The sequence below is a fragment of the Syzygium oleosum genome, unplaced genomic scaffold (assembly GCF_021117445.2).
Source record: "Syzygium oleosum isolate NSW1041296 unplaced genomic scaffold, Sole_v2.1 Sole_v2.03, whole genome shotgun sequence".
NCBI lineage: Eukaryota > Viridiplantae > Streptophyta > Magnoliopsida > Myrtales > Myrtaceae > Syzygium > Syzygium oleosum.
In genome coordinates, this window is record NW_026607487.1 from 9,885,409 (window position 1) to 10,000,000 (window position 114,592).

The 114,592-nt window shown below is 42.1% G+C and overlaps 14 protein-coding genes and 2 long non-coding RNA genes across 26 annotated transcripts; 9 read left to right on the forward strand and 7 right to left on the reverse strand.

Moving 5' to 3' along the window:
* Positions 1-4,480: 4,480 nt before the first annotated feature.
* Positions 4,481-8,814, forward strand: LOC115689861 (YTH domain-containing protein ECT4-like). The gene is made up of 9 exons (XM_030616034.2): positions 4,481-4,630; positions 5,271-5,347; positions 5,533-5,689; positions 5,809-5,882; positions 6,024-6,605; positions 6,816-7,373; positions 7,470-7,682; positions 7,762-7,908; positions 8,034-8,814. Exons 1-9 carry the CDS (start codon positions 4,597-4,599, stop codon positions 8,268-8,270), a joined length of 2,079 nt encoding a protein of 692 aa, XP_030471894.1. The 5' UTR covers positions 4,481-4,596; the 3' UTR covers positions 8,271-8,814.
* A 2,654-nt stretch (positions 8,815-11,468) lies between these two features.
* On the forward strand, positions 11,469-15,644 carry LOC115666062 (YTH domain-containing protein ECT4-like). 2 transcript variants are annotated; one of them, XR_004003831.2, is made up of 10 exons: positions 11,469-11,550; positions 12,136-12,212; positions 12,358-12,484; positions 12,607-12,683; positions 12,812-13,393; positions 13,594-14,181; positions 14,263-14,475; positions 14,557-14,703; positions 14,846-15,188; positions 15,223-15,644. XR_004003831.2 is itself a non-coding variant. In XM_030587853.2 (9 exons), the coding sequence occupies exons 1-9, from the start codon at positions 11,523-11,525 to the stop codon at positions 15,077-15,079; spliced, it is 2,073 nt and encodes a 690-aa protein (XP_030443713.1). In that variant the 5' UTR covers positions 11,469-11,522; the 3' UTR covers positions 15,080-15,644. The 2 variants fall into 2 exon arrangements, 1 of the variants encoding a protein (XP_030443713.1); XM_030587853.2 differs by having other exon boundaries at positions 14,846-15,644.
* A 1,239-nt stretch (positions 15,645-16,883) lies between these two features.
* LOC115689856 (uncharacterized) lies at positions 16,884-20,876 on the reverse strand. Of its 2 annotated transcripts, XM_056309473.1 has the most exons (8): positions 20,440-20,876; positions 19,530-19,606; positions 19,240-19,374; positions 19,080-19,134; positions 18,893-18,980; positions 18,269-18,323; positions 17,560-17,658; positions 17,290-17,475 (listed from the first exon to the last, which is right to left on the reverse strand). In XM_056309473.1, exons 1-7 carry the CDS (start codon positions 20,775-20,777, stop codon positions 17,603-17,605), a joined length of 804 nt encoding a protein of 267 aa, XP_056165448.1. In that variant the 5' UTR covers positions 20,778-20,876; the 3' UTR covers positions 17,290-17,475; positions 17,560-17,602. The 2 variants fall into 2 exon arrangements, with proteins under 2 accessions (XP_056165447.1, XP_056165448.1); XM_056309472.1 differs by lacking the exon at positions 18,269-18,323 and having other exon boundaries at positions 16,884-17,475; positions 20,440-20,872.
* Positions 20,877-21,006: 130 nt separating this feature from the next.
* On the forward strand, positions 21,007-27,613 carry LOC115689866 (glucosidase 2 subunit beta-like). 2 transcript variants are annotated; one of them, XM_030616046.2, is made up of 17 exons: positions 21,007-21,328; positions 21,459-21,575; positions 21,956-22,051; positions 22,328-22,567; positions 22,961-23,193; positions 24,003-24,092; positions 24,172-24,273; positions 25,169-25,493; positions 25,573-25,677; positions 25,758-25,859; positions 25,948-26,005; positions 26,119-26,187; positions 26,435-26,522; positions 26,926-26,955; positions 27,035-27,066; positions 27,108-27,159; positions 27,247-27,613. In XM_030616046.2, the coding sequence occupies exons 1-17, from the start codon at positions 21,211-21,213 to the stop codon at positions 27,307-27,309; spliced, it is 1,920 nt and encodes a 639-aa protein (XP_030471906.1). In that variant the 5' UTR covers positions 21,007-21,210; the 3' UTR covers positions 27,310-27,613. The 2 variants fall into 2 exon arrangements, with proteins under 2 accessions (XP_030471906.1, XP_030471904.1); XM_030616044.2 differs by lacking the exon at positions 27,035-27,066 and having other exon boundaries at positions 26,926-26,987.
* A 1,365-nt stretch (positions 27,614-28,978) lies between these two features.
* Positions 28,979-49,563, forward strand: LOC115689868 (pyruvate kinase, cytosolic isozyme). 2 transcript variants are annotated; one of them, XM_056309471.1, is made up of 4 exons: positions 28,979-29,167; positions 45,952-46,204; positions 47,810-48,271; positions 48,568-49,563. In XM_056309471.1, exons 1-4 carry the CDS (start codon positions 29,154-29,156, stop codon positions 49,378-49,380), a joined length of 1,542 nt encoding a protein of 513 aa, XP_056165446.1. In that variant the 5' UTR covers positions 28,979-29,153; the 3' UTR covers positions 49,381-49,563. The 2 variants fall into 2 exon arrangements, with proteins under 2 accessions (XP_056165446.1, XP_030471909.1); XM_030616049.2 differs by lacking the exon at positions 28,979-29,167 and having other exon boundaries at positions 45,769-46,204.
* On the reverse strand, positions 34,061-38,018 carry LOC115689870 (uncharacterized). The gene is made up of 7 exons (XM_030616052.2): positions 37,616-38,018; positions 36,711-36,787; positions 35,975-36,109; positions 35,815-35,869; positions 35,629-35,716; positions 34,304-34,402; positions 34,061-34,219 (listed from the first exon to the last, which is right to left on the reverse strand). Exons 1-7 carry the CDS (start codon positions 37,696-37,698, stop codon positions 34,076-34,078), a joined length of 681 nt encoding a protein of 226 aa, XP_030471912.2. The 5' UTR covers positions 37,699-38,018; the 3' UTR covers positions 34,061-34,075.
* On the forward strand, positions 38,230-44,734 carry LOC115689867 (glucosidase 2 subunit beta-like). The gene is made up of 16 exons (XM_030616048.2): positions 38,230-38,482; positions 38,615-38,731; positions 39,113-39,208; positions 39,485-39,724; positions 40,118-40,335; positions 41,081-41,170; positions 41,250-41,351; positions 42,329-42,653; positions 42,733-42,837; positions 42,918-43,019; positions 43,108-43,165; positions 43,277-43,345; positions 43,593-43,680; positions 44,084-44,145; positions 44,270-44,321; positions 44,409-44,734. Exons 1-16 carry the CDS (start codon positions 38,365-38,367, stop codon positions 44,469-44,471), a joined length of 1,905 nt encoding a protein of 634 aa, XP_030471908.1. The 5' UTR covers positions 38,230-38,364; the 3' UTR covers positions 44,472-44,734.
* A 3,025-nt stretch (positions 49,564-52,588) lies between the features above and the next one.
* Positions 52,589-55,187, reverse strand: LOC115689869 (E3 ubiquitin-protein ligase SIRP1-like). 5 transcript variants are annotated; one of them, XM_056309989.1, is made up of 3 exons: positions 54,831-55,187; positions 54,394-54,549; positions 52,589-54,038 (listed from the first exon to the last, which is right to left on the reverse strand). In XM_056309989.1, exons 2-3 carry the CDS (start codon positions 54,462-54,464, stop codon positions 52,841-52,843), a joined length of 1,269 nt encoding a protein of 422 aa, XP_056165964.1. In that variant the 5' UTR covers positions 54,465-54,549; positions 54,831-55,187; the 3' UTR covers positions 52,589-52,840. The 5 variants fall into 5 exon arrangements, with proteins under 5 accessions (XP_056165964.1, XP_056165965.1, XP_056165966.1 ...); XM_056309990.1 differs by having other exon boundaries at positions 54,394-54,570; XM_056309991.1 differs by having other exon boundaries at positions 54,762-55,187.
* Positions 55,188-58,051: 2,864 nt separating this feature from the next.
* LOC115689871 (uncharacterized) lies at positions 58,052-62,002 on the reverse strand. The gene is made up of 4 exons (XM_030616055.2): positions 61,530-62,002; positions 61,191-61,384; positions 59,700-60,021; positions 58,052-58,876 (listed from the first exon to the last, which is right to left on the reverse strand). The coding sequence occupies exons 1-4, from the start codon at positions 61,620-61,622 to the stop codon at positions 58,820-58,822; spliced, it is 666 nt and encodes a 221-aa protein (XP_030471915.1). The 5' UTR covers positions 61,623-62,002; the 3' UTR covers positions 58,052-58,819.
* A 4,294-nt stretch (positions 62,003-66,296) lies between these two features.
* On the forward strand, positions 66,297-68,826 carry LOC130137571 (uncharacterized). 2 transcript variants are annotated; one of them, XR_008815981.1, is made up of 2 exons: positions 66,297-67,210; positions 67,419-68,826. It is a non-coding gene; the product is annotated as an uncharacterized LOC130137571 (long non-coding RNA). The 2 variants fall into 2 exon arrangements; XR_008815982.1 differs by having other exon boundaries at positions 67,424-68,826.
* Positions 68,827-78,046: 9,220 nt separating this feature from the next.
* On the forward strand, positions 78,047-84,656 carry LOC115689857 (kinesin-like protein KIN-14T). The gene is given in 13 exon segments (XM_030616031.2): positions 78,047-78,154; positions 78,405-78,538; positions 78,720-79,038; positions 79,132-79,215; positions 79,325-79,492; positions 79,635-79,741; positions 80,052-80,230; positions 80,369-80,530; positions 80,776-80,991; positions 81,451-81,488; positions 81,809-81,936; positions 82,535-83,999; positions 84,002-84,656. Coding segments are annotated over 11 exon segments (2,907 nt in total). The 5' UTR covers positions 78,047-78,154; positions 78,405-78,538; positions 78,720-78,806; the 3' UTR covers positions 84,130-84,656.
* Positions 81,778-82,572, reverse strand: LOC130137845 (uncharacterized). Its single transcript, XR_008816299.1, has 3 exons — positions 82,335-82,572; positions 82,136-82,240; positions 81,778-81,915 (listed from the first exon to the last, which is right to left on the reverse strand). It is a non-coding gene; the product is annotated as an uncharacterized LOC130137845 (long non-coding RNA).
* Positions 84,657-88,921: 4,265 nt separating the features above from the next.
* On the forward strand, positions 88,922-93,148 carry LOC115689858 (inner membrane protein PPF-1, chloroplastic). The gene is made up of 11 exons (XM_030616032.2): positions 88,922-89,345; positions 89,854-89,964; positions 90,251-90,325; positions 90,411-90,471; positions 91,000-91,073; positions 91,201-91,305; positions 91,702-91,809; positions 91,893-91,996; positions 92,347-92,496; positions 92,571-92,697; positions 92,895-93,148. Exons 1-11 carry the CDS (start codon positions 89,007-89,009, stop codon positions 93,000-93,002), a joined length of 1,362 nt encoding a protein of 453 aa, XP_030471892.1. The 5' UTR covers positions 88,922-89,006; the 3' UTR covers positions 93,003-93,148.
* A 268-nt stretch (positions 93,149-93,416) lies between these two features.
* LOC115689860 (CLAVATA3/ESR (CLE)-related protein 46) lies at positions 93,417-94,433 on the reverse strand. The gene is made up of 3 exons (XM_030616033.2): positions 94,189-94,433; positions 93,932-94,002; positions 93,417-93,809 (listed from the first exon to the last, which is right to left on the reverse strand). The coding sequence occupies exons 1-3, from the start codon at positions 94,325-94,327 to the stop codon at positions 93,732-93,734; spliced, it is 288 nt and encodes a 95-aa protein (XP_030471893.1). The 5' UTR covers positions 94,328-94,433; the 3' UTR covers positions 93,417-93,731.
* Positions 94,434-97,653: 3,220 nt separating this feature from the next.
* LOC115689844 (uncharacterized) lies at positions 97,654-98,835 on the reverse strand. The gene is made up of 3 exons (XM_030616013.2): positions 98,637-98,835; positions 98,374-98,536; positions 97,654-98,056 (listed from the first exon to the last, which is right to left on the reverse strand). The coding sequence occupies exons 1-3, from the start codon at positions 98,747-98,749 to the stop codon at positions 97,919-97,921; spliced, it is 414 nt and encodes a 137-aa protein (XP_030471873.1). The 5' UTR covers positions 98,750-98,835; the 3' UTR covers positions 97,654-97,918.
* A 1,974-nt stretch (positions 98,836-100,809) lies between these two features.
* Positions 100,810-105,985, forward strand: LOC115689873 (uncharacterized). Of its 2 annotated transcripts, none has more exons than XM_030616056.2 (7): positions 100,810-101,043; positions 101,693-102,196; positions 102,652-102,812; positions 103,344-103,439; positions 103,680-103,936; positions 104,490-104,710; positions 104,824-105,985. In XM_030616056.2, the coding sequence occupies exons 2-7, from the start codon at positions 101,837-101,839 to the stop codon at positions 105,187-105,189; spliced, it is 1,461 nt and encodes a 486-aa protein (XP_030471916.1). In that variant the 5' UTR covers positions 100,810-101,043; positions 101,693-101,836; the 3' UTR covers positions 105,190-105,985. The 2 variants fall into 2 exon arrangements, with proteins under 2 accessions (XP_030471916.1, XP_056165873.1); XM_056309898.1 differs by lacking the exon at positions 100,810-101,043 and adding an exon at positions 101,479-101,575.
* The last annotated feature ends 8,607 nt before the right edge of the window (positions 105,986-114,592 follow it).

Below are 114,592 nucleotides of genomic sequence, written 5' to 3' on the forward strand. Positions count from 1 at the left end.
TGCTATGAGAAAACTATAGCAAACAACCTCCGAGCGGGTGTCTCTCGGCGATTATCGTTTTAATTTTGTATTGCAATTACTTTTATGGTTAAATTTTGGTTATATGTTTTTTTTTTGTGACCCAGGGAACCCCGCACGGCCGACAGCCGGGAGGTAAACCCTGGGGGCGACACGTGCTAACCACCACACACGTGAACCGGTTAAGTCACCCTGCGGCACCCGGGATTCGAACACACGTGCCGCATTCACCGACCATCTCTAGTTGGAAAGAAAGAGAGAGAATGAGAATGTTTGAACGGATCTTTTCCCTTATAGACACATCCCAATCAAATGGCTGCAAAATGGGGAAGGTACAAGGTTCTGGATTACCCAAGAAATGCAGGGGACCCATGAAGCTTGTTTCTTTCTTTTAATAATTCCTAGTCTCTTTTTCGTTTTCGCACGAGATGTTGATGATGCGAGAGGAAAGATTATGGGGAAATGGCACAAACAAGCTCTCAATTTTGGCCCAATATGCAATATAATTCATATACTTTTAATTTGTTCGATATGGCCCATGAACTTTAACCCAGTATTCAATATGGTCCTCGAACTTTTAATTTGTTCAGTGCGGTCCATAGACTTTTGGTACATGTTCAATATAGTTCTTGAACTATATGAAAGTGTTCATATAATTCAGGAACTACGTTGAACATGTAACCAAAGTCCGTGAACCGCACTAAACAAATTAAAAGTTCATGGACCTTATTTAATATTAAGCTAAAGTTCATGAACTATATTAAACAAACTAAAAGTTCAGAAATCGCGTTGTACATTGGGCGAAAGTTCATGGACTATTTATGTCATTATCCAAAAAATTATCAATTGATTGATAAACCGAAATCCAGATGCTAAGGTTATGCTAGCTTAAATGTGTTTTATTTTTATAATCCCAAGCATAAGACTAAAAACGGAGTGAGAAATAACTCCCGATTCTCGGTTTAGTTCCCGATTTCTAAAACAATGGAGCCGGGAGCCGAATCGTGGCACATTAGAATCTGGAAACGAATCGGTCCGGGTCCCTCGACTCCCGGTTCTACATTGAAATCATGCTCATCCTTACCAAAATCTATGGACAAAATTCGAAAATAAACGAGATAACTGAAGTCAAATCACCGGATCCCACGAATTTTATAAAAGAAATAAAGCCGATCTCATATATGACATCCTCGTTTCGACCCCAATTTCAAAAGCAGAAATCGAAGACGAAATTACTATTCGGGATTACGCAAATTGAAGACGTTTCAGGGCAAAATTGTTTTTTCTCCCTCTCTTTTGTTGGCCGCCCAATTGAAGAAGACAATACCAAAATGGTCTCCTTCTCTTCTTTTGTTTCTTGGATATTAATGCAATTTATGATAATTGGAAAACTTGGCTTGGAAGTGCAATTCCTAGCCAAGCATTCTAGCTTGTTGAGCAAGTTCAAATCCTAGCCAAGCAATCAAGCTTGTTTAGCAAAAAGGAATGTGAATCAAGTAATTTAGCTTGCTTGGGAAGTTTGCTTGAAGCTTGCATAAAAAGCTTGCAATGAAACTTGGAGGAGAAGTTGGCAAGAGACCTCCAAATAGATGAGCCTCTTTTGCATTTCTAACTTTTGTCTCACAATTTCACCACTCATTTCACTCAATTTTCACTTTAGTCTCCCTCTCTCTCCTCTCCCCTTTGGTTCGGCCACCAACACCGCCCATCACCACCTCACGCCACCACCTCACTGCGTCGCCCTCACGACGCTCACCACTCACCGTCGCGAGCCGTGAGCCGTGCCATTGTCATCTCGCCGTCACCGCGCTGCCATCGCCATTAAACCGGTGAGTTAACTACCTAATCGTTGATTAGGCTGTTAATTACGCTTAAGGATAGATTAAATTAGAAGTAAACCCATTTACTGTTAATTAATTAGGATTAACACGATAAGTTATTGGGATAGGTTATCGGTAATTGTGACAAGTTATCGTTGTATTGTAGATGTAATTTGGTAGTTTTCCCATTCGGACTCAATTCTTGTTTTTGTTCTGGAAAACCCAAATTCGGGTCGTTTGTACCTCTTCATTTTGTTATTTTTTTGGAGAATTTTGTGTACCGAATTTTCAGAAACTTCCTTCTTAAAAGTTGTTCCAAATATCTTTAAGTTTAATCTATTTTAATTTCAAAAATTTTGGACTTGATATGAGTAGTACGAAAGTCTAATTTTTGGACCGTGTAAAACTGTCCAAAATGGGTATTCTGTGATGTTTACACTTTCTCGATTTTCTACAAACTTTTCTGGATCGATTTTGGAAAAGCTTCATTCACAAAAGTTCTTGAGGACTTCTTTCTCTACAACATATAAAAATTGACAATTTTTGGAGATGTTTTGTGTATAGCAAAGAACTGATTTTTTGGAACAATAGTTCTGTCCCAGTGAGCAATTTTTAGTCTGCCTATGGGTTATTAAAAAAGACACTTACATAAGGATTTGGACTTTGGTTCCTTCATGAGAAATGTTTATCCAGGTGTATTTTATCACATATCCAAATTTTAGAATTTTCTGAGTACATTCACTATTTATTTTGAAGGAATTTCCGTTACTATGCAAAACTATTCAGATTTACCCAATTTCAAAGATGCACCATTTCTCACATGAAACCTTGGGAATTTAGACTTGATGTCTCCTGTTTATTTAATGTACACATTCTGAGCTTTCAAATGAGATATGTTAAATTTTGATTGGAGGTTCAATGATGGGACAAATGTGATTATGCACGTGATGGCAGAATCTGGAATATGGTGTGAAAGTTGCTATGAGTTAGAAGGGTGTCACACTACCATAGTGGCCTTTGAAATATTATAATATAAGACTTGGTAATGAGATGTGGAATAATGTATGAGGTTCATGATGAGAAACGTTTGTCATGTGATGAAATATTTGAGTGCATGATGTAATCTTGGTGTGCAGTGTTGGTGCATTAACTGGTGGCACGTGATCACGTAAGAATATTTTGTGCATTTTCGCGTGTGAAATCGAATATATTCCGACGTATGAGCATATAGCACTCTTGCATCGAGTTAAATGAGACACCTTATAATTTGGCATGAGTGGTTGTGTGCTTGTGTGATCACATAATACCCTGATGCGTTGTACGCGAGGTTGAACCCGTCCTGATGCGTTTTACGCAGGACGATGCTCGATTTATCGGATGCCCGGAAAATGTTCGGATGCCTTGTCGCGATAGAGACTGGACTCGATGCTCCGAATGGAATGCCGTCCTGAGGCGTATGTATACGCAGGACGATGCCGTGCCCGATGGGGCGGGACGATGCCCGGGTAGGTCTGGAAAATCGCCATCTTTCAGGATGTGCCGTGGCCCGATGGGTCGTTAATAATCGGAACACGCGTGATGCATTGCGCATGGAACTGTTGTGATGTGTTCTGATTACATGTGATGTATGCTGCTTATTTATGTGATATTATAACCTGTTGTGTGCAGCAAGTGTGCCATGACCAGGTAAGGTTGCCTGCGTGTAGATGTGCCTGGTTAATTTATTATGTAATGATTGAGTTGCCAACCTGTATTGTAACTAAGGAAGGGTGTGAGGCGCCCTGCTATTGATCTACCATCGTCATTGAAATGTGGGAACAGGGGACGCCTAAGGTGAATTAGCGTCCTAATCGGGGATTAGTTAGTTGACTCATTGAGATTTTATCTCATTCCCCGTTGTTTAACATTTTTCAGGACCGTAACAACGAAGGTGCATACGGTCTACTTTTTGGAAACCCGTTTTTAGAGTAGAAACGTGATGTTAAACCCCTGGCCACCCACCCCTTTATGATTGGTTGGTCCTATAGGAAGTACTGTAGTGTTGGCTTGTAAATATATTAACTTCCTGGGGTAAGGATGTATATATACAAAAGCATCTTGTTGATATGTTTATGGATGGTTATTTTCCTGTGCTATCTCTGTCTTTTTAATTATCAGGAGTTTAGTACACGCTTCCGTATGCTAATAATTGAAAGATGAAATGAATGGATCGGCGACGCGTCTTGGGACGTCGCAACATAACGACCGCGATGGGATGTTCGTGTGCCCGTGGGAGTGGAGCGTGACATCATCCCCCCTCCAACACTCTAAACCCCAACATTTTCGAATTACCATCGTTCGTAAATCTCACCTCATTTGTGGATTTCACTGTCCTTATTATATAAGCCAAAATCACCGATGCCGAAGGGGCGTTATCAAAATTCACCCCCGAGCAGGGGGCCCGTAAAACGGGGAAACCACACAGCTGTCGCCACGTAGGACGGAATCCCATGCGTGCGTGGCGCGGGCCCCGCCCCGCCCCACCAACAGGGAGATCGGATCGGAAATGCCGTCGCGGTGGTGCTATATGAATCGAGACCCGAGGTTGACCAGAGCCTCTCTCCCTCTCTTTCCTCGACCCTCCCCCGAAAAACCCTAGAGAGAGCCCGCCGCGAGAGGCGAACCTTCCCGCCCCCCCAAAACCCCCAACCCCCCTCCCGTCCCCTCTCGACCTCGCGATTTCCTTCAGGGGGTTTCCGCCTCCGAGCCTATCGGAACCATGGCCACCGTCGCTCCTCCTCCGTCCGCGAATCGTATCCTCTTTGTCGCCTTTTTTCCCGTTTCTTGGAATCGATTCGTGTCTCTGGTTTTTGGTTGTTCCCGCGATCTGTTCGTTTCTGGGTTTGATTTTGCTTTGCTCTGCTCGGTTGGTTTTTTTTGCGCGGTGCGGCGCTTGTGTTTTTTGGGTTGCGGAATGGTGTTGGATTTGAGCCGGGGTGGGGGTGGGACGTTTCTGTTTGCGGAGAATTGTTCGCCGTGTGGCGCTGGAGGGGGTGGTTTGTGGGGGCTTACTGGCCCTGTGGGTGTGCGGAAGGGCGCCGCGAAAGGTTGGGGCTTTTTGGGGTATTGGTTTTGGGAGGGAGGGGAGGGGAGGGGAGTTCGCACCCCTTGTCTGCTCCGTCCCTCTTCGTGGTGCTGCGATTTGAATTTTGTCCGGCTGATTCTGGTTTTGTGTTTCATTTGGTCCATGTTGGTATGTAATTGGCTGTTTTCTCTCTGTTCTGGCCCGAGCTGGCGTTACAATTCCCTTGCAAAGAATTGATTTGGGTTCTCTGTCGTGCGAATTGGAGTGGGTTTTGCTCGTGTCGCTGATTTGGCTTTTGGGTGATCTGTGTCTCGGACTCTTTCTACTCGTTTGAAATGAAAAGTGGAATTTTCTTGACTTCGAATTAGAAGCTGCAGATTTGCTTCAGAAGCTGGCGTTAGATGCTCAGCCCAAGACTCTGGAGATCCCGGAACCGACAAAGAAGGTAATTTGAATTTTGTGCTTTACAGTTGCTTTCTCAGACTTTCGTGTATGAGGAGACCTTCTTGCTGTTGTGTGGAAGTGATGCTCTACATGTCTTGCACGTGTCATAGATTAATATATCTTGATTGGGCATTCATCCCTGTGAAAAGCGGGTAACTTAATCTTCATTATGTTATACCTATGCAGACTTCTGCTAATCGTTTGGGATCTATCACTAATGGCAAGGGTGCAAATGGTCAGATCCAGCCATACGAGCCGTCTGTGACACCAACGTTGCCTGATTTTGAACCCACGATGTGCTTTGTCCCTACTGGTTATCCACCCCATGCCTATTACTATGGAGGTAAGTCTAAAACATCAATTATATTGTTGAAGTATGTTAAGTACCCTCGCGGCTGCGGGTGTTATGAGTTCTGAAGGGAGAGGAGAAGAATTTGACACTTGCTTTTTTTGTGCCCTTAGGCTATGAAGGGACCGGTGGTGAGTGGGACGATTTCTCGAGATATGCAAATACCGAAGGAGTTGACATGGCTTCTGTAAGTATCTCTTTTTTTTTTAGTTAGACGAAATCTTTTGTGGTACTGGAAGCTCTACTGTTCTAGCCTGACTGCATTTTCCTTTGTTCGTAAAGTTTTAGTGTAACAGTTATTTTCATTTTTTGCTGGGAATTTTTGCAGGGATTTTATGGGGAGAATGGGTCTCTTATGTACCACCATGGCTATGGGTTTGCACCTTTTGCCCCCTATTCACCTGCTACTTCCCCGGTTCCTGGAAACGATCAGACTTATGGGACGCAGCACTACCACTATCCATCTCCTTATTATCAATCTATGACTCCAACCCCTACTCCATTTACTACAGGCGTTGCTGCGCCTCCATCAGTGGAGCCTGTGACTTCTGCAGCTGGTGACCAAAAGCCTTTGCCTGCCGAAACAGTCAATGGAAACTCCAATGGTGCCACGAAAGGGGCAGTAAAAGGAAACAACAAGTCGATTCCTTCAAAAATGTCAAAGCAGAAACCACCCTATAATACAAACGGTTCATTTGGAAGGGGTTCTCTGCCTGGTGGCATGGCTCCTGGGTGCCAGGATCCTCGCTTTGGATTTGACTTGTGCTCCCCTTTTCCATTCTTTGATGGCTCAGTATTTTCAGATGGGCAACTAGGGCCAGTGGCTAACACTGCGATGATGAATTCATTCATAAATCCCAACGAGGGTTCTGCCAGAAATCAGCATGGTCATCCTAATTCAAATTTCCCGGTTGGTAGCATATGCCTTCTGTTGAACCCCTAACCCTCCAGCTCCCCTCATTCTTTTTGAACTTTATAGTCATACAAAATAATATTTCTTTATAAAATTTCCACATAAAGGCTTTGCTACTTGTTTTGAGTATCAAGAGATTTTTAGTCGTCTGAAAGGGTTTATCATGTAGGAATTTTTAATAGATCTTGCGCATTGTTTTGTTTACAGGGTTTGCACCACACAAGACCAATATCTGGCATGGGGGTAGCCAATGGATTCATGAATGGGATGTACCCTCGCAAGTTGTATGGTCAGTATGATAGCACGATGAGATCGAACATTGGATTTGGGCGTGGTTGGTCAGTTGATAACAAGTACAAGAACAGGGGGAATGGCAATGTCTACTGGGGTCATAGTCATGATAATACGGATGGTTTGAATGAGCTGAACAGAGGGCCAAGAGCTAAGGATTCCAAGAATCAGAAGGATTTCACATCTGTTATGGCTGTTGAGGGGAAGAATTTACCCTCAAATGGAGATAATGCTGAGAAGGAGAATAGGTCGAGCGTGATTCCTGACTGCACACAGTACAACAAAGTTGATTTTCCTGAAGACTATGATGATGCTAAGTTCTTCATCATTAAGTCTTACAGTGAGGATGATGTCCACAAAAGTATAAAATACAATGTTTGGGCCAGCACACCAAACGGTAACAAGAAGCTTGATGCAGCATATCGGGAGGCTCAAGAGAAAGCTGGCGGATGCCCTGTTTTCCTCTTCTTCTCTGTAAGATAATTTTGACTGAGAATGCGTCTTTCATTTACCATTCCTCACTTTGATCAGTGTGTTGTCCGGGATTTTGATGTGGCTATTAACATGCAGGTCAACACCAGTGGACAGTTCGTTGGCCTTGCAGAAATGGTTGGCCCTGTTGATTTCCACAAGAATGTCGAGTACTGGCAACAAGACAAGTGGATGGGCTGCTTCCCTGTGAAGTGGCACATTGTAAAAGATGTGCCTAACAACTTGCTGAAGCACATTACTCTTGAAAACAATGAGAACAAACCCGTTACAAACAGTAGGGATACCCAGGAGGTATTTGCTCTTGCCTTTTCTAGCTCTCTTTACCTGTTTGTTTTAATGGCTAATATAATTCAAGTGTTGCTTCTTTTAGGTCAAGTTACCACATGGTCTTAAAATGATAAAGATATTCCAAAATCACCTGGTCAAAACTTGCCTTTTGGATGATTTTGAGTTCTATGAAAATCGTCAGAAGGCAATTCAAGAGAAAAAGGCAAAGCAGTTGCAATTTCAGAAGCAGGCAAGTCATTTTTTCCCAGTTGCCTTCATATTATTTCCGTCTCGGGGATGCTATGAATGTGTCCTGATGGATTTATTTGCATTTCCGCTATTCTGAATTTAATTTACTTTACCCTGTCATTACAGGTGTGGGGAGGAAAGCCTACCGGCGAGAAGAAAGAGATGGTTAATGGGGAGCTAAAACCACAAGATGAGGTTGCCGCAGGTTTCACCAATGAAAGTACCCAAAATTGTGTGAATGGGGATCTGAAGCATACTGCCAATGGTGGAATAACTGAAAAAACAGTGGATGACCCGAATAGCGCAAAAGTTGTAGCTTCGGAAAAGAAGGCTGTACCAAATGGAGTTGCAAATGCTTGCTGATCAGAGCTTCTTGTGAGGGTGTTTCTCGCTGGAATTTTATTGGCAGAGGATTCTCCATGGAAACATCCAACAGAAGCAGGATAGTCAATTCTTCGTCGGAACTCTTGCAAGCCGGACTGCACCTAATTTTGGAATGTCTATGCAGCATTGAGGCATGAGGGGTATCATTATTGGTCAAGCAGTTGAATCTGGCAGTAGTTTGGGATCGGGTACCCTTGGTTGATACTTGAGGTTTCTCTTGTAGGTGTTAAGCTCCTAATCACTTTTTGCTCTCTAGGAGACTAGAAGTTGGGGGTCGAGGATTATTATGTTTTTTATATGCTTTTATAGGGCTTCCTTTTCTTTTGCCTTTTTTCCCCTTTTTTCTCTTCTTGTTCTTCTTTTACTTGTTTGGTTCCTATCTTGTGAATCTAGGAGTGATGACTTAAGCTTCGTGCCATCATAATATGAAGCTGCTTGTATTTTTGGGTTTTTGGAGATCGAGAAGCAAGGTGGGAATGTAATGTCCATATAATCCGATTTCATCCCCAAGAAGTTTTTCATACTCCACGTATTGCAATTTGTCTTCTCTAATTCTCCAGCATTTTCCTTTTCCCCCATAATTTGTTGTTTCGTGATTAAGTTGGCCGGGGATGCTCCGTCTTTGGCCACGGAAACCGTAGAGATTCGGTTGAACTTGTGTAAAACTCGGATTGTTGCCGTGCTGTACTCGTCCGGGGTCGTGTGTTTCGACGAAAATCCCCTAGCTGCAAAAGCCTGCATGTATGTGGAAGGATTCTAACGGACGCAGTATTTCCAGCACACGGTGCATGCTGTGTGAGGCCTTGTGGTGATCTTTCGTTAGCATCTTCTAGGTATGAGTTTGTGCGAAGGTGATTATGTGGATACAGGGCTGATACTGGTATGCTTATCGCAGAATCCTTATTCTGCGACACATGTACTCGATATGCGTAATCTTGCTAACTTGGACGGTCCGTTCCAACTCCGATTAAATCACTGTCAAGAGGATTTCTTTCTGGGAATGCTCGGACCCGAGACCACGGCAATAGAAATTTCATGTCGAGAGTCCGCGTATACTCCACGATCCAAGTGCAGGCAATATTCCTCAGGGTCAGATCTCAAAAGTGTAGAGTCGAGAAGCTTAATTATGGTAAAACCCCGAACAGGAAATCAATGGAGCGATGATGGACTTAGCTTTTTGGAGAAAAAGATGCTCAAAAAGAATGGCAACCTATGCAAGCGGGGGGAGAAAAGTAGGCATATAGTAAGATTATTTTTTCTTCTCTTTTTGGGTCAAAATGCAGGAAATTGTCTTGCGGGTACATATATATAGACTTTCAGTTTCCACAGAAAAGAGAGTGCTAGGCCGAGAGTAGGTAGGCCCGTAATTAAATAGCCCAGTGTACCCGAATCAATACAATTTATTATTATTATTATTGTTATTGTTATTTGGGAAAATGTCAAATAAGAATTCAAAGTGGATCTCTTTTCTCAAATTAGGACCCCAAGTGGATAATGTTTCAATTAAGGACCGAAAGTGCCCAAACTATTTTCAAATAAGGACCCAGCTCGTGGGGCGACCAAATGTTTGCTGGCCGGCGACCGTCAAACATTTTCTGGCATCGGAATAGGGGCAATTTTGTCTTTTTCTTTTTTCTTTTCTCTCTTCCTTCTTGTGGCCATCGCCGGCGACGTCCGCCGGCCTCAGGCGAGGGCGGCCTTCGCCGGCGTCGGGCGACGGCCGCCCTCGCCTGGGCAGGCGAGATCGGCCCTCGCTCGAGGCCGGCGAAGGCCGCCCTCGCCTAAGGCCGGCGAAGAGGGAAGAGAGAAAAGAAAAAAGGAAAAAGAAAAAGAAAAAGACAAAATTACCCCTATTCCGATGCCGGAAAATGTCTGACGGTCGCCGGCCGGCGAGCTGGGTCCTTATTTGAGACTAGTTTGGGCACTTTGGATCCTTAATTGAAGCATTGTCTACTTGGGGTTCTTATTTGAGAAAAGAGACCCACTTTGGGTTCTTATTTGACATTTTCCTTTGTTATTTTAACATGCTTATGAAAATTGAATTTTTGAAAAAATTTGACAATGATCAAGATTCGCACGAATTGGAATGCTTATGAAATCGAGTTGACTAGATTGAGAGTGCTCAAGAAGGGTTTACTCGTCTCTACTATTGTGCGGTAAAAATTGGTTGAGCTCAAGTTTAAAAATTTGAAATATAAAAGGGAATTAACCAACTCTTTTTTTTCATGATTCGACGTACATAGTATGCCAAAAAGTCTAGTGATTACATCAAGCATACGCTTCCACCTATTTCTTTCACGTATCTTCGGTTCGACAAGGTAAATAAAGAATCGAGGCGATTGCCGATGAAAAAACGATTGTCCAGGATCGAGATCAAGATTTTCCCTTTAATTTTATTTCTTAATCGAAATATACCCTCTTTCGCTCGTTCCCCCGTTCTGGACATTACTTACTTAAAAAGAAATTGAGAACAAAACGTGGTGAAAAAAAATTACAAGTGAACCAAAAAAGAAATATCAAAAAATAGATTTTTTTTCTCTTTTTTGGGTTTATATACATGTGGCGATATCTTCTCCATTAAGTTCACTGGGCCCCCTCGTTCTTCTAGACGGAAACCCAATGCTTGTCCGCTTATACAATTACCCCCGCTCTTTCGAAAGAACGGCCCCAAAAAAACGAAAGGGGTCAAAGCAGCGTCACCCGCCTGTCACCCGCGTCTCCGCGACCCGCCCCCCTTTCATTCCAGCCCCGCCCACCCCGGGGTGACGCGGGTTCCGCCACAGGGAGGCCGCCACGTGGGGGGGGGGGCTCCAGGCTCACCCGCGGGTGAGAGTGGGAGGGAGGTAACTGATGAAACCGAGTTGCCGTGGTGCTATTTGAATCACGAGAAACAAAAAGGAGTGAAAATTTCCCCTCCTTCACGCGCACGCTCTCTCTCTCGCTCTACCACCACCCCCCGCGTAACCCTAGGCGGCTGCGAGACCCGTTGTCCCTCCCTTTTCTCCCTCTCCCTCCCCCCTCCCACCCTCTTTCGCTTCTCTCTCTCTCTCTTCGTTTAGGGTTTTTTGGTCCTTCGCTGTTCGCTTCTTCCTCCCCCTCCCTCTAAAACCCCTGTCCGTACTCCGAATTCTACTGTTCGTCAGGGTTTTGCCGTCGCCGCCCGCCCCTACGAGCGCCACCGCCTCCTCCGCCTCCCCCGCCGGTGCTTCTCCGAGCCCCGCCGATCGAGCCATGGCCGCCGTTGCTCCCTCCGCTGACCGTATCCTTCCCCCTCGTTTTTGAATCGGGGGTCTTTCCGCGCGGCTGCGCGGGATCCGTCGTGTTCTGTTTTGGATTTCCGGTTCTCGTTTGCTCGCGTCTCGATAGATCCGAGCAGCGGCGGCGCGCTCCTGCTTATTTGTCGATCGTTGCTGCGCTTCGCGTGCGCGATTTTATGGGTGCTGCTGCTGCTGCTGCTGCTGCTTCCTGTGTAGTAGGAAGGGGCTGTGTGCTTTTTTATTTGGGCGACGAAGATTGATGAGGAGTTTTTGGACTTTTTCTCTGGATGCCGTGATTCGGCGGCTCGCTCCATAGTTTCCGCCTTCGGGTTTCGTGTCGGTTCTTGTGCGATTGGAATGGTTTTTGTTTTGGGAATGGCGAGAGTTGTTTGGTTGGGGTTTTCTTCGCGGTTTTTGTCGTTTCCTGTACGTTCGCTCTACCCTCGCTTGAAAAAAGCTCTTGGCTCGTAACTTGCGAAAAGTGAAGTTTTTAGCGTGTTTTGCTTACGGTCGCTGCGCAAGTTGATTGCTCACGCTTCGTGCCGGTGGGAAATATCTTCTGTTTCCTTAACTTTGTTTGCCAACAGAAGCTGCAGACTTGATACAGAAATTGACCTTGGATTCTCAGTCCAAGACTCTCGAGATGCCTGAAGTGACCAAAAAGGTAATTTGCACCCTGCCCAGTTTTGGGGTTTACGTGTACTTCTTGTTCTCGGTAATTACCAAGCATCGAGTTTCCGAGTATTTTAGACACGAGGAGGTTGTTTATCAGCCATTGACTGGATGGGCTTCGTCGATTCTTTATGCAGTCTTCGAATCAAAATGGATCTGTTGATGGTGTCAATGCTGCGAATGGCCAGATCCAGTCATACGATGCAGCTGTGACGGAGCCAACCATGTGCTTTGTCCCCAATAGCTACCCCTATTATTATGGAGGTAAGATTTGGGTTCTCAGTTTCTGATTATACAGTAAAAGTTAGATCTCTTTGCAGCTGTGGGGGTTGGTAACCTTTGAGTGCTATGATGAGAGTATTGATGATTGATTTGTGTCCTGTTAGGTTATGAAGGGACTGGTAGCGAGTGGGACAATTTTTCAAGATACACAAACGCGGAGGGAGGAGTGGACATGGCCTCTGTAAGTGACTAATGTTCGATTGGGATTGTTTTTTTTTTCCGTGAAGCATTGTTTGATTGCTCTAGAGTGTCTCTGGCTGTCTTATGTTTCTTATCAGTTCTTTTTTCATTCTTGCTCAATATTTTCAGGGATTTTATGGGGATAATGGGTCTCTTGTGTATCATGGTTATGGGTTTGCACCATATGGTCCGTATTCACCTGCCACTTCGCCTGTTCCTGGAAATGATCAACTCTATGGAACTCAGCAGTACCACTATCCATCCCCCTATTTCCAGTCTACCATGACTCCAACTAGTGCACCATTCACTCCAAGTCCAGCTGCTCCACCGGCAGAGCTTTCGACTTCTCCTGCTTCTGACCAGAAGCCTTTACCGGTTGAAACAGTGAATGGAAACTCCAATACTGCAACCAATGCAGTGGGGAAGGGAAACAGCAGGTCAGCTTCTTCGAAAATGTCAAATCAAAACTCATCTTATAATTCGAATGGTTCACTTGGAAGGGGTTCTTTACCTGGTGGTATGGCTTCCGGGAACCAGGATCCTAGACTTGGATTTGATGGGTTTCATTCGCCTCTCCCGTGGGCCGAAGGTGCTCTATTCCCCGACGGGCAGATTGCACCGTTGTCTACCAGTGGAGCGACAAATTCATTCCCAAGTGCCAACAACAGTCATTCGAGGAATCAGCACTTCCGTCCTAATTCTAATTTCATGGTGCGTGACTATTTCTTTGTTCCTGTTCCACCGCCTGAGCAGCCCGCCAGGAAATGAGTATTTTATGTAGATAAACACAATAAAACTTTGATATGTATAGTTGCCTTAATGTGCAAGTTTGGGTGCAGTATACTTTTTCTAGTTTTTGATAAGCTGAAATGGCGTGATACTTATTGTTTAATTGTCCTTTTGATTCACAGGGTCTGCATCAAACGAGACCTTTATCTGGCATGGGGGTATCCAGTGGATATATGAACAGGATGTACCCTAACAAATTATACGGTCAGTATGGAAGCACAATTAGATCTGGCATGGGATTTGGGTCAAGTAACTATGATTCAAGAACAAATGGGCGTGGCTGGCTGGCTGTTGACAAGTACAAAAACAGGGGGCATGGCAATGGCTACTACGGGTATGCTAATGAGAATGTGGATGGTTTGAACGAGCTGAACAGGGGCCCCAGGGCAAAGGGATCCAAGAACCAAAAGGGCTTTACACCTATTTTGGCGGTTAAGGGGCAGACTTTTCCCTCCAATGGAACGAATGAGGAGGAGAAGAATAAGGCGAGTGTGATTCCAGACCGCGAGCAGTATAACAAAGTCGATTTTCCTGAAGATTATGAAGATGCTAAATTCTTCATCATCAAGTCTTACAGTGAAGATGATGTCCATAAAAGTATAAAATACAGTGTATGGGCCAGCACGCCAAATGGTAACAAGAAACTTGATGCCGCGTATCGGGAGGCTCAGGAGAAACCTGGCAGCTGCCCTGTTTTCCTTTTCTTCTCGGTAAGATATTTGGACAATTGCTCCGTTTTTACTTTTGGTCAGAACACACGAATAATTTTACTTATGCCATTTATCCTGTAGGTCAATACCAGTGGACAATTTGTTGGTCTTGCGGAAATGGTTGGCCCAGTTGATTTCCACAAGAGTGTTGAATACTGGCAGCAAGACAAGTGGAATGGCTGTTTCCCTGTCAAGTGGCACATTGTTAAGGATGTGCCTAATAGCTTGTTGAAGCATATTACACTAGAAAACAACGAGAACAAACCTGTGACGAACAGTAGGGATACACAGGAGGTATTTTCTTGTTCCTTGGCTTGATTTCTTTCTTTCTAAATCCTTTCCCTTTGGTAACTATACGGGGCTGTACTTTTGCAGGTGAAGTTACTGCAGGGTCTTAAGATGATAAAGATATTCAAAGACCATCCTGTCAAGACTTGCCTCTTTGATGATTTTGAGTTTTATGAAAGTCGTCAGAAAGCAATTCAGGAGAAAAAGGCAAGGCAGCAGCAATTTCAAAAGCAGGCAAGACTTATTTTTAGTTGCCTTCTATCTCTTTCCTTTTACGTGCTTTCTTTGCCTGTCCACTTCTGCTTTAAGAGATAGCTATTTTGGGTGATTTTCATCTGCGATTTGTTGAATTATTTTCTTTATTTTGTTATTGCAGGTATGGGAAGGAAAGCCGACAAGTGAGAAGAAAGAGATGGCTAATGGGGAGCTAAAACCGCAGAAGTCAGTGGAAGTTGCTTCAGAAATTGTCAAGGAAACTTCGGCAGCTCAGGCTAATGGGGATATAAAGCTTTCTGATGATGGAGTAACTGAGAAAAAGGCTGATGATGCAAAAATTGTGAAAGCAGTTGCTCCTGAGAAGAAGGCCCTATCAAACGGGGTGGCAAATTAGTGCCAATTGAAGCTGCGTGTGCATAAGGGGGTGGGTGGTAGTGTTTTACCTTCTATTACTGGCAGAATTATCTAGTGAACTGAAACGGGCTGGTCGGTTCTCTTTCAAGGTCAAGCTGCTGGGATTGGTCTTTGGTTTACAAGCTCAAGCAGCTGGGATTGGTCTTTGGTTTAGAGAATCATAATAATGCTTGGTGGGATGGAAAGGCATCCTTTCATTGATGAAGAAGCTGTTGATGCTGGCTAGTTTTCTGGAACTGAGTACTTATTAGTCGATGTTAGAGGGCTTTTCTTTTAGCGCTTTAGCACCTAACTTTTTGGTTTTTGTTTTTGTTTTCTAGGAGTTTGGGTTGGGGTTTATCGACTGGCTTTTAGTTTACATGCCTTTTCTTTTATAGCATTTTCTCTTATATTTTCCTTTTTGCTTCTTTTTCCCCTCCTTTTAGTTGTTTGGTTCGACTTTGCTGTCTGTTTCCTTCCTACTTAGGTTAATTGTGGAGTACTTTTCGTCTCTCAAATACTTGGGACCTCCTGTTTGAATGAGAACCGCTTCAAGCTTTATTGCAGTGGATGATCGCTTTAATACATCATTTGTTTTGGACTGTTTTAATAAAATGCCTAAGTCGACCCTTGAAGAAACGGGTCTTTCTGTTGATGTTGCGCACTACTTTTTGTTTGGCATGGATGTTATCTATCTCATTATTGATGATGGGAAGCCCAAAAACGTATGGTTCTACACTGCACGATGGGCATCCTTCCTGTTCTGACTGCTTTTGAGGAAGTGATGCACAAATATGTCATTTAACTGTTCCCTGTCTAAAGCTTTCCAATGCCAAGGATGAGTTTCATACCTTGTGTTCTTGTGGTTTCGTGCCTTTGGTCAGAACGTCCACAGGGAATTCTTCCTCCTGGTGTATTGTTAAGCCCTTGAGGGTCGACTGCATTGTACATGGAAAGATAAGCAGAGAGAAAGGGCTGTTTGGTTGCTGTGAAAATTTCAACTTTTCTGTTTTCATTTTCATTTGAAAATGGAAACAGACATGAAAATTTGTCTGGTGATCATCTGGAAAGCGAGTCCAATCGAAACAGGTGAAGGTAACCCTTCTGTTTCCACTTTGTCTGCTGAGTGAAAACACTGGTGTTTTTTTTTTGGTAAGGAGTGAAAACACTGGTGTTCATCCTTTCTTCTGCATGTTTTCCCTTTCATACGAGGGTTGAGTCTCATTGAAGATGCCAATCGCGTTTACATCGAGGACTTTCTCCTCTGAGATTTTGAGCCTCGGATCAACAAGCTTCATGGATGAAGGGAAGCTTCAAGACTATTTCGGAATTAACGGAGCAGCATTATTTCACCGTTTGAGTTGACAGGAATGGTGGGCAACTTAAGTGGAGGATTGCGGTCCTAGTTGCCGAGGATGGGAAATTGGTATTTTGGGGGTTTCGATGGCGAATTACCCTAGAGAGTCCGACCATTGAGATTTCATTGGAGGGTAAACAAGAATCTTATGCTATAACTAAATGATTTTGACGTGAGATGTACCAAGTTTTAATTGTACCCACTATAGGAGCAAGTCGCAATTCACATGACTCATGTTTCCAAAAAAGAAAACACAACCAATCGCATTGTCACAATTTTCATTTTCGATGAAAATTTCTTTAATCATTGTTAGCCAATCGCGTTTTCCACGTTTTAGTGTACCTTTTTTTTTTTTAATGAAATTTAAAAACTGAAAATGTTTTCACGAACCAAGCCAGCCGGAAAAGTTACGTTGGATGGTACAGATATATGCATGATAGTCAGAACATGAAAAATGATGTGGCGATTTCCGAAACATCCGGAACTAGTATCACAAGCCCCAACAGCCTAAGTTCTATTACATGGCAGAATCGTGATGCCCCCATTAAGTCACGGAGACTCGCGAACGCATTTGACGATGGTAGACTACTAGTTTTCTCTTAGCAGCATCTGCCATTGTTTCCCAAAGGAAATGGCATCCAATGACAAATCCAACTTCATCAGTTTAAGACGATTTGGTCACCACAAGTTTGTACATGAAATTTAATCCACCATCCAGTTATCATCGAATCTGCTGGTCTCGTTTCACTGCCACTTCAAAGTAACCTTCCTTGCTAATAATGCCTGGAGCATGGATTTCAGCACAAGAATGGTCTGCTTTAGTATTACAAGGTACTTTACACCGCCTCTTGGCAATGGCTGACTTCTGATGGGGGACAAACAGGGAGGTATCGACCTCATGCACTGACGGCGATTTGTTCCTTGACTTCTGACACCAGAGGTGAAGGAGTTGCTTCGAGATCCTTGATGAAGCTCCGAAGGCATCCATTTATAATGCGAGGTGCCGCTCCATCGCAGAACCGTTTTGCTAGGTCCACAGCCTTCGGAAATCACAATGGAACCACTGATTAGTCGTCTGCAAGGGAGCCAGAGAGTAGAACCCAACATACAGAGAGTAAACTTACCTCATTGATGACAATCTGATGACGAGTTCCAAGAACCGTAATCTCAGACATCGCGAGATGGAGAATACAAAGCTCTAAGATTCTGCCTGCAGGGGCAATCTGTATCATATAAACAGGCAAAACAACTGTCACTGAGATTTGGCAGAAGGCAGAAACTCATTTGTAGCTTGGAGGTGATTCGAATTTTAGATATAAACAAAAGAAGCGGCACCGACATTACTAGGGCCTTACATAGACACTATCCAAATGTTTCACATCGTAAGAAATAACATGACAAACTAAACATGGCATCCAGAGAAGTTAATATCGTCAAATGGTAGGGCCGGAGCTATCACTATAGCGCCCCAACATCAGACTGGTGAAAGATGTTAAACCATAAGCGAATTTATTATTTGGCCACATCCATTAAACAGTTTGCAATTATGCTATTATGGACGTACTACTGACTTAAGATGAACCAAAAATAAGCTGGATTGTAAAGATGACACAAAACATGGAGATGATATTTGGTCCAGTACATTCTAAGCGTGCTATGTGGAAGGGTTTAAAAGGCTTATTACATTGCTTAGGTGCAGAGGATGGAAAATAAGAGGTAAAGACATAGGACATTCCATTATCTTTCAGCAAACTGTTGATTGCTAAGTTTGCTAATAAGTTATTTTAGAGATGGGGGGGGGGGTCGCAATCTAATTTAAATAAAGGAATCCACCAGAAGTCCATAAACTCAAGGAGGACTCTATATATGCCAATGGAAATAAATATGCCTACCAAAAGAAAAGAAAAGGAATTAATAACTTCAGTAAAACACAGTTCATACGGAAGCTAAAAAATTGAAAATACTTTAAGCATCTCATGAGAGCACATCAAGAACATGAGAATTAGACTGCCATTTGACATAATAATTTTGAAAACCTCATGGCATCAATCATCTGCCTCATCTATGTTCCTCCGAAAATGTTCAGCCACTCGTTAAATATGAAATGTTTCCATGTCATGTCATAATAGAGTGTCATGAACTTAGAATCGGAAGAGGAGAGTTATTAGGACTCAAGATCAAAGGTCATGGAAATCTGCTTCTCCATAGAAAAGCCTCTTCAAACGCCTATCCAAGTCAAAAACATATGTTGTGAATGCAAAGCTAGGTCACTGAGCCAAGACTAATGGCAATGTTTAGCTTAACAGGGTGATTTGCTACACACTAGATCTCAAGCAATAATTTTATCATAAGTGCAGGACGGCAACAAAGCAAGTCAACAACACTCTTAAGAAAGATATACCTATACCAAACATTTAAAATGTGAAATTTCACACAAGGAGCTATAAAAAAGACGACCTTCCAATTTTCAGGCGCAATTTTGTCAATGACAAGCACATGGCTATCCCACTGATCGATCACTGCAACCAATAGCTTCCTTGTAAAACTGCGGCAAAAGCAAACTTAATAACATGTGTAATTACAAATGCGACACAGATTCACGATGACAACGTGCATAAAATTTGTGAGTTGCTGATGACTTTACCGCAGTATCAATTTGCTGTATACCATCTTTGGTGGTGCTGACAAGACTTCAGCTTCTGCAGGAACAAAGAAAACAGCATGAACTTACACCTCTCGACTGACGGACAATGAAGGGCGAGGAGAATGGGAGAAGCAATCAGCAGTTAAAAATCTCTTCATACCAATCGCACTCTCCTTTTCATCGATCTGCATAAGCTCATCAGCTTCTTCTGTTGTATCGGTTGTGATAGGTGGCCCTCCAAAGCTCATGTGGTTGTATTCCAGCAATGATGCCTTGTCAAATTCATAACCAGGCTCTGCATGTGTGTTTGCACACGAAAGTAGTCAGACGATCATCTTCTTACATGGAAAAAGAAAATAACATTGGAATACCATGTATATTTACTCAGAGTTCTAACAAACTACAAGATCAGTCATGTGGATTGATCGTCTTGAGAAGAGAGGGCATTACCTCTTCTCATATTCATTCGCTTCTCAAAAAGCCGAACGGGGTCAGACCCTTCTAAACAAGCAGCATATGCAATTGATCTGTCCCAGCATACCAGCATAGTTAGGCTCAAAGAATACAACAGTATCATCATCCAACAGAAAATGCTAGTCTAGAACAAAAAGCGTCTTAAAGAAAGGGATAGTGGATGAGAACCAGTACCAAGAGTTCAAGGAAATACCATCATGAAGTGTGTGTCATCAATTTTACTTTCCAGAAAAGCAAGAGAGTAGAAGTGGGGTCTAAGTTGTAAACTCAAGGAAATACCTTGAGTTTACTTATATTTTAATGATGGATGTAAAAATGGCTGCGGCAAGTCTCACACATTTGGTTTAAGTTGTGTAAGAAACGAGCAAAAGAAAGTTATTAAGTATCCGATCTCCTGAATCCAATTCTGGCAATTTGATATCTCTGATTCCAACTCCATCATTCATTTGGACTTGTAGTGCAAGAGTGAGCTCTACTATAATTGCAAATCCAACTCCATACTAGAATCGAATAACTGAGACTTAATATTTGGTCAAATCACGAGTTGCAGGGCATTGGACTTGCCAAATGCCAACACTAGTGTTCCTATCACGATCGAAACCAAAATCACCACAACCAGGGCCAACTCCTTCGTTGCTGCTATCTCCAGCACCACCACCAACATTCACTCACAAAACCCATTAAGTTCCAAGCAGTTCAGTACATGTAGTCCCAAACGAAGAATCGCTGAAGCTCTAACAAAGTTAAAGACCACGAACAATCATTCCCCAACTGGTTCTTCCATTCTATCCACAACACAGCATACGATAAAACAAGAACCAGAGAAATCTCTCCCGAAAAAACAAAAAACAAAAAAAACCCAGAGAGAGAGAGAGAGAGAGCATACAAAGCGAGCTCACGGGCGGCTCTGGGGCTGCAGAACCGGCCACTCTTATCGATCTTGGGCAGCATTTCTTTCGCCGGCGCCATCGAGCCCCTCGACCTCTCCACCGCCTCCTCCACCGCCAAGACGGAGGTCCGGAGCGAGGCCCGCGAGCAGAGCACCGCCGAAGGCCGTTCTTTTGAAGCGCCCAAGCTGACTGACAAGCTGAAAGGCCACGACTTCGCGGGAAGCGGAGACGAAGACGGGGACAAGGCGAGGCCGTGGCCAGATTCCCGCGGATGGGTCCTCGAGCATAGAGTCGCGGAGGAAGTGGAGCAGCCGAGGATGGAGGTTCCCTCCATTTTTCCGGTGACGTCAGCTTGCAGGCCTCGGTCACAGGAGAAGCAAGGAAGCTCTATCTACTGTATCTGGAGCCGCTCCTGTTATATATTTTCTTCGTCTTCTTTCCGAGCCAAAAAGGATAGAACAAATATTCAGCAAAAAACGACGTCGCTCCTCCGGCACAAAAGTCCGCAAACGGCCTCATCCCCCAATCCGTCCCCTTAAAAACGACGTCGTCCGAAAGAGCAAGCGCTGCTTCCAGAATTCTCTCTCTCTCTCTCTCTCTCTCTCCCTCCTCGCGCTTGTGTGCATCCGAGAGCGCACTTGCAGAGCCACCGTCTACCCGGCGCCGTTCCTCCGCTTGCCGCCGTCTTCGACTCTCAATCGATTCGATTGGACCAATAACCGCCGCCGCCGCCGCCGCCGTCTACGGAGAATTGCGTTCGGAAGAACATGAAAGCCGCCGGAACTTGGACCCTCCTCGCATTGCTGTCGCTCTGCGTTCTCTCCGTCGCCGGATCAGTTTCCCCCGCTCTCCCCGGAGATCCGTTCGTCGGGATTGCTCCCGAAGGTCTGTGGATCCCTCTTTCTTTCGATCGTCGACTTTTTTGGGCGCACCGGCTCGTCCCATTTTGTAGCGCGGGGTTTGATGAATCGGTGAGCTCGTTCTGGTTTCTTCTTCTTTATTTCTTTTTTTCCAGATTTGAAGTACTACAAGTCGTCGGATGTGATCAAGTGCAAGGACGGATCGAAGAAGTTCGCTAGAGCTCAGCTCAACGACGACTTCTGCGATTGCCCCGACGGAACCGACGAGCCAGGTTTGTTTCCGCTGGTGTTTCTCTCTCTCTCTCTCTCTCTCTGTCTCTCTTTTCTTTTGTAAATTTCCTTACTTCTTGGCAATTTGGCTCGTGATACCTGTTTCTACATTTGCGTAGTCGAACCAGGGATTGGTCTTCTTTCTATGTATGTTAATGGTAAAACCTAACTTACAACTAATCAGTAATGCGTTAGAGAACATATGATTTCCGAGAACTCGACACCGTTTCCATGATCTATTGATCACCAATGAAGCTATGCAATAGTCCAATTACTTCTTCCTTCCTTCTTTCTCCTTTTTGCTCAAGTTATTGGACCGGCATGCTTTCTAATGCCCGAGAACTGACATGGTTTCCATGTTCTATTGCCTTGTGGATTTCAGGAACATCAGCATGCCCAGGTGCAAAATTTTACTGCAGAAATGCAGGACATACTCCCGTGTTAGTTTATTCTTCGAGAGTGAATGATGGTATTTGTGGTAAGTAGTCGGGTGAAATTCTTCTCTATTCCATAGTTCCTCTCTGCCATTTCATCTTTGACTAAATAAGCATGCCTTCTTCAAGTCAGACTTTATGTTGTAATATAATTGTTCCGACTTGCCTCAAAGTACAATAAAAATGATCCTCATCTAATTTTGCGGTCTACTGGCATATAAAAGTAATATTTGGTTGATTCTGTTGTTTTTTTATTGAACTTTGAATTGGTTAAATAAAAACCCTCTCCTTTTGAAAGTTGAACCTGCCATGTTATGCAGACTGTTGCGATGGGAGCGACGAGTATGATGGCAAAGTAAATTGCTCAAATACATGTTGGGAAGCGGGGAAAGTTGCTAGAGATAAGTTGAGGAGCAAGATTGCAACATTCAAAGAGGGCGTCACCCTACGTAAACAGGAAGTTGAACAAGCAAAGTTGGCTTTTGCAAAGGATGAGGCAGAGCTGACGAGGCTTAAAAATGAGGAGAAAATACTGAAAGGGCTTGTACAACAGCTTAAAGGTGTGAATTGAACTTGTCATCATCCTTTACTCTTCTCCTTTTATGGCGTATGCATTCGTTTCTTTATACGTTCTGCCGGTATATTCATTTGGGACCAAGGGTTAATAAAATGTTCCTTGGACGACTTATTTATAGATCAAGCCCGCATTCATAAAATTCCATTTGATGTTCTGTTCTGATGCCTGCATCAATCAGAGTTCAAATCTAATTTGCTATCCACAAGAAATATGATTGCATCCTAAATAACACTAATGCATATGAGGCTTCTACTTTTTCATCTGTTTTCACTTATCTCTGCTGTTCAGCGAAATTCAAATACGTGATTTGGGAGTAATTGCGTGAACTTACTAAAATATATAAAATACGCGTTCGTTATGTTCATTACGCATGCAGAGCGTAAAGAACAAATAGAGAAGGCAGAGGAGCAAGAACGCTTGCAGAAAGAAAAAGAAGAGAAGGAAAAGAAAGAAGCTGAGGAGAAAGCCGAGAAGGAGAAAATAAATACGGAGGAGGAAGCTAAACGGGAGAAAAAGGAAGGGGATATAAAAACTGAAATTGAGGACAGAGGCATAGATAGCATGGACCATGAGAAAATTGGGCTAGTAGAGGATTCACCTTCCAATCAGGTCAAATGACGTTCATCATAATCGTTTTGCAAATTATATTTCGGATGTTTGGTAGACTGTATTTGATACTTGTCATTTCTTGATTGTGACATCTCCGTGGGAAAAGACTTGATCTTTTGTTGTTGTGATATCTATGTTTCAGGTACTAAAATTTCTTACATCTGACATGTAAATGTTGTAAAGCTGTTTTGGCCTTTTCACTGGAATAGCTTCTTTCACGGTTGAATTTGTTTTATTCTTTTGCATTGGCTGAATATGTAATCAAGCATCATTTAAGCATATCAAAGCTTGAAAGATGAGTGAGGATACTTTGGATAAACCCGGACAAGTTTGCAAGGTTTACACAGATGAATGAAGATTGCCTTTTTCAATGGAGAAGGGCAAAAGTATTGACTTTCTTCAAATGATATTCCTTGTGATTGTGCGGTTCCCTCGCAAATTGTCCCACTAAGAAATTGCAATTACGACTTTCTTACTACTTTCATCTCGAAGTGCATTGCTTTGTCAGCATACTTTGAACTTAGTCTTACTCTTGTATTTGCAAGATATTAATGGAAAAGCTTGATATTCCGAGAGATATATTTACCACCACCGTGAGTGCATTGTCCAGTCTAGACCGGAGTTACCTTATATTCTAGTGATGCATGTAGATTTGATTCTAGATCATTGCTAGTACCATGCATGTACCACTTATGAACGAGTTCTGTGCATTGCATTTTTTAAAAAAGTTTTGGTGGCTTGTTTTGCTAACCGTGATTGTCTTCTCTTACATTAAGTTTTGCTATTTTTGACATCCATTCATTCTATAGAATGTGGAGGACGACTTTGAAACTTTGGAAGACGTTGAAAATGACGATAATGCAGTAAGCCAGGGACAACAGGCTAATGGTGTGGGCCAGGTAAATGAATACTTCCAGCGAGAGAATATCCAATGAATTTAGCGTTTCTTCACTTTGGTTCTTTGTCTGTTTTATATAGCATGTAGTGGAAGGCAAAGATGAATCTGTTTCCCAAGTAAGCCAAAAAGAGTCTGAAATTGCAGCTGAAGATGAGTTGCACGCTGATCAAGTGACAGCAAGTGTATGTTTCTTTAGTCTTTGGTTGCACTGACTGGAAGTTTAGAGGAACATCCTTTTGTCATTAAGTTCTACTGGATGTGGCTATGAATGCATGTATCGTGAATATGTATGCATTTTCATCATTCTATTGGAAAAAAATGTATGTATATGAGAATATTTGCTGTGCCTTATGATTTCTCATAACACACAAATGCTCATAATCATGACAGAAACATGTTCCAGAATAAGAACCCCTTCCCTACTCTGCTCACATTTGCTATTTTGATGACTGTTTGAACATGGTGTGTATGAATTGGTGAAGCATGTTTAAGTGCAAAGTTCTTATGCCATGTTTGTCATACATATGTGTGTGTGTCTACTTTCTCTTATTTATAAAGTGAGCAAAATACTTTTGCTTGCCTTGCTGAAACCAAGCCTTTCTTTGTTGCTGTTAATAAGAAATAGCATGCATTGGATTTTTCTGTAATATATCCCAAGTTTTATGTTGTCCATTGTTCAATCATTGTTGATTGATTGGAGGTTCTGGCAATCGTCCTTTTGCAGCATTGCGCTGCATAGACAATTAGACATACTGTGGTATGAAGAAATAATATATCTTTGTGACCCCGCTCAAGTTTTAATGTGGATTCCGTGGATGTATAATTATATGTGTATGCTGGAAAATAAGGTTTTGTTTATCGAAACTTTTTCTATATTATGTGCTATCTTTTTAGCAAATACTTTCCTATATGCAAAGTCTTCGTGGGCTGCTGAACCAGGAGTGTACTTAATATTCTCAAGCTCTGTATTGAAATGAATAAAGTTCTCAGTGTTCTTCTTCTGCTTGGTGCTGTTTTTTGCATTTTTTGTTTCCCATGTATTTAATGGAAAACATCATTTTCTCCACATGGCTGCAGAATAATGATTTATCTGAGCATACCGAAGCACTTTCAAAGGAAGAGTTGGGCCGGCTTGTTGCTTCTCGTTGGACGGGAGAGAAGATGGAGAAGGAAGGTAAAGACGATTTTTCGGAAGATAGTGAAGGAGAAAACCATGAAGAAATGTCAAAAGATGGACATGATGAAGAAGATGACGGATATGCTTCTGAAGCTGATGATGACGACCAAAGACATGAGGAGGAGGATGTAGAAGATGATGTAGATGAGGATGTGCCTGTGGAAGATCATTATGATACTAGTTCGTCTCACGAGTATCAGTCAGATGATGAATTAGACTTGTCAGGTTTGCCTCTGGCAAGCTAATGGTGACTCTTATTTTGTTCTCCAAGTTATACCGGTTAATAAATCCTTGAAAATTTCAGATACAACCATTCAGACTAGTCCTTCTTGGTTGGAGAAGATACAGCAAACAGTTCGAAACGTTCTCCAGGCTGTCAATCTTTTCCAGACTCCAGTGGACAAATCTGGTAACTTTGAAGCTTAATGTCCCATAGCAGACTTAAAAATTGATAAGCGTTCTTAAATTGCCATCCTTGCTATTTTATAGAGGCTGCTCGTGTACGCAAGGAGTATGATGAATCCAGTGCCAAGTTGTCTAAAATAGAATCGAGAATATCAAAGTTATCAGATAAGCTGCAATATGATTTTGGTGAGTATGATGCAGTTGTTTTTTCCTCAGCAGGAGAAACTCCCCATTGACTGGTCTCTCATAAATGAACTTGATGATATTGTTGCAGGGCAAGATAAGGAGTTCTATTCATTCTATGGACGTTGTTTTGAGAGCAAACAACATAAGTAAGGATTATTTTCCTTTTCTTTTAGCCATTTGCCTTGACATGGTGTTTCCCCTTGAATTTGTTGTGATTCAGTACAAATATATTGCTTATGTCATTGGCCTTTCGTTTCAGGTATGTTTACAAAGTCTGCCCCTATAAACAAGCTTCACAGGAGGAGGGTCACTCCACGATTCGGCTGGGGTATGAATTTAATGATCACAAAATTGTGAAGCATGGATTATACTTTGTAGTTTTGATCCCTGGTGACATCTTTCTTTTGTTAATAATCAAGGGATGCATTTTTTAAAGCTCCTGAAATCTAAAAATTTCTGGCCATGTTGATTATTTTACTCTGTTTATGTGACTTCCATTTTAGAAAATTGACGTCCATTCCACCAAACTTGCTTATATCAGTTACAGTACACTTTGGATCCTTGTTTGCATGTAGGCACTGGGACAAATTTGGTGATGCGTATCGGGTCATGATTTTCTCAAATGGCGACAGATGCTGGAGTGGTCCTGATAGAAGTTTAAAGGTTCTGATTTGCACTCCTCCGAAGAGTCCATGATTCTATAGCTACAGTTTGTTCTCTGCGGTCTATCTGATCTCTTATTGAATTAGCACCTGGAGCATTTGCCTCATTGTACTTTTGCAAATGCTTTCGGTACATTAGGACAACGAGTCTGAAATCATTGACATCATGGCTTGAACAGCTCCATTAGATTCCCATATATTATGTGGTAAAGTTGAAATTGCAATCTGAGCAGCTGGTGCTCATTACCAAATAAGTTGTTTCTCAGACAACCTAGATTAATTCTGTCAAAATTAAGTGTAAGTTATCCCTGTATTAGGAGGGACTAGTGGGGCCAAGTGCATTTCATACAGAAAAAATGTTCCTTTGCATTTGGATTCTGATATATGGAGCCTTTTGCTTGCAGGTGCGACTAAGATGTGGGTTGAAAAATGAGGTTACTGATGTAGATGAGCCAAGTCGCTGCGAGTAAGAATCTCTCTCTCTCTCTCTCTCTCTCTCTCTCTCTCTCCGAGGTTACTGATGTAGACGAACCAAGTCGCTGCGAGTAAGAATATCTCTCTCTCTGACGCTTTAATATGCTTGCAGATATGTAGCATTACTATCTACTCCTGCTCTCTGTTTAGAAGATAAACTAAAGGTATGCGTCCGGTCGCACCTCATAATTTCTCCTGTTATGGCTTCTGTCAGTTTTATGGCAATAATCTTTTATTGTGAAATATGACAGGAGCTACAACACAAGTTGGAACTGATGGAGAACGAAAAACCGCGGCCTCATGATGAACTTTAACAGGGGAACTGGATTGATCTCTATGATCATCAGCTCACCGACTTGACTGGTCGATCATGTTGTTTTGAAGAGGCTTAGTTGTTCTACTGTTAAGCATAAAGAGCCAAAACCGCAGCCCCTATAGTTGGACAGGAGGTTCCATCAAATTCAAAATGACTGCATTTTTCTCACTGGGGCCCAACTTTTTTGCACTCAGGTCTCTAACCACAGGTAGAACCTGCTTGATGCCATGCATTGTAGAACGACAGTATCGACATTAGTATCCGCTATTTATGATTGCAAGGAATAGTTCTTCGCTACTCAATGGAATTTGTGCTCTCATATATGTATTCGCCATTTAAGAAGAGGTAAGACACTTAAGGACGCCATGACCATGCCACCAGGTTGCTCAATTATTATTGCCCGGTTATCTCTTGTTGGTCGCCATGACCATGCCACCAGGTTGTTCAATTATTACCGCCCAGGTTATATCTTGTTGGTCGAAACAACCCAGGTTCATGCCATTGCTGATGCGAATGTGGGTTTATGTGTTGCGCTCTGATGTAGTTCTGATTTCGATTTTAAACTGTTATGCTTTGCAAAGGTTTCCTCTTTCTGTTAGGTAAAAAAAATTCTCAAGGTTCTTGAATGGGAACCAGACCCTCGAACGGACGGACGACCGTACAGTCCCGTTTTCGCGTGAAATGGCTCTCTGCTGCATCCTTTGCTTGCATATTGCAGCTACACCGAAGAACCATTTCTCGGGTCTTGGAAAAGGACGACAATATGTGTACGATTAATGGGGATGTGGAGCTCGCAAGCCATTCTTGTGCTTTGAGCTTTGAAATGCTGTGCTTTGCTTGATTTCCTCCAATCCTGCTTCCCATACTTTTGTTGGATCCCTCTAGCTTAGCCCAATGAGAAAAAAAGAAGTAAAGCATTCCAAGCCCATAGATAAGCAAAACGGTCCTTTGTTCGAGAGGGGCAATTTCTTATCGTTAAGCATGTACTGAGGATATTCCTTTTACGCAAATTGGAACAGCAGAGTCAAGCTCATTGGTTGATAAAACGCGGCCCTTGCTGAACGGCCACCATAGAAAGACAACCTGTAAAACGATTCCATGCGTACGATGCACTCGTTCCAAGCACTCCAAGCAAGTGATGTCCCCAAAGAGAGAACGACGAAGAAACCCCTAAAAATACCACTCAGGAAGCTTCTTTGGCAAACATGGTGTCTATGGAATTATTCGAGCACATCCGCAGGGTTAGAAAACCATGCGAGCCGAGCGCTTAAAGTTTTGTTCTAACTATGAACCCCTTTTAGACGTCGTCCTCTTTACGTGTCTTCGTTGAAGAGCGCGTCTTATATGATCGAAATAGCAAAATTTTCTTATTAGTACCTTAACAAATGTCTCGAGAACAGCACTCGTCATCATAATTTAAACCAAAAAAAGTACGACATATCAAAAAACAACACTCAGATTTTTTCGAAACAACCGAAAAAATAGGCAAAAGCTGCCCTTGAAACGACCAGCCGGGGTGCGCCGTAGGAAGCATCTTAATTCGATGCGGCATGCACATGTGCCACCCCCTCCGCACGCCGTCTCCTTTGCCTTGTTTTCGCCGTTCGTTTTAGTCGTTACCTATTTATACGACCCCCTCATTCATTACCTTAAACGACAGAGCGACCCAAAAAAAAAACACAAGAACAACCCTACAACTTCCTCCTCCCTCGCTCACTCGCTCTGCACTTCAAACTTCCAGCCTTTCCCATCTACCCCCGTTCTTGTTCCCGCGATCTTCTCTGTACCTCCCCCTCTTTGTGCAACGTTCGATCCGCCGGAGGTGCCGACCGGAGTTTGGCGATGGACGGCGCGTCGTCGGCGGCGGCGGCGATGGGGGTCGAGAGTGATAGACTGCAAGCATGTTGGTACCCCTATACCTTTAGGGACCAAGCTATATGCGGAACAATGTCCAAAAACGGATGAAGAAGTTGAAGAGATGGCCCGAATTCCATATGCGAGTGCAGTGAGTAGCTTGATGTATGCTATGGTGTGCACGCGTCGGGATATAACCCAAGCAGTGGGAGTCTTGAGTCGATACATGTCTAACCCAGGTAGAGAACACTGGAATGCGATCAAAAGAGTTTTCAGGTATCTTCGTGGAACTTTGAATTTTTCTTTATGTTTTGAAGGTACAGGGAATGGAAACATGTTTGATATCGTAGGCCATGTAGATGCTGATTGGGGTGGAGATATTGATAGTAGACGGTCCACTAGCGGATATGTTTTCACATTGTTTGGTGCTGCATTGAGTTGGATGAGCAGGATGCAAAGCGTGGTTGCGCTTTCTTCTACTGAGGCTGAGTATATGGCTCTTACTCATGCTGGAAAAGAGGCCGTATGGTTACGGCGGTTGTGCTTGGAGCTCGGTTTTGAGCAAGGTGTCATAGAGGTGAGATGTGATAATCAAGGGGCTATTTATTTAGCTAAGAATCCTGCATTTCACTCACGCACAAAGCACATTGATATACAATATCATTTCATCCGAGAAAAGGTAGAGAAGAAAGAGGTTCGGCTTGTAAAGGTCGACACGGTAGAAAATAGTTCTGACTTCTTTACTAAAGCCGTCACAGGTGCGAAGTTTGAATGGTGCTCTACTGCGATTGGATTGAAGAAGAATGATATTGGAAAGGCCCTCATTTGCGCGAAGTATCCACCAAGTGGGAGAATGTTGGAGTTGGCGAATACTTCGGGGACCCTTGTTTCTCACACCGGGTACGCCCACGTGAGCTTAGGGAAACCGAGTGTTGTCCGACGACATGTGACCCATGCGTGCGGAATGCGGGGTTCGGGGGCGCGCCCGACACGGTGCCCTCTGCCGGTCGGCCACGGCGGGGTTCAGTGGTCGGCGCCCCCGACGGGGTTCCGCCGCCCGGCGACTGGACGGCCGCCCGCTCGCCGGTGAGCGGGCGGGGCTCGGAGCGCGCGCCCCTAAACCTCAACGGGTTTGGGCTGGCCAGTATAGTGCGAGATTAAGAGATTTCATATAGGTTTAGGTTTTGGGCCCGTTTGGGGCATATATATATATTGCTCGTTTTTCTGATCATTGTAAATAGTTGAGTGGCTGTAAACCGAAAACATAGTGAAATCTCTTTGCAGGACGTAGCCCTAATCGAGGGTGAACCTGGGTAAATTTGTGCATCGTCTATTTTTCTCTGATTTTCTGCATGATCGTTCTGTTTCGGTTCTCGATACGTCCCTTCAATTGGTATCAGAGCAGGAGTTGTTCGAGGAATTAGGGTTTATTCGAGATGTCAGGAGGATCACGAATTGAGATAGAAAAATTCGACGGAACGCGGTTTGATCTGTGGAAGATGAAGATGGAGGATCTTCTCTGTGATCGAGATCTTTGGTCGGCAATCGAAACGGAAAGGCCTGTTGCTGCGCAACCTGGTGTCGTGATAGGCAAGGAAGCGGTGAAGGAAACGGATTCAACTTCCAAACCGGCAGATCCAAAGGAGATTGAAGACTGGAATCGGATTGATCGGAGAGCAAAGGGTTTGATTCGGCTTTGTCTCGCAGACTCGATTCTGACAAACGTGATGGGGGAACCTACAGCCAGGGACCTATGGCAGAAACTGGAGTCGCTGTATCAAAGTAAGTCGTTGGTTAATAAGCTCTTTTTGCTGTATAATCTTCGTATGCATGAGGGCGACTCGTTTTCTGCACATCTGTATAACTTTAACACATTGATTAGTCAACTCGTATCAATCGGTGTTAAGTTCCAGGATGATGATAAGGCAATAACACTGCTCTGTTCACTGCCGGATTCATGGGATAACCTGATTGTGGTGATCGGTGGTGGGGATAAGGAATTATCGTATGAAAGTGTGTATTCTGCTTTGTTATCGGAGGAGACACGAAGAAAGGGATCGGGAAATTCCGGTAAAGAGGCATTGGCGGCTAGGGGAAGGCCAGCAGAGAAGACTCTGAATCCGAGAGGATCCAGATCCAAATCTCGTGGGCGATCGAAGAGTAGGGAGAGGAGGGTACAGTGCTGGAAATGTCAAGAGTGGGGCCATGTGAAGAGGGACTGTAAAAACAAGCCAGTTTTTAAGAAAGAAGCTGAATCATCATCGGGTAAAAAGGAGGTCGATGCAGGAGATATGTATTTGGCTGTTGCGTGTATGGCGCAGTCAGACAAGGATATATGGTTGATCGATACCGGTGTTTCATACCACATGACGCCTCATAGACACTGGTTTTGTGAATAGGAGCAATATAATGGTGGGGATGTCATGCTCGGAGATGATACTGCAGTTCAAATTGTCGGGCGTGGCAGGGTGAAGCTGAGGATGAGTAATGGCACGGTGAAGACTATTCCAGACGTGATGCACATACCTTTGATGAGTAGAAATTTGTTATCAGTCGGTACGATGGCTGATTCGGGGGTTATTTTTAGCTGTGATAAGGATTCGTGCAAGATGACTCGAGGTTCTATTGTGATTGCACGAGGAGTCCGTTACGGGACATTATACAAGCTGCTCGGGGAAACAGTGACTGTTGGTAGCGGGTTCGTTTCTGAAGAGGCCAAGGAAGATGGACATGATATGTCCATGTTGTGGCATCAGAGGTTAGGGCATATCGGTGAAAAAGGACTGTCTACCTTAGCTTCAAGTCAGATGGTAGAAGGAATTCCAAAATGCTCTATGGGTTTCGGGTTCTGTGAACACTGTCTCCATGGAAAACAGAACCGAGTTAGCTTCCAACACACTGGTACAAGAGCAACTGAGGTTCTCGAGCTGATTCACAGCGATGTCTTTGGACCTACTCCGACTCCATCTATTGGAGGATCCAGGTACTATGTATCGTTCATAGATGATTTTTCGAGATATAGTTGGATTTATTTTATTAAAAGTAAATCAGATGTATTCGAGAAATTTAGAGAATTTAAGGTTTTGGTTGAAAACCAATTGGGTAGGAAAATCAAGATCCAGATAACGGAGGTGAATTATGTTCGGATAAGTTCGAGCAATTTTGTGTGGATAATGGTATTGCAAGGCAGAAAACGACTCCATATACGCCTCAACAGAATGGGGTAGCCGAAAGATTAAATCGGTCACTCATAGAAAAGGCAAGATGCATGCTGAGTTGGGCAGGTTTGGGGACAGAATTTTGGGCAGAAGCTGTAGCCACAGCCAGTTATTTGAAAAACCGGTCACCGACCTCATCAGTGAAGGATCGTACACCATATGAGGTAGTGTTTGGGAAGAAGCCGAATCTGTCGCATGTTCGGGTGTGACACATATGTTCATGTACCCAAGGAGAAGTGGGGTAAGCTTGACAACAAGTCTGAGAAGAACATATTTGTCGGATACAAGGAAGGGGTCAAAGGCTATAAGCTGTGGAATCCAGAATCAAAGACCATTGTATACAGCAGGGATGTTGTCTTTCGTGAATCACAACCCCAGGTTGGCACACAGAAAGGTGATGAGCCCAAGAAAGTGGTAGTGCTTGAAGAAAGTCCTAAAACTGAAACTGTGGAGATGGTTTCACAAGGCACGCTAGAAGAGTCTGATTCTGAATCGGAGCAAGGGGACTCGGTTAATGAAGTCGAGGATGCAGATTCAGATGAAGACCTGGATACAGATAGCATGCCGGCTCTCAGGAGATCGACGCGGGAAAGAAAGGTACCACTTCGATACTCACTTAGTGCTTTAAGTACGTTTCATGCTTTGAGCATTACCGGAGATGATCCTAGTTCTGTAAAAGAGGCGAGATCTATGGATGATGCGAATCAGTGGGAGCTCGCAATGATAGATGAGATGCAGTCGCTTGATAAAAATAAAACATGGAGCTTGTGTAAATTGCCTAAGGATACAAAGGCAATTGGGTGTAAATGGGTGTTCAAGCGAAAGCTGAAACCGGATGGGACTGTAGAGAAGTACAAGGCTAGGCTTGTAGCCAAGGGGTACTCTCAGATTGAGGGAGTTGACTATGACGAGATTTTCTCTCCCGTGGCGAAGTTGACCTCGATACGGTTTGTTCTGTCTATAGCAGCTGCATATGATCTTGAGGTAGAACAGATGGATGTAAAGACGGCATTCCTTTATGGGAACTTGGAGGAGGAGATATATATGAAGCAACCAGAAGGCTTTGAAGTAAGAGGAAAGGAGAATTTGGTGTGCAAATTGAAAAAGTCTTTATATAGGCTGAAGCAGTCACCGAGAATGTGGTACCAGAAGTTTGACACGTATATGCTCCAGCTTAATTTTGTGCATTCAAATTCTGACCATTGCGTTTATGTGAAGAGAACGGGCGATCAGTTTGTCATTCTCACGCTATATGTGGATGATATGTTGTTGATCGGGAATAATGTGAAGATGGTGAATTCTGTGAAGAGTTTGCTGGCCAAAAAGTTCAAAATGAAAAACTTGGGGCCTACAAATTTTATTTTGGGCATGCAGATTAGGAGGGACCGTGAGAAACGGAAGCTGTGGCTAGGGCAGGAGAAATACATAAAAGAAATATTGAAGAAATTCAATAGAGAGGAGGCCGAAGACGAAGATCGTGTGCACCCTCGGGCCGGCGTCCAGGTCCGTGCCCATGATCGAGAAGCTGCTGAGGGCGGGCACGAACGTCGCTCGCTTCAACTTCTCCCACGGGTCCCACGCCTACCACCAGGAGACGCTCGACAACCTCCGCTAGGGCATGGAGAACACCGGCATCCTCTGCGCCGTCATGCTCGACACCAAGGTGCGCTCCTCGCCGCAGATATATCGACCTCATGCACTGACGGCGATTTGCTCCTTGACTTCTGACACCAGAGGTGAAGGAGTTGCTTCGAGATCCTTGACGAAGCTCCGAAGGCATCCATTTATAATGCGAGGTGCCGCTCCATCGCAGAACCGTTTTGCTAGGTCCACAGCCTTCGGAAATCACAATGGAACCACTGATTAGTCGTCTGCAAGGGAGCCAGAGAGTAGAACCCAACATACAGAGAGTAAACTTACCTCATTGATGACAATCTGACGACGAGTTCCAAGAACCGTAATCTCAGACATCGCGAGATGGAGAATACAAAGCTCTAAGATGCTGCCTGCAGGGGCAATCTGTATCATATAAACAGGCAAAACAACTGTCACTGAGATTTGGCAGAAGGCAGAAACTCATTTGTATCTTGGAGGTGATTCGAATTTTAGATATAAACAAAAGAAGCGGCACCGACATTACTAGGGCCTTACATAGACACTATCCAAATGTTTCACATCGTAAGAAATAACATGACAAACTAAACATGGCATCCAGAGAAGTTAATATCGTCAAATGGTAGGGCCGGAGTTATCAGTATAGCGCCCCAACATCAGACTGGTGAAAGATGTTAAACCATAAGCGAATTTATTATTTGGCCACATCCATTAAACAGTTTGCAATTATGCTATTATGGACGTACTACTGACTTAAGATGAACCAAGAATAAGCTGGATTGTAAAGATGACACAAAACATGCAGATGATATTTGGTCTAGTACATTCTAAGCGTGCTATGTAGAAGGGTTTAAAAGGCTTATTACATTGCTTAGGTGCAGAGGATGGAAAATAAGAGGTAAAGACATAGGACATTCCATTATCTTTCAGCAAACTGTTGATTGCTAAGTTTGCTAATAAGTTCTTTTAGAGAGGGGGGGCAATCTAATTTAAATAAAGGAATCCACCAGAAGTCCATAAACTCAAGGAGGACTCTATATATGCCAATGGAAAGAAATATGCCTACCCAAAGAAAAGAAAAGGAATTAATAACTTCAGTAAAACACAGTTCATACGGAAGCTAAAAAATTGAAAATACTTTAAGCATCTCATGAGAGCACATCAAGAACATGAGAATCAGACTGCCATTTGACATAATAATTTTGAAAACTTCATGGCATCAATCATCTGCCTCATCTATGTTCCACCGAAAATGTTCAGCCACTCGTTAAATATGAAATGTTTCCATGTCATGTCATAATAGAGTGTCATGAACTTAGAATCGGAAGAGGAGAGTTATTAGGACTCAAGATCAAAGGTCATGGAAATCTGCTTCTCCATAGAAAAGCCTCTTCAAACGCCGATCCAAGTCAAAAACATATGTTGTGAATGCAAAGCTAAGTCACAAAGCCAAGACTAATGGCAATGTATAGCTTAACAGGGTGATTTGCTACACACTAGATCTCAAGCAATAATTTTATCATAAGTGCAGGACTGCAACAAAGCAAGTCAACAACACTCTTAAGAATGATATACCTATAGCAAACATTTAAAATGTGAAATTTCACACAAGGAGCTATAAAAAAGACGACCTTCCAATTTTCAGGCGCAATTTTGTCAATGACAAGCACATGGCTATCCCACTGATCCATCACTGCAACCAATAGCTTCCTTGTAAAACTGAGGCAAAAGCAAACTTAATAACATGTGTAATTACAAATGCGACAAAGATTCACGATGACAACGTGCATAAATTTGTGAGTTGCTGATGACTTTACCGCAGTATCAATTTGCTGTATACCATCTTTGGTGGTGCTGACAAGACTTCAGCTTCTGCAGGAACAAAGAAAACAGCATGAACTTACACCTCTCGACTGACGGACAATGAAGGGCGAGGAGAATGGGAGAAGCAATCAGCAGTTAAAAATCTCTTCATACCAATCGCACTCTCCTTTTCATCGATCTGCATAAGCTCATCAGCTTCTTCTGTTGTATCGGTTGTGACAGGTGGCCCTCCAAAGCTCATGTGGTTGTATTCCAGCAATGATGCCTTGTCAAATTCATAACCAGGCTCTGCATGTGTGTTTGCACACGAAAGTAGTCAGACGATCATATTCTTACATGGAAAAAGAAAGGGATAAGTGCATTCAAAGTCCTAAAACTTGTCACGAAAGTGCAATTAAGTTCTAAAACTTTCAAAAAGTGCAAACAAGTCCTAAAACTTGTCACGAAAGTGCACTTGAGTCCTAAAATTTTTAAAAAGTGCAAACAAGTCCTAAAACTTGTCACAAAAGTGCAAACAAGTCCTAAAACTTGTCAAATTGGTTCAATCAAGTCCTTCCATTGATTGTACTTTTTGAAAGTTTTAGGACTTGTTGCACTTTTGTGATAAGTTTTAGGACTTGTTTGCACTTTCGAGACAAGTTTTAGGACTTATTTGCACTTTTTGAAAGTTTTATGACTCAAGTGCACTTTCGTGACAAGTTTTAGGACTTGTTTGCACTTTTTGAAAATTTTAGGACTCAATTGCACTTTTGTGACAAGTTTTAGGACTTTTAGTGCACATATCCCAAAAAGAAAATAACATTGGAATGCCATGTATATTTACTCAGAGTTCTAACAAACCACAAGATCAGTCATGCGGATTGATCGTCTTGAGAAGAGAGGGCATTACCTCTTCTCATATTCATTCGCTTCTCAAAAAGCCGAACGGGGTCAGACCCTTCTAAACAAGCAGCATATGCAATTGATCTGTCCCAGCATACCAGCATAGTTAGGCTCAAAGAATACAACAGTATCATCATCCAACAGAAACTGCTAGTCTAGAACAACAAGCGTCTTAAAGAAAGGGATAGTGGATGAGAACCAGTACCAGGAGTTCAAGGAAATACCATCATGAAGTGTGTGTCATCAATTGTACTCTCCAGAAAAGCAAGAGAGTAGAAGTGGGGTCTAAGTTGTAAACTCAACGAAATACCTTGAGTTTACTTATATTTTAATGATGGATGTAAAAATGGCTGCGGCAAGTCTCACACGTTTGGTTTAAGTTGTGTAAGAAACGAACAAAAGAAAGTTATTAAGTATCCGATCTCCTGAATCCAATTCTGGCAATTTGATAACTCTGATTCCAACTCCATCATTCATTTGGACTTGCAGTGCAAGAATGAGCTCTACTATAATTGCAATCCAACTCCATACTAGAATCGAATAACTGAGACTTAATATTTGGTCAAATCACGAGTTGCAGGGCATTGGACTTGCCAAATGCCAACACTAGTGTTCCTATCACAATCAAAACCAAAATCACCACAACCAGGGCCAACTCCTTCGTTGCTGCTATCTCCAGCACCACCACCAACATTCACTCACAAAACCCATTAAGTTCCAAGCAGTTCAGTACATGTAGTCCCAAACGAAGAATCGCTGAAGCTCTAACAAAGTTAAAGACCACGAACAATCATTCCCCAACTGGTTCTTCCATTCTATCCACAACACAGGATACGATAAAACAAGAACCAGAGAAATCTCTCCCGAAAAAACAAAAACAAAAAAACCCAGAGAGAGAGAGAGAGAGCATACAAAGCGAGCTCACGGGCGGCTCTGGGGCTGCAGAACCGGCCACTCTTATCGATCTTGGGCAGCATTTCTTTCGCTGGCGCCATCGAGCCCCTCTACCTCTCCACCGCCTCCTCCACCGCCAAGACGGAGGTCCGGAGCGAGGCCCGCGAGCAGAGCACCGCCGAAGGCCGTTCTTTTGAAGCGCCCAAGCTGACGGACAAGCTGAAAGGCCACGACTTCGCGGGAAGCGGAGACGAAGACGGGGACAAGGCGAGGCCGTGGCCAGATTCCCGCGGATGGGTCCTCGAGCATAGAGTCGCGGAGGAAGTGGAGCAGCCGAGGATGGAGGTTCCCTCCATTTTTCCGGTGACGTCAGCTTGCAGGCCTCGGTCACAGGAGAAGCAAGGAAGCTCTATCTACTGTATCTGGAGCCGCTCCTGTTATATATTTTCTTCGTCTTCTTTCCGAGCCAAAAAGGATAGAACAAATATCAGCAAAAAACGACGTCGCTCCCCCGGCAGAAAAGTCCGTACGCGGCCTCATCCCCCATCCGTCCCCTTAAAAACGACGTCGTCCGATAGAGCAAGCGCTGCTTGCAGATTCTCTCTCTCTCTCCTCGCGCTTGTGTGCATCAGAGAGCGCACTTGCAGACCCACCGTCTCCCCGGCGCCGTTCCTCCGCTTGCCGCCATCGTCAACTCTCAATCGATTCGGTTGGACCAATAACCGCCGCCGCCGCCGCCGTCTACGGAGAATTGCTTTCGGAAGAACATGAAAGCCGCCGGAACTCGGACCCTCCTCGCATTGCTGTCGCTCTGCGTTCTCTCCGTCGCCGGATCAGCTTCCCCCGCTCTCCCCGGAGATCCGTTCGTCGGGATTGCTCCCGAAGGTCCGTGGATCCCTCTTTCTTTCGATCGTCGACTTTTTTGGGCCCAACGGCTCGTCCCACTTTGTAGCGCGGGGTTTGATGAATCGGTGAGCTCGATCTGGTTTCTTCTTCTTCTTCATTTTTTTTTTCCAGATTTGAAGTACTACAAGTCGTCGGATGTGATCAAGTGCAAGGACGGATCGAAGAAGTTCGCTAGAGCTCAGCTCAACGACGACTTCTGCGATTGCCCCGACGGAACCGACGAGCCAGGTTTGTTTCCGCTGGTGTTTCTCTCTCTCTCTCTCTCTCTCTCTCTCTCGTTTCTTTTGTAAATTTCCTTACTTCTTGGCAATTTGGCTCGTGATACCTGTTTCTACATTTGCGTAGTCGAACCAGGGATTGGTCTTCTTTCTATGTATGTTAATGGTAAAACCTAACCTAACCTACAACTAATCGGTAATGCGTTAGAGAACATATGATGTCCGAGAACTCGGCACCGTTTCCATGATCTATTGATCACCAATGAAGCTATGCAATGGTCCAATTACTTCTTCCTTCCTTCTCCTTTTTGCTCAAGTTATTGAACCGGCATGCTTTCTAATGCCCGAGAACTGTCATGGTTTCCATGTTCTATTGCCTTGTGGATTTCAGGAACATCAGCATGCCCAGGTGCAAAATTTTACTGCAGAAATGCAGGACATACTCCCGTGTTAGTTTATTCTTCGAGAGTGAATGATGGTATTTGTGGTAAGTAGTCGGGTGAAATTCTTCTCTATTCCATAATTTCTCTCTGCCATTTCATCTTTGACTAAATAAGCATGCCTTCTTCAAGTCAGACTTTATGTTGTAATATAATTGTTCCGACTTGCCTCAAAGTACAATAAAAATGATCCTCATCTAATTTTGCGGTCTACTGGCATATAAAAGTAATATTTGGTTGATTCTGTTGTTTTTTTATTGAACTTTGAATTGGTTAAAGAAAAACGCTCTCCTTTTGAAAGTTGAACCTGCCATGTTATGCAGACTGTTGCGATGGGAGCGACGAGTATGATGGCAAAGTAAATTGCTCAAATACATGTTGGGAAGTAGGGAAAGTTGCTAGGGATAAGTTGAGGAGCAAGATTGCAACATTCAAAGAGGGCGTCACCCTACGTAAACAGGAAGTTGAACAAGCAAAGTTGGCTTTTGCAAAGGATGAGGCAGAGCTGACGAGGCTTAAAAATGAGGAGAAAATGCTGAAAGGGCTTGTACAACAGCTTAAAGGTGTGAAGTGAACTTGTCATCATCCTTTACTCTTCTCCTTTTATGGCGTATGCATTCGTTTCTTTATACTTTCTGCCGGTATATTCATTTGGGACCAAGGGTTAATAAAATGTTCCTTGGACGACTTATTTTTAGATCAAGCCCGCATTCATAAAATTCCATTCGATGTTCTGTTCTGATGCCTGCATCAATCAGAGTTCAAATCTAATTTGCTATCCACAAGAAATATGATTGCATCCTAAATAACACTAATGCATATGAGGCTTCTACTTTTTCATCTGTTTTCACTTATCTCTGCTGTTCAACGAAATTCAAATACGTGATTTGGGAGTAATTGCGTGAACTTACTAAAATATATAAAATTCGTGTTCGTTATGTTCATTACGCATGCAGAGCGTAAAGAACAAATAGAGAAGGCAGAGGAGCAAGAACGCTTGCAGAAAGAAAAAGAAGAGAAGGAAAAGAAAGAAGCTGAGGAGAAAATAAATACAGAGGAGGAAGCTAAACGGGAGAAAAAGGAAGGGGATATAAAAACTGAAATTGAGGACAGAGGCGTAGATAGCATGGACCATGAGAAAATTGGGCTAGTAGAGGATTCACCTTCTAATCAGGTCAAATGATGTTCATCATAATCGTTTTGCAAATTATATTTTGGATGTTTGGTAGACTATATTTGATACTTGTCATTTCTTGATTGTGACATCTCCGTGGGAAAAGACTTGATCTTTTGTTGTTGTGATATCTATGTTTCGGGTACTAAAATTTCTTGCATCGGAAATGTAAATGTTGTAGAGATGTTTTGGCCTTTTCACTGGAATAGCTTCTTTCACTGTTGAATTTGTTTTATTCTTTTGCATTGGCTGAATATGTAATCAAGCATCATTTAAGCATATCAAAGCTTGAAAGATGAGTGAGGATACTATTGATAAACCCAGACAAGTTTGCAAGGTTTACACAGATGAATGAAGATTGCCTTTTTCAATGGAGAAGGGCAAAAGTATTGACTTTCTTCAAATGATATTCCTTGTGATTGTGCGGTGCGCTCGCAAATTGTCCCACTAAGAAATTGCAATTACGACTTTCTTGCTACTTTCATCTCGAAGTGCATTGCTTTGTCCAAGATATATATTTACCACCACCGTGAGTGCATTGTCCAGTCTAGACCGGAGTTACCTTATATTCTAGTGATGCATGTAGATTTGATTCTAGATCATTGCTAGTACCATGCACGTACCACTTATGAACGAGCTCTGTGCATTGCATTTTTTAAAAAATTTTCGGTGGCTTGTTTTGCTAACCGTGATTGTCTTCTCTTACATTAAGTTTTACTATTTTTGACATCCATTCATTCTATAGAATGTGGAGGAGGACTTTGAAACTTTGGAAGACGTTGAAAATGACGATAATGCAGTAAGCCAGGGACAACAGGCTAATGGTGTGGGCCAGGTAAATGAATACTTCCAGCGAGAGAATATCCAATGAGTTTAGCGTTTCGTCACTTTGGTTCTTTGTCTGTTTTATACAGCACGTAGTGGAAGGCATAGATGAATCTGTTTCCCAAGTAAGCCAAAAAGAGTCTGAAATTGCAGCTGAAGATGAGTTGCACGCTGAACAAGTGACAGCAAGTGTATGTTTCTTTAGTCTTTGGTTGCACTGACTGGAAGTTTAGAGGAACATCCTTCTGTCATTAAGTTCTACTGGATGTGGCTATGAATGCATGTATCGTGAATATGTATGCATTTTCATCATTCTATTGGAAAAAAAATGTATGTATTTGAGATTATTTGCTTTGCCTTATGATTTCTCATAACACACAAATGCTCATAATCATGACAGAAACATGTTCCAGAATAAGAACCCTTCCCTACTCTGCTCACATTTGCTATTTTGATGACTGTTTGAACATGGTGTGTATGAATTGGTGAAGCATGCTTAAGTACAAAGTTCTTATGCCATGTTTGTCATACATTGTGTGTGTGTGTGTGTGTGTGTGTGTGTCTCTCTCTCTCTCTCTCTCTCTCTCTCTCTATATATATATATATATATATATATTCATATGCAATCTACTTTCTCTTCTTTATAAAGTGAGCAAAATACTTTTGCTTGCCTTGCTGAAACCAAGCCTTTCTTTGTTGCTGTTAATAAGAAATAGCATGCATCGGATTTTTCTGTAATATATCCCAAGTTTTATGTTGTCCATTGTTCAATCATTGTTGATTGATTGGAGGTTCTGGCAATCGTCCTTTTGCAGCATTGTGCTGCATAGACAATTAGACATACTGTGGTATGAAGAAATAATATATCTTTGTGACCTCGCTCAAGTTTTAATGTGGATTCCGTGGACGTATAATTATATGTGTATGCTGGAAAGTAAGGTTTTGTTTATCGAAACTTTTTCTATATTATGTGCTATCTTTTTAGCAAATACTTTCCTATATGCAAAGTCTTCGTGGGCTGCTGAACCAGGAGTGTACTTAATATTCTCAAGCTCTGTATTGAAATGAATTAAGTTCTCAGTGTTCTTCTTCTGCTTGGTGCTGTTTTTTGCATTTTTTGTTTCCCATGTATTTAATGGAAAACATCATTTTCTCCACATGGCTGCAGAATAATGATTTATCTGAGCATACCGAAACACTTTCAAAGGAAGAGTTGGGCCGGCTTGTTGCTTCTCGTTGGACGGGAGAGAAGATGGAGAAGGAAGGTAAAGACGATTTTTCGGAAGATAGTGAAGGAGAAAACCCTGAAGAAATGTCAAACGATGGACATGATGAAGAAGATGACGGATATGCTTCTGAAGCTGATGATGATGACCAAAGATATGAGGAGGAGGATGTAGAAGATGATGTAGATGAGGATGTGCCTGTGGAAGATCATTATGACACTAGTTCGTCCCATGAGTATCGATCAGATGATGAATTAGACTTGTCAGGTTTGCCTCTGGCAAGCTAATGGTGACTCTTATTTTGTTCTCCAAGTTATACCGGTTAACAAATCCTTGAAAATTTCAGATACAACCATTCAGACTAGTCCTTCTTGGTTGGAGAAGATACAGCAAACAGTTCGAAACGTTCTCCAGGCTGTCAATCTTTTCCAGACTCCAGTGGACAAATCTGGTAACTTTGAAGCTTAATGTCCCATAGCAGACTTAAAAATTGATAAGCGTTCTTAAATTGCCATCCTTGCTATTTTATAGAGGCTGCTCGTGTACGCAAGGAGTATGATGAATCCAGTGCCATGTTGTCTAAAATAGAATCGAGAATATCAAAGTTATCAGATAAGCTGCAATATGATTTTGGTGAGTATGATGCAGTTGTTTTTTCCTCAGCAGGAGAAACTCCCCATCGACTGGTCTCTCATAAATGAACTTGATGATATTGTTGCAGGGCAAGATAAGGAGTTCTATTCATTCTATGGACGTTGTTTTGAGAGCAAACAAAATAAGTAAGGATTATTTTCCTTTTCTTTTAGCCATTTGCCTTGACATTGTTTCCCCTTGAATTTGTTGTGATTCAGTACAAATATATTGCTCATGTCATTGGCCTTTCGTTTCAGGTATGTTTACAAAGTCTGCCCCTATAAACAAGCTTCACAGGAGGAGGGTCACTCCACGATTCGGCTGGGGTATGAATTTAATGATCACAAAATTGTGAAGCATGGATTATACTTTGTAGTTTTGATCCCTGGTGACATCTTTCTTTTGTTAATAATCAAGGGATGCATTTTTTAAAGCTCCTGAAATCTAAAAATTTCTGGCCATGTTGATTATTTTACTCTGTTTATGTGACTTCCATTTTAGAAAATTGACGTCCATTCCACCAAACTTGCTTATATCAGTTACAGTACACTTTGGATCCTTGTTTGCATGTAGGCACTGGGACAAATTTGGTGATGCGTATCGGGTCATGATTTTCTCAAATGGCGACGGATGCTGGAGTGGTCCTGATAGAAGTTTAAAGGTTCTGATTTGCACTCCTCCGAAGAGTCCATGATTCTATAGCTACAGTTTGTTCTCTGCGGTCTATCTGACCTCTTATTGAATTAGCACCTGGAGCATTTGCCTCATTGTACTTTTGCAAATGCTTTCGGTACATTAGGACAACGAGTCTGAAATCATTGACATCATGGCTTGAACAGCTCCATTAGATTCCCATAGATTATGTGGTAAAGTTGAAATTGCAATCTGAGTAGCTGGTGCTCGTTACCAAATAAGTTGTTTCTCAGACAACCTAGATTAATTCTGTCAAAATTAAGTGTAAGTTATCCCTGTATTAGGAGGGACTAGTGGGGCCAAGTGCATTTCATACAGAAAAAAAGTTCCTTTGCATTTGGATTCTGATACATGGAGCCTTTTGCTTGCAGGTGCGACTAAGATGTGGGTTGAAAAATGAGGTTACTGATGTAGATGAACCAAGTCGCTGCGAGTAAGAATCTCTCTCTCTTTCTCTCTCTCTCTCTCTCTCTCTCTCTCCGAGGTTACTGATGTAGACGAACCAAGTCGCTGCTAGTAAGAATATCTCTCTCTCTGACGCTTTAATATGCATGCAGATATGTAGCATTACTATCTACTCCTGCTCTCTGTTTAGAAGATAAACTAACGGTATGCGTCCGGTCGCACCTCATAATTTCTCCTGTTATGGCTTCTGTCAGTTTTATGGCAATAATCTTTTATTGTGAAATATGACAGGAGCTACAACACAAGTTGGAACTGATGGAGAACAAAAAACCGCGGCCTCATGATGAACTTTAACTGGGGGAACTGGATTGATCTCTATGATCATCAGCTCACCAACTTGACTGGTCGATCATGTTGTTTTGAAGAGGCTTAGTTGTTCTACTGTTAAGCATATAGAGCCAAAACCGCAGCCCCTATAACCCAGGTTCATGCCATTGCTGATGCGAATGTGGGTTTGTGTTGCGCTCTGATGTAGTTCTGATTTCGATTTTAAACCGTTATGCTTTGCAAAGGTTTCCTCTTTCTGTTGGTTAAAAAAAATTCTCAAGGTTCTTGAATGGGAACCAGACCCTCGAACGGACGGACGACCGTACAGACCCATTTTCGCGTGAAATGGCTCTCTGCTGCATCCTTTGCTTGCATATTGCAGCTACACCGAAGAACCGATTCTCGGGTCTTGGAAATGGACGACAATATGTGTACGATTAATGGGGATGTGGAGCTCGCAAACCATTCTTGTGCTTTGAGCCTTGAAATGCTGTGCTTTGCTTGATTTCCTCCAATCCTGCTTCCCATAGTTTTGTTGGATCCCTCTAGCTTAGCCCAATGAGAAAAAAAGAAGTAAAGCATTCCAAGCCTATAGATAAGCAAAACGGTCCTTTGTTCGAGAGGGGCAATTTCTTATCGTTAAGCATGTACTGAGGATATTCCTTTTACGCAAATTGGAACAGCAGAGTCAAGCTCATTGGTTGATAAAACGCGGCCCTTGCTGAACGGCCACCATAGAAAGACAACCTGGAAAACGATTCCATGCGTACGATGCACTCGTTCCAACCACTCCAAGCAAGTGATGTCCCCAAAGAGAGAACGACGAAGAAACCCCTAAAAATACCACTCAGGAAGCTTCTTTGGCAAACATGGTGTCCATGGAATTATTCGAGCACATCCGCAGGGTTAGAAAACCATGCGAGCCGAGCGCTTAAAGTTTTGTTCTAACTATGAACCCCTTTTAGACGTCGTCCTCTTTACGTGTCTTCGTTGAAGAGCGCGTCTCATGTGATCGAAATAGCAAAATTTTCTTATTAGTACCTTAACAAATGTCTCGAGAACAGCACTCGTCATCATAATTTAAACCAAAAAAAGTACGACATATAAAAAAACGACACTCAGATTTTTTCGAAACAACCGAAAAAATAGGCAAAAGCTGCCCTTGAAACGACCAGCCGGGGTGCGCCGTAGGAAGCATCTTAATTCGATGCGGCATGCACATGTGCCACCCCCTCCGCACGCCGTCTCCTTTGCCTTGTTTTCGCGGTTCGTTTTAGTCGTTACCTATTTATACGACCCCCTCCTCGTTCATTACCTTAAACGACAGATCGACCCAAAAAAAAAAACAAGAACAACCCTACAACTTCCTCCTCCCTCGCTCACTCGCTCTGCACGTCAAACTTCCAGCCTTTCCCATCTACCCCCGTTCTTGTTCCCGCGATCTTCTCTGTACCTCCCCCTCTCTGTGCAACGTTCGATCCGCCGGAGGTGCCGACCGGAGTTTGAGGATGGACGGCGCGTCGTCGGCGGCGGCGGCGGCGATGGGGGTCGAGAGGAGGCCGAAGACGAAGATCGTGTGCACCCTCGGGCCGGCGTCCAGGTCCGTGCCCATGATCGAGAAGCTGCTGAGGGCGGGCATGAACGTCGCTCGCTTCAACTTCTCCCACGGGTCCCACACCTACCACCAGGAGACGCTCGACAACCTCCGCCAGGGCATGGAGAACACCGGCATCCTCTGCGCCGTCATGCTCGACACCAAGGTGCGCTCCTCGCCGTAGATATATCACGACGTGAATCAATAAAGATCACGAGAAAAAAGAAAAAAAAAAAAGGGAGAGAGAGAGAGAGAAGAATCTCCGGCGACTGGCTTGGGCATATCGCCGAGGCTGACTTTGTCATCGGATCGATCGAAAGCGGAGTTTCTCTTTCGTCAAAATGACAGGGAATGATGTCAGCCAATGGCTGCCAATACGGCGTGACATTGTCATTTCCGATTTTGATCATTGGTTCGAATGATCTGCCGTGCGCGTTGATCTGCGAGTGTTGTCTTGTTTGGGGAATTTCGGCTTTCGGATATGCTGCGGTGCTTTTTGTTTGGATGTGGGTTTATTGTTTGTTTCCTTATCTGGTCCCGATTTCTGGGTGGATGCTACGATTTTTGTCTTTTGGCCTGGCCTTCTATCTGTCGAGTATCTCTGCTGACTTGGGTTACCTGTAACCTCAGATTTGGACGGGTTTTGTCTTTGTCCGGAGTGGCCCCCCGCGCCAGTATGTGTGTGTTTGTTTGTTTTTGGCTCAGGTATCTGTATGTTTGTTTTGTTTCCATTGCGTGCTAGTGTGGAAAAATTGGCATGCCACTAGAAGGTAAAGAAAAAAGGGGAAAAAATCAGAGAAAACGACGTGCTTAACATGAAATTCTTGGGCTATGCGTGGAAAATTAGAGCGAGGATGGTGTAGATGCCACTATTGGATGGTGTTTAGAAACTAAGTCTTGATGCCTCCGTGGGTTTGGGAGAAATATGGAAAGTAGTATGGTGGGTCGGCTGTTTTATGTCGTAAGAGTTGGGGCTCGCCAATGATGTTCGAAAGGAAGAGATCTTTTGATGAACAATGTCTGAGAGCAAATTCCTGCATCAGCTAGTCACAAAGTTGTAGATCTGTACAGTCATATTGACAAGGCGGTTGTCGGATACATTGCGGGCGGCCTGCATATGCTTCTGCATTTTTCTTTTGCTGTTGGTGCGCTGATTTTTGTAATTCTCAAGTCGAGCCTTGTAGTCAGTGGATTTTCCGAATGAGCTTAGTTGAATTAATTCACTTGACTAATTTAGGGAGGAAATGATCCTCCGTGTGATTTGGTTTGTTATTGATTCTATTAAGGGATTTTATCTGTTTTTGTGGGGGATCAACGGGAATAGTCGCATCGAGCATTAATATTGTCTAACGGCACAGCTTTGATTAGTTTGATATTATCTTCTAGAATACATTGATTCAAAGACATTTAAGTCAACAATCAAAATTGAAATTCTGCCTGAAATCAAATTTTTCTCAAAGCAATTCCTATGGAACCACTAGGCTGTTGTCTAAATTAGTAAAAAGAATTAAAACTTTTCCTAAAATGCCGTTCTACAGTTAAAAGCATCTTTCTGTAGTAGGATATCGGCAAGTGCAGAACCTGAGCCAAGAATGGAATGATAACCGGATGCCCTTTCAGCATTATTCTAGTGCAATTAGCATATCCATGAGAGGCCTTGTTTTAAATCTAGTTCGTTTATTCATCATACGGGCAATCTTGAGATGAATCTCTCATAAAATAATGCAGAAAGTTAATAGGATTCCTGATCCTTAAAATTTACATGCAACAGGGTCCCGAAATTCGAACTGGTTTTTTGAAGGATGGTAAACCCATCCAGCTAAAACAGGGCCAGGAGATTACCATATCTACAGACTACAGCATAAAGGGCGATGAGACCATGATATGCATGAGCTACAAGAAGTTGGCTGAGGATGTGAAGCCAGGAAGTGTGATACTCTGTGCTGATGGAACAATCACCTTCGCAGTATTATCTTGTGACAAAGAAGCTGGATTGGTTCACTGCCGCTGTGAGAATACTGCAGTTCTTGGTGAGAGGAAGAATGTCAATCTTCCTGGTGTCATAGTGGACCTTCCAACCTTGACAGATAAAGACAAGGAAGATATATTAGAGTGGGGAGTACCCAACAAAATCGATATGATTGCTCTTTCATTTGTTCGAAAAGGTTCAGATCTTCTGGAGGTTCGCAAGCTGCTTGGGGAGCATGCCAAGAACATCCTTCTTATGTCAAAGGTATGTTGATATGTCCAGAGACATTTATGCTTAAGCGTATTTCACTTGGGTTCCCTTGCTGCTTACCATGAGTTGGAGGAATAGGTCAAAGTGCCTAAAAATCTATATTTTTTTAAATCAGATGTCAATGAATGTTAGGATGGATTGTTCAGATGACATTTGATTGCAGTTTGGTTATTTCTCATTATTAGTGTATTATTGAACAAGTTGCAAGATGTTCGCTTTTTAAGGTAATTCTTTCCTGTTCTTCCTGGATTATTTTGACGAAATAATTTTCCAGTTTTTACGCTTCTCAGGTTGAAAATCAAGAAGGGGTGGCAAATTTTGACGAAATACTTGCCAACACGGATGCATTTATGGTGGCACGAGGTGACCTCGGAATGGAAATTCCTATTGAAAAGATCTTTCTTGCACAGAAGGCGATGATCTACAAGTGCAACATCCAAGGAAAACCGGTGGTTACTGCAACACAAATGTTGGAGTCAATGATCAAGTCCCCTCGTCCAACAAGGGCCGAAGCTACCGATGTAGCTAATGCTGTTCTCGACGGTACTGACTGCGTGATGCTAAGTGGTGAAACTGCTGCTGGAGCTTATCCAGAGCTCACAGTTCGAACCATGGCCAGAATATGCGTGGAAGCAGAAAGCACACTTGATTATGGAGATGTCTTTAAGAGGATAATGAAACACTCACCTGTGCCCATGAGCCCATTAGAGAGTCTTGCTTCTTCTGCTGTTAGAACTGCAAACTCTGCAAAGGCAGCTCTGATACTGGTCCTGACAAGAGGCGGAAGTACTGCCAAGATGGTGGCCAAGTACAGGCCAGGCATGCCAATCCTGTCCGTGGTTGTCCCGGAGATTAAGACGGACAACTTTGAGTGGGCATGCAGTGATGAAGGTCCAGCCAGGCATAGTCTTATTTTCCGTGGATTAGTTCCGCTTTTATGTGCAGCATCTGCTCGGGCTTCCAATGAAGAGACGACAGAAGAAGCTCTAGAGTTTGCACTCGAGTATGGCAAATCCAATGGACTCTGCAAAAATGGAGACTCTGTTGTGGCTCTGCATCGTATCGGAACTGCCTCAGTAATTAAAATCTTGACTGTGAAGTAATTGCCTCGTCATCTATCTTTCTAGTTACCTTCTTTTTGTAGGAGATTGGTTTTGCAATCTCGGAGCAATTTTTGAATGAAAGAATGTATTAATGATGGCAGATGATACTGCTAATGTTATATCTCCAGCTGCGGAGAATATTCGAGCTCTCTTTAATTTTTCAATATGGAGGCATTTTCAGCAGTCTTTTTGCATATCGAGCTCACTGTATGTTGCCCGATAATTGTAAGTGGCTCACCCGCATACGATCCATGGGTGGTGTTTTGCCGTTTTGCTAGTTTTTTTTTTTTAGCATAGTGATGCAATTTTTTTACAAAGGCATAACTGGAGACTAGTGAATCACTTATGGTAGTTTTACTGCGTTAGATTGGAAAGGAATTATGCCCTGAAGGCTGTAATGAGTATCGCGGATGTCTTTCTTACAAAATGTGTTGGAGGGAAATTGCGGCGAGGATCGATCTGCTTTGAGATAATCCTAGTCATTCATGATCAGTAATATCAGAAGCAACGAGACTATTACATCATCGACTCGAGCACTGATCTGTCTACCTTCAAAGCGAGATCTCTTCATCATGCGACCTCATTGGAGCACTTGAGCTTTTGTACAGGGGGGAACTCTGAGAATATCAGTTGGTGTTCAAAGGCGATTGCACTGGAATCATCTCGCCTGCTGCTGGTTTGGAATTATCAAGAATGACTTGGTAACTAGAAAAGCTCTTGAAAGATGAAAAAGGGAATCATCTCTGGCGTAAAATACTTGCTTGACCATTGGTCTTTCCAATCAATTTTAATTGGATTGGTATTAGAAAAATTTCCGGATTTTTATTCAGACGTTCACCCAGTTAAACTTCCATGAAAAAACAGGTAAAATTTAACACGGCATGACAGGCGGCACATAGATAAATGCCATATTTTGTGAAAGATCGATAGTGATCGTAAGGGTATAATTCTCTCAAACATGCAATGATCCCTTTGAAGATTTCTAAAGCATGATGACATGTCTTGAAGATCTATGTTAACATTGGATGACTAAATATTGCAACTCCCCTCGAAAAGTCTATAAGGGCCCATTTGATAACTTGCCAAACAGTGAAAATTTCTGTTCTTTTGTTTCCATAATCAGTTTGGGAAGAGAAATGTATTTGTTAAATTTTTTGTGCCTGGGCACAATTTTGCAAAAAATTATTCCTAGAATCAGTTTTGAAACAGAATCAAGAAACAAAAAAAAGTAGCTTCTTGATTCTATAATAATTTTTTCATTTCTGATTCTTCTTGGTTTTCTTATTTTTTCTTCTTTTTTCTTGGTTTGTTGTTCCTTTTCTTTCCGGCTTGCCGCTGCCTGCCTCCGGCCAGTCGCCAGCCTCCAACCGCCAGCCGCCGTTGCCGACCACCGACCATAGGCTAGAGCCGGCGAGGGTCCCCCTCACCGATTGGGCGAGCGCGGCTCTCAGCCGCGATGGCGAGGTCAGCCTCACCATGGCTGGGCGAGGCTCGACCTCGCCGTCGCGACTAGTGAGGTCGGTGGCAAGGGCCGGAAAAAAAAGAAAGAAATATTAAAAAATTCAAAATATTATCAAAATATTATTAATAAAAAGAAATTTTGTATAGTTACCAAATGCATTTATGTTCTTTTTCTATTCTAAGAATCGAAATTTTGGACAGTTACCAAACGCCTTCAAATGCTTAGAAATTGTTCTCGGGCACGGAATAAAAAAGAATCATTTCTGAGCAGAATCTGTTCCCGGGCACAAAATGGTTGCCATGTGCAGCCTAATGGTCGTCACCCCCGGCGACAGCGAGGTCGGCCTTGCCAGATCACGGCGAGGTCGATCCTCGCCCGGCCAAGGCGAGGCCGACCTTGCCGTCGCCACCCCCGGCGACAGCAAGGTCGGCCTTCCCAGATCATGGCGAGGTCGAGCCTCGCCCGGCCAAGGCAAGGCCGACCTCGCCGTTGCCACCCCCCGCGACAGCGAGGTCGGCCTCGCCATGGCCGAGCGAGGCTCGACCTTGCCCAAGTCTGGCGAGGCTGACCTCGTCGTCTCCACACCCCGCGACGGCGAGGTGGACCTTGCCAAATCACAAGCAAGGTCGAGCCTCGCCCGGCCATGGCGAGGCCGACCTGGCCGTCGCCACCCCCCCGCGACGGCGAGGTCGGCCTCGCCTTGGCCGAGCGAGGCTCGACCTCGCCTAGATCTGGCGAGACCGACCTCACCATCGCTGGGGGTGGCGATAGCCAGGTCGGCCTCGCCAGATCTGGGCAAGGCCGACCTCGCCGTCACCGGTGGCGGCGAGGGCCACCATCGCTGGCCCTAGCCGGTCGCCGCCGGCGAGCCGGCAGTGGGCCGGGAAGAAGATAAAGAATAAATAAAAAAGAAAGAAGAATCAGTTTAGGAAAAATTGTTTCAGAATCAAGAATCTACTTTTTTTTGCTTCCTGATTCTGTTCCAAAACTGATTCTGGGACCAATTTTTTGCAAAATTGTGCCCGGGCACAAAAATTTTAACAAGCGGATTTCTGTTCCCAAACTGATTCTGGAAACAAAAGAACAGAAATTTTCACTATTTGGCACGTTGCCAAACGGCCTTAGTCTACTCAAAGTAGTTGCTTAGATCCTAAATTAAACACTATTGAATGAATTGGACAAATCGCTATCAAATGACTTAAAAACTCCTTTGAATAGTAAAAGAAGAAAGTCCTGAGCTCGAAGCAACTTGCAACTTCACCTCAGATAGATTCGTCAATAAGATAAAGTCCACATGGGCTACCCAGCGTGAGATTGAAGTAGAGCAGGAGACCAGCAATTGGAGCAACCAGTCTCAATCAAACCCTTCTTTCTTACTGCAAAATGTTGTCATAATGAGTCAGGCTTGAACTGATGTGTTGGCGGTATCGCCCTTGAAATAATATTGTATTGACCCCAGATTTACAAAAGCAGGCCTGCTTTAGAATCGTCAACTACAAGACATTAACAGCTTAGTCCCGCTGGCAATTTCGTGGAAAAAGTGCCAGGAATCTTGAGCAATGAATGATGAGTCATGTCTCCTTCACAGTTTCACGTGGCTTCCCACCTAAATTTTAGCCCCCACAAACGTTCACCCACCCATTCACTCACAGTATCAATGAAGATGTCCAAAAAGCCAGAAAATCTAGAAGTAACAGCAGTTGTAGCGGTACAAAGTTGCAGGTCAAAGGGAAAAGAAAAAGGGTGTGATGCCAAGGCAAGTTAACAAGGCTCAAAGACGTACATACGTGCAAAGGAAGAAGAGGGAAAAGAAGTAACCACAATCTGCTCATTACGAATCAGAGTTCGTAAAGCGAGAAACTATATACACTAGCAAGTAGCGACTGCAAGAACTTCAGGCAATATACAGCATAGAGTAACAACAAAAGTCGAATACTCAAAAAAGTATGCTAAGGCCTCATCTGTTTGTTAAGAACTTTGCGCTTAATTTTGATCCGTTTATGAAGAGCTCTCATGGCCGTTTGCCTGGGATGCTGATGAGGACGATGGAGAATTCCCTCCACCGGATTGAGATCCCGACGACGAAAACAAGCCACTGAAAGGCCACGGAATGGACAACCTCCCGTTATTTCCGTTTCTTTCATCGCCATTTCCATCTTCACCACTTTCATGACCATTTTCGCTCTCTCTCTCCCTCTGCCTTCTGTTGTTGCCATTTCTAGACCCATCAGAATCGAGCTTGGCCTCATCAGCAGGCAACTGAAATCGGCAAACGGGACAAGAGCTATGAAGTTCTAACCAAGGCAATATGCACGCACTATGGAACTTATGCTTACAAGGCATTTCCCTTGCTTCTGCTCCAATCTCAAAGTCATCCAAACAAACAGAGCATTGTAAGTTCTCCTTGATTGTTACAGTGGGCATTGATTCCACTGCCTCTTTCTGCGCCGGTGGAGTCCCGTACCTGTTGGGATCATTTTCTGCCAGATGCTGCAATAACAAATCTAAACCAGGGCCTATGAAATAATCACCAAGTGAACCAATGGTGTTCTCATTCCGTGTTGAATCATAGGATGAACCCTGAACTATGATAGTTTGATTAAAAGGATTGACAAAGATTATCCGCTCTTGTTCTCTATCCCTATCTCTATCTCTGTCCCTCTCTCCATCTTCTCTGTCTAGGTCTCTATTTCCGTTTGCATCGTCAGATTCCGCAGCGATTCCAGCTCTAATGCCTTGCAACAATTGCAGAATAGTAGCAGAGCTTCTCCTCCTCCTTCGGATTATGGATTCAATTTCTCGGTCCAATTCGGTTTCCCCTTCATGGCTCAATTCGCCATCTTCGTTATCATCATCCTCGTCATCAAACTCCAAACGTCTCGATATCCGGCGGCGATGGGGATGGCCCATCATGCCGAGCAAGATTGGGGCCCAAAGCGAGAGTGCTTGATCTGATCCCAAGTCGGAATCATGTCCCTGACTATCCCCCGTGCCAGCCTCTACTTCCTCAATGAAGCCGCCTTCGCAAATCGGGCATTTGATCTCAACCTCCATGATGGGGTTTACCGTCTGAGAGCACATATGGCACCAATATCTTGTTGCCATCGGTTCTTCCATTTTCTTTTTCACAACCTTTCCTCCTTCAGAATCTTTCTTTCTGCGACGTTTTAAAACGAGGGAAATGAACACAGACCGCCTGGAAATTGAATAAAATGGAAGATAACAAAGAACACACCTCATCTCAAACGGAGGGCTATGGTCACAATCACAATACTAAATAGATCTAGCACGCTCAGGTGCCAAATCGAAATCCCTTACTTTCCCAAAAGACGGTTTCTCACCCAATTCTAACCACCCAGAAGAAAGAAACTTAACATTAAGTCAAAACAATCACAGATCAAATTCACCAGGAGCATGTGATGTGATGATCATCTAAGAAATAAAAAAAACAAGGAACCCATTTGTGCATTCTACCTTCAGAAGAGAGAGCAACAAACAAAGATGGAGGATCTTTACAAAAGCATTACAAAATCATGGAGCTCTTGGCTTACCAACGGAGAGATGAAACAAGAGCTCCAAGAAACACTTCAAACCCGACCTCCAGAATTTCCCACCAACTCATAAACCGCGAGACTTCTTCGTTGTATAAGTAATAATCCTAGGCCATCCTGCTAGCTTTGAGGGCAAAATGGGTAGGTGAAATCCCCCTGCAATAAAATCAGAAGAATCTGGAAGCCGCATAAAACACAGAACCAAAAGCCAACCACAGAAAGGTATTAATGGCATGAAAAATCAGGAGGAGGAGAAAGAGCAGATTTGACACGCAACCTTAAATATTCAAAAAAACTACCCGCTGTTATTATTACCATTATTTTAAGGAAAATGCAACATCATAAGACAAAGAAAAACAGAGCATTACCGGGCATGCAGAGAAAAACAAAAGAATCTATTTCAAGCCAAGAACGAAAGAGAAGAAAATGAACAGCACCCAAAATTTCTGCCCGAGAATCTGTGGGATTTACGGTTGCAACCAAAAGTTCCAATGGCGAAGGTGCAACGAAAGTGAAAATGCTTCAGAAAATGCCGATAGCCTCAAGATTCTCTCACCTCACAATAGAGGACCCATCTCTCTCTCTCTCTCTCTCTCTCTCCTGCGTGCTTTTTCTACACATCCTTTGCTACTTTTTCTGCCTTCTTTTACCTCTACCCAATGAACATCGCAATCGTATACATTCATCATCGTGGTAAAGGCCGAGTCTTTCTTACGTGATTGCTGATCTCTCTTGTTGGGTCGGAGCCAATCACCATTCTTTCCTCCCCAAAGAACCAACCCCACTGCTTAGTGCTTGTTTCTTCGAAAGAACCGTGACCACTGGCCTATTGATTAACATGGGCGACTAGTGCTAAATCTTAAAATATTGACTTAAGTACCGACAAATCTCGCTACTTGAGTAACGACAAAATTCGTATTAAACTAAACACGCAATAAAAGTTAAATTTGTAATATGATATTCAAATATAGTTTACTTATAATAGCTTTATATTATTAGGTAAGGAATATCCATATTTATGCTAAAGCCATCGAATCAAGAAATTCATTATTATAGATTAATAGGCATGCAGCCCTGCTAATAAAGAGATTGGAGGTAGGAATGCTAGTATCATAAGTTTGGAATTTGACTCCGCGTTTTGCAAGAGGCTGAGCAAAAGTGATGAATTAGAAATACGACATGGAAAAAAAAACCATTATTGACTATGTGAATTAGCACTAATTCGCAAAACACCCTTTCATCAGATTTTAAGGTCATTAGTTTACGCGACCAAGCGACGGCTTCCGCCGACGTGGCGCTTTTGAAGGCCCAGGATGCGACGCGTCAGCACCAAGTGACGGCCAGAATTGATGGACTTTTTCCAGAGGATTTTTTTGTCGCTGGGTGGATAAGCGTTAAGCGTTGGGGCCAACATCCCATTACATAGCGATTGAAACGCTCCCACGTCGAGTGTTGTTTTTGGCCAATAAAGTTGACAAGTTGTGTGGCTGTCCTTTTAGAAAAATGGAGAATTCCAACATAAAGTAAAAAACAACAACCGGAACGAAGAATATACCATGACCGCACTCATTGAACACTAGAGATGAGCATAGTTCCAAGTTCGAAGAACTGGACCGATGGGAATTTGTCCAGTTTCAGATTTCAGAATATGTAGTGTAGGTTTCAGTTTCCAAAAATTTGAGTAGCCTGTTTCGACGGATAGGTTTCAAGTTTTAGATAGATAAAACTTGGAACAAGTTTTTGTGTTTTTCTTAATTTATGTCTTCACGTGATCCTAAGGTATTTCATAACGTCCGATAATAAGTGTATAATATGGAATTACTAGTTCCAGCTTCCATTTTATGATGAAGGCTTTTATTTTGCTAATGTTTTTATATTTTTCGTGTATCTAAATATAAGTTGTGGTCAGTGGATTATAACAGAAAATTATAGTAATTAAATGTGATAATTCACTGCAATTGTTCAATTAATAATACAGGTATAACCTAGGTAGACCCTGGAACTTGTGACATGGTAAATTCTAGATTCCATGATAGACACTAGTCAAGGTAGGTTCCAGGTCCAAGTTCCAAATGGAATCTACACGGAACCTTCTGAAACTTGGAACCGCTCAACCCTATTTAACACTATAATAGTGAAAAATTTCGTCCCTTTTGTTGGTATTAAAGTAAAGGGGAAAGATTATATTTTTTTTGTTAAAATTTGATATATTATTTAAATTTTAAAAAAATTATATGGGAATCTATTTAATAACGTTTGTGTTGTTAAAAGTTTCGAGTGTTTCAATTTTATAAAAAAGAAGACGTTAAAGTGTTTGTGTGTCGCAGGATTTTGATTAAGCAAAAACTAAAAGTGGAGAGGTTCCTTATATAAGAAGCCGGAGTAAATTTAAATCGTAGTGATTTTACTTAATAATAGATATCCTTTTCGTGATATCAATGACATTTTCTTTTATTAAATGATTTCTAGATATTTGCTATGAGTGTATGACACTCGAAAATATGCTCTGTATGCTGTGTACATTAGACAACAAAAGGAGACATTTCTCCGAAGCAATTTATTGATCATTTCCCACTAAAACTCTATCGGGTGGCCTAGAATATAAGAAAAGTTAAATTGAGAAATGTTAACTACGAGCAACAAATAAATTCGAAGCATGTAATCGTGCAAAGAAATCTAGAAATCTATAGAGGATGTTAAGATGCACATGCGAATTGTGTTAAGGAAAAAAAAATTCTCACATTGAAGAAATGGTGGGGTGTGGAGAAATTAATATATCCCAATTGGCTAATAACTTACTTATTTCACGTTTGTATTATTTGGCAATGGTTTTGCTAAAATGTATAGAAGAAAATCATGGGCATTTTCGGCAACTGCCTTTGGAATTTTGACCTGAATGACAGATAAGAGCAAGGCAGGCAGGTGCCAAACGCAGCACAAATGATTCTCTCTTTTGTTGTTGGCTTCAATAAGAGTGAATCATTTCCGTCCAACAAGGAATGTTTGGACATCTTTTTCAAGCCTCCTGATCGTAGATAATTATGGAGGGGATTCGTGATTTCCGGCATAATCATCATATGTTAAGACACAATTCCCACCATGCTGAAAGGTAAAGTGAGCCCACGCAAATTTTGACAGCGACGCGAGGAATGTTGATTTTGCATCCTTAGCTGCTCTCCAATAAAGGATGTGCAGCTCTTGACGATGATGTACTAATATACAATAATCACTTCGGGAGTAGTTTTGCCTGCACAGTGGTCCATAAGCCTGGTCATTCAACTTCGCGAGACACAAGACTCTGTCCATATACATGATCGACTCGCTCCATCATGGACCTGTCGACATAAGTATTGGCCCATTGCGTGCCAACCACGATAACCCAGCTAATGGAGAATTCGGTGGGCCGTGATGTGATCTATTCACTTGCTGTAAGGCTCGTATAAGCTTTGTTTTCTGCTCATGCTGATGGAGAAATATCTACTTGAAGATTCGACAAGGTTTGGTGGAAGCTGCGATTTTGGACTCATGTTATTCAAACAACCAAACTTAGAATTATGTGCTGGTACTAGGCTTTTGAGAATCCTGCAACTTCCACCAGCATTAACTTCTTAGATAACATCAAGACAATCAATCGAGCTTGTTCAAGAGCGAATTCGTGTCCATCAAGCAACGATGGCCGAAACAACCATTCATAATTGAGCTTAGTACTTCCACATCCAAGGAAACTATGTCAGACTCGTGAAGGGGGAGAAGAAAGCTTCTCATCGTCCAAATTTTAACCCACAACCTCGGAAACTGTAGTCGCATTTCAAAGTCGGGACACATTACTGAACAACGACTCAAGAACTAAGTAGCATCTTTTGCTGGCCCGCATGAAAGAAATTATTAAACTGGAGAAACTAATTTACCATGAAATTTTCGAGGTACATCTCAAGCCTGTATATTCTTCCTCACAGTTCTAGAAAAATAGAAAGAATTATATGAACATGAAGCTACAACCAATCTGTTTCAGGGACATCAAAGGTCATATTGAAGATGAGAAGTTACCAGACATGTAACAGCGAAGGCATCTCAACTTCCAAGAAGTGCAGCCAATGAGAACAAAAAGTATAGTGCGCAATCTATCCGAGTGTAACGAGTAAGCTTCTGAGGCGTTCTGTTTCTGTACTTGATTTCCGGCTCAACATAAACTCTGGAGCTGCTCTTGCTCCAAAAGCAAATTCGTTGTGACCCCCAAAATTTCAGGATAGAAATCCACGTTGAATCATCTTAAGTTGGAATTCTATCCTCCATTAGGGAAAGAATTTGGCTACAAATTGGTGCTTACATGAAGGCCACGCTTTTGCACAGTGTGACTGCACTGAATGAGCCCAGAGAATCTCAAGATATTTGGGGATTGACAGTTGATAAATGAACTCTCAGCATGTTACGTCTTGGTTAATGAGCTAATATCATTCTGGGGCTTGTTGGTTAAACTTTCAACCTGTAAAACAATCTTCATTCACAAAATACTCGAACAATATGTACATTTCAAAGAACCGAAACTCAAAATAAAACAATCAGGGCTGAGCAACAATAATTTCCATCCTTCAAATGGGTAAACAGCTATAAGAGATTACAACAAGAGGAATACCATGTTCACAAAGATTACACACACGCAGGCATGCACATGCGCACCCACACACAGTTAAAACATGGCCTCAGGCTGCCAATGCAGGTGGTTGACATATGGCAAAACACCAGTTATTAAGACAATTCCACAAAAAATCCACAACATTTTAAATCTATGAAATGAAGTAACAGCATCACATTGAGCATACTGATCACTCCCCAACCATAACTATGAAAAATCCATAAAGAGAGAGTTCAGTGACCACAGATATGCAAGACATGATTTACAGAGGGCATCTTACCGTTTCTGCTCCATTAGCAACAGTGCCAATCACCAAATCTAATAAATATCCCCAATATTGTCGGTAGAAAAAGCCCCTTTACAAAAAAAAAAGTGCACAAACCTTGATGATCAAGCACAACATGTCATCAAGAATTGCAGATTAAGAGCTTTCCAGTAGACAGAAGATACAACGTTGAGATTTCTAAGCATAAACAATTTTCCAAGCAGACAAAATATTTCTCTTGGAAAGCGAGAAGTCAGCAATAATTTCAACTTCATGCACAAACAGGCATTTTCGATCCAGATGAAATGCAGCAGACATCTCACATAAAAGCATCCAAGCAGAGAGAAAGAGAGAGTACGCATGTGATAGAGATAAACAAACAACAAAGTTTGTCAAAAAACACTTCACCCCATTTGAGAATCCATTGTCTCGCCTATCTTCAAAAAGAGATGAAAAATAAGCAGGATCATAAATGGAGCCTCCTAAGACATCGTCAGAATCTGAGGATCGTCCAACTGCTGCAGGAGTCACAGGACTTAGAAAGCTATTTCTCAAATCAAAATCTGGTTCTTGAGAAGCTGTGGTTTCCGAAGATGAAACTCCTAGCCTGTAAATCTGGATCCATATGAATGAGGATGATAGCCTCACAGAAAACCCAACAATTTGCATCGCCAGGGTAAGCCTCACTGAAAAGATTACAAACACGCCATAACTTTCAGATGAGATGTTCCTGCAAAAAAAGGGGGAAAAAGTTCATGTCTGGGAGCCAATTGAATAAAAAGAAAATTTCACAAAGACATGAAGAATATCCAGTTCCACTAGATACAGAGTTGTGCATAAACACACTGTCCTGGCAATTGCTACTCAAACAATGTCAAATATGAAGGTGTCTAACATTGACAGAAATGGGAAAAAATAATCCAGTCCATAATCTTCAGCAACCTATCAGCATAAGCTATAAAACTGACTTCATCTGACTTTACCTGCGTGTCACCAATCAGAGTCTTTAACTTCCACTTTTGCTAAGAGAAAGGGAAAGCAGAATAGGGAGTGAGAAGAGCTTAAGATGAATGATATCTTTAGGCATTTTGAGCATCGAAAAGGACACTATTAACATGTTAGTCAAAACAGATGCAAATGCAAAGGATGTGTACACCATTGCTCTAAAGCAATGTGGATGAGAAGCACGACAAGTAACTTCCACTTGAGTAAATAATGGACAATCTTGAACATATATTGTTAAACTTCCTCCTGTTTCAGTAAAGATGTATGTCGGCATTTTCAGAAGTTAGCCCATCTCAGATGGCACTAATAAGAAGGTTCCAGTCATGTCAAGAACACATTGAGACCCCAGTCAGGAAGCATAAGTAAGTTTCTTGGGCAGGAGTCTACTACAAGTAAGATCTACCATTGTCATATGGAATAATTTCGTAGACCATAAGTTCACAGACAATTCATTCCGGGTGCAGGGAAATATAAGAGCCTTGGAAAATTGTATGTTGCAACAGCTACAAATTAAGCGTGTAACAGTTTACACACTGTTACCAAGAGATACATATTAAGCAACAGCTACCAAGCACAAATTAGTCTGTAACAGTTTACAGAGAAAACTCCTACCTCTGTAACATACTATGTTGCCATATAACCAAGTCGAACCGTCTCAGAGATTATTAGTAAACAAATCAGCAATATCTCAAAAAGACATGAAAATTAATCTGCTCATTTGCTGATGGAATTCATTATACCCTTAAAGCGAAAATTCAACTAAGAAGTAGAACGAGTGCACCAAAATTCCATTAAGGCAAGGAATTCGACCATTTTGACCACTGTAACCATTTATTATCCTAAATGGATGAATTTCATGCGAACAAACCAATTTAAGTCATCGTCCGCGCTCACCATATATCGTGAGTGAAGAGGATGAACCAGAAGACATCAAGGAGGATGGCGCAGAAGAGAAGCACGGCGTAGGTCCGACCCAGACTCTGGCTGCTGCTCTCGATCGCCACAAGCGCGAAGAGCGCGATCCCCAAATTTATGAGCAGCACCCCATTATACAATGCTCCCAGAGATCCGATCAGCGCGCAAGCAATCTACGAAAGAAACACGCAAAGGCAAAAAATTTAAAAAAAAAAAATCAACAAACAAGAACACTTACAAGCGACGGCGAGCACCATCAGAAAAAAAAGGAAGCGATTGAAGATCACACAAACCCTAGGAAGGACCAAGGGGGTTCACCTGGATGTAGATGAGAATGACGGCCAAGCTCTGAAGCCTGTCGTAATCACGAAGCCACTGCTGCACTCGAGCTCCCGAGGAGCAGCAACGCATCGTATGCTCCGCCAACGAAATTCGCCCTCGGACTTCAACGCGGCCGCGACCGGTTCCTCACGCGGGGGCGCATGCAAATCCCGGACGCTCCTCCTCCCGTGGAGAGGGATCGGAGGTTCCGGGCGGCGGAGGGGGAGCGGCGAGGGAACGGACCGATCGGAGAACGGCGACGCGCTGCGACGGCGCGACTGGGACGCACGGGAGAGAGGCTCAGCATGGACGAGGAAGTGAAGGGGACAGCGATTCGGAGCAATGCAGACAGAGCAATATAAGGAGCGTCGACATGTCAGTGTGTTCAACTGACGCTGCGAATCTCCCGGGGGTGGCTCTCGAACGAGGAAGACGATTGGTCTGGTTTTTCTCTTCCTTTTTTAGCGTTGCGGTTCGGAACAACCAACGTTTTGTATTTATTCCGCGTATTTTTTCGATTTATTAGCACCTTTAATCTTAAAAATAAGGGAAAAAGTCATTAAAAAAACTCCAAACTGCACTTAATGTGACGCACTTTTTTATGATATTAAAAACACCATATTGTTACAACACATTTAACCTAAATTTTTTCTTGACACATAAAAAAATCTCACATTTATACCTATGTAACATATTTACCTTCTGTTTCCGAAAAAAAAAAAGTTTCATTAGATAATTTTTCAGTTAAAATAACGTCATTTTTTGTTAACATTGTTTTCTTTCTAGCATTCATATAGGAAGAGTTTTAACGGTTTACATTGACAGAATTTTGATGGAGAGTAAATGTATCACACAGATACAAGTTTATGATTTTAAGTGTCACGGAAATTTTTTTTAAGGATAAATGTGTCATAGTAGGTATAGTTTAGGGGTTTTTTATGATATTTTTCCTAAAATAATAGCTACTTTATGGAACGGGGCACATTGTAATTAGTGTCTATTTTGACGGGAAAATGAGAACAAAAATAAATAATGGATCCTTCTGATGATAAATCAAATTACTTTGCTAGAAATCTTCTCCAACAATGGAAATATATATTACTACGGTATGCCATGATGTGATAAAAAGGTCTGATTGAATTTGTTACAAAAGAGAAGAGATTTATAGACTATTTGATAATTACCTCGAATGAATTTATTGGCCACTTCGCAATTAATTCAATTATGGTAAAATAAGGGTGTTTTAAACATAACTTTATGATTCGCGTGGGATTTTTCTTTTTCTTTTTTGCAGTTAATTGTTTTTCTTTAGACCAAATTGAACGGCTCCGCCTCGCACCCGCTTTTCAACTTTACATATAATCCCCCCCTACGGTATGAAACGGCGACGGTGAGGTTCTCGTCGACCGCCCGGGGTGTGTAAGGCAAAGCGAACACAAATTACGCCATCATCGCCGTAATTAGAGTAAATGCTAAATTGAAGTTACACACTTCCTCAATCCTGCGGTGGTTCGCGCTTCGGAACAGACCAACGACGCATCCGCAACCTTAAAAAAAAACATTTAGTGAACTTTAATGAATGACCCAAGTAAAATAAGATTTTTTCTTTTTTTTATAAATGATAATAATAATTATCTATTATTTTTTTGCTTTTCGGAAAAGGGAAATAATGGGGGTGAGCTGGACGTGTAGTAGAAAAAGAAAAGGGGGAGGAGTCCCACGTGACGTTCATGAAGAGGCCTGCCCCGATTGGGTTGACCATTAGGTACATCATCACGGTCACCGGGTGGGGCCCCGGTGGCGGTCTTACCCTTCTCGCGGTCGCCCAATGAGGGATGACCACGTGGACGCAACTCGCGCTTTTTGTCCGAGAAAGTCTGCTCGTTGACACGAAACGTTTGAAGGTCTTAAACTACGTAAACATCGGACCGTCCAATCGAGCATAACGTACTTGTATTTTTCTGAAAGTTTTCAAAGGCCCACTTGTCAGCTTCGAGGGGGCGCAGGTTGTCCCGAGCAGTTCTGAATACGAAGGCCCTTCGGTTTTGAATTTTGCAAGCCCAGCTCAAAAAGCCCATGCCCGCGTCATGTGAATGTTTCGAACCACTTTCGCATTTCAGACTTTTTCTTTTGATGACATTGGGGCACCGACGTAGAGACCAAGCTACCTGAAGGCCCGAGGAAAAACCTGCTGGTCCCATAGACCGGTTAAGTCCGGGCGTTTGGTTGGGGAAGTGGTCCCGACCCAAAGTAGTTTGCGTGCGGTTAGTAAGATTTAAACGAGTGGCCTCTGTCTTTTGAGTTGGAAATCGTCGAATTACAAAAAAAACTCAACTTGATGGACTTAGTTCTCCACGTGTCGGTGTCGCATGATGAAAAATTGATATGCACGCAATCATTCCTATTGGTTCGGAGGAGCTAGGAGGATGATGTGCAAGGTCCTAAACTTACTCTATTTGATAAGGAAATCATATATTGAAGAGGCAGAACTTATATGATCATCGTGCCACTTCCATGAACTTCACAGGCATTTTGATTGAATTGTTGGTTTATCTACCACATCATCCACCCAAACAATGTTTTTTGTACCTAGATTGGCCTTGTTTGGATCGATCTATAAGCCAGTAGGCAGTTTTTGGGATTTTTGTTTTGGTGATCATATGAACATTCAGGTGCCTATTTCGATCATCTCTCTATTTGTCTTGTGCATCATTTGGGGTGTGGCAATTCCCTGCTTGTTTATGTGGTTTGTGGCGACAAGAGAGCTCGAACTTGTGACCTTGAATTGGAAGGTCCAAGTGCCTTACCAGTCAGTAGTAACTCAGCATTACCGACTTCCATCTTCTCAACTCCTTATAGACTGTATCCTTGGTATTGGCTTGCGCTAAATATCGCATTGTAATAAAATAAGCGATTTGGATTACCAGGACGACCAATTCTAGTTTCATCAAATGATTTACAATGGCAATTAAGATCCCTTGCTTGGAAAAAACCCTGAAGTCATTTTGTACTCGAACAGAAGCAAGAAGATGCTACATTCTTGGGATTCTAGGAGTGAACACGTTAAAAAAATGTAGAATGTTCTTGCTCCAATTGTTATTGTATTTAAAAAAGCAGACAGTCTCATGTGATATATTGCAGCTTATGTTAATACTGATATTGATTTCCCCTTTTCAATTTCTGCTGCATTTACAGTCATCTGCCATCACAGACGCCTTGTGACTGGGAGTAAATATATTGTCAAAGGAAAAAAACGAGAGGGATAAGGCAAAGGCCAAATCTTCTCTGCAAATATCAAGGCCACTTGCCACATGGCTCTCAGAGGCAATTTAATTCTCTGCTACAAGACAAACTTACTATCTTTTCACATGTTCGAGCGTGCACGCCTGCGCAACTGCACTCGCACGATACACAGGTGTATAGTACTCAGCGAGCGAGCGAGCGCGCGCTTGATCATCCATTGAAACAATGTTTGTTATCTTCGCTTATCAGACATCCTAAAAGACTGATCAACTTTCAAAGCTGCATAAACAAGTCAGAATCATACTTGGTCTTTTGGATTCGCTATTGGCTCGCCGACTATACAGTGTTTGCAATGATGGACTTAGGATAGGCTGGTTGTCTTCTCGGCAAGTTGCTGGCCCCTCCTGATCGTAAGGTGTGCCATGTAATTTTAATCTGCAATTCTGTATACTTTGATTAGTATACGGATTTTGTGTAAATTGTAGCTGTTTATTTCTCCTGCTTATCTAGTTAAGATTTGTCCCCCCTCCCGTCACTAGTCACAAGCAAAAATGTCGCCACCTACAAGTATGAAAACAATATTAGCTAGCTGCGAACAAAAATCCTCCCAATCGAAACCCTTACTAGGCGCTTCTTGTATGTTTTTTCATTCCCTTTAAAAGTATCGGTCTCCCGGAGTCTTTGCTCTCCCTATAACCTCATTTCAATCTCAACATGTATATTATATACATTGTATTCTAGATGCTCTCTTTCTCTCACTGATATGATACACGTCCATCTGCTTATCTCGAAACAATGCGCTCAAGACAGTGAGAGCAAGGACCCTTTTTCTATTCCTAATGTCAGTGGAAACAAGATTCGCTCCTGCTCCGTTATCTGTATTTGCCTCTCTCTCTGCTTTGCAAGAGTAGTTTTGAATAATCCCCCTATTTTTGTACACCGTTCATGTCACTTATAATTAACTTGCCCTTTGGAGGGCCTGTGGAGATACTGAAGAGTGTGCACGTGAACTACATTATTTCTGCACTTCCAGAAGACGACCCACAACCAGTACAACCATATCGCCATCGTAATGTCCTCCCCTTTTTGACTGTCCCTAGTAAATGCTAGACAGTGACCCCGAATTGACCCGAAACCTTATTATTTGTTCCTTGTTAGTATAATATTTATGTTAACTTATAGGTCACGGAAATGAGAAGTCATTATAGCTTAGTTTGGTTTTATTTAAGCTAAAATGGATGGTTGAGCATGCGGTCAAGCTAATGGACTTTCCTTTCTGAGATATGTAGCCGGATCTCTTTCTGCATGCATGTGGGTTTCCTTTTCAATTAATGACTCAGTATCATCAGCAAGCATCTTTATAGGTTTTATCAGTCATATCTTACAGTGTAAGGGGTGTGGCGAACTTCAAGAGAGGACTACAGAGAGAGAGAGAGAGAGAGAACCTTATCCCCTAACGTACCGACTGTATATATTAATGGATCTTTCTAGCAGCTGTCTTCTTCGAACCTCGATTCTAGATAATGCCTCCATTTTTTATTTTTTTGAGCTGATTTATTTAGTGAGGCAAACCGATGTCCTTTCAATGCTCCCCCTTTGCTTCTTCTAGCACAAGCTCCGGCTCTCCTCTTCTTTTTTATGCTATGATATGTTGTTGATTTGGGCTTTTATGTTTCGCAGCTTTAGGGTTTTTCTTGGGTGGCTCCATGTTTCCCTCTTATTTGTATCACATAAATATAAGATGATTAGTCTCTCTTTTATAAAAACAATTACTTTCGAGTAAAAGATATATCGTACTTTGAAAATTTCCTTTTTTCACACATACATCAATTTCAAACTTACTCTTCTATGTTTACAGTTGTGAATCCTCTGAAGTCCGAGTAGCTCCGTGATTCAGCCCTTATCCTTCAAGTCTTCATATAAAGACTCTTGTGTCCTCCCTTTTCTTTTCCAATGTTGACCCTCTATCCATAGCAAGAGAGAAAACCCTAGGTAGCATCATCCTTAATCAAACAAGAAAGAAAAGAAAGAAAGAAAAAAGAGGGGAAAAGGGGTTGTTTTCCCTTATATCTTTGGGCCTGTACTTGGAACCTTGATGAGCTTGTGGTTGCGGCTACGACTGAGATCTTCTGCTCTCATGGAGAGGAAAATGATGAGTCCCCTCTCTCTCTCTCTCTCTCATGTATGGCATTGCGTGTAGGTGTCGAAAGAATGTTGTGCAGCCAAGGATGACTTGCCGACTCTCTTTCTTCTCATTTACTTGGATTGGATCTCTCTCCGTGTATGTTGAATTAATGGAATTATGAAGTTGGCAAGTGGTCCTTGGCTACATACTTCTTTCTGCTCCACATGCCAGGCCATTGGTGATACTTACGGTCACAGATGAATCGCCGGCTTCGAGTTCCGATCCATATTTGCCCAAGATTGCTCGAGAGGTACGTTATCGTTGGATTCATTTCATGGTTCATTCATGTTGATTCTGAAAAGAGGACGTTCCATTATGCTACGGCTCGTTTTCTTAGCTCTCCCTTGCCCCTTGATGCACATGTTTGATCACAAGCTATTTTAGTTTCAAAGAAGATTTACCCTTATCAGTATATATGTACCTCTATTTGAAAATTCACTTTTGAAACTGCTTTCAAGATCAGTGTGATACGACCCAAAATCAGAATGAGGAAGAAAAAGATATCTTGATGTAAGTCGATTATTCCTTGCATCATTGGTGTTGCTGCATCTTGAGGCCGAGAAGATGTCCTGATCGCATCTCTCTCAAGCCATTGTCTAAGGGCTTCATACTCCTTGAGAAAGTAAGATACCAAGCATGAATCCCCTCTGATACTACTTGTTTGATAAAGGGATACCTTTTGTCTGAACTACAATGATACAAAAGCCACAAAAGTTGTCAATCTTGTTTGAGAATGAATGTGCTTATTGAGTTATCGAGAGGTATGTGGAGATCAATAGTTATGAATTGTTACCATTCCCTACGGCATTGCAATACATAGTTGGTGAAGAAGAAAGAATGAGATCATCTTCTCCCAATTCCCTCTCCGTCAATGTGTGTGTCTTATACATTAATTGTAGTGCTCACTTCTGATTAAGTATGCTTTTGGATCGCTTGCTGCAATCTCATCTGTGGCTAACTATAAATTTTCGTCCAAACTGTGTTTATTTACCGGTGACTCAAAAGGCTTGAGACATTGTATTTAAATTCTGAAGAAATATTTCATTCTTTTGTCAATCACCAGGTCAGGTCCTTTTTGTCTCTAGTTCTTGGTCAAGAACAGGTATTATTGCTAATTAGGGAACCTGGACTTAGTAGAGAATTGGGTTTACGAACATTTTGATCGTTGATGAGGAGAAAATGCAGCGTCCAATCATCTTCTTTCTCATCTATTGGCGTCGAATTGGTTTGGACACTGTGGAACTTTGTTGGAGTACTTGCTGTGTTATAAATAGTTTTGCTGATTTTGGGCCAAGAAGGAATTAGCCTATAACACGTTTCTAACTTAGTACACTATAGCTGATATAACTCAAGAAGGTCCCTTTTTGTTGGGATCTCTCGACAGCAAAGTAATTTTCAGGAGATCAAATCGTCCACAATGAAAAAGAGTTAATTGTCTTCAGAAATGTGTTGCAAGTATAGGGAAAAGGTGAGACTGGACTGCATCAGACGCGGACTGCATTGCTAGTTCAGATTTCATACTTCAAGAACTACTGTTGAGAATGATGTTTCCCCTACAATCACACGATTTATGGAATCGTGTGTTGTATCTCTCTGCCTGTGAAGTCTCTCCAGTTCATTTCTTGTGGGTCTGTGGTGCATGATCACGTTGTCTTCTCGCATTTTTCTTCTGCTTAGTCTCGGCTTATCACAGGAGCGATGATCGAGTAGGGTCCAAAACGCTTATGCGGCAACAGGTTTTAAGCCATCAATCTATTTATTTATGCTTTATACCGCATCTCTAGAACTATATGTTTTGTTAAGGTTTAACATTCGGGATTGACCCGTTTAATCAATAAAAAGGACTTTGATTAGTCTTATTATGATGAGTGTGACTTCATTTCGGAGGGAATCACCAAAGATTGCATTTGCTAGAAGCTTGGATTAAAGGAAAGAGAATTACTAGTTATAGTTGCCTACAAAACCTTTTGGGATAATGACACAAATGGTCATTGACCCAATATGCAATGTGGTTTATGAATTTTTAATTTGATCGTGGTGGTCCCTAAAATTTAACCTAATATTTAATGTTGTCCATAAACTTTTAATTTGTTCAATACGGTCTTTAAACTTTTAATATATATTCAGTGTAGTCCCTGAATTATATGAAAATATTCAGGGTAGTCATTTCATTCATTAAAAATCAGGGACAATAATGGAACATGCACCAAAAATCCATAGACCATATTGAACAAATTAAAAGTTCAGGGATCACATTGCATGTTTGACCAAAGTTCATGGACCATTTGTGTTATTTTCACAAACCTTTTCTTCTTTCGCAAGTCATGCATCATCGTGTGAATAGAAGATATGAATGTCGAACAAAATCAATAAGAGCAAATGATATATATATATGAAAGCTGATTTATGTCTCCATCCATTCTAAACTTTTCTTTGCGCCACGTTTCGGGCCATGATTCGTGAATTCGTTGTATGCTGTTCTTGCTTTGTCAAGTGAACGCCAAAAACGAAATATCTGCATAAGCTCCGATTCAAGCCCAAATTGATTATCTTCGTGGGCCTTGTCCATTTGCCCACTTGGCCCAATCTATTCTACCCCCCCCCCCCCCCTTCTTACTTTCTTTCTCTTTTTTTTTTTAATTTTTAAATTTTCTCCTTTTTGTTGTGGGATTTCAAATGTGTAATTTTCTAAGAAATACAAATAAATGTCCTTTGTATTTCCACAGTCCAGAACAATGCCTACCGAAGAGATGACGTGGACATCTAAACTGTACTTTTTGTTGGATTCGGGATGGGGCGCGCGAGTTAGTATCTGGTGAAATGCGATGGTTCTAAACTGCTTGACTAGGACCATCGATCATTGAGCATACCCCCACTAATTCTCGATGCTACAACGGATGGAGCACTAAGTTTGAATGCCTTTTGTGATTGGATTTGAAGATGGCAAAAATGTTTTTCGTTGGTATTCTAAGCAATATGACACAATCATTTTTAAAGAAATATTTTTCAAATCATTTTTTACCTTCGCGAAATAATTGATTTCATGACTAAGTGTTGTCGAGTGTCAAATAAATTAAGTTTGCCGTCATTTGAAGAATTAAAAAAAAATTTAGCTTTGCATGTGTCATCATTGTATTCAAATGTAAAGTTGTTAATAAGATGCCGGGGAAGCAAAGGAAGCACATAGGAGTGTCATCAATTAGCTAATGTAGCTCTAATCATTAAGGCTCGTTAGGCAGATTTGTAGGTAGCATCGTAGAAGAAACATAAAAAAGACCTGCGTTGTCATGAGATCAAACTCAATATCATAACATATGACTCCATTGCCAGCCAGAAGAGAAGCACTACCGTTCTCATTATATTTGAAGCCCGCTATATATAAATCGAGGATGGATACATCGAAGCATTGTCACCTATATAGTCGGCACGACCTATGGCCTTGCCAAATTATACCATATAGCTAGATTTGATTGATTTAGCATTCGGATAAATGTTGTACAGTTGTACTAATTGCAGTCCATTTCGATTTATTTGCTACCTGCTTATGTAGTCATGGCCACGGGCCGGTTTCGGCCCGGAACCGGCCCGGTCAAACCGGGGCCCGGCCCGTTGACCGGGCCCGCGGTTGGAACCGGAACCGGTCCGTGCCCTACGGGCCCGGTTCCGGTTCTAGAAATTTTTGAACCGGTTCCGGGCGCGGTTCAAAAAAAAAAAAAGAAGAAGCTGCAGATCTGGCGAGGGTTCGACCTCGCCGGCCTCGCTGATTCTGCCGGCGAGGTCGAGCCTCGCCGGCGTCGGGCGAGGCGGGCTCGCCGGTTGCGAGGCGAGGTCGGCCTCGCCCGAGCCGCCGGCAAGGTCGAGCCTCGCCGGATGCGGCGAGGGTTCGACCTCGCCGGCCTCGCCGATTCTGCCGGCGAGTCGAGCCTCGCCGGCGTCGGGCGAGGCCGACCTCGCCGGTTGCGAGGCGAGGTCGGCCTCGCGGGCCGCCGGCGAGGTCGAGCCCTCGCCCGATCTGGCGAGGCCGGCCTCGCCCGGCTCGAGCGAGGCGGCCCTCGCTCGACGCCGGCGAGGGCGGCCTCGCTGAGGCCGGCGGAGAAAGAAAAGAAAAGGAAAAGAAAAAGAAAAAAAACAAAAAAGAAAAATTATGAACCGGCCCGGAACCGGTTCCAAACCTGAACCGGAACCGGCCCGAAACCGTCCGGTTCATACTTGGCCACGAACCGGAACCGCCGGTTCCGAACCGGAATCGATCGGTTCCGAACCGTGGCCATGACTATGCTTATGGAACGACCTGGGCACGAAATGCCTACATTCAAGAGGGTGCAAACACTAAAAGAGAGTGTTGATACGTGGCATCGCCCTATCGGCCTGTACCATCCATCCAATCATCCAATGGAATGTGACAAATTATGATGGTTCCTGAGGTACATGCCAATACATTATGTAAGCAAAACTGGGATTACGATGCTAAGTATGCTGACCCTTCTTGGTGTTCTTCATTACTTTATGAGTGTCATCATCATTTGGTTACGTGAAGCCGAATCATTAAAGGGAACTCGATTGAGCCGAACTAGGCAATCTTCTAGTCTACGAAATTACCATCCATCATTTGTCGTAATTCAGTAAATCTTACTTCATTTTTTTGAAAGGTAGCGCAAATAAATAGATATTGCAAAGAGATCGCACAAGGAAAAAAATTGGAAGAAACATAAAGAAAAAAAAATTTCATACTTATGAACTAGATACCGTGAAACGCTTTTAAAAACGTCGCTCGATACCTTCTTTTATTTTGATGTGGGGGATGGCAATTCCCAACACAACGTAAGAATGTTACTCAAATACGATGCGAATTTATTGAGTGGCACCCAAACTAGATACGACGTAACTCGAAACAAACAAGAACTGACACTTTATTATCAACTCTTAAACCTTTTAATTATGCCAATTGAGTTCATTTTCGCGTTTTGCCAATTGAATCTATCCGGCCAATTTTAATCGGAAATTGATGACGTGGACGTTGGCCGTTTTACGTAATATGGCCGGCGTTGACGTGGATAATTTTTTAAAATTTTTAAATATTTTTCGAATTCTTTTATTAACTTTTCTTTTTTCTTTTTAGTTCTTTCTTTTTTTTTTGGGAAAACACCATCAAAAATCCCAAACTATGCCATTTGTGACAAATTCACCCTGAACTTTTTTTTGTGACACGAAAAACCCCAAATTATGTCACTTATGATACATTTACTCCACAATACTTTGATCCAAGGGTATTTTCGTCTTTTTCCTTTTTCTATTTTTTTTCCTTTCTTCTCTCTTCCCTCCGCCGGCCATGGCGGAGGGAAGCCGGTGAGGGCGGCCCTTGTCATCGTTGGGGTTGGGTGAGGGTCGCCCTCGTCGGATTTGGCAAAGGTAACCCTCGTTGGCATTGGGCGAGAGTCGCCCTCGCCGGCGTCAGGCAAGGGCAACCCTCACCCAACGCCGGCGAGGGCTGCCCTCGCCGGCTTCCCTCCGCCATGGCCGGCGGAGGGAAGAGAGAAAGAAAAAAAAATAGAAAAAGAAAAAAGACGAAAATGTCCTTATGCCAAAGTATTGTGGGGTAAATATGTCACAAGTGGCATAATTTGGGGTTTTTTGTGTCACAAAAAAAAGTTCAGATTAAATTTGTCACAAGTAGCATAGTTTGGGGTTTTTTTTGTGGTATTTTCCCTTTTTCTTTTTCCTTATGTTAGAGATACTTAGGATAATTATGATGACTTCTGTATCTCTCAAGATTATACGAATATCTCGCTTTGATTATGCGTATCTTGATTGATATGTTATCTTATTTAGTCATTTCATAAAGCCTATAAATAGGTTGATTTAATCTTCGTTAAAATATATCGAAATATACAAAATTACTCTCTTCCGCATATCTCTAATTTCTCAACTTGGTGTCAGAGCTAGTTGGTCATGAAGTGCACCGGTACATACCCAAGTGCCCATCTATAGCTAATTTTGCTTCTTGTTGTTTTTCAAAAAGTCCTAATATCCTCCCATCAACGTTGATTTCAAATTTATTTATCTTGTCTGATAGCCTATGTATATTTGTCACATAATTTGTAGAGCCCTCTCATATGACAAAGCGCTTAGTCGAGTTGATGGTCGTGTTTTAATGCCAACCGTAACTGCTGCAACACCTAATCGAGCCTTTCATGGAGGTGGCTTTTCTTTCGATGCCAACCACATAGGCTGCATCGCTCAGTAGCTATTTTTCCAAGCCAGTTGTATAGGCCAGTTGATGCTATGATGTTAGCCGTATAAGACGCGTCGCTCAGTTGCTGTTTTGCAAGCCAACCATATCGGCCACTTGCTCTTTCCCCTCCAATTCTCGACGTTTTGTGTGTTATTTTAAGAAGCCACACCACCACTAGACTCACCGCTCTCAGACCTTCTAGATCTAGAAGTTTCACCAACAGCTGCCTAATGTCGCCTCTTCCGCCACATTTTAGCCGTTGGACACTGTTCAGACTTGTATTCAAATTCAAGTTGACATCTTCAATGCACCTTGAGCTTGAGTTTGAGGGGATGTTAGATATATTTAGGATAATTATGATGATTTTTGTATCTTTCAAGATTGTGCGAATATCTCTCTTTGAATATGCGTATCTTGATTGATCTATTATCTTATTTAGTCATTTCATAAATCCTAAAAATAGGCTGATGTAATCTTCATTATGAGATATTGAAATATATAAAATTACTCTTTTCCACATATCTCTCTAATTTCTCAACTCCTTCTTTACTTCTTTTTTTCTTTTTCCTTTTTTTATTGTTCAGGCAAGCAAGGAGCCGCCGGCCACTAGGCGAGGGCCCTCCCAGCTCAAAGTGAGGGCCGCGACCCTTGCAAGTGATGCCATATGTGGCAGTCGCGAGTAGTTTGCAAGCTTCAAGGGGGCAACACGAGGATGAGAGTTGACGATGATGGCAACGCTATAGGGCTTGGGAAAAAGACCGCGATAACTCAAGATGGAGGAGAGAGAAAGAATGGGGGATTAGGGTTTGACAAAGAAACCAAATTTATCTCCAATTTGTTAATTTGGTGGAGAAACGACATCGTTTAGCAACATATATGTTGCGCACTTCAATTCTGCCGTGAACCAAGTTGAACACTTTATTATAATGCCATGTCCGATTTTGTGGCAATGGAAATCACTGAAGGCACTCAAGTGATAATTTTTCTAACAAAATAGCATTCAAGTGATCCGTCAAAAAGTTTTGACATTAAAATAAATGTCGCACGAAAGTTGTAATATTTCTAGTGTCATTAACACTTTAAATGTGTATTGCACATTTTTCCAAATTTCTTTGCTTACTTTAAATCCGGTCATGGGCCCCACAATTGTGGCCCAATGCGCTAACATTAAGGGGTTCTAGAGAAAAAAGTTTCCTTCTTGCCCTTGAGTCCTCTGGACTCATTTTTTTTTTTGTCTCACTCCTTTTTTTATTTTTTATATACATGTATATGTGGTGCTCATGAGGATTGAACCCCGGACCTAATACTCTGCAGTCCACTAAGCTCACTTGGGGCGCAGTCACTTTGTGATTAGAATTCGAATATAAAAGAGCCAAACACATATGAATTTCGCCTTTGAAAACAATCTTACATATTTACATCAATTATCCTTATATTCATATTCACAAAATTGTCATTTTCCTTTGAAAATTTACATTCCCATATCCTAAATTCTCACACATACTTAAAATACCCAAAATCAACTAAAAACAAAACCACCCGTATCCAAGCAAAATACAAAAATGAGTTGGCAAGGAGGGACAAATTTTCTCGTTTCAATATGAGGTTTTCTTGGAGGCATGTGAATGTAATTACAAAAATATAGCTACATAGGTAGTCATTAGGTAAAACTAACGAGGTACATTTCTTATTCTTTCCCTATGTTTTTTAGGATATTGTTAATGAATGCCCGAGGTGCACTTGTTAAATAACCGCTTGAGGAAATTTTACCAATTCCAACGCACTTATTGATCTCGTGTTTGTTGACATCTAAATTTTGGCTTCCCATTAATAATTCATTGCATTAAGAAAATTAGGGACCGACCTCGGCCCCTAGCAAAGATAATTATTAAATAGCATATAGTCATGTGGAGCATATTTCATCCATTTTATTGGACCGGCGGTGAATGGTTCTGACCTTAATTGTCTGGACTGAGCTCACAAGTGAGCAAAATTCTGCCAAGCGCGTGGACATGTAGTGGATGAGATTCCTCAAGAGAGGAGGGTCTATTGAGCTTTAATTGAGATGGGTTTAGCCCGTGAAGGTTAGGATTAGCGAAAGGTCTTAAGCTTAATTAGAGGAACTAGGGATGAGCATGTTCCGGGTGGGCGGTTCTCACCCTAGAACCGTGAACCGCCCACTAAGGTTTGGTTTCGAAAAATTGGAACTGGGAACCGCCCATTGATTCTATGGATCCACCCGGAAATCGGACCTCTATTTTGGTCAGGTTCCTAAGTGGGTCCATGGAACCGGTCCACTAGCCAAGGAAAGAGACAAAAAAATGGAGACAGAGACGAAGATGGAGAGTCGGAGATGGTGAGGTGAGCATCAACCGAGAAGAATGAGAGAGTGAGAGTGAGTGTGACGCGAAAGCGAAAGAAGGGGTTTTTCGGCTCAATGTGAGGTTGTGAGCATTGAGCAATTTAGGTTTAGTTTTGGGATTTATGAATTTTTTTTAAAATAAAAATTAAATAAATATATTATATTTATTATTATATTACCGGTTTGGTCCGGGTGGGTGGGCGGGCGGTTCCACACTTGGAACCGGGAACCGGACTGATACCCACTAATTGTCAAAAATTGGGACCAGGAATCGAACCGGTTATTTTGATCTTTAAGGCTTAATATCATGTTATGGATCCTCGCAAAAATATGAAGTTGATTAAATAATGTTTCCTTATTTGAATTGATTGGATGTTATCTTTTGATTGAAGGCATATTTTGTTTGATTTATTTCCTTATCTAAAAAAATACAAAAAGATTAGATGTTAGGTTTCGATAGGATTTCTGGATAACATTGTTTCATTAAATAGGATTCCATGTTAGATAGACTCTAGAATAAATTACAATAGATTCTAGATATGATTTTCCTTAATAGATAGAATTCTAGATAATATTGTATATTTGAATCATATCGTGTGTTTAAAATAATTTTCTACGATAGGATAGGATTTCGGTCGAGTTAATCCCTAAACTAGATTTGATAACTATTCTTTTTTAGCTAGTTTAATCAAGGTATTTATTAATTTCGAATTTTAATAAAAATATCAAAAATATCATGTGCATGTCATATAGCTTGAATGTTAGGAAATTGCATGTCATATAGATAGAACTTTACTTTAAGATAAAGAAAACCTCAAAAAATATTTGATTGTTTTGGTGTGTCCAATTTCTTCGTCTTTTCGCAATTTGCTTACTTTTTTTTTATTGATTGTTATTTTTAATGGTTGTGCACATGCATGATCACTCCCTGCATATTAGTGTCTAAGTTAAGATCAATCCAAGTTGCCTGTATAAATATTTTCAAAATAAATGAAATGGTACTGAAAGGGCGTTAGAGCAATTTAGCATAATTAAGTTTTTGAGCTAATCATATCTCTGGTTCGTAAAAGTACATCTAATCGACCCACGGAAACCTGACTAATGGCAGCCCCAAGATAAAATTGATTTGCATGTTAAGAACTCGAACCATAAGTTGTAAATTGGTGTGAGCTTGGGAGATTCCGAGCTAAGTTTAAGCTTAGTAATCCGTCAGCCAACCCCTAGGTGGTCCACGCCTTCGAAAGGGTCGCGACAGTGTAATGCATAATGAATATCTTGAAAATAGAAATATTCCAATTAACAATTACTTCGGAACATTCGAGTTTTTACTTCTGGGTCCGGTAACACTGGTTAACAAGTCCAATTTTTTAAAATTATGGGACAGCAAGGCAAGGACTTTTGGGCTTAGCACTAGATCCAACCCGCTTTTCTATGCTCAAAGAATATCTCAAATAAGCACGTCCTTCTTACATCATCCTTCTCCTCTCTCTTTTAAGTTTTTGAGGGGTTCAAGTTTTTGAGCGGGTCGCAGGAGACGATCCGGGGTTCTTCATTCAATGCGTTCATCCTTATCAAGAACTCGCCAATAGACTCAAAGAAAGATGCCCAGAAATATTGCTCCTTCCCTCGAGAAGATCGAGCCCCACTTGCCAATTCATAGTACGAAATCGAAGTCAAAAACCAAAGCAGAGGACATTGGACTTGCTGTGCATAGTCTGCATGCGATCGTCAGCTGTTTGGTCCTCGTTCTTCGGGGTTAGCATCGTGAGATGAAGAGGGACTTTCTTGGCCCGTCGATTGGTCTATGTTTAACGTAGTTTGCACACATAACATGACTCCACCCATGATCGTTGCCTTGGACCAAGAAAATATTAAAACATTATCTGCAAGAGTTTCCGAAAACCCAAAAAAAACAAAAAACAAAAATAAAATTTGCAGGGATGACGAAAAGGATTGAAAAACTCCATGGTAGGTGAGCTCCAAGAGCAAGTATCTAAAGATGTCTGGGAAGCTTTCATTCTAATGTAGTTTTAAATTTGGGGTTCTCATTTTCTTTTGTCAGGAGTGACTGAAGAATATTCTAAAGCTGTCAACTTTCATAATTGTCATTCTAAACTCTCTTCTTCTTCTTTTTCTTTCTTTTTTTTTTATAATCCTTAGGCATAAGCGCGATGACTCGATTATCTTGAAAACCATGGAACTACTCGTAGCTCCCATGCGTATCGGATGTTTAGCTGAAAGTGCCCCCTGCACCGGAACCAACCGCTACGCCAACCGGGAGTAATTTTTTTCTTTTCTGTAGCAATGATTCTTCTACTCTGCACTAAAATTTCACTCTTCATCTCAATAAACACTGTATGGAAAGAATGCCAAAGTTAGAACGCTCCATTCCGAAAACTGAAACCCATTTATTATTTGTGGGACCCTTCTTTCTCTCTCTCTCTCTCATGCAGCTGAAAGTATCTTGTCAAGAAGCCACAAACCAAACAATGGCTGTCTGTATATAAGATATGTATGATGCAATTTGTTGTTGTTATTCTTGTACTACATGCTTTCACATGGGGGTCTCAGAGAAATCAAAAATAATTTGAGGGAGAAAAGTTGGTGGCACTTGGCAGGGCCTTTGTATTTTTCTCCTCCCGAGTTTGATTGCTTGTAAAAATGGCTCTCTAGCAATGTTGACGGGAGACATAAATTCTTCCATCGGAATGTGCAGAATCTCTTGCATTACCTTTTCAACTACCTTCTTTCCATTTTTTTTCCCTGCACTCATTCCATGGTTATATTGTATTACCCACCTGGGATTTGTATATACACTCATTCATAGTTCTTAGATTCCACAATGAATAGGTTTTTCTGGATGGGGCTTGTCTGGAGACATCGACCTTTTCAGGGTCTCGAATGCCCGTGTCTGAGAGACCTTCAATGAGCATGAAGGAGGTGTTTGCTTAATCTCCAGCTGAGGTGAAGACACCCTTTTCACTGTAAGTGCTCATTCCGCAATAATTTGTCACTTCTGAAATGGCAGCGAAAATTTAAGAATGCATTCCAGTATTATTGCTGTAAATGATGTATCAAGGAATTTGATGGTCCTCCAGATTTTCTGAGAACTACTACTTTTAGTTTGATTAAGCATTTTTGAGACTTTTTGCATTGTTTTTGAAGTAAACTTTTGCAAGGCTTCAGCTATTGGTATGACATGAGCATTCGAACAGGAGGAAGGAAAGACTAATCTTCTACTGGCAACTGAATATGACATCGATGGAGAGGAAGAGCTCTACCAAGAATCTTGCCGAGACAATTCATTCCCTACTTGGGTTGAAGTCGCATTTGACTTCTACTTGGATCAAATCTGTATGTGGCATCATGAGAACCCTGCCATCCCCTCGTTCGTCTGACAGGATCAGACTGAAAATATCTGACACAGAAAAGGAGAATAACACCAATGACACGGACTTGAGCATGGTCATTCTGAAAATCAATGGTACATCTTACAATTAAATGGGAGGAAGAGCCCACTATCAGCTATTTCCTGTAAAGAGTTGATCGAATTGAAGCACGTTCCTTGTGCCTGCAGATGAACTTGCTGAACTGAATGATTGCATCAAACGGTTGAATGTTCAAAGAAGGCAGGTTCTCAATGAGTACCTGGACATGAAAGGTCAGTCAAAGAGATGAACAGAAAGAAGTATGTTTTTGTTACATGTGCATAGACAAAAAATTGCCTATTTGCTGTAAACCCAGAATCTCCCTCTATATTGCTACTGCAGGAAACATTCGTGTATTTTGCCGTGTCAGACCGATGACCATGACTGAGAATATTGGGTGTGCCAAGCCAGTCGTGGCCACAGATTCAAGCAATGTTTTCCTAAAAGTTGCATGTGGCAATAACAAAAGCTATAGTTTTGATAAGGTTTTCCACCCGAGTTCATCACAAGGTGCTACAAGTCATATCTACTTTATCTGTGATTATCTCTTCTTATATATGATCTTGAGGAGAGCATCCAATTCACCATAAATTTTGCAGTGCAGAAAGTAGTGTATAGTCTAATCAAAAGTATGATAGATGAAATTTTACAGGTGAAGTTTTTAGCGAAGTTGAGCCTGTGATCAAATCTGCTTTGGATGGGTACAATGCCTGCATCTTTGCATATGGTCAGACAGGCACAGGGAAAACTTTCACGATGGTGAGTACAATATCCTGAGGTTATTACATGATTAGGGAAAACTATATTCTTGGTAGGCATTAAAGCCATCATGCAATGCATTCAAAAGTCGCATGTACACAAGGCCAAGTTTTGAAGCTTAAGATCATTTTAAGTGACTCTTTAAGATAGGATATACTTCAAATTAGGTACATAAAACTTCTGATAACTGCACTTATGATGTTTATGACTGCCAAAATTGTTCCTACTTGTACTCCTGTATAATTACTGAAGTCATAAATAACATTTACTTGGCAATTCTGACTGAAAATGTGCTGCCATTGTGATTTAGGAAGGTACTCCGGATTTTCCAGGAATAGTTCCTCGTAGTATTGAAGCATTGTTTAAGCATGCTTTGGAGGGCAACTGTACATACCTCTTCGCTTTCAGTATGCTTGAGATTTATCTGGGTAATCTCAAAGATTTGCTTGTCCCACAGCCTAAAAAACCAACAGATGCGAGGCCACCATGGTGAGTACTTAGCCGTTCATCTTCAGAAACCTGTGACTTCTAAATAGTATTTTGTCCACCGAAAAAACTCTCTGCTTTCCAATTTCCCTTGTTGATCTGCAAATTCTTGCTAACTTAGACAATGCTATTAATGAACAGCCTTTCAGTCCAAATGGATGCCAGCGGTGGAATTGAGGTTGAAAACCTTGTGGCAATACCAGTGAGCGACTATAACCAAGCCCTAAGGTTGTATAAACTGGGTTGCCGATTCAGGTCAACTGCTTATACAAATTCTAACTTAACTTCAAGCAGATCACACTGGTAAATAACTTCCTCTGTCTAGAATTGTACATACTTATATCAGCAATTTCGTGGACTGAACATTAGCCGGCTAGCACAAGTACCCATAATCAGAGCTTGCAACATGTGTTCAATCGAGTTCTCACTTATTTTCACAGCTTCAAGGCCTAGGAATGCTTCACTAATACAATATACCCGTCTGGTAGTGAAGCTAGAAAAATATATGTATTTGAAATGCTTTAAGATTGTTTAACATATGTCTGCAGTATGATTCGCATAAAAATTACATGCTCCAATGCACATGAGAGGCGACGTGAATCAAATAAAGTTTGGTTGGTTGATCTTGGAGGTAGTGAGCGTGTTCTGAAAACAAAGGCATGGGGCAAGAGACTTCAAGAGGGAAAAGCAATAAACTTGTCACTTTCTGCTCTTGGAGATGTCATCAATGCCCTCCAGAGGAAAAAGCGTCACATTCCTTTCAGGTAAATGAGAATTTACAAGGAGCTAACAAATCTATATTTCACGCACCTGAGTGCAGGCTATCTTGTTCGCATGGTATGCTTGAGTGCTATTGCGTGCTCTGTCTCCACAATGGAAACTGTAAAACTAGGATATCGATCATCATTACAACTAGTTTCTAGGAAAAAGTAAGGCTAAGAAATTCATTGCAGAATCCCAGACTTCTGAGGTATTATATAATGCAGCAAGTGCAGCTTTCCAAGTAATCATATCACATATATATAACAATTGAGAAAGTTTTTTTCTCTCCAATCAGTTTTTGGTGGATGCCAACAACAGGAATTATGTTTACGGTGCATTGCCCAAGACAGTAATCATATAGTAATCATGTCGTCTATCTCTCCACTGAAGCAGACTATCCAGTGGGCTTTCTTAGAATCAAAGTCGGTCGCTCCTGATTTAGAACTTTGTACTTTTGACAGGAATAGCAAGCTGACGCAAGTTCTAAAAGATTCATTAGGTAATATATCTCTCTCTCTGAATCTACTTAATCTCAGTGAGACATTGATGCTATTACTGAAAATGAACATCCATAGAGCTTATAAGTAAAAGGAAAGAAATACCTGCTTCGAAGTTAAATTACTCAGATTCGTGTATGAGTATGCAACTTTGAGCATTGCTAACAGATGTAGTGCAAGGAATGCATTCTTTTGAGATGACGGTGAAGGTTTTGAGCTATGCACTCATCTTTCTTGAACTGCAGCATGACAACATAGCTTTTCTCTTGCTGTCATGATTTGGATATTGCTGCATGACATACCTACGTCTCTTGGCATTTAGGGGAGGATTCCAAGACGCTGATGCTGGTGCATGTGAGCCCAAAAGAGGAAGACCTCTGTGAGACAATATGTACACTAGGTTTCGGAAAAAGAGTGAGAAGCATCCACCTGGGAACCGAAGACCCAATAGTAAGTAAAGACGATCCTGACTCTTTTCATTCTGGAAGTTTTTAAGTTAAAGGAGGAAAAAAAGATGGTCAATTGCTGGGGCCTTGCTTCCATTGATTTCTGTCATGAAAGATGTAGGATAATACGAAAACAAGGATTTGAAGAGTGTCATAGATCTCACTGAAAAAGTAGCAGCAAAATGTAGACGAAGAAAAAATACCAGAATACTTGGCAGATGATCAGGATGTGCTGCTAATGGAGATCTTGCATGTAGAAAAAGGGAAAAGTTATGCAGGCATGTATCCAACATCGGAGCTCTAGCAGTCTGAAATTAAACAAACGGAGAAAGAGGTATCGCCTGATATAGTTACTAGGTATTCTGGCGAATTGACAGCATATAAGCATCCAGTACGAGTTACCTGCTTGGCACCATGAGTAAACAATCGTCAGTTTGACACGTAGAGACAACATTCAAATATTGCCTTGTAATTTGATTCTAAGATGGATGCAACTGTTTCTCCTGTTCCAATATCCATAGTGCTTCTGTGGCAACTAATATCTCCTGACTTCAGAAACCTCTCTCTTTATCTAACTACCAATGTCAACTGCCGCAAAACAGGAAAGCACACGTAAGGAAGCTGCAATGCAAACCCTGCAGGAAACTATGGTAAAGATTGAAGATGAGCGTCAAAGAGCAAGCAGAGAGATTAAAGAGTTAAAAAGAAAGCTAGAAAATCTAATAGGGACATCGCTTTCCTATGCAAATGATCACTCGATTACTGAAGAGCCTGAGTTTGATTTTGGCAACACCAAGCACAAAGCCAAAGATGTGAGAGCAGCTCCTCTATTTAAACTACCACGATTTATGAGGCCCACAATAAGCAGTGAAAGAAAATCAGGGACCGAGCACCAAATTTCTGAGCGAAAGCACCTTGGCCACACAAAAAGGAGAAGAGCTCCATCTCAACGTGCGGGGTCCGTGAATTTCCCCATGAAGAGTCACCCAGATTACAAGTCTGATTGCAGTATTTCCAGAGCCAGTTGCCTGGTCGACTTGGATACCATGTGCAATGCAGATACTGAGACAGTATACAGTCAGGACACGACTGAATACGATGTCAAAATGATAGTACTCTCAGAAGAGAGAAGATTCCCAATGATGACTGATGGAAAGGCACAGTTAGATCACAAAATGGTTCTTCCTAGTCTTGATAGCAAATTCAATTCCGCAGAAATCCTAGAGGTTGTTGATGGGCTAAATTTGCAGAATGCAACAAGTGCTGGTGGTGGTTATAAGAGTAAACGGGTTCCAGCTGTTCCTCTTCCCCCAAAGTTCAGGCGCAATGGACAGAGTAATGCAGGTGTATTGTGTCCTGAAAGATCAGATGCAGAGAATTCTCCATTGAAAGGCCTCACTGATATTTGTAAAAACGAGCAAGAAAGTCAGAAAAACTACTCTTCAAGCTCGACATCTGAAGCAGAAATTGATAAACTCCTTACCCACTCAACTGGTTTTACGGATTCACACTCTGAATCTTGTAGCAGAACTCCATCCTCAACAAATCAATCTATGGTATGTACACAACATAGCATTGATGCCTTGATGATACTGGACGATGACAGTATCGAGCATCAACGTCCACATGATGCTGTGTGTGTTAGACTAGACCAGAACAGTAATAATGGAAGTGTTGATCAATTGCTCCCCATGGATGGTCTAAAGAGTGAAACGCAGAGTTTTGAGGCTTCCCAACATCGTGAACATAGGGAACACTGTTTTTCTCCGTTTGGATCACGTCAAGATTCCATTGGTCAAGAAAAAGAACTTGGGGTCAGCACATCACACTGCAACTTGGAACCTGACACATATGATGCGTCATTCGGATGGACTAGAGGAGATACCGAGAGGGCTGGCTTGTTTGGAAAGTCAGCAGCAGGAAGACAACGTGACATGCTCAGAATGAAACATCAACGCGCTCTATTCAAAGACAGTGCCAATCATAATGATGTGGACATGGGCTTAAAATTGGTCGCAGCAGAGGGACATACAGAAAATACAGGTATGATAGTTTGCCTAGATATTTGTTTACATCTCGCGCTCGTAATCCCTTCTCTCTAACTTTTTACAGGCATGTTGCATCTCCTCCAAGAGAAGTTTTGGAATCTATATTTTACTGCTCTCCTGGGACTGGGACTCCAAGGCCTTGGATTTGAGCATGAATTTTTCGACGGTTTGACTCTATAAAAGAAGCATCACATGAAATGCGCAAGTAACAACTACTAAATGATTGATTGTAGAAGGCAGGAGGAACTGAGGTTACTCATCCATGTTTTATGCAGTCTGGAACTTGAAAACAGGAGAAGTAGCCATAACCATTGGTTATTTCCACAGGAGGGAGGAACCTGAGTGTGCATGTGAATGATCCTACCGATATGCCATGCTCTGTCATGGCTGTGAGAAGACTGATCCAATGAGCTTCTGTCCCGCTATTCGTCGCCACGCGTGAAGTCATGCAGCACAGGGGATTTCCTTTTTCTTCTCCCCCTTGTCCTGAGTCAGTTTGAACAGCTCTTGTGAGTCTTGCTGATGGTTGGGTCCTGTCCATCAGAAGAAATTAGAGAACCGAAGGTTTTGGATGCATACTGAACACAATTGAGAGGATTTCGATTTTGATCATGTAAATATGAAAACGCATCACTATCTTAAAATGCAAGCACAATCAAGATTCCTCTACCTTGTACAGCTGGCCCTATTGCTGCTGGTGAGATCAATTTGACAGACTGCCAGTTTCCGCTGATACCATGTTTAACCGCAACCAGAGTTCAATCTTCAAGAAGACTATTAATCCAAAAAGTCGAAGGTGATCGGAAAACCCTGAGCTAACGCTGAGCTACAGATTTACCTCTAGTTTTTCTCACTAAGCCCACAGTATGTTTTCATCTTCCGAAAAATCTATTTACATCCATTAATATGCCAAAAAAAAGTCTCCACAAATTCTGTTGTAATACATCGCCGGATTTTTAGGAAACTTACCTAAATTAGGGACCTGCTCAAACTAGAGAGTTACTCTCAATAATCTCCATCTTGGCTCGCCTTTGAGCCAAGTCATAATGCTCATTATCCATCACAGCTCCCAACGGCGAAATGGCGCTTAGCCATCATAGATGTTTATTAAGAACAAGCTAAGCTCAGACTTGTTGAGAGGAATGAACTTTCCAAATATACGTAGGATTCTCCGCCGTAAGAAACTTCTTCATGATCACATCCTTTCCTGACATGTTATATCTAATGCAGAAATTTCGGTCACTAATGAACTTGATTCTTCGTTGATATCTCTCACTTCTATCAAACACCATATCAACCGAATGTCTTATGGCAATATCACTAATCAAGTCATTAAACCACACCGTCTCTTCAGCTCCTTTCTCAATCACCATGTCTCTCAACATCTTCTAAATCACAGCACAGCTAACAGAAGCAAAGGTATAATCGTTCAAGTTCCCTGCGTGACTCGGGTTCACAAACCTAGTTACCACCGCACTACTTGAATTACATCCTCCGAAACATATCCGACTCTCTCGTCCCCTATAAAATCGAGAGAATCCACTTCACGGCATCATATTATAAAATCGGATTAGACAATTTATAAGGGGGAAGAACAGCATTGGTGCCAAAACTTGTGTACGGAGGCCACTTTGGTGCCAAAACTTTCAATCGGATCACTTAAGTGCTAAAAGTTATGAAAAACGATCACTTAAGTGCCACTTCGCTGGAAATCCGACGTGGCATTTTTTTATTAATTTCTTAAGCTGATGTGGCTCGCCGGAGGCCGATGTGGCTCGCCGGAGGCTGATGTGGCATTTCTTTTCTTTTTTTTTCCCTTCTTTTCTTTTTTTTTTCGTTTCTTTCTTCTTATTTTCGATGGCCGGTGTCCGGCCACCGGCCATGGCCGGCCTCGCCTGGCCTCGCCTTCCTCCGGGCGAGGCCCGGCGAGGCCGCCGTGGCCTCGGCGAGGGCCGGCCTTGCCGCACTGGGCGAGGCGAGCCCTCGCCGGGGCTCGCCCCCGCCCGGGCGAGGGTCGAGGTTGCCCGGGCGGGCGAGCCCCGGCGAGGGCTCGCCTCGCCCAGATCCGGCGAGGCCGCCCTCGCCAGCGAGGCGAGCCCTCGCCGGGCTCGCCCGCCCAGGTGACCTCGACCCTCGCCTGGGCAGGGCGAGCCCCGGCGAGGGCTCGCCTCGCCAGATCCGGCGAGGCCAGCCCTCGCCGAGGCCACGGCTGCCTCGCCCGGAGGAAGGCGATGCCCGGCGAGGTCGGCCATGGCCGGTGGCCGGTGGCCGAACGCTGGCCATCGGAAATAAGAATAAAGAAAAGAAAAAAAAAGAAAAGAAAGAAGAAAATCAGAAAAAAAAAATATTTCAAAAATTGAATTATACACATGGAAATGCCATGTGTCATTAAAATTTAAATATAAAAGCCACGTATTAAATTTGATCGGAATTTCTCGCCGTTGGCACTTAAGTGATCGTTTTTTCTCCGATTTGGCACTTAAGTGATCGCCGGCGTAAACTTTTGGCACTTAAGTGATCCAAATGAAAGTTTTGGCACCAAAGTGGCCTCCGTACACAAATTTTGGCACCAATGCTGTTCCTCTCCCCAATTTATAATATGCAATAAGCAGTGTACTTACAGAATTGCTTAATTGCATGTTGAAATGCCTCGACGGTTTCCTGACGTAACTCTCTTAAGTCACTCGCAACATTCCAACGGTCTCTCTCTGCATCTTTATACCCAAAGCTGTCTCTATTGCACCCAAATTATCTATTGTAATATATGCATACGACTATTGCTCAATCTCATTCACCTCTATTGACCACCTTGAAGCTTCATCAATTGTAACTTGGAGTAGTTGTCAGCTGCTATGAAATCTAAAGACTTTGCAGACGCTGTCACATCTATTGCACTTTGAACATCTCTAGACTCATCTTAAAGATTCATTAGTCAAAGGTAATCTCTCTGCCGAACATAAAACTAAGCGAATCTTCTTTAGTGCACCATAGCTTGTAACCTTTCACCCGATGTGCATAGCCTCTGAATATGTGCTTCCTTACTCCCTGCTCCAGCGCTCCATCAAGCATAAGCAGGGTAATCGAACACTCTCTGTTTGGTACAATCAACAGACTTATCTTATCACTACATTTCCTCAAGAGTTTTCCAATCCATTGCTGGTGATGGCAATCTATTCACTAACAAACAAGCGGTATTCATTGCTTGAGCCCGGAAATATTGGTCTAATTCAGCATTGGAGAGTAAAAGCATGCTCTCTTCAATATAATTATGTTCATCAGTTATGTAATTTCGTTTATTTGTGGTGTGCTGGCAACAGTGCGATATTTCACTATGCCTTCCTCTGTGTAAAACTGACCAAGCTAATCAAAATGGAATTCCAACCTTTTATCAGTTCTCAAGCACATGATCTTCCTTCATATCTGCTTTTCAATCTTTGCCTTCCAAGACTTGAACCAACCAAGCACATCGCTCTTGTGCTTAAGAAGACAAATCCAAACTATCCTTGAAATGCCATCAATAAAAGATAACACATACATGGCACCACCTTTTGACGGAACTTGAGAGAGTCCCCATAAGTCCAAGTGTACTCAGCCTACAATCTCTAAGGTCTGGTGAACTGTCGTACTTAACTTCACTCTCCGCTAATTACACATGTTGCAATGTTTACAAAAGTTCAGCTTCTCAATTCAATGGCCTCTTAATAGACCCCTATGACTCAAAACAATCATCTCTCTTGCTCACATGTCCAAGTCTCATGTGCCACAACCATATCGTGTCTGACCTTAAATCTTAGAGAGTCTAGTAGACAAGTTAATCACTATCTTTCCTTGGAGGAGATATAACTCGTAGTCTATCTTCCCTCGCATAAGTAAGTACACCTCGAAAGAACTTTAAAACTCTACCTTCAGAGAGAAAATCTAGTATGTGAACCCATCACAAGCACTCAGTGAGATAAGGTTCTTTCTTAGCTCCGGTAAATGCCTTACATATGGCAACATTCTCACCACTCCTTCGTGCATCTTAATTTGAATTCTTCCGATCCCTACCACTTTACAAGCAGCACTGTTTCCCATAAACACCTTATCACCCTCCATGTACTGATATGTAGTAAATCAATATCTATGAGAAGTTACGTGATAAAAACATTCAGAGTCAAGCACCTAATCATTACCTAATGAACTTGTGGTGACTGTTAACACAATATTGGCATCACTAGAATTATTGTCTACTGTGATAACAATATTACCATCACCTACAGACTTCACTTTTAACTCATCTACCCTTGTACTTCGAACAATCTCTCCTGTAGTGGCCTATCCTACCACACAAACAACATCAATGATTCCAAACATTGGACCTCGATTTAGACCTCATCGCACCGCTAGCTCTAGACTCTCTTCGTTCGTCTCTACCTTGGATAACCAAACACAGCGATGTATTCTGTGCTAGATTATCTTCTCGTAACTTTTACTTGCGACCTCTTAAAAAATATCGCAGTACACCAATGTAGCAGTGAATCCATAAAGTGTTCAAAAAAATCTTGTAAAGATGCCAGCAACATCATATCTTATTTCTCATCACGTAAGAACTCTTTTTTCTTTTTTTTTTTGGTCGAAACGTAAGACCTCATTAAGATTCTTCAAGTCCGTCATACCTTAGAATTTCCCACTCTTTTTTTTTTTTATGGTTTTCCAAATATCTAAAAGCGAGAAATACTTATCTTAAGCCGCAACAAATTGACTCAATAAGGGTGCGGGAATTTACCAGGGAGCCCCTGGGGGAAGATCCCTGTGCGCGACGCGCGGAGCTCATCGATTGGCCGAAAACGCGAACAGCACTTTCCCGCATCCGCTTGATGGCCCGATTCCATTTTCCCGGAAAAGCAACGGATAATACCAGAAAATACGCAGAAGGAATGCTAAACACATCGTCGGCATCATCTCCACACACGGACCTCTCTCTCTCTCTCTCTCTCTCTCTCCACATGAGAAGCTGAATTCCCAACTCTCCCACCTCCGATTCCCCATGGCGAGAACCCTAATCTCATCCCCGCAGTTCATAGGCACCCCCCTCCCGTCCACCCCTCGCCACGGCTTCCTCCGCGCGCCTCCTCATCTCCGCAGGCTCGCCGCCACGAGAGTGAGATTCAGCTTCCATGAGATCCCTCCCCCCGTTCACTCCTTCGACTCTTCTTCGCCGCTCGATTTGAGTTCCGTGATCGGCCGGGCCGAGAGCTTGCTCTACACGCTCGCCGACGCTGCGGTCGCGGCGGATCCGGCTGCTTCTGGATCGACGGATGTGGCGGCGCAGAAGAGCGGGGGCTGGTTCGGATTCATATCCGACGGCATGGAACTCGTTCTTAAGGTAATACTCATGGCGTGCTTGTTGGATTGAGGAGAATTCGACCTGCAGAGTTGGGATGATTTGATCGGGCGTCTTCAATTTGATGCGTTCAATTTCGTAGCTACGAGATAACATGTTGGAAGGATGCTGAATTTAGAAAGTTTTTCCGAGTCACTTTGAATGTTTAGCAAACTCGAGGTGTTGCGGAAATGAGCCACATATTGTGTGCTCTACAGTAACTATTTTAACATGGAATGATTCGATATGGATGCGAACAGCTTCATAGTCACGAGAGGAAGTATATTCATTGCAGTACCCGATAGTCACTACTTCGCAAGCTTTTGCTGTTAGTAAACTGAAATATGTTTTGGAATGCTCTAGTAGTAAGTGTAGAAGCAGTGATATCTCTGGAAAATGTGTATAAGATTGATCATATCTCACGGAAAATAGGATACTTTTGGTCTTTTTGGGCATGGCCACTTAGAAAACCAGGCAGGGATGAACTCATTTCTCTCATTTTTTTCGTCAGGTGTTGAAGGATGGACTCAGCACGGTGCATGTCCCCTATGCATACGGCTTCGCAATTATATTGCTCACCGTAATTGTAAAGGTTGCCACGCTTCCTTTGACAAAGCGGCAGGTAAAGTCCTGCTGTCAATTTGGATTCTCTATGTCGGATCTCCGAGATCTCATATTTCCCCAATTAACCGAAATTAGACATCCAATATGAATGGACTATAATCAAGTATAACATTTTTTCTTCCTTTTGTAACTGTTAATTAAATATTTAGGACCGACTTTTGGAAATAACAGATTCTGTGCTTAGTGAGGAAAAGGAGTCTTGTCGACATTGTTGTCAAAGATTTTTTTCATGAAGTCTTTCTAGAAACGATAGTTGCATCTTTGGTTTATTTGTGTACATGCAGGTGGAATCTACTTTGGCCATGCAAAATCTCCAACCTAAAATCAAAGCTATCCAGCAAAGATATGCAGGAAATCAGGTGAGGCACATTCTTTTTGGCTTTATTTAATTAGAGTTTCCCTTGTGGGTTCCTTATTTATTTATTTTATTGTTGTTCTCCTAAGGAAAGAATACAACTTGAGACATCACGACTATATAAGCAGGCTGGGGTCAATCCTTTGGCAGGTATGGAATGACAGGGAAACTTTTCTCCCCTTTCAGATCAATTAAGTGATTTGCACACCCTATCCACATGTCATATGTTATGGTGGTGTGTCTATGTCAACATTGGGAACTGTAATATTCAAATCTACCTAGTCTTGCAAGGCACATGCTGAAAAAAGTTGCCATTTTATGTATACCAAAGATATCATGTTGGCTTTAGCAATTACATAATTCTGGTTGTCCAGCAATACTGCTTGTTCTTACTTCTTTCCCCTAAGAATTGATGAATGATAAGCAAAGCACTTTTCATGTTGGGAAGTACAGGTTTCAGTGTTTTGCTTTGTTCAAATATAAACAGTTGTCAGAAAATGTTCATTTCGCTGTTTCTATTGTGTAGAATACTGATATGTTCATTTCAAAGTAGGTTTCTTGTTCCTCTTCTTTCTTCCATTGATAGTCACTAGTATCATCATCCTTGCTCCTTAATTTTAGAAATCTATTTGACACAGTTATTACATATATTCCTCTACATTTCTTTTATATCTACAGGATGCTTCCCAACACTAGCAACCATACCTGTCTGGATAGGTCTATATCAAGCTCTCTCTAACGTGGCAAATGAGGTAACCGCATAAGGGAACCTTTCTATATTACTGTCAATTATTGTACAGATCCAATCAGATGTCAGTAATAACCGTTTTTATCATTCACAAGTTTTTTTTTGTGATACTTTCATGATTTGAATTCTAGGGATTATTGACAGAAGGTTTCTTTTGGATCCCTTCTTTGGGTGGACCTACTACAATTGCTGCTCGACAAAGTGGATCTGGCATTTCTTGGCTCTTCCCGTTTGTGGTAACCAGAATTTTATGAGCTTCACCTATTCTATGTTTACTAGCCATTCCTTTATTAGAGATATAGATAGATCGCTATATAGCAAAGTCATTAGTCATATATACACTTTCTCTACATATTGACACTCTATACTAGTTATGCTGGTGTAAATTTGTCTACCATATTTTAACTAGGCAAGCCACTGTCAACAGTAGCCACCATGATTCAGTTGTCTTTGCTGAGATGCAAGTTAAGTTGTATGCCATGCTACTCTTTCACTTTAGTAGGAGCCCAAGATGAAGCATCTCCTCTTATAGCATTCTTTAACGTGGAATTACTCAGAATCAAGATACCAAAATTATCTTGACAGAATTGTCTTGTGCATATAAGGAATTTGACGATAAAATTTACATGCAGGATGGTCATCCTCCATTGGGCTGGCATGACACTGCGGCATACTTAGTTTTACCTGTCCTTCTTGTTGTTTCTCAGTATGTGTCGATGGAGATTATGAAACCTCCTCAGGTAAAAAAATGAGTCTCTTCTTGCTTCTCTCTAAATTATTTACTTCCTAAGCAATTGGAATCTTATCAACTTTTTCTTTGCAGACGGATGATCCAGCTCAAAAGAACACACTACTTGTTTTCAAATTTCTTCCTCTGATGATTGGTTACTTCTCCTTGTCCGTCCCATCAGGATTGTCAATTTACTGGTTGGTTTCTTGCCAACTGATATACTTGATGCAATTTGTTTGAGATTTGGATGCTTGTTTCTCTTTTTTTCTTTTGGCCTTTCGAGTGTTTTTCTACCAATCATATTGATTACATGCAGAGAACAAGTTTCTTGAGGTTTTAGTTTGCTAAGTGGCATCCCCTAAATATTGCATTTTTTGTTACATGGACATTTTTCCCAGAAATACTTTGTGTTTGCATGTCCCTGTCATAGTTCTTGTTCTCTTTAAGTTTCCAAAAAAGAAAAAGAAAAGGATTTTTTTCAGTTGCACTTCCTTTCCTTTGAGTTATTCTATTTATTGAGCTGTGCGGAATGCATTACTGGTTTTAGGTTTACAAACAATGTCCTGAGTACGGCACAACAAGTGTGGTTACGCAAATTAGGAGGGGCAAAACCTGTTGTGAGTGAAAATGCAAGTGGCATCATTACAGCTGGGCGTGCGAACCGGTCAGCTGCTCAACCAGCGCGGCAAGGAGAAAGGTCATTATTGTGTGGAACTAGCTTTACCGCCTAATTTCAAAGACGTCTCACTGGAAAGGAATTGCGATTGGCAGGTTTAGGCAATTGAAGGAAGAAGGAAAGAAGAAAAAGTTAAGCAAGGCACTACCGGCAGAAGACATCGATGGGGCAACTGTACCAGATTCTGATGAAGATGGTTCAGATGAAGATTCTCCAGACAAGGTAATCTATGTCATTCGAGGCGCTTGATTGAACAAATTGCTGATTGGAGAACTTTCATAAAAAATTTAGCTGGGGCCAAAATGCAAATTAGAGGCCCCAGATATGAATCTGTTCATGGAGGAGCGCACTTTGCAAATGCACTTTCTGCTCTATGGTTTATTATGTAGATATAGGAGCTAATTCAGAGTTTCTTGCAGGGGGAAGAGATATTGGAGGGAGCATATGCTTCTAGTCGCAACAAACCGACACCGGAGCTTAATCAGCGGAGGAGAAGCAAAAGGTCAAAGCGGAAACGCGCCTTATGATTTGTCCTGTTCAATATATTTTTGTAGTCTACAGCGAGTCCTTGTATATCTGTGGGAGTTGTATTTAGCTAAATTATAGCCATTTTTTTTGTACTGGCACCTGCACATTCATCTCGCGAATTAATGCCATCGACGAAAGTTAGTTACTTGCTTGACTCCCCGACTCTCATATCCCATGATGCATTCGAATGGTGTTGTGCTGTTGTATTGCATGTATACATTGACATATCCATTCCTTTTGTATGTGAGTTTTCTAGTCTTTACTGTTAATGAAAAACAAGAGGTCGCCAACTAGATGCTTGCGGTGCAGCACTTTCTACCGAGAGCGAGTTGCAGAACCATATGTGCCAAGTACTCATTCTTTTGGGAACCCTGTTGACTATTTCCGAGGTCAATGATAAGCTGCCATTGTGATGAGCATGCACAAGGAAACTCTCACTTTCACAAACAACGATTTAAACTAAAAATGGATGTTCAGAAAAGCAAAAGATCTTTTGGGGCTTCCATGCTTCTAGGCTCAACTAACAGTGCAGTCTGATGGCTAATATAATTGCTTGCAGATCATGTGAACATGAATGTTCAATCTAATCCAACTTCTGTACAAGAACATTAGGCTGACCGTACTGATCTCCTAACCTACCTACTATACCAAACTCCCCTCTACTCGATCCATATTAAGTTGCGGCTGTAGTTCGGATCCTCATGTGCCGCACAAGTGCATCGATAGCTTCAGTGTTTTGTCGGGGGCTGACGGTTTCCCGTGGGATTGGGTCCAGACGGAGTTTTTCTTATCTTCCTTTCTTTGCCCTGTTTGTTAGGAGTCAGAGAAATGAAACACATAACAGAATAGAGGCCCCAAAGGCAGCGAAAACTGTTGGGGTGCGTCAGGTATGGGCCAATGAAGTTTCAAAGGACGTTCATGCACTCACCAACGTAGGTCCCATGTTTCCAGGGTACAAATGTGCAGTCTCTACCGAGGATGGTCTTGCCTTTGGATGAACTGTAGGCATAATGTGGTGAGGGTCTCGCCAATATCATTTTCAAAGGAAGATAACAACAATGTATAATTCAATCAAAGAGCATTTCCCTTCTCCAAACGTTTGACGTAACACGAACAAGATCAAGAGCATTTCCCCAAGTGTAGCATGAAATAATAAGCCCGCGAAAGCGAGGCGCAATGACTTGCCTGATTCAACTGCTCGAGCCTGGACGGTGGGTGAACGTGGAGAGAATGCCCAGAGGAGGAGGCATGCAATGAGAAGATGAGCAAGTACCGGTACTGCCTGTACCTGCTGCCTCCTCATTTTAAGAGCGACCCGGCACATTTTCGCAAGGGAAACAGATTAAGTTCTCTTTCACTGACACTTAGTCCTAATATATATCTCGAACCAGGCACGAGCATGCACACATCTATCTGACATGTACCAAAGTGTCACAGTAATCATGGCCGAACTTGAATTTTTTTTTGTGTGGATGTCTGTTAAAAGCGACAGGAATCCTATGCTTTTTCTAGTTAATGGGCAAGATGAAAAGCTTAAAGAGAGGTATAATTGAATCGGGGACTTTCACTTCATTGCGCGTTGACTTCTTCCCCCCTCATGATTTCTCCGTTAATCATGACTTCCATCATATGCGTCTCGCCTGGTACTTTCCTATTATTTTCCTCATGAGTGCTCTCGTCGGGGCTTTGTCGTGTTCGGTCCGCGATTTTAACCGAATGATGACCGCGTGACCATCCTCTCTTCCCTCCTGCCGCACACCAAACATCATGAACGACACAACGCATGGTGCTGCCATTCCCTCCATAACAACATCCTCGGTAAAAAGAAAAAAACCCCCCTCTTTGAAAACTAGCATGTTGTGCCATTTGGTTCTTTCTAGCTTCCGTGTGACAAAACCATCATGCGCTACATGTCATGTCCAAAAAATGATTAGTGATCGGAACTCGAAACTCGAGAGGAGACCCATCATGTAAAAGGTCTAAGGTCAAAACTCCAAAGGAGAACTAGTGCGCGCGAGTCTGACCTTTTCTTTATGAAGTTTAAGCCCGCTTGGATCCTATACACTTTACCTGTCTCCTTTTCATGTCAACAATATGAGATTATCGTTCAAAAAGCCCTCAACTTATTATATGACGGCCAATTTAGTCTTAAACCTTTCAATTTTACTAATTTAGTTATAAACCTTCAATCGTGTCAATTTAGTCTTAAACCTCTTGAAGAGTTGCTAATTAGTCCTAAAACTATTATTTGGATATTTTGCCGTAAGGATTATATTGGCAAATCGTCAAAATATTTAAGATTCTATTGGTAAATTATCAAAATGTGCAGGACTAAATTGGCACAATTAAAAAGATCATGACTATATTGACAAATCGTCAAAATATTTCGTACTAAATTAGCACAATACAAAGATTTATAACTGAATTGACCTATTCTTTTTCATAATTTTCCCTCGACAATAGTCTATGCATTACGTGTCCAAGGATATTTACTAGTCCTTGGGGTTTACTCTTATCACATTTGTCACCGTGCCGTTGCTGGTCAGCAAGAGGTTTTTGCTATAGAGAGAGACGTGAAAAACGAGAGGATGAACAGCTAGTCAACAAGGTGAATGGAATGGGAAATGACTTACAGTTCGGCACGCATCAATGAACCAAGACAACATCTCCCCCCCCAGAATTCAAATGTCGAATGATTGCTGCTTGTTTCGGCTCAATGATTAGCATTTAATTCGACGAATCCCAGCGACGACAGTGCCTACATCATGGCGGTATAATTCCTGCTAATCGCATCATTCCCGGTCTCCCCGATCAAGGAAACGTGGGGTCCCGAACATGATGATCATCATCACTGATGGAAAAAACTTTTTCCCCCCTAGATAAAGTAGGCATGATCAAGCACCGTGCAGCGCAGAGAGCGACCTAATCTCGTGAATTTTCAGCTCAAAATCAAAACAATCAACAAAGCCTTTCCCCTTTTGCACACCCCTTGATAAGGAACTTAATTTTGACGTCGATGGTTAAAATTGGGAAAAATGACACGAGTAGTTCTCGAATTTTGATCTTAATGTGTAATGTGATTCATAAATTATTAATTTGTTTGATATGATTTATGAACTTTAACCCAATATATAATGTGGTCTTTAAACTTTTAATTTGTTCAATGCCGTCTTTAAACTTTTTGTACATGTTCAATTTAATCCATGAACTATATGAAAATGTTCGATGTAGGATTACATGGAACATGTACCAAAAGACCAAATACTATATTGAACAAATTAAAAATTTAGGCTGTGAATGATAATTATTCTGTTTCTTTATTTCTGTTCCAGAAATAGGTTTGGAACAGAAATCCATTTGGTAACGCAATTTTAATTTCTATTTCTGGAACAAAAATTTATTCTAGAAATAGATTTGAAACAGAAATCAGAAGTTAAATTTTTTGCTTCTCTATTTCTGGAACAGAAATGAGAAGTTAAAATTCTTCTCATCGCTCATCCTCTCTACTAGTCGGTCGCCCATCCGCCACCCACTTGCCGGCGACTGCCGCCCGCTGCCACCCGCCGACGACCGCCGCCCACCTCCCACCGCCGCCTGCCGTCCACCGGCTACCGTCTTCCGCCGCCGGCCGTCCTCCTCCCTTTGCCACCCACCTCCCACTGCTGGCCACCGTCTCCCGCCACCGACCTCCCTCCTCCTGCCGCCGCCCGCCTTTGGCCGTCGCCCACCTCCCACCGCCGGCCACCGGCCACCGCTCCCGCCTCCGGCCGCCCTCCTCCAGCTGCTGCCCACCTCCCATCGCCGGCCACCGTGGGTCGCCGCCCGCCAACCACCGGCCACCGTCTCCTGTCGCCGGCAGCCCTTTTCCCACCGCCGCCTCCCCATGCCGTCCACTCACCGGCCACTTGAGAGGAAGAAATTTTGTGCCGTTATCAAACAAATTTCTATTTCTAGAACAGAAATTTTGTGTCGTTATCAAACGTATTTTTTTGCTCAGAAACTCCTCTAGAAACAGAAATTGATTTCTGAAACATAATGGTTGTCATTCGCAGCATTAGAGACCACATTGAATATTAGGCTAAAGATCAAGGACTACATTGAACAAATTAAAAGTTCGGGGACCATTTGTGTCGTTATCCTTTAAAATTAGGTTGACACTGCTCATGCTCTTCCTCCTTGCTTGAGCACTAGTTCAATGTCTACCGTCTAGTAACGACGCGAGCTTGATATACAAATGCATGCATGATTCTATCTAGATTTGTCAAAATGGGTCATAGACCCATTTCTTAACCCCTACAAAATATAGTGAGTTGTTATATGAATTAATTATATTTAGTATATGTGTAAATACGTTTAAACATCACATGAGTGTTAAAGAAATCATAAATAAATTATAAATGGATTTACAACTTATGATTCTCTCCTCATTCTCTCTCGCTCTCATTCCACTCATTCACTCAGCACTCTTACCTCGATTTGAGTATGAGTTTTCTTAGATTGGATTAAATATGAAAATATTTCAGCAATATGAGTAGAGTCGGATATAGATCGAGAAATTTGCACTACGAATATATGGGTCATAAACGGATTAATGGATATTTATAACCGATCCAAACCCGATCTTCATTTGACTGGTCTAATTCTATCCTTCACATCGTAAACACCTTCATAGTACGATCAAATTTGACCAAACGACCTAACGAGGCCCATACTCGTTAATCACTCACTGGAGGCCAATAGCGCAGCTACATCTACGCGCATCCCGTGCCCCCTTATCCGTGACATGAACGACTAACTATGAAAAATCAGCCTTTGGCATCTTTATTTTTCTCCAGAAACTCGAATGTAGGAACATACAAAAACACGTAGAAAAGGAGATGACAAGCGCGATGGAGCGGATGCCATTGGAAGCAGTTCAGTCTTGTTTTGGTGCTTGAACGTAGCTCCCCATCCTGATGACGATCCCATCGAGGTCGCGGACGTACCCGACTTTCTGCCCCCATTCCTTCTCCTCCGGCTCGCTCACCGGCACCGCGCCGCTCTCCACCGCCCTCTGTTCGTCCGGCGAGCATACACATTCAAGGATACAAAGGGTAAGAAAAAAATCGTTTAATTCGACCTCGGAAATTATGATATTCTCAATAGTCACAGAAACTTTTCGGTTCGGAACATGCACTGATTGCAAATGTTTAGAAGGAGACTTTCACGTTTAAGGATTCACATATGTTCATTAAGCTGGATGATCTCATTCGATTAAACTAATCACAATACTCTCACACTCAAAATTACAAAGTGTATAGCATGCAACCTTCTCGTTCCTGAGATTGATAATGAATTGATCCTAAAAATCAAATGAGTAGCAATCGAAACCTTGTACGCGGCATCGACGTCTCTGTACGCGAAGCAAACCTCGACCGGGACCCGACCTCGGCCGGACTCGGGAGTGCGGACCGCCCCGGTCAGGTCATCGGTCTCGTGCTGGTGCAGCGGCGTGAACGCGATCGTGGTCTGCCCGCTCTCTAGCTCCCCCCACCTACATCAAATTCGAGCGAAAGAACATACGGAAAATGCCGTCGTCAGAATCACCCCACCATGTCCTAATTCATGAAATCATCTAAGAACGAATCACTGACCGGTGAGACTCGTCGATGCGGCGGACGTTGTAGCCGAAGGCTCTGGCGTAGAAAGCCACCGACTTGGCTACGTCCTTGACGTACACCACCGTGTATGCGAACGCCGGATTCATGCTTCCTTTGCTTCTGGCTTTTCGTCTGCGACGGCGACGGCGACGACTCTTCTGCTCACTGATATCACGAACGAGTGTGTGCTGTCGAACGGGTCCGATCGAGCCCCTTTAATTCAGGCGGGGGGGATGTTATGTTACTGAGGCCGAGGGAAGGATTCGCGGGTGCTGCTCCACGTGTCCTGGCAAAGTGGCACGTGGGCTTCTTGCGTGTTCATCGATCTTATACCAACCTCTTCTCGATCTTAGGTGGCAAGAACCAAATGTAGATCGATCGCTGCCGATTTTTTCTCCTTTGTGTATCAGTGATGTCAAGTACGTACTCAAGTGTCCATCGCAACATTAAATTGAATTCCATCTCATGTCTTTTTTTATCTTAAGTTGTTAGTAAAGGATCGATGATGCGAGGTTTAGAAGAAGATCAATCAAAATAAGTTAGCGCTTTTTCTACTCTGTCTTTTGGCTTCTGACAACCCCTATCTTTATCTTTGATGGGGTTCCCCTATCGATTTAAGAATGTTACGTACTTTTTTTCTTCCGCTTATTAACAACTAATCAATCCCTGTGATCAAGGTAAAGATAACATTCCATGTAATAATGTTTTAGAGGGCATTTTCTCTTGAAATTGCATGATAATAATGAATGTTTGGAATTTTTTAATGTACTTGACTTTGTCATATTTAATTTTTTTTTTTGATAATGTCTTTTAGAAAATCGTGCAATGATGGCATATTATTGCACTATTAGATTCACCGAATAAAATGAAAGTTAAGCAGTAAAAATACACGGACTATAATGTAATGGCAAATATAAAGTTATAGTTAAACCAGATGCATTCATTAAAACTTGTAAATGATTTTTTTCTCTTATTTGTGCTTAGGTTATTTTAGAATTATGGTTTGCTAGTACAAGATAAAAAAGATATGCACAACTCATCGATACAATAATTAAGCGGTTATCTGTCACATAAACTATTTTTTGAAAAAGTGGGACGCCAATTTCGTAACAACAGGGAAAAACAAGGAACTATAATGGAAGGTAAAAAAAGTAAAAATCAATCTTAAATCAAGAGTAGGCCCCATATTTGATCTCTTGTTCGAGAGAGACATGCGTAGTATTATCTTTTGGTAAAAAATTAAGCAAAAAGAAGAAAACAATAATCTTAAATAAAAAAATGAGATTCACAATGGATAATGTAGTTAATCTAAGGTAATAGGGATGCTAGAAGAAAAAAATGGAGTGAAAATCTGGAAGGCTAATATTTCGAATTGAAAAAAGTAATTAGAAATATAAAGAGTCACATTGCAAAGGAAATTCTCATATATGAAAAGAGAACAACCAAACAAGGTATGGTAACATAAGAGCGTGCAAAACGGATCACCCAAATCGGGAACCACCCGGACCGACCGGTTTGGTTCAAATCCCGGGAGTGTCGGTTGGGTTCTCGATTCTTAAAAGTGGAACCGGTGTCCGAGCGTTTCGTTTTCCGATTCTGAGGAGAACCGGACCAATTACATATACTTTTTTTTGTGATTATGTGTAGTCCATATGGGAAATACAATTTCAATTTTAGAATATACATGTAATTGGCATGGGGAACACAATCTCAAATTGCACGTTTGTTTTTGTGGTTATGTGTAGTTGGTATGGGAAACACAATTCTAATTTCAAAACATATGGTATCAAGTTATGAGAAAAAAAAGTGATCCAATCCAGTTCCCAATGTTAGTATTAATCGATCCGATCCCCGGTTTCTAATTTTGGGAACCGATTCTCTCAATTCGGTTTTAACCGGATCGGGAACTGATGAACTCTTATAGTAACATTTAGCGTTTGGCTTCCCATGTCACATGAACTTGTAAGAAAGCAAAATTGCAACTGCGCATCTAATTCTAGAATCCGCGCCGTTTGATCGAACTCCAAGACAATATCGACCGAACACGTGCGACACGACACGTGACGGTAGGTGGGAGCTGGTCCCGGTCCCGGTCCCGGTCCATCATGGGCACGAAGTCCTCTCGGGTGGGGCCCCACCTCCTCCACCTGCCGCTGCTTCTGCTTGTCTCCCTCCCCTCCCCTCCCCTCGCCGTCTTCCCTCCGCCATCGACGTTGACGGTGGCGAGCTTGGCGACGCCGCACGAGAAACCGCGCCGCGCCGATCAAGCGCCGACAAGCGAAAAGCGTTTCGATTCGCTTACGTCGGATTCCAGCGAAAAGCTTCCCGTGAAAAGTTCCGAACTGAATTTCTCCTTTCGTTTTCCCCGGTGCTGTCCCGCTCCGATGAGATTCTCTCCCGGGTAAAGCTCTTCTTGCTCCATTCTCGCGAAATTTGTCGTCGGTCTGATCTTGTAGCCATACCCAGTTAGCTGATTGAACCTGGATAAGTTTCGCATTCCAAATTCAGTCTGAATTTCGCGATAGAGGCGATCTCTTATTACGAGATCTCATCTTTTTTGTGCTTCAGTTTGATAGCCAAGTGGAAAGAACACTGCTGGAAAGAATGATCACGTTTGTTCCTCTTTTTTTTTTTTTTTTATATCCTGAAGGTTCTGGTCTGAGCTGTCTGGTTGTGGAAATTGTTGATGTGAAGTATATGGACTGATCCTGATGGAGGCAGGCGATCCAACATATCCGTGATTTACCAACACATCGATGAAGTCACTGTAACACGTTTGAAAATTACCTGCATTTACTAAAGATACCAATGATGAATTTCTGATTTTAATTAGCAGAGTTTTAGAATTCCGCAATGGAGGCATGCGAACTGTTTGTATCATAGCATCTAACTTATTAAGGTGGTCGCTCAAATGCTATTGCTGGAATTTATTGGTGAGTGTTCTGTGTACTGGGTGTCAATTTCAGTTCAGCTTTAGGATTATTTTCTTTGCCCTGAGGATATTATGAATGATAATTTAGTGTAGTAGTGTCGTTTATTGACTTGGGCAGGTTGATGTCCTGACAAGAGTAGGCGGTTCTGTCGAAAGCTGTAGAGCAGTCGAAGAAAAATGGCAGCTTGATTAGTTATGTGTGGAGGAGTTACTCTCAGTCTTACCCGTTAACTGGAGCCAGATATCTGGTCCAGGCATCTCGATGGAAGACCCGCGGCATAATTCCACCTTGAACAAAAACCCTGAAACCGCTAGTTTTGTTCCTGGGAAAAAGGTTTCTCAGAAGTCTTTGGTTGCAGCGAGGCCAAAAGCATTCTCTAAGAATAAATTCAGTTACAGGCACATAGCTTCCCTGGGACATGGCAGAATTAGAAGTGGTGTATTGGGTGATGTAGCATTCTTTTTGCTCAAAGCTGCAGCACTGGAAACTGTGAGGAGGTTTTCCAGGGCCAAGTGTCCATTTGTTTGGCGCGGTCTTCAGGCTTTACAATTTCTCTGTTACCCACCATTAAAGTGGTTACAGAGATGGGCTTCCTTCAGGGGTTTGGTGAAAGGCATGCAGGTTTGTACAGTCCATTATTGATCTTGATTGCTTTCTTAAGATGGAAAATTTCGAAAGAAAGATACTTAAGGCATATTCCTGAGACCGTAGATAAATTTATTTGCAATAACTCTTGCATTCTTGGAGTCTAATGCAATCATGGAAGTGGCTGTGTATTTTTTAGCTCGTTCTGTTGTCTTTCATATATAATTGACATGATTTAGTAGGGGCAATAATATCTCCAGATGCCTAAATTTGCTTGGAGATTGTCTATGTGCGTATGGTTGGCCAGTTTTATCAATTCTATAGGGCAGTATCTGAAGTTCCTTTATGGGCACTGAGGGCATAGTCTCAGCTAGTTAACAATAATATCGCAGACTTAAAGATTTAGGTTACTTTAATTGGTGCAATTTGTTATCATCTCATGCTTTCGCTTCATCTCATATAATGTCAATTGAATGATTTCATGTTGTCAGACATTGTCCAGGCCTCTATTAGCTCTATCAGTAGCTACCGCATTTTCTGATCAAGAAGAGCCTACCTCTGAAAGTTCGGACGCTGTGAGTGACTCCCAAGCATATTCTAATGCATGTTCAGATCCGGCTACTTTGCAGCATACTTCAGATACTAAGTGCATGTAAGGGACCAGACTTGAGATTGACTTTCGATGTCTTTCTAGATAATGACTGAAAGTTAAGGACAATTATTTGTATCGGCAAATTGATTAACATGCTCGTTTTTATGTGCCAATCTATGAATGGATGTTATTTGTGTTGAATTTAGAAGAAAAGGGGCAGTATTTTAAGTGCATGTTGATAAGGTCATCTGAAAAACCAAATTTACTCTCTGAATATCCGAGATAAAGAATTTGTTGAGACTTGAGTCGTGACTTAAACCCCTGCTTTGCTGTAAGCAATGATTCAATTTTCTAGCTGATCTCCCATTGGCAGTGAGAATAAGATTGTGGTTACCTATATCAAATTGCTTTTCTTTTGCTTTCTCTTTATGTTCTTCTTTCTCTGAATGTGTCGCAATTCTACATTTATGAGGTTGGTGAGGAAACTTTCATGGTTTTTCTTGAAGTTCCACCTGAATCCTCCCTTCCTCTAAGTCAGATGTGATGTCTCCGTTGTTGATGCGTCATAAGAATATTTTTGCTTGTTTACAGGATCTGCAATGAAGCTCCTCAGATTTTAGCATCAGAAAATTGGTTAGTCCGTTTGCATAAAGAACTGGAGGATCAAGGGATTACTTTGCCAGATAGGTAAGTTCACTAACCATGTTCAGCACAGCAGCGGAGTACTTTGATTGAACTTTCTGGAAGTATCGGATTATAAAATGACTACTTGATGACAAAATTTATCGAGCAAGGACTTCATGTTCATATCTTTATTTTGCCACTGATTGATTCTCCAATTACTCTTACTTTCTTTCTCAATTATGGGTCACATAAAGTATCATCGGTTTGGTTGAAGCATGGTAACGTATGGTAATGCTTTTGCAGAATGGATGAGGATGAGCTCCGTAGATTTTATGTTGCCGCAAATGGTGATTTCTCATCCTTTGTGTTCTCAGTTAAGAGGACAATTCGTTGGAGGGAAACTTACAGACTCCTCACTGAGGAAGAACTTCAGGTTTGGTCAAATTTACTCTTCTGGCATGGATTTGATTTGAGACATAGACCATGTCTCATAGTGCGGCTTGGCTTCGCTTTCATCAGCTTGCCATCACATGAGAGACCTCGCTTCTCTCAAGCTATCAGTATGTTTCGTTGCTCCCTTAAATGCTTGTTCATTTCTTAGCTTCTAGCCCTTTGAGTAATGAGATTAATATCTTTTTGTTTTTTTCTTTTGAGGTTGCGTGTATTCAGTCATACTTCCCTAACTGCATTGCCTTTGTGACCTGCTTTTGTGTTTTTATCACTGAGGATTCTTGAAGTTGAAAAGTATAACTATAACAAGATTCATCAATTCACTCGTTCAAGTAACTCGTACTTTCATACCAGTTTAGATATGAGACAATCTTTTGCAAAATCTGAACTTTCATCCAAGCGTTGCTCTGATTACAAAAGTATTTGTCTGAAGGTTGTGATTATGACTGAGGATACGCAGGTCAATCACTATATGCCTGTCCTTTTGCTCTTTAGGATAGCTTAATTTGCGTAAGTGTATGATATGTTTTTTTACATTTATGTTTCCTGGAAATAGCAGGACTTTGTAGTTTAATAAACCAGTCATTATTACTTCAAGTATACCTTTACTGTATTTTTGCTTTTCGGAGGATATATTTATGGGTTGAAATGGTTGCTATGCAGTATCTCAGGTGGAACATGGATTGCTTCGCTTGGTTAATTCTGACAGCACCCGAATTACAGTTGTCGTCGACTGTCAGGGTTTATCTCCATATAGAATTCCCATGCAAATAATGAGATCTTGTTTGTCCCTTCTGCAAGATCATTTCCCAGGTCGGCTTGGTTGTGTGTTTGTCATACGACTTCCCCCTGTTTTGCGAGTTATTGCCCAGACTCTACTACAGGTAATGTTGACATATTATAGGGTTTCTCTAGCACCAAGTTTTCCTGCTGTACTATTCTGGTGGCATCTTAGATACTTCTGAAACTTGCTCAAGTAAGTCTCTTTCTCTGTCAGGTTCTGAGACCTGCTACTCGAGAGAAGCTGAGGATTCACGGGAACATTTATCAGAAGGTTCTTGCCGAGTGTCTTCAGACACTCCCATTGTATCTTGGTGGAAATTGCAATTGCACGAACTGTAGAATCATGAGCAATCGTGGCATGCAGCAACCTTCTGAGACTGACAGCCCAATTTCTGGGGCTGATCTTTCTGATGTTGAGGACAGAGAGGAGCAATCTCATGTCCATAATTGTGAGTGGCATATGGATGGCAACACTAACTGGGATCTGGCGGTGAAAACAGCCCTGCTTGTCGTCCTTATGTTTGTTGTTGTAGTTACTCTGCTATCTGATCCAGAGAACCGTCCCTCACAGTTCTCATGAGATATGCAGCCGGCTGATGGGGACACTTTCTTAGAAACTAAGGGAAGGTCCTTTAGGAAAATTTGTTTTAGCATTGATGCCTCCTCTAGTGGAGAGTAGTCTGGAAGCCAAGAATTTATGCCGGTAGAGATGTTTTTTGGTCCTAGTCCGTGTTGATTTCCTGCTTAGTTTCTTCCGGCAAATTGCCAGAATCATAATAGTTCTCTCTTGGTTGTTGGTTCTTGGGATTTCGAGATTGTTTAATGTGGCCATAATAGTAGTGTAGAGTCAAGATAAGAAATGTAGGAGACCATTAGCCAAAGCAGTCATTAGGTTGTGGAGTTTGACCGCGAGATGAAAGGAAGAAGCAGAAAGACAAAATGCACGAGAGAGAGAAGCACACTAGGAACGAAACAAGAGGGGAACAATACAAGAACGGGGGACAACTGGATAGAGGAAAAGGAAGTTGCGGACTGGTCATCTGTCAATAAGAGCAGTAACTTGCACTTGGTGTTTACGAACACTTTGGTATTGGTGGTGTTCGCGGAGATAGATGTCTCTCTGCCTGAAGCTGAAAAAAGCCAGAGTTACCCGTGCAAAAGTGTGGCCTCTGTGGTTTACTTGATATAACGTGAAATGCTATTTCTAAGATTTCTGCTTGCGCTGCTGCGAAAGCGTATGGTCTTCAGTGTAATTGCAGAGTTGCGAACCCCAGGAGATTTCCTTTCCAGTTTTTGGGGAACCACTTGACTGTTCTTATCTACATTGGGCAGCAATCCTTTCCTTATAATTTTACAAGTGGCAGTAGGATTTTTAAGGCTCGTCATTGCAGGGAAGTATAAAGCGAGAATGAGGCTCGAAATGAGCATCTTTAGATCTCACTAGACCTATCAAACGGATTGGTTGGGTCGGGTTATAAATAATCCGACCCAATATGACCAATTTATTCGTAATGCAAAATTTTCGACTCATACTCGATCCGGCCTATACTTGATGCGATTTATATTGCTATAATACTTTCATATTTAATTAAATCTAGGAAAATTCATGCCTAAATTGAGGTGAGAGTGCGGAGTGAGTGAGTGCATGATCGGCGAGAAAGAATGAAGAGAGAATCATAAGTTGTAAATTTATTTATAACCCTTATGATCCACTTATGACCTATTTAAGACTCATGTTATGTTTAAATTAATTTATGATTCATTTATTAAATATAACTGATCAATATAATAACTCACCTATTAAGAAACATGTCTAGATCTCATGTAAGAGTTGTACGTTCACACTTCCGCCAGACCACCCTTTTGAAAGAGATAGTGGTGCGAATTATCACGGTCTAATGCTCTTGCGTCACCGAAGGCCCCTAAGTGTCCTCCAGTAGGCCATGGCCTACTTGCATGCACTTGCCTCTTAGCGTCAACTTTTTCTGGTGTGAGTCTTATCTGTTATGCTCTTTCGGGTAAAATCTTAATTGGCTTGCCTCTCACATCTCGTACCGAGAGGACAGCTGAAGTGAGCGCTCGCGCAACCGTGAAAGCTTCCAACAGCAACAGGCTATCTTCTTGTAGAAAAGAGCCAGCATAACTCCATTCGAGAATAATAAACACCTTTGAATTAACACGTATCGAATCGGGTTTGTGTGGAAATATCCTTATTTGTTGCGAGCACTCCCATGAAGTGCATGCAGTGATTCTTATCTAGTTAGTCCTGTGATGGAAACCGTTTAGATTATTCTATCTGTAAATGATTCATCACATCCGTCTTTAGTTATATTCAGGGATAAGGTTCTTGAACCATCTATCGGCCATTAACATATCTTAAGAACGGTGGAAGATGTTGCGGAATTCACGAGTGAATGCGACCGATGAGCACAATGAAGTACAGTTCCGGTATGAGCTCAGGTGGATCTACCTAACTATCAAAACTAATTCGACAATTGAGTTCGACACTGAATGCACTCAATATTTAGGCTGAGAAATTGATTTGAAGGTGGGGGGGCATTCTTATTGTTAAGGGAAGAAAATACTCAGCAAATATTTAGGGAACATTTATTATTTTGTTACCTTTTGTATCTTATCTGTCAAGGGAAGAAAATATTTAGGAAATATTTGTTATTCTGTTACCTTATGTATCTTATCTCTTAAAATCCTTTATATACATTGTATTTGCAACACAATCATGTACAGAAAAAAGAGGAATAAAATTTTCTTCTCTAAAGCCTAATTCTTCATTGAGCCTCACAGCTTCCACATGCATCTACTGCAATTGCAATAGCTTCCTTTACATATATTGAAATTAATTCTTTTCAAGTTGGTATCAGAGCATCTTTGGTGAAAGCCTCACCGATCCATGTCTAAAGAAATATCATCTTCTGCACCAACGCCGTCATCAACCGCCTCGAATAACCCCACTCTCATGTCACCACCAAGTATTGGGGAGAAGCTAACCGGTACGAACTTTCCGATCTGGAAAACATAGATCTCATCGTATTTACGCGCTGCCTGCTTGCTATCCATTCTGGACGGCATCGAACCTCAGCCGGACGAGACCGTCAAGGAGATTGCACCGGGAGGGACTGTTACGCAAATGACCAATCCAGCGTTTGAAAACTGGAAATTTCGAGAGTCCATTGCCTTAGCTTGGATCCTCAATTCGTCGACCGCTCCAATAGTTGCCCAATCGACGAGTCACACATCCGCGGCAAGTGTTTGGAAGTATCTTGTGGACTCGTATGCCACTCAATTAACTGCTCGCGCGTCCGCTTTATGGCTCCAGGTTCAATCACTCTCAAAAGGCCACCGATTCGTCACGGAATTCCTACAAGAAGCCACCGACCTCACGGACCAGTTAGTTGCTATTGGTGAGCCTTTATCTATTAATGAATATCATACTCAATTGTTTCGTGGTTTAGGTACTGAATTTCAAGGTCTCGACACCGCAATTTCCGTGTTAACTCAAACCGGGTCTTTGACAAAGGACCAACTTCATGCCTCAATTCTTAATCACGAGGGAAGGCTAGGGCTAGCGTTGGTAACAAATAATCAGCCCCACCGGCGGCTTTTCAGACCAGCCAAGGATCGCCTTCTTCTCGGCAGACCCGTCACGGGCCAAACAGCTTCCATGCAAATTTTAATCAATCTGGGAATTTTTCTGGAATATCCCATGGCTGTGGCTCACATTATGGAACTGGAAATCGCGGGCGAGCCACAACGGAGGAGGCCAATTTTGCCAGCTTTGTGGCAAGCAAGGCCATAGGGCCAATACATGTTACATGTTTTGTTGGATCCGTTCAGCCCGCACAAGCCCACTTGATGGGTTCGGACTCACGGCCATAGTATTTGCCGCCATCAAGTCCGCCCTCTGCTTTCACATCTTCGGTGTGGTTTGTTGATTCAGGTGCTACGCATCACGTTGTGGACAATTCTGTAGGACTTACAAGTGTCACCCCATATTCAGGTCAAACTCAGCTTGTTGTGGGTGACGACGTCTCCTTACCGATCACCCACACAGGTACACTCGTGTCCTCTTCTCCGTCCTTTATACTTTGTCAAATTTTAGTCATACCTGGAATCACCAAAAACTTCCTTTCCGTGGCTCGGTTTGCACTTAATAACCATTATGTTTTCCAATTCAATTATAACTCTTTTATTGCCCCGTCTATTAAAAATGGTTAGGAAATCCTCCGCGGAGTACTTGACAATGGGCTTTACCGCATCACCCTTCCGTCCTGCCACTCTTCCACACATTTTGCATCAATTGCTTCTCTCACTCTTTGGTATAACCGCTTTGGACATGTGCGTCTTCTCAATTCATCCAACATTAGTTTTAGTCGTTCTTTATCTTCAGTTTGTATGGTGTGTGCTATGAATAAAAATCACCGCCATAGTCATTATCCTACTTTGTCTAGGTCAAAACATCCTTTGAAATTAATTCATTTTGATATTTGGGGTCCCTCTCCTGTTATTTCATTCAACGGCAATAAATACTATATTTGTTTTATTGACGATTTTTCGCATTTTACTTGGTTCTATTCATTGATGTAGCTAGCAAGGATCACCTAGAGGGGGTGAATAGGTGATCTTAACCAATTTTTAATAATTTATGCGGAAACAAAATAAATCACAGAAGAGTCTGAATAAAATTCAGATTCAAGACGGATTATAGTCTAACAATAATTGTGAGATATATTACAGACCAATAAAAAAATGAATTTGGAGAGAAATGTTGAAAAACAGGCTATTTTTTAGGAGTACGAATCAGTTGAAAATTGTCCAATATTGAGACAGCCTCCTCAATCTTCAAACTGCATTGACCTATGGCCTTATCCATGTTGGATGAGCACATAGTAATGGCTTCCTCTAATGCTGCTTTATCTGCTGCTGCATGAAGTTGTTGAGCCTTGTTGTTTTCCTCAACAATTTTCAGTAGATTCTGCATATTTTGTTCTAGAGCAGCTTGCTTGTCTTTAATCTCGATCAGAATAGAAAGAATATTCTGATTTTCGGATGGCTGACCTTGGACATTAGCTTCCTCAGACTGATTGTACCCTGTGGCTGATTCTGGTGGAATCTCCCCCTGAACAGGTGCTTGATCTTCAGAAACATGTTCTTCATGAATTGATTCTGAAACCTTGGAAGCTGGTTCAGGAACATGTTCTGGGCCTCCTGTTTTAAAGTGTTCTGCTTCTGCTTCATCATTTTCATCATGCAGAAGAATTCTACGTTTCTTGCGGTACACTTTTAGTGGGGTAGGAGAATCAGGCTGCTTGCTGGTTGAACTGGTTCTTTTCTTTTGCTCTTTGTCTTTCTCCAATTTCTTTCCAACAGATTTAGCCGCCGACTGTTGAGCCTCTTTTCCTCTTACTCTGTCCCTTACATCTTCAAATTTCTTCATTTTGGAGAGCATTCTTTCTCCAACAAACATAAGAGGTAGCATGGTTTCGTGCAACTCATCAGGAATAGATAGTCTTAAAAACATGAATATTCTAGTGATAAGTGCACCATAAGGAAGATGACCCTTATGCTTCTGTAATGCCCTGTACATATGGAATATGATGAGGTGAGGGAGAGAGAAAGATTGACCTTTTAAGATAGCCCAAATGAGCTTGACTTCTGATTTTGAAAGGTCAGTTTTTGAGGCATCTTTGGGCTTCAAACAGTTGATTATGATCTTATGCAAGATCACAGATCGTCTGGATAAGTCAGAATAGGAGAGATGACGCTTGGATCCTTGAGCAAAGTTTGGATTTTCAGAAGCCACCTGTGAAGCTTCTTCAAGATTCACTGCCAACGGAGTAAAATTGGAGTGTGGGGCTCCAATTATCCTTGCCAACCATGCGCTTTTAAATCAACCTTCTTGTCACCAACAGTAAACTGAATCCAATTTGGTGACATAATTGAAAGATTGGAATAGAAGTAGGCAGTTAATTCAGCATAAGTATTGGTAGATTGAAGACAAAATTCATAAATCCCTAACTTCTCAAACAGGTGCTTTACAGAAATGCCAGCCTTCTCCATGTATTCGAAATCCACAGTCCTATTGTTCATTACCCCTCTAGCAAGTAACAACTTGTAGCACATGTGATGCGCAGTGCTTCTGAACAAACCTCCTGTTCCAGGCAAACCGGATGCTATTCCCACCTTTATCTCAAAGTCTCAAAAAATCGTGCATCATCATCGGGAACAACAAATTTCGAGGCACTTGTGGACTTAGGGCTTATATGAACAGATTTCTTTTCGGAAGGAGTGGAAGTTTCTCCAACCTTTTCTTTGCCCTTTTGGAAGACGGTTCGTTGGGATAGAGTCGTTGGAACTTTGTCGTTTACAACAAAACTCGAGTAGGTTTCAGTGAGATGTTCTTCGGAGAGTAAATTATTGTCTTTAAGGCAGTCACGCAACCGATTCGAGGCATTGCTTCTCTTTAACCGCTTATAAGCATTCCATACAAGCTTGATACTTCGAAAACGAAAATTTGTTTTACCGGATGATTTCGGTGGCGACGATCGCCGAGGAGGTGTTGCTTGTAACGGTCTTCATGATGGTCGGATTCTGAGTCTGAAACCTCCAAATATTCCGCCGGTGCTGTAGACTTTGAGTCTTGGTCGAGAATACGTGAAGATCTTCTACGGGCCACCATCTTGAACGGCATTATGATCACTTTTGAAGAGGAAAGTTTCGATCTTTGGAAGAAGAAGAGGCGAGTCTATGAATATCGGAAGGGTTTTGAGAGTAAAAGATCGTACTGATAGGGTTTTGAAAAGAAGAGGACGGGTTTATAAAGGAGGTGGATAGGTTTTGGAAGGAAAAGTTACTTTTAGAAAATAAAAAGATATCCCAAACAAGTAGGAAGAAAATATACTCTTTGAAGCTTAACCAAACATGATGATATCATAACAATATATTAAGCACAATTTATCAGATAAATTAGAATACATACCTGATTTGCTTCCAAAAGTAACGATTATAAAAATATCCTGCCAAAAATATACCCGCCAAAATTTGAATAAGGAACGTACCTTTCTTTGTGAGTCTGAAAAATGTTCAGACTGAGAATACTTGAGTCTGAAAAATTCCTGTCTATCAAACACTTCAAGAAAATGGATAAGTGATGCATAGTTTGTTTCTTATGAATTCAAATGAAGATTTATCAAGAGGTTTTGTAAATATATCAGCTAATTGTTTCTTAGAATCAATGAATTGAATATTCACATCACCATTTTGTAAAAAAAAAAGTTTATAGTGGTTCGGCTTATAGCAAGCCTACGTCCACTCTCCCACGCTTACAGCCTACCGGCTGGATTTCACTATGTAATCAAGAGGAATTACAACTTCTGAGTGTCAACACTCTTGTGTATGATAGGACTCTCTATCTCACACAATCACTCTTACAAAGTGTCCCTCAAGATTTTAATGTTTTGCTTAGAACGACAAGAAAAATGATTGGAGTATGCTCAGACTTTGGACTTGTTGATTCTTGATTCTGTATTCCTTCTGCTGCTCGTTGATCTCCTTAAATACTCCTCTACTAGCCGTTGGACAGCTTTCAGAGGATCATCTTCCAATCTTCACTTTGGACAGATTTGTATAATAAGGATTGAGTAGCCGTTGGATGACAGTTTCGAATTCCGCCGATTCTCGTCGCCCATACAATCGAATCTTGGTTTCCATAAGTAAAGCTTTGTCCGTTGTAATGCATTCTTGTCGTGATGTTTGATTGTCAATCAATTTGATTGAGATTGAGACAATCAGAACATTCCTTCTGTGAAATCCATGCCAGATCACTAGCTGTTATGTTTCGTTCTGAATCTGCGTTTGAAGAAATTCTGCGTCTGCGTCTGCATCTGAATAACTTCTGCTTCTGCATCATCTCGCAATCAATTTTGTTCCATTTTTAAAGCCTTTCACAAACTTGTTGAAAATCAACTTAACTACAAATTTTAGTCTATACAGAGCGACGGAGCACCTGAATTTGTCACATCCACCGAATTTGTCCAATACATTAGAGAGCATGGCATTCACCAACGGATTTCTTGTCCTTATGCACCCTATCAAAACGAGACTGCGGAATCGAAACATCAACATATAGTCGAAACTGGATTGACTCTTCTTCATCAAGCTTCTATTCCACTAGTGTTTTGCGAGTTTGCTTTTGAAACGGCGGTTTACTTGATTAACCTCACGCCAACACCAGTCATTGATAATATTTCACCTTGGGAGGCTTTATTTCACACTAAGCCTGATATTACGCATTTACGTGTTTTTGGTTGTGTAGTGTATATCCATTTCTTTGCCCTTACTCGCCCCATAAGCTCGCACCAAGATCCAAGGTTTGCATCTTTATGGGCTATCCTCCGGGATATAAAGGATATCACTGCTATTGTCCCAAGGATAAGCGTTTTTATGTTGTTGCGGATGCCATTTTTTTATGAGGCCATCTATCTTCTTGCTGCCACGCCAAACTCCTCTCAAAATGCCTCAACGCCAACAAGTGTGGAACTATTTTTGCCTGCTGATTTGTCCTTATCATCCTCAAGACCTGCTGGACCACCCGAGTGTCCAAGGGTTTCTCCACCAAATCTGGATGTTCCGCTTGTTGACACCACCGACAGTGCAACTAAACTTGTTGAGGTACCACAAGAAACTCCTGCCATGGTACCGGCATCATCTTCACATCTATGATGACCCATCTTCAAGATGGGATTATAACTTGTCAAACTTTTAAAAGAAATCACACCTTGGCTCTTGTGGTTCAGTCCAGTCTTCCTGAAGAACCCACTTGTTTTTCCAAGGCTGCAAAGGATGAGAAATGGCAGCTCGCAATGCGGTCCGATTACAAAGCACTAATAGAGAATGGCACATTGGATCTTGTTCCACTTCCCGCTCATGCTTGACCCGTTGGATGCAAATGGATATATAAGATTAAACTCCGCTCCGATGGAACTATTGAACGATATAAAGCAAGATTGGTCGCCAAGGATTTTCATCAACAATAGGGTATCGATTACACCAAGACGTTTAGTCCGGTGGCCAAGCTCGTTACTATGCGCACGGTCTTGTCTTTGGCATATTCTCAACATTGGTCCATTCGACAATTGGATGTCTCTAATGCGTTCCTACACGGATTACTTGAGGAGGAAGTTTATATGACTCAACCGCAAGGTTTCGTTGATGCGAGTAAGCCCGACTATGTTTGTCACCTTCGATGCTCGTTATATGGTCTGAAACAAGCGCCTCGCACTTGGTACACCCGCTTGAGTTCCTATTTGTGCGACTTGGGATTTGTCATATCCAAGGCCGACACCACCTTGTTTGTCAAACACACGACTGATTTCACCATTTACTTAGTGGTGTACGTTGACGACATTATTTTAACCGGCTCCCCGAATGCTCCATTGCATGATCTCATGCAATCCCTTCAGTCGGAATTTGCTATCAAGGATTTAGGGGACATTCATTATTTTTTGGGGATTGAAGTGGTTCATACCAACGATGGGTTACATCTTCACCAGGGTCAATTTGTGAGGAAATTACTGAAAAATGCTAATATGCAATCTGCCAAACCCGTTACTACTCCTACCAATTCCGTGGAACTAGACACGGTTGCTTCTCATGAGCCACTTGCGGACCCATTTTAGTTTCGAAGCATTGTGGGAGCACTTCAATATCTCACTCTTACGCAGCCCGATATTGCATACGCGGTGAATTCGGCTTGTCAACATCTTCACGCCCCCACTATGGCCGATTGGCAGGCCGTGAAACGCCTTTTGCGCTACTTGGCTGGTACGGTCTCGCATGGTCTTCTTTTTACTCGAGCAGCAGCCACTCAGCTCCATGCATTTTCTGACGCCAGTTGGGCGGGCGACCGAATGGACCGTCACTCTTGGTGGGTTCTATGTCTATCACGGACCAAATCCCATCTCTTGGTC

Coding starts and splice junctions, on each gene's coding strand:
- LOC115689861 (XM_030616034.2), top strand. CDS start 4,597: ATGGCCACCGTCGCTCCTCCTCCGTCCGCGAATC. Junction 4,631..5,270: donor TCCTCCTCCGTCCGCGAATC/GTATCCTCTTTG, acceptor ACTTCGAATTAG/AAGCTGCAGATTTGCTTCAG. Junction 6,606..6,815: donor ATCCTAATTCAAATTTCCCG/GTTGGTAGCATA, acceptor TTTTGTTTACAG/GGTTTGCACCACACAAGACC.
- LOC115666062 (XM_030587853.2), top strand. CDS start 11,523: ATGGCCGCCGTTGCTCCCTCCGCTGACC. Junction 12,213..12,357: donor TGCCTGAAGTGACCAAAAAG/GTAATTTGCACC, acceptor TTCTTTATGCAG/TCTTCGAATCAAAATGGATC. Junction 12,684..12,811: donor GAGGAGTGGACATGGCCTCT/GTAAGTGACTAA, acceptor CAATATTTTCAG/GGATTTTATGGGGATAATGG.
- LOC115689856 (XM_056309472.1), bottom strand. CDS start 20,777: ATGGAGGGAACCTCCATCCTCGGCTGCTCCACTTCCTCCGCGACTCTA. Junction 19,375..19,529: donor GCGAATGAATATGAGAAGAG/GTAATGCCCTCT, acceptor ACACACATGCAG/AGCCTGGTTATGAATTTGAC. Junction 19,135..19,239: donor TGAAAAGGAGAGTGCGATTG/GTATGAAGAGAT, acceptor TTGTTCCTGCAG/AAGCTGAAGTCTTGTCAGCA.
- LOC115689866 (XM_030616044.2), top strand. CDS start 21,211: ATGAAAGCCGCCGGAACTTGGACCCTCCTCGCATTGCTGTCGCTCTGC. Junction 25,860..25,947: donor TAAGCTGCAATATGATTTTG/GTGAGTATGATG, acceptor ATATTGTTGCAG/GGCAAGATAAGGAGTTCTAT. Junction 27,160..27,246: donor GTTTAGAAGATAAACTAAAG/GTATGCGTCCGG, acceptor GAAATATGACAG/GAGCTACAACACAAGTTGGA.
- LOC115689868 (XM_056309471.1), top strand. Junction 46,205..47,809: donor CCGTCATGCTCGACACCAAG/GTGCGCTCCTCG, acceptor TACATGCAACAG/GGTCCCGAAATTCGAACTGG. Junction 48,272..48,567: donor ACATCCTTCTTATGTCAAAG/GTATGTTGATAT, acceptor TACGCTTCTCAG/GTTGAAAATCAAGAAGGGGT.
- LOC115689870 (XM_030616052.2), bottom strand. CDS start 37,698: ATGGCGCCAGCGAAAGAAATGCTGCCCAAGATCGATAAGAGTGGCCGG. Junction 35,717..35,814: donor TACAGCAAATTGATACTGCG/GTAAAGTCATCA, acceptor CTTTTGCCTCAG/TTTTACAAGGAAGCTATTGG. Junction 34,220..34,303: donor GTCAGATTGTCATCAATGAG/GTAAGTTTACTC, acceptor TGATTTCCGAAG/GCTGTGGACCTAGCAAAACG.
- LOC115689867 (XM_030616048.2), top strand. CDS start 38,365: ATGAAAGCCGCCGGAACTCGGACCCTCCTCGCATTGCTGTCGCTCTGC. Junction 42,838..42,917: donor GACTCCAGTGGACAAATCTG/GTAACTTTGAAG, acceptor GCTATTTTATAG/AGGCTGCTCGTGTACGCAAG. Junction 43,020..43,107: donor TAAGCTGCAATATGATTTTG/GTGAGTATGATG, acceptor ATATTGTTGCAG/GGCAAGATAAGGAGTTCTAT.
- LOC115689869 (XM_056309989.1), bottom strand. CDS start 54,464: ATGAGTTGGTGGGAAATTCTGGAGGTCGGGTTTGAAGTGTTTCTTGGA. Junction 54,039..54,393: donor CTTGTTTCATCTCTCCGTTG/GTAAGCCAAGAG, acceptor TTCAATTTCCAG/GCGGTCTGTGTTCATTTCCC.
- LOC115689871 (XM_030616055.2), bottom strand. CDS start 61,622: ATGCGTTGCTGCTCCTCGGGAGCTCGAGTGCAGCAGTGGCTTCGTGAT. Junction 60,022..61,190: donor CTCTTCACTCACGATATATG/GTGAGCGCGGAC, acceptor CTTTTTTTGCAG/GAACATCTCATCTGAAAGTT. Junction 58,877..59,699: donor ACAATGGATTCTCAAATGGG/GTGAAGTGTTTT, acceptor ATTGTTTTACAG/GTTGAAAGTTTAACCAACAA.
- LOC115689858 (XM_030616032.2), top strand. CDS start 89,007: ATGGCGAGAACCCTAATCTCATCCCCGCAGTTCATAGGCACCCCCCTC. Junction 91,810..91,892: donor AGATTATGAAACCTCCTCAG/GTAAAAAAATGA, acceptor TTTTCTTTGCAG/ACGGATGATCCAGCTCAAAA. Junction 92,698..92,894: donor ATGAAGATTCTCCAGACAAG/GTAATCTATGTC, acceptor AGTTTCTTGCAG/GGGGAAGAGATATTGGAGGG.
- LOC115689860 (XM_030616033.2), bottom strand. CDS start 94,327: ATGTGCCGGGTCGCTCTTAAAATGAGGAGGCAGCAGGTACAGGCAGTA. Junction 94,003..94,188: donor GGCTCGAGCAGTTGAATCAG/GCAAGTCATTGC, acceptor TTATGCCTACAG/TTCATCCAAAGGCAAGACCA. Junction 93,810..93,931: donor GAAACATGGGACCTACGTTG/GTGAGTGCATGA, acceptor CCTAACAAACAG/GGCAAAGAAAGGAAGATAAG.
- LOC115689844 (XM_030616013.2), bottom strand. CDS start 98,749: ATGAATCCGGCGTTCGCATACACGGTGGTGTACGTCAAGGACGTAGCC. Junction 98,537..98,636: donor CGCATCGACGAGTCTCACCG/GTCAGTGATTCG, acceptor AATTTGATGTAG/GTGGGGGGAGCTAGAGAGCG. Junction 98,057..98,373: donor ACGTCGATGCCGCGTACAAG/GTTTCGATTGCT, acceptor CCGGACGAACAG/AGGGCGGTGGAGAGCGGCGC.
- LOC115689873 (XM_030616056.2), top strand. CDS start 101,837: ATGGAAGACCCGCGGCATAATTCCACCTTGAACAAAAACCCTGAAACC. Junction 102,197..102,651: donor GTTTGGTGAAAGGCATGCAG/GTTTGTACAGTC, acceptor TCATGTTGTCAG/ACATTGTCCAGGCCTCTATT. Junction 103,440..103,679: donor GGGATTACTTTGCCAGATAG/GTAAGTTCACTA, acceptor ATGCTTTTGCAG/AATGGATGAGGATGAGCTCC.